The sequence below is a fragment of the Myotis yumanensis genome, unplaced genomic scaffold (assembly GCF_028538775.1).
Source record: "Myotis yumanensis isolate MYYU_CA2020_CCGP unplaced genomic scaffold, mMyoYum1.0.hap1 SCAF_7, whole genome shotgun sequence".
Taxonomy (NCBI): Eukaryota; Metazoa; Chordata; class Mammalia; order Chiroptera; family Vespertilionidae; genus Myotis; species Myotis yumanensis.
In genome coordinates this window covers 69,181,083-69,311,429 of record NW_027223758.1, presented here as the reverse complement: position 1 = coordinate 69,311,429, position 130,347 = coordinate 69,181,083, and the positions used below count along the sequence as shown (strand labels likewise).

Genomic DNA, 130,347 nt, shown 5'->3' with positions numbered 1-130,347 from the left:
CAGCAAACTACTGCCCCTGCGCCAAATCCTGCTGCCTGTTTTACTAAGTGAGGTTTTATTGGAACAAACCACATATTATTCATGTACATGTTTTCTGTGGCTACTTTCCCAGGCAGAGTTGAGTAATGGTGGCTGACTCCTGATCTAGACCAAAACTCCCATGTGCAGCAAGAGACGGCAGCCCTCAGGAGAAGGTGCAAGCCCAACGTTGCTTAATGAGTTGTGACAGCACCAGATTCAACTTTACTAAAACTGGCTGCTCCCATGCTCATTCCCAGAACCTGTTTGCAGACGGACACTCCACCTTCCTAACCCGATCTTAACCCAAGATGAAGCCTACTTCACACACCCTCTGTTGCCATCTACTAAAAACTATAGATTCATTTATGCATTCCGTTCATTCACACACAAATTGTTTAATGAAGTCTTACCACATGCCATGTATTGTGCTAGGCCCCGAGGCTACGATGAAGAAGACAAATGAGTCAGTACCATGTGGTTGTTAAGCACCTAAACTCAAAGAGGGTCAAGGGGTCAAATATATGGAGACTGAAGGAGACTAGACTTTGGGTGGGGAACACACAATGCAATCTACAGATAATGTTTTGCAGAACTGTGCACTTGAAACATATATAATGTTATGAACCAATATCACCCCAATAAATTTACTTTAAAAAAGAAAAGAACCTAAATTCAAAGTCAGAGTGACTTAGGTTGGGAGAACTTCACTGGCACGGAGTCTGGTCCACTCAGTACGGTAGACATTGTTCTTATCCCATTCGGGCACACTGTACCTTAGGCGCTCTCCCTGCACCCCAGTCCTTGGGTCTGGGCCCCTCTTGCTCTGCCCCTTTAAATGCCTAGAACTGCTCCTAGGGTATGTGCGGGCCTCTGTCTATGGAAACAATTTGATTTCAAAATATGTTACAAAAGTTCATGGGCCCATGTGAGCTATAGTGATTTGTCCATGAAGATCTGAAATAATGGTAGAGAAGAGGCGCCAACATATTACATATTGTCCAACCAGAGAGCATGAGAAGACTCTTCTTAGTATCTGGGCAGCATTTCTCCCTTGATGGGTCCAGAAACCAGATCTTCACGTTCGTTAGTGTCAGATGTGACTGGTTTCAGACCCCCCAGCACAAAAGAAAGACGGCATTCCTGTTCTTCCTCAGAGTGCCATGGCTCCATATTGTTTGTATTAATTTTTCGTGTCAACCTGGCTAGGCTCTAGTGCCCTTTGGCCCAACACCTGTCTAGATGTTGCTGTGAAGGTATTCTTTCAATGTGATTAAATTCTTAAATCAGTAGACTTTGAGTCAAGCAGATTACCTTTCATACTGTGAGTGGGCCTCATCTAATCGGTTGAAGCCTGAAGAGCTAAAATCAGAGGTTTCCTGGAGAAGACAAAATCTTCCTTCAGACAGAAACTAGAAACCCTGCCTGAATTTGCAGCCTGCAACACTGCAACTTTAGCTCTTACCTGAATTTCCAGCCTGCACTGTGGATTTTGTACCTGCCAGGCCCCAAGATTGCATGAGCCAATTAGCCAATTCCTTAAAATAAATGCCTATCTATCTATCTATCTATCTATATTGCATATTGATTCTGTTTCCCTGGAGAACCCTGACCAGTACAACCTTTCCTTGGTGGTCCCTAATACCACTTACTTAATGCCAGTTTCATCAATACTCCTGAGGCTGCATTATTCACTATGTCCCCCCTCAATACTGGCTTCCAATGACTGTTTCAACGTTGTTCCTTGTCAGTGACCAGCAATGCAGCTGATGAGAAGCAAGAGGGGCCTGGCAACAGGAGGGCCCTGACCATGGACATGCTGAGTAGTGGGACAGGGCCCAGGGCACCTCGGAGGGTCTGCACTGTCCCTGTGAGCATCGCCAGGCCTGAGGGGAAGCAATGTTAAATGACAAATAAAAAACACCATGACAGATTGCAGAAGAAAGGGAAAAGTGGTGGGGTTTGTTGTTTGGTTGGGTTTAACAACGTTTGTTTTCTGCTTTTGAGCAAAGGACCTCACAGTGTCATTTTGCCCTGGGTCCACAAATTATGTAGCCAGCTCTGGAGGGGCTCAAGGCACAGGGCCCAGGGCAGGAGCCCCGGTTGGCAGATCTAAGGGAGATATGGTTCCGATTTCCCTGTGCTGATAGACGGCACCTTTGCCCTTAGCTAAAATACACGACGTTTCTCAGTCTCAAAAAACAAACAAACAAACATACAAAAAACCCCTTCAGAATCCAAAATTCAGGAGACCAGTTTCTCATGGCTCATTCCTGTATGCATGAGGCAACCACTGCCTTTCTCTTTGCCTCAGTTTCTCCTTCTGTCCCAAGACGATAACTGTAAGAAACAATGTCACCCCAGGAGACTCAGCCCATGTTCTGATGTTTGCAGGTGCCTTTATAACTTAACTTGAAATATTTCCTTGAACAAAACATATGAAATAGTCAACAATGACCTAACAGGAATGGAGATTCAGAAACCAGGAGGCCTGGAGAAGTAGCAGGCAGGGCAGTAAGAGTATCAGGGAAGAATACTGCTGAGTGGGTACAGAAAAAACAGACTGAGAAAGACATAAACAAGAGGAGTCAGGCCATTTCAATCACCTCTGGAGATGCATGGGTGACAGCTGTGGCAGCCAGATCTCCCCACGCCTTAGAGAGAAACAGATGGCCTAACCGCTTCCTTCCTAGCGTTTCCCCAGGGACCCAACAAAGTTTGAATTTTACAAGGCCCGGAGTTGAGTGCTTGAGGGACACAGATGAATCAAACCAAAGTTACCTTTAAAAAATGTGCTCATATGAGGGACAGCTCATCTACTTTTCCATCCCAGGGAGGAGAAAGAGAATCTTTGGACCACAGGACCACACACTATTCATCCATTCATTCAACAAATATATGAATATATGTAAAGCCTACCATGTTCCAGGCACTTTCTAGGCATGGAGAATTCAGAAGTAATCAAGACTTGAAGTCCCTGTCCTCATGAGCCATATATAAAATCAGGACATTATGTTCTCCCAAGAGTGGCCTACATTCCAGTGAGGGAGTTTCCATCCTCTCCAGTGGCGTTGGGAATCAGGTCATGGGGAGGGAATGAGACCCATGCTTCAGCACTGGGGACCTGCTCTGTTTTCTTCCCACCCTCATGGTTCTGTTGGATGGGTGGAAACTCAGTAGGGAAAGAACATTGCACCCACAATCCTTTATACCTAACAAGTGTCAACGCCTTGCATGATTCAGAATGCACCAACAATGTGAATCGTGCTGCTATGAACATCAGCACAAGGATTTGCTTGAATACCTGTTTTCAGTTCTTTGGGGCAGATACCTTGGAGCAGAATTGCTGAGTCACATGGTAATTCTATGTTTAACTTTTCGGGGAAGCACTGGACTGTTTCCACAGTGGTGATCTCTCCACACAATGAAATATTATTGAGCCATAAGAAGGAATGAAGTATTGATGCATGCTAAAAAGTGGATGAACCTTGAAAACATCACGCTAAGTGAAAGAATCCAGGCATGGAAGGTCCTCTACGGTATGAATCCACTTATACAAAACATCCAGAATGGGTCAGAATATGGAGACAAGAGGCAGACTAGTCGCTCCCAGGGCTTCAGGGAAAGGGGAGTGAGGGTGACTCTTAAAAGGTCAAGGTTTCTGTTTGTGGGGATGAAAATGTCTCAAAACTAGATAGAAATGATGGTTACACAGCACTGTGAATGTACTAAATGCTTCTGAACTGTACACTTCAAAGTAAAGTTAAATTTGTTATATGACTCTTACTTTAATTTTTAAATGTTTTTAAATGTCTTCTTGGACATTTTGAAGATGAAACCTGTCTATCTGAGCCTCGCTCTGAGCTCATCTTACGTATATACAGAAAATATTCTTTTCCCAGTTATAACCACTAGGTGTGTGGTTGTTTTGTTTTGTTTTTTCAGGAATACAACTATGACATAAATTCAAGGGCTTTTTTTTAAATCCTCAAGATTAAAGATTTTTTCCCCCATTGATTTCTAGAGAGAATGGAAGGGAGGGAGGAGAGAGAGAAAGAGAGAGAGAGAGAAACATTGACTTGAGAGACACATCCATTGGTTGCCTCCCACACAGGACCCTATGGGCTAGGAATTGAGCCTGCAACCGAAGCAACATGCCCCTTGCCTGGGAATTGAACCCTTGACCTTTCAGTCCATAGGCCAATGCAGGGAAGTTTATTTTTTGTTCAAAATTTTATCAAGAGCTGTTGACTATTTTACAACATGATATTTATAATAGCAACATTTTTCATAATCTGCATTTGCATTTATCACACTTACATGTAATACAAGCTCTTGGCAACTTCATTACATCATTATAGACTTTATCAGTGGGGGCAGAGTGAGGAGAGGAACTTAGGTCAGGACAATCCAGGTCTCTCTGGATCTTACCAGACATCAAGGCAACACAGGATACGGAGTCTTAATTTGAAGTCTTGCATCACAACTCCTTGGGCAAAAGTAGAGATAGAAATGCCAGGCAGAGCCTCCCCCTTCAGGGTGAAAAGGCAGGTGATCTCTTACCCATGGCCCAGGGCACCAAAGGCTGTGGTCCTAAGTGGGTTGCATGAGGTCAGCCTCTTCACAGTGGGAATTCGTGTCTTCCCATACACACCCTGGCAGCACCAAAAGTCATTAGTGCTGGCCTCTTCTCACAGTAGTTTGGGGCTTGGAACATCTGCATACTTCCAGGCCTTAATCACATTAAGAAAGAGCAAGGCCATGGACCAACCCCATCATTATGCTTCGCTCCCACCGTTGGTGCAACAACCTGAGGATTGCCTTCGGATTAAGCAACCCCCAGTTGGCCAATGTTGGACTTTCCCTGCCAGTACAACCTGTAACTTTAGTCAGCCTCTGGTCTATTTGCTTCCAGTCAGTGCCATGAACTTACAACCAAAGCCAAGCATCTTGTTGCATAGATGTTAATTTACTCATTCTGCTCCACATGTGATGTATGCTTTTTACCTGAACACTCACATCGCTCTTCAATTCTGGAAAATCCTCTCCATTAGGTCTGAATATCTCTTCTGACTTTCTTTTCCTCTATCCAGAACTTAAGCTGTGTGTATGTCACACCCTCATCTTTTTCCACATCCATCTCTTCTTGTTTCATATCTACCAATTTTTATTTTATATCCTCCTCTTCTCTTTTTATGAATATTATTCTTTTTATTCTCTCCAGGGGCTTAAAATCCTTATTTCAAAGTTATTTTGGGGATTAGGCATTTGTATTTAGTCTTTCATGAACTCATCACCTAATTGAGCTTTTTGGCTGTTCTTTCAAGAGTTCCTTAATCAAAATGTTCTCCTATGCCCGGAACTCTCTTCCACTCACAATAATACTGTTTTCTCTGTATTGGTTTAAAAGTAAATTAATAGATTATAACAATTTAGCTATTATACCAAGATTCATGGTCACTTCTCGTAAGAACCATCACTCCGCCCCTCATCTCTTTCATACTTTGTGCTTTGCTTTTGTCTGCCCCTTAAGTTTCCTAATAAAAGTTTCTTTGAAAAAGTCCAAATTTGTCCCTGATGAACTGAAGGATGAGTATGAAAGGGGCATACCTGGGATCAGGGACACTTGGGTTCAAGTCCTAGCTTGGAAGCTCTGTGGCCATGGGCAACTGGCCTCTTTGAGATTCACTTTTTCCTTCCATAGGCTGAGGGGTTTAAACAAGACAGCGCAGGTGTGAGGGATAGCATAATCCCTGGCACGCTGTAGGTGTTTTCTAACTGATGGGTTGCTTCTCTCCCTTTCTCACTATCTTGAATCCAAAGAACCAGAAGAATCGATAGCCCTTGGAGAAACTGAGAAGGGCGGTGAACTAGAATAGAAAGATAAAAGGCCCAAAATCAGGGAGAAACGGGAAGCCAGAGAACATAGAGAAAGCTGTAATTCAGAAAGGGAGTCAGGGGGACTGGCTGAAGTTGCAGGCCCTTCCTGCCCTTGGTTTTCCCATCTGGGACCATGCCTGACACATGTTACCAAGTAGAAGAAACTAGCTCCAACCTATGGAGGATAATGGCCTTTTAAATATTCACCTCTCCAGGGAACCAAGAGGGCTGAGGGCTGATCTTCCTTCAAGGACAGCGGTTCTCAACCTGTGGGTCGCCAACCTGTGGGTCACGACCCCTTTGGGGGTCGAACGACCCTTTCACAGGGGTCGCCTAAGACCATCGGAAAACACATATATAATTACATATTGTTTTTGTGATTAATCACTATGCTTTAATTATATTCAATTTGTAACAAAGAAAATACATCCCGCATATCAGATATTTACATTATGATTCATAACAGTAGCAAAATTACAGTTATGAAGTAGTAATGAAAATAATTTTATGGTTGGGGGTCACCACAACATGAGGAACTGTATTAAAGGGTCGCAGCATTAGGAAGGTTGAGAACCACTGTTCTAGGAGATTTTGGCTCAGTGGATAGAACATGGGCCTGAGGACTAAAGGGTCCAGGGATTGATCCCGGTCAAGGGCACATGCCCAAGTTTCGGGCTCGATTCCCAGAGGGGGGCATGCAGGAGGCAGCCAATCAATGATTCTCTCTCGTCATTGATGTTTCTATCTCTCTCTATCTCCCTTCCTTTCTGAAATCAATTTTAAAAAAGAGTCCCCCAAAATGTAAGTGCTCTGTGCCCAGTGTTATCAGCCTTTAGCCCCCAGAAGGCCCAGTGGCTGTGTCTTCTCTCCACCTAAGCTTTCTTGGCACTGTCACTCTCCTCCCCGCCTCCCTTCCCCCTTCTGTTACTTGGGTTCTTTCTGTTCTTAGGTTAATGAACTGATGAGTCCTTTGTAAGGCTGCTATCCTTTGACGTAGGAGGGGTGTAAACAAAGAAGCAGGGGCTAGCTGCCCACGTGTGGGACATTCTTTCCTAACCAAAAGGCAAAAGGGGGTAAGAGGAAAGGGAAATGAGAAATGAGAGGCGGGGCGGGGGGGGGGGGGGCGTCGTTGGGAGATGGGGAAGGAAGTCAGCACCTGTCAACAGGATACACAGCTGGTAAGCAGTGGGGTTGGTCTGCAAATCCAGGAGTGTGTGCTCAATACCTACGGAACAGAAGCAGCCTCCAGCCTGGGGTGGTGGGTCGGCCAGAGTCAGGGAGGGGTCTGAACCGGGAAGAGGGCTTTATGGAGAAGGGCTGGCCTGACTCCTTAGTCCAAGTGCCAGATGCCAAGTGTCTGATTTGGGACTCAACTCCAAGTCAGAGCTTCAAGCGCCATCCAGTGGCTATGGAAGAAATTGCAGGATAAAAGAGCAGATGAGAAAAGAAACCCCAGAGACGACAGTCCTGGCCATCGCCAAAGGAGGGAACTTTGCTCCTGGCCACCCCATCAGTTGGCGTCCTCAATCCAATCAGACCCCCCTAGGCTGCTGCCTGACCCAGGTAGGTTTCTGTCACTGTGTGATCTTGAGCAGGCAACTCTGCCCTCTAGGCCTGGTTCCCCAACTGTAAAATAAAAGTTTGGGGCAGATGAAGTCATAAGTCAGGCGCTGTGTCTTAGCACTTTAGCCCATCTGACCCTGAAGTCCAGGTAAGATCTCAGCCATCAATTATTCCGTCCCCACATACTCCAGTCACTCCTAACCACACACGTTCATGCTTCATTCACCTGTGAAATCCTCCTTGGCTGGAAATCCTACTGAAATTCCAGCCACAGGGTAAGGCTTGACTGGAAGGTCTGCAAAATGGGGGTGATAAAGGCAATAATTCCTACCTCACAAGGTTTTTGTGAGGATAAAATGCCAATACCTGCAAATCACTTAGAATAGTGCCCAAGACTTAACGCGTTAGCTGTCATTATAAGAATAATTAATAGCTACCATTGACTGAGAGGCATTCATTGTGCCAGGCACAATGCCAGATGCCTTAGAATATTTCCTCAGTTCTCACCATCACTCTTGGGGGTAACAATTTCAATTCCCATTGACAGATATGGAAACAAAGAGTAATTTGCGCACAATCACTCCAGGACTGGAAGCATTTTAATCTTTGCATTTTCTTACATGCACTTGGAAAATGGTACTGGTCTGTGCTCTGTACCACAGAGGGCTGGTTTTAGGGTTCTTGTTTTTGTGGTTTGTTTGTTTGTTTGAGGGGCAGAGGCAGAGTGTGGGGCACAGGCTGGGCAGGCAGAGGCCTGCTCTGCGCCAGAGGTCCTAGATGATCCCCTCTTCTTCCTACCTAATGCAGGAGGGAGATGAAATCCAGGCGAAACTCACCTCTCCGCCCCCACCCCGTCCATTTAGGGGCTCAGTTAATGCCTCCTGCTTCCTCGCCAACTCCCCGCCCAGTTCCAGCAGCTTTTCAGTCAGGTTTGGGGGCACCATGAGATAGGTATGGCCAGAGAGCGAAGCGTTTGATCCGCTGCGGAATGGAGGGGGCGCAGACTTGCGCAGACCCCAGGGGTTCCCCTGGAGCCCCCTCCCTTCCCGCAGCCGGCAGAAGGAGCCGTCTGTTCTGGCTGAATAAACAAGGAGGGGGAAGCGGTGCCCAGGCCCCTGCCCCCCAGCCCGACCCCCGCACAATGCGCCTTTCTCGGAGGAGACGCCACTCGGGCGCCGCAGGAGCGCGCTCCGTCTGGCCTCCCCTCCCCCTGGCGGCGGAGCAAGACCCACAAACCGACCCCGAGGAAACCAGATTTTTTTTTTTTTTAAGAAAAAGAAAACAAACAAACAAAAAAAGAAATCCAACAAAGAACTGAGAGCAGAGAAGCAAGCGGCAGAGCGTGCGGATCCAGCACGCGTCCCCGTCCTCCGCAGTCAGGCTTGTGATCCGGGCGAGGCCAGCTCAGCGCTGGGAACCCGCCAGCCCCCGGTCCCCGACAGTCCGAGCCCAAGGGGCTCAGGCTCAGTCCCGCCCTGGCGCCCCGATGGCGCAAGAGGAGGCATTGTCCTTGGGGCTTCACCCCTGCCCGGCCCGGGCCACCGCGGACCTCACATATGGGTGGCCAGCTGATTCTCCAAATCCTCCAGGCGCGCCGTCAGCTGGGCGAGTGAGCGGTTAAGGAAACCGGCGGGGATCGCGGGGGTCCCGTCCCCTTCACTCCAGCCGGCACCCCCAACTCAAAGGATATGGTTCTGAGTGAGACTCTCGAGCGCCCCCAGCGTGCGGCCCTGGAACTCCACGAGGCTTTCGCACTCACAGGGACTCCGAAGCTCTGTCCCGGCGCTGATGCCCTCCTCTGCCAGCCAGGGACAGAGAGTCAGGGGAATGAGAATCTGCAGGACCAGGGGTCCCTGGCCAAGGCCCTGTGCTCTGCCTCCACCCAGCTTGTGGTTGAGTGTATGGGCTTTGGGTTCAAACAGACCTGGGATAAGTCCAGCTACATACTAGTAGCTGTGAGATATTGGAAACCTCACTCAACCTTTCTAAGCCTCAGTTTCCCCATCTGTAAAAAAGCATACGAGAAAATCTATTCATTGGCTGGTACTGAGGATTCTATCATTTGTGTGTGTCTATACACACCTTAGAAGAGTGTTTCTCAAAACTCGATGCTCAGAATCACCCGGAGATCTTGTTAAAATAAAATAGCGGCAAGAGTTCACAGCAGCACTCTCCGAGTGAAACTTTATGCAGCGATGACATGTTCCATATCTGCCCTGTCCTGTGTGATAGCCACAAGCCACGTGTGGCTATTTAACACCTGAAATATGGCTTTGTGTAACTACAGAACTAATTTTTTACTTTAATTGTAATTAATTTAAATTAAGTGGGCACATGTCCCTGGTGGCTACCTTATTGGGACTGCAGATCCAGAGCACTGCCTGACACAGTAAATACCTGACCGTGTATTTCAACTAGACCAGCGGTTCTCCAAGTGTCCCGGGAGAGGAAGCATTAGCATCATCTGGGAAGTTATTAGAAATGCAAATTATCAGGCTCTACCTGGATCAGAAACACTGAAGTTGGCGCCCAGCAATCTGTGTTTTAACTGAACCTCTAGGTGAGTCTGACGCAATAAGTGCCTATAATTAAATTTGGCCCCATTTTTCTTAGCTACATAGAAAATAATGGTGAATTTGACAATGGATGGTACCTTGGATTCACTGACGTTCTGTAAACATGTGGCATTTTTAATGACAGCACAATGCCTGGGCCTCCAATAAAGAATTGCTGTTATGATTTTAAAGGTTACTTCTTAGTCTTGTATGCATCCTTAGCAAACTGCTGTATGTCATCCATTAATGGCATCGGTGACTGTCCCACAAAGACTCCTAACTTTGCAGATGAGGAAATCAAGGCGGGGGGGGGATCTGCCCAAAGTCATACAGCCAATTGGTGAAGGGCCTCAACCCCAGAGCCCAGGTTTCTCTTAGGATTCTAGAGCTGGAGACAACCTTGGGTAGCCAGCACCCTCCCCTGTTACAGAAGGGAAGTTGAGGTATGGGTAGGGATTAAGTGTCTTATCCAATGTTACACTGTGTGGGACATGAGAGCCAGGACAGGAAGGGCCCTGAAGGAGCATCTATCCAGTGCCTCCCCAATGTGGTGGCTAATTATTAGAATTAGCCTGGGGGTGTATGTGTGCATGTGTATATACGTATATGCATATACATACACACATATATGTATGTATCCACCTATATGTATGTATATACAGCTGACCCTTGAACAAAGCAAGGATTAGAAACTCTGACCCACTGCATAGTTGAAAATCTGCAGATCACTTAAAGTCAGCCCTCTGCATATGTGGATTCGTTGACCTATGAACAACATGGATTTGAACTGAGCGAGTCTACTTACAGGCATACATTTTATCCACATATAAGTGGACCCGTGCAGTTCTGTGTGTGTGTGTGTGAGAGAGAGAGAGAGAGAGAGAGAGACTTCCTAGGCCCAGCCTAGCTCTCCTGAACCTCGCTCTGGAGGTAGGGCCTGGAAATCTGAAAGAAGAGTCACATCTTAGGCCTGGGTTAGAGTCTAAAGACTCTATGGTAAAAACTACACCCAAAATCCCCTGTATGGCCTCTAAACTACAGTTCACAAGGTTCAACTGCTCTCTTCTCCTCTTTCACAGCATTTTTTCAGCGGAACACCATGAAGTACGGATTGCATTTATGGGCTACATTGTTCAAACGAAAATACATAGCTTTGTGTACTTGAAACACTCCGTCCTGCCACTTTGCCAAGTCTGTACAATTGAATTCCAAGTTAATGAACTATAGAAACACTGGTTGGCATTCCTCTGAGAAACTTCCCCAATCATTCTGAACACCCACTAGTTTGGGGACAGGTCTAGCCTAGTCTAGTGCTTCTTAAACTTTAACGTACATACAAATGCATTTGGTTCAAGTGCAAAATCTGTTTCATTGGGCCTGGAGAGAGTTGGAAATGCTGCTGTTCTAACAAGCTACCCAGTGAGGGCCCTGCCGCTGGTCTCGGGCCACACTTTGAGTAACAAGGCTCTGTCTGGTGAGGCCCACGCCCTGCCTGTAACTCCAGGAGGGGATGGGGGTGAACAGTAAGGGGAGATATTAGAGATTGGGCAAAGAGAGAAGGGAAGGGGCCCGAGCCAGACGTGCTCACCCGGGCAGATGCTGCCTTTGAGGTTCTCCAGCAGGTGCGTCATGGTGCTGAAGTCGGGGGAGTAGGACACGTGCAGCTCTGCGGGCTCGGAGGCGATCTCGCGCAGCTCCTCCTCCACCGCCTTGCCCACGCCCACGGCGTACATGACGATGCCTACGGAGGGTACAGGGGGCGCCCTGGACCTCAGGAAAGTCACCTCCCCGCGTCCAACCCAACCCCACGCCAGCGCGCCTCGCGCCAAGCCCACCTTCCTCCTTGGCGCGCGCAGCCCACACTGAGATGTCATCCTGGGAGCGGCCATCGGTGAAGACCAGGCCCACGCGAGGTACATTGAGGACGCGGGGCCGCGCGCCCTGCGCCTCGGAGAAGCTGTGTTCCACCATGTGGCGCAGCGCCAGCCCAGTCATGGTACCGCGCTCCATGTACTCCACAGCCAGGACCGCCTGCTTCACCTCGGCCGCGGTGCCATAGCGGCCCAGAGGGAACTCGGTGCGCACTCGGCTGGAGAACTGCACCATCCCCACACGCGTGCCCTCGGGGGACACGTCCAGGAAGTCCACGATCTGGTTCACAAAGCGCTTCACCAGCTCGAAGTTCTGAGGGCGCACGCTCTTGGAGCCATCGACCAGCAGAACCAGATCCACGTGGCCCTCCCGGCACCCTAGGCAGTGAGGAGAAGGTCTTGGATGGAGAGACCAGAATCTTGGCTGGCAGCAGCCATCTACCCAGCTCGTCACTCATTCATTCTATAACAGATACCATGCGTGAAGGCCTTCCTGGGCCAGGCACTGGCATGATGTATTGTTATTATTATTATCAGCATCGTTACAACCTTTGCCATTTATTGAGTGCTGAGCACAACAAACCAGGCAATATGCTAAAAGCATCTTAATAACAATAATAATAATACCCACAACTACAATAGTTAGTTTTAATTTTTTTTTTTACATATATTTTATTGATTTTTTACAGAGAGGAAGGGAGAAAGATAGAGAGTTAGAAACATCGAGGAGAGAGGAACATCGATCAGCTGCCTCCTGCACATCTCCCACTGGGGATATGCCCGCAACCAAGGTACATGCCCTTGACCGGAATCAAACCTGGGACCCTTCAGTCCGCAGGCTGACGCTCTATCCACTGAGCCAAACCGGTTTCGGCTACAATAGTTAGTCTTTATTGATCATCTGCTATGTACCAGACAGAATCCTTAACACTTTACCAGTATTAACAATACGAAATAAAAAGAAAAACATTAGTATTTGACAGCTTACTGTGTGTCAGGCACTGGGCTAGGAGCTTTATATGTTGTTTCTCAATCTTCCCAATAACCTTGGGGATTATCCCCATTTTCTGTAACTCGGGGTTCTGAAGTATAAAGCGTTTTGCTCTGGATTCCATAGCCAGGGTTTGAAACTAGGTCTGTCTGGCCCCCAAACCCAGGCGCGTAAGCACTCTGCAATGTGGACTCCCCTGTTCTGAGCCTGGGACTTTGCTAGTCCTGAAGGTGTTTCAACAATAAATGTAACATAATCCTGATCCATAAGGAAATTAGGACAGAGCAGAGCAGTCAGACGTGCCCTATGTTACAGCAGAGAACCTGAGGGAAGAATAATTCATTCCTGCATGGAGGTGGTGACATTTGACTTGGTCTTCAAAGAAGAGTGGGACTTCTCCAAGGCATGGAGGGACATTCTAGATGGTGAGGGCACGATATGTCCAGGCATGGAAGCTCTTGACACATTTGGGGAAAGACAGGCCAGTCTGGCTAAAGTGTTCAAGTGTGGCAAGAGACAGGCTTATGGGGTTGGCTGAAGCTAGACTGTGATGAGCTAAGGCAGTAGTTTCAAAAATGTGACCACAACCCACAGTAAAAACAACAACAACCGTAATAATACATCATGATGTACTACATATGCCCAATTAAAATTACGTTTCATGAAATATTTATTCTTTCTACATGCTGTAAACTCTATTTTTTCTTTCTTTCTTATTAATACTGGTTGTAACTCCCTAATTTGATTTCATTATCCATGAATGTGGTTGTACCCCCCATTTGAAAAACTCAGAGGTAAGGCATTTGATCTTTATTCTGTAGGCACAGATGGCTTTTGAGCGAGGGAAGTATGTGATCAAATACAGGAGTGGGCAAAAGTAGGTTATAGCTGTTTGTATGGAAAATAATACAATAATCAACAAATAATAACACAAGAATAAATTTGTGTTTCACGTACTCACAACTGTAATCTTACTTTTGCTCACCCATGTATGTATTTTTAAAAAATTAACCTTGCTCAGTGATTGAGGATCGATCTATGAACCAGGAGGTCACCATTCCATTCCTAGTCAGGGCACATGCCTGGGTTGTGGGCTCGATCCCCAGTATGGGGCGTGCAGGAGGCAGCCGATCAATAATTCTCTCTCATCATTGATGTTTCTATCACTCTCTCTAAAATCAATAAGAATATATTGGCAACAGGGTAAAGAATTGAAGAGAAAGAGATAGAGGCAGGGCATGGCACACCCTCCAATGCCATCACCACCATCTACACTCACACATTCACACCACACCCACACCAAAGTCAAGGATGCTCAGAACGTGAGCAGTGGGGCAGGGACAGACAGTGTCCCCTCCCACCCATAACTCACGGTTGCAGCTCTTGCCATCTGCCTGGAGTTGCCGTCCATCAGGGCACAGGCAGCGGTAGGTGAGGCCATCACTCACACACTGGAACTCACATCCATGGTCTATGCCATTGCAAAGGTCCCGAGCTGGAAGGAGAGACAGGTCGGGATAAGTCAGGGTGGACTCCACTAGCTAAGACCCTTTGCCCCTCTGCACAAGGCAGGAGACCCCTCCTCACCATGACAGCTCCTCCCATCAGGTAGCAACTCGTGGCCTTCTCTGCAGCGGCACCTTGGCCCACCAAGGGTGCTCACACACTCATGCTGGCAGCTGTGGTTCCCAAAGCTGCAGTGATCAATGACTGGTGGGAAGGGAAAGGCAGTAAGATATCGCTTCTGATTGGAGCCATTAGAGATCTCGATCCAGGGTGCTAATGTGTGGGGGGTGGTGGTGGTGGGGGGGGGGAATCCCTCAACCCTGCAGCTCCTCTGCTCCTGCTGGGATACAAAGCCCGCTCTGAATCAACAGAAATAGGAACCTGGGGAACTGACACAGTGGTGCTCACAGCCATGAGTTTCTTCAGTGCACAGGTCAATGGCTGAGGAAGAGGGGAAGCTGGCATATACTTTGGGGGCTGCACCTCTCAACCCTGACAGCACAGCTTTTAAAAAATACCCACACCCCAACCAGCTGGCATGGCTCAGTGGCTGAGTGTCACCCTGTGAACCAGGAGGTCGATTCACGGTCAGGGCACATGCCCAGGTTGCAGGCTTGATTTCCAGTGTGGGGTGTGCAGGAGGCAGCTGATCAGTGATTCTCTCTTATCATTGATATTTCTATCTCTCTATCCCTTTCCCTCCTTCTCTGATGCCTGTACTGCAATTCCCAACTATCCTGATTTAATTAACCTGGGGTGGTAACCAGGCATCTGTGATTCCTATATGCACAGGCCTCCCTGCTCTGGGCCAGGTGGCCCTACCAGCTCAAGACCCAGATGCATCCCAGAGTGCGCCTTACTAAGCCAGGATTAAGACCAAGAACCACAGCTGTGGAAGACAGGGCCCTGCCCTGAAGATGCTCACTGACTAATGCAGGAGGACTAGATCCTGCCACTTCACCCGTCTCAGCCTCCATTTCCCCACCTGCAAAATGAGGAAACAATGGAAGAGAGCCATTGCTATTTACAACTTCCTTCTGGGGAAGGTGAGCTATTGCCCTGCTGTGTATCTTGATGGCTTAGATGTGCAAAGATGGCCTGGCGCTGCACTGGGGAATAAGAGCTGGAGAGAGGTGAATTATCCTGCATAAAAAAAAGTGAGAATTTGGGGTTTCTAGAAAAGAGGGGGAAGTGGAGAGAAGAAGAAAAAGAACAAGACAAATGGTGTGAAGAAGAGTGGCTGTGTGGGTTGAGAATGCCAGTAAAAAAATCCCTTGCAGTGGGTGACTGAGGGCTTTCAGGGTCAAGGGTGCTTAGTATTCAATTATTTATAAAATGGATGTTTCAGGGGACATCTGTAATACTTTCAGCAATAAAGATTTTTGAAAAAGGATGTTTCCTTTGGTGTGTGTACCGGTATGTTTGGCTTTACTGAGATGTAATTCACACCTGTGCCCACCCCATCTTTAGTGAAATGGGCATATGCACGCACTTACAAGTACACACACATGTAGTTGTGTGTACAAGTGTGTGAACCAAGGGGGAGGCTGATTTATGCGCATGGAACAAGGACAGCATGTGTGGGGTTGAGAAATTGAGAGAGGAGCCATAAACTGATTGCATTCCGCAGAAGCTCAGAGTGTGAGGGGGCCACAGAATGTAAGCACTTGGGGAATTCCCGGAGATCTGGGGGAGGGATTGGGATGTTCATGGGTCATCACATGGGGTTTCAAACCAGTTTTGTCAAAGTTCTAGAAACAAGAAACCCCCAGCGGACATTATGGGGATCACATGACCTCATTTTCCAGGTTGGGGTGAGGCTGGGAGATAATGTATGCAGTGCTCCAAGCACAATGCCTGATATTAACTTGGCACTCAGCACATGGTATCTGTCATTAAGATGAAAGGAGCGGACACAGATACACATGAAAAAGAAAGTCCCAATTGTACAAGCAAAGGCATTGTGTGTCGTGGCTTTTCAGGAGGCAAAAATAAAGAACCCGGCCTTGAAAGATTTGCAGGTGCAGGGAGGAGCAGGAAGAGAGCCCAGGTGAGCAGCCCAGGTGAGATGCAGAAGCAGGAATGACAGCATGTACATGGCAGGGGAGGTGGTGTATGGAGACCATAAGTGAAGACTCAGACAGTGTCTCAGTTACAGAAACTGTAAAGACGTGCCTGTGAGAAGACACAGACACGTTTAGGAGGTGTATTGGAGCCAGACAGGAGACGGGAGGATGCAGAAAGCACACTTAATTGCGGGGTCACGGTTTCTAGCCGTGGTCACATCAAGGACTTGTGTGGCTCCAGGCATGCCTTCCCTTTCTCAGACCTATAAAGCGAGGGAGCTGGACTTTACTTCCAAAGACCTTTCCAGACGCATTGGGCTGATGCTGGGGCAAAGGGGAGCCTCAGAAGGCTCAGGATGGCAGGGCCGGAATAGTTCTCACCCAAACAGCCCTTGTGATCTGCTGCTAGCTGGTAGCCGGGGTTGCAGGTGCAGTGGAAGGTGCCAGGGGAGCTGACACATTGGTGCTGGCAGCCGTGTCCCCCCTCAGCACACAGGTTCTTTCCTGAGGACACACAAGAGTAGAAGAGCAGGGGACAGATGGGCAGACCCTCTAACAGGAGACAGCTGGGCGGGGTCAAAGGCAGGAACCATGATCAGGTTTGGACTTAGGTGGGATATGATTCACTCGAGAAGGGCCGATCTGAACGGGAAGGAACAGGGCCCTATTCACAGCCCCTGTGAATAGGCTCAGAAGCGGGAGGCGGGCTATATGTGTAATGGGCTGGGGCAAGACTATGCAGGTAGAGGCGGAGAGGCGCTGAATCCAGGTGGGCGGAGTCACCCGAGGTGTGACTCAAACAGCTCTATCAGCTTGGAGGAGGAGCTAAGGTGCGAGTGGGCAGGGCTATGCCCATGTGGGCGAGACATGACTCTTTGAAGTGGGTAGTGGGCTCTCATCTTTGAGGGGCGGCGCTTCCAGTGTTGAGGGGCGGTGTTGGAGTTGGACATGAAGCCTGTGTTAAGCCACAGCTCATCCTACTTGGAGAGTGCGCCAAATGTTGCTCCCGGTGGATGAAGCCTAAGCAAAAGTGGCCAGAGCTGGCCTGTGACACAGCGTGGCTGCGTTAGGCCTTGGGCGCCTCCTCTCTCTGGTGGGCGGGGCCCCGCCTGGTGGGGGGAGGCACTGGGGCAGGAATGGGAATGGAGGCACATTGAGCCTCGCTCCAGCGCTCCCCAACTCACCACACAGCCGGCCCTGGAACTGCAGGCCAAACTCCTGGATAAGGTCGAAGGACTCGACCAGGAAGACGTGCTCGTCCAGAGGGGGCGAGGCCATGGCGCGCAGGGAGCCCACGTCGGCGCGCTGCACCCCCACCGCATAGATCTCGATGCCGCGGGCGCGCGCCTGCGCCGCCACCTCCGCCACCCGATCCTGGGGCCGCCCGTCGGTCACGATCACAGCGACTCGCGGCACGCGCGCCTCCAGCGGGCGGGCGCCTTCGGCCACGCTGAAGGCCACATTCATGGCGTATTGGATGGCCAGCCCCGTCATGGTGCCCTGCGCCAGGGGCACCAAGGCGCGGATGGCGCGCTCCATGTCCTCGCGGTGCGAGAAGGCTCCGAGCCGGAAGACGCTCTGCACTTGACTCGAATACTGGATCACGCCGACGCGCGTGGCGTTGGGCCCCACGTCCAAGCGGCGGAGGAGGCCCACCAGGAACTGCCGCATGGTCTCGAATTCGAAGGGGCGCACGCTGCGCGAGCTGTCAATCACAAACACCAAGTCCAGGGGTCCAGTGCGGCACCTGGGACCTGCGAGGAGACCAGGAAGGACTTTCCTAGGTCAGCGAAGCCTCCTTTCCGAGGAGATCCCCAGGGAAAACCAGGGCGGAATGGCACCCTCCCTGCATAACAGTGCTCACACGGAACTACCCTGGCAACTGCACGGTAGATGCCTTCACTCGCCCAGCATGTGCTGAGGGCCTGGGCTGGGAGATTTCACCGGTCCTCTACCCCACAGCTCTGAGGGCTATTCCGAGGAGGCATTGCCCCTTTGGGAGAGGGAGCGGGAACGTCGCAACTCAAATGCCTGTAGGAGCCAGGTGGGCAACATAAATGAGTGAACCGGTGGGGTGGGATGGCGGGCACCCCGAGAGCCCGTATCCCTCCTAGAGTGGGCAGCTGCAGCCAAAAGTTGCATACAGCCATGCAGATCCGTGTTAGCAGATCCTTGGATTTTTAAAGAAGTCCCAAATATGGATTTTTATGTGAAATCTCTTGATTTTTTTTCCAATTAGCTCTGAAAAATTTAGCACCAAATGGGCATTCTGCATGAGCCCAATCTTGTTATCTCTAAGCCGCATCCTACAGATGAGGAGACTGAGGCCCAGGGTGAATTCGAACCCAGCCTGCTGTGTGTGTGGGCGGGGGGTGGGGGGGGGGGTGGGCACCAAAGTCTGGCTTTCCTCTCCCAGCAGGCCTAGCTGGCTGTGGACAGAAAACCTGCCTGTTCCTCGCCCCTCGCTGTCAGGGCTGGGCCCCTGCTCACCTTCGAACTGGAGCTGGGTTTCCCAGGGCTGGAGAAGGAGCAGCAATATGGGCAGTGGTGAGCAGGGGAGGCCCCTCATGGCACTTGGGGGACAGGAAATGGGGTGTCAGAGCCTGGAGGGGGGGAAAGGAAATGGCAAAACAATAGTATCTGCAGAACCCTCATTCTGGGTGAGGGGCACTTGGAGCCGTAGGAGGATCCTGGGTTTATTTTACTAATCTCTCTACTTTCGTGTATCTTTTCACAATAATTAGTTTTCATTACAGTGAGATTGCTGAATTCCTTGTGCCAGGCACAATGTTAACTGCTTCTCACGCATTGTGGCATGTAGTCCTCTGACAATTCTATGAGACACGCTGTTACTGTTCCCGTTTTACAGACTAGGAAACAGGCTCAACGAATTTGAGCGCCGGAACCCAAAGTCTCACGACAAGAAAGTGGCTGCGCTGGGCGGTAATCCTACACCCAGGGGACTGGTAGCGACTGTTCCACGCCCTCGCTTCCCGGGGAGGAAAACCTCTGCAGAAGGAAGCCATTCCCCCCGCGGGTCCCCTTCCCCTCCCTGTACAGGCGCCTCTGTGTGGCTGTCCTTCGCACACACACACACACACACACACACACACACGCTCACACATACACACACACACGCTCACACACACTCTCACACACACACGCTCACACACACACGCACTCACACACACGCTCACACACGCACACACACACTCAGCCACACACCGCGCCACCGCCGGCCTCGGGGAGGGCCGAGCGCTCGGGTTGAGAGGGTAAGGGGCGGGCACTGCGTGGCCAAAACCCACCGCGCACTTGAATTCCAGGCTTAGTGCCTGACTCCCCTCCAGCTCTCAGGAGAACCGCCAGGGGGCGCCTCCCGGGCCTGGCTCCGTTGGCTCGGTGGCCGTGGGAAGCCCACATCTGCCCCGCAGGTGCCCCTGCCCAGAGCAAACAGCGGGCCGGGAGCCCGGGGCCTTGAGATAAGGCGGGGGTAGGCTATATCCGGCAGGAGGGCTCGGGAGCAGGAGTGCGCAGGGTTCTGAGGGCGGCAGCACGGGGCGCACCCTGAGGGCTGTGAGGGAGCAGAACGCGGCCATGGACCCTGTGGGGGCAGCAGGTGAGCGTTTACCCTCCCGAGGCCCTTCACGAGGCCCCTGGAGCAACACGAGAAAGACTCCCATTGTACAGATGGGGAAATGAGGCCCAAGAAGGCTGCCCACGGAGCTGCAGAGGAACCGGGGACTCCTTGTTCCCCTTCTTCCTTTTGAGTTGCCTGGCAACCTGGTGTCTAGGAGCCACTGGACCTCTTTTCTTTGCATTCACTCCCTCTGCCTTCTACCCACTCCCGCGCCCCGCGCTGAAGCTGAGTTGGCCATTTTTCTATTGCTGTCTCTTGGTAGGGGGGCCAGCCGCCCCTAACCCAACCGCAGCACCGCCCCTTCCCCCAGTCCGTGAATGGGCCTATTCTGAGCAAGGTCGGTGCCGCCGCTCACTGCAGGCGGCCTTCCCGTCCCGGATCCTCTCCGCCTCCGCCTTCAGGCCGGTGGAGGAACAAAAATCCGTCTGGCAGAGTCCGTCACGGAGGGTGACTAAGCCAGATGTGCCAGCTGCTGGAGGTGGGAAAGTGTGGAATGCTTTCTCTAGCTTGGGCCATAGCTGAGGCCAGCATCCCGCCCCCCCCCCCACCCCCCAGAGCAGGGGCGTTTTAAAGGCACAAAGGGCTTTTGCCACCTCCCATCCTTTCCTACTTTCAGAAGCCTCCAGGCCCCCCAATCTTGATTAAGGCTGCCCTTATCCTGCTCTTGGCGTGAGCAAACACCTCACCTGGCATCCTACTGTGGCCCAGGAGCCCTAGAAAATCAAAACAGCGGCTGCCTCCAAGTTCATCACCTTTCCAACCCCCTCCTTCCACAGAGGAAGGAGCTAGGTCCAGAGACAGCAGTGTCTCACCCAAAGCCACACAGCAACGTGGTGACAAGGCTGAGCTGGAAGCCAGAGCTCCTTGGAGGGGTGACTAAACCCTGCGTTAAAATGAACGATTTGGAAATAAATGCCTTTCGGGTGGGGAGAGCGGGCTCCAGGGGGAGGAGAGCGCTGTGAATAATTCCTCAAGAGCTGGCTGAAGGGTGAGCACCTTGAGGAGGTTCCAGGAGGTTCCCGAGGGGAGGAGATTAGGGGAAACGTCCCCTCCCTTTTTGGTGGGCTTGCTGGTGTGGACTCAACTTGGAAAGGACCCCACGGAGGTGGGAAGGGCACCGCGGGTCCAGGGCGGACACAATAGGGGTGCAGCCGCGGCTAAGTGCGGTCGCCTGGTCTGGCTGGTGGCCTGCTCCCCCGCAGAACCCCCAGGCCCTCTGACTCACCTGAACCTGCGAGACAACTCGGAGGCGCGGCCGCAGAGTGGAGCCGACGGGCGGGGCCTCGCGGGCAGCTGGAGCAGGTAGGGCGCGGGCAGCGTGCCCGAGGCGGGGACAGCCAGGCAGCTGCCGCGGGCGCCGGCGGCGGCGCATTTAACCCGGGCGGCGGGTGGGGAGGGGGGGGCGCGGGCTGCGACCCTCCCACTGGCAGGGCGATCCCCTCGCTCCGAGGGCGGGGCGGGGCCTGAGCGGCGCCCCCGGCTCCAGCCACCGAGGGAGCCGCCGTCGCGGCCCGCAGGGCCGGAATTCGGTGCCGCGGGAGGCTGGGCGGCCGCCCCTCTGCAGCCGGAATGCGTTGGAGGCCTCGAGCCACTTCCCCGGGGAGCCCCAAGGGGTGGAGCGGGGCTTGGCCGGGCGGCCATTTGCCTGGTCCGGCTTCCGAGGGCGCGGCCGGCTCTTGCCCTCCGCTGCCCCCTCCAGGAGTGAGGAGAGGCCCTGGACACGGGTCCTGCGAAGAGGGTAAAGGGTTCAGAACAGCCTTGGTTCATGGCTCCGCCCCGCCTCACTGGTCGTCCCTCAAATCTCTGCCACCACGGACTCCTTCGCACGTTCTCTGCAATTGCATAAGTCTTGGGCCCACCCACCCACCCTCACCCACCCTCACCCACCCTCATCCACCTTCACTCACCCTCACCCACCCTCATCCACCTCCACCCAGCTCCACCCACCTTTACCCACCCTCACCTACCCTCACCCACCCTCACCCATCCAACCTCACCCACCCTCACCCACCCTCATCCACCCTCACTTACCCTCACACACCTTCACCCACCCTCATCCACCCTCACCCATTAAAACTCGCAGGCTGAGAAGCCATCAGGCCCTAGGCTCTGCCTGGCCCCCTCCACATGGCAGTGGAGGCCCTGCGATCAAGGAGAGTACAATGAGACAGAAACAGGCCTCTGCTCTGCGGGGGGGAAGGAGGGAGGGTTATTTTGACCAGGGGAAAACGGAAATGCTCTGCTCCCCCAATCCCAGGATACTGGGGACGCGGGTTAGGGCCCTTCAGCCTTTGCAGGTGTCTGCCAGCAGGCAAGAGAGCACTCTGCTCCCTGGGTCCAGCAAAGCCTACCGTCCCCTGGCATCAAGACTTCCCTGGGTGGGTCCCCTCAGGGTGCAGGGAGAGCCAGGCGCCCTCACACAGTCTGCCTCCACCCCAAGGCCAACACAAGTTGGGTCTTTGTGCTGCTGGGCCATCTCCTCAATGCTCCAGGCTACGATGGGCGTGGAGCCAGACCAGCAGAGTGGTGCCTGGGTGGTCCAGGTGGGCTCCCTCAAGCCTCACTGAGAACCCCGCAGCCCAAATATTTGCATGTGTCCACGAGCGGTCACCACTAGAACTTTATTTCATTCAACATACGTGCGCTTCGAACTCCATGCCACCTCACCCTTTGCTGCTCCCTGCTGTGGCCTCCCAGGGCATCCCCAGAGCGCACCACTGTCCTGAGGGAAGGCGTGCGCCGGTGCTTGCAGCTGCAGTGCCAGCAGACGGTGCGGATCCTGCACGCCAAGGTGGCCCAGAAATCATACGGAAATGAGAAGCGGTAGGTGCCTCGTCCGCCCCTCCCAGGTCACTTCGGCATTTGGCCCTGTGCGCGCCTCCTGTTTACCATCTTTTGGAACCTGAGGAGGACTGGGGCCCAGCTATTGGCTGATCATGGGCCTTTTCCTTCAGCCACCAATAGTCCCCACTTTGGTCTTAGCAGAACCTCCCTGGGAATCTACAGTCTCCATTCATTCACTCATTCACCCATTCATTCATACTTTCATTCAACATCTAGTAACTGAGTGCTTGTCATGTGCCAGGCTCTCTGGGCACCGCTGGGCACTGGGCATATAGCTGAAAAAGACAAATACAGTCCCTGCTCTCATGGCATCTTCATTCTAGTGTGGAAGAGACAGACCATAAAGCCCCTGAAATCAATGAACAAGATCCCGACGAAAACTGGGAGGGAAGAGATAGTGCAATGTGATAGAAACAGAAGGGAGGGTACTTTTGCTAGAAAGGTCAAGCTAACGTCTGATCTGAGACTTGAATGTGAAAATGGAGCCAGACAGGAGGGAGTCTGGGGGAATCGTGTTCCAATGAGGAGAAACAGAAAATGCACAAACCCTGAGGCAGTACCAAAATGGCCTGTTTGGGGTACAAAAGAAGTACAGTGGCTGCAGTTTGAGAAGGGGGTGGGGATGTAGGAAATAAGTTGGAGAGGTAAGCAGGGACCAGGTTATATGAGGACTTTGAGTCTAAACCATTGGAGGATTTTAAGAAGATGAGTGACATGGTTGGCTCATGGTTTTACAAATAAAGATGCGGAGGTGCCAAGAAGCCAGTGGGTCCTGGATATGTTTTAAAGGTGGAGTGGAGAAGGCTCGGATGTTCATGGGGTTCGAAGTCTTGGAGGAGCCTGGGGAGGGAGGTGGGAAAGGCAGAGGGGGATTCTTTCAGGTTTCTGCTCCCTTTGAGATGCCTACAAGACAGAACAGTGGAGATGATACACGAGCTCAGCGCTTACATGTCTCCGCAGGTTCTTCTGCCCCCCGCCCTGTGTGTACCTCGCGGGTCCTGGCTGGAGGGTGAAGCCAGTGCCCGGCCAAGGTGAGGACAGACCCCCGGACTGGTCGCCTTCCTGGGTAGGGGACCACGCAGTAGGGATTGGGAGCGGGGCGGTCCGCAGACTCAGTCTCGCCACGCCCTCTGGCGGCGAAAAGTAGGCTTGCCCGGCACCTGAGCTCACCCGGAGTCCTCCCGAGCCCGCCGGCGTCCCTTTCCAGCCCACCCAGCAGGGGAACCGGGGCCCACTGTCTGCGGTTACATGGGACTGGACGGCGCATCTGGCAGCGCCGCCGAGACGCAGAAGTTAAATTTCGAGGAGCAGCCTGACTCCAGGGTGAGTGCATAGGAGGGGGTCCCAGTCCTGCTCCACCCTCGCCTCTTCCTTGGGGAGGAGAGCTCATCTCTTCTGCAGAAGCCACGCGACAGGTAAGGAGGGGCCTGGACACCGAGGGTCTGCAAGGAGGGTGCACCGAGAGCTTGGACTAGGCCGCTTCCGTCACGGCCGATGGGGCGGACGTCAGATAACTGGGGGAGCAAGGTTCACCCCGAGGCGGACAGCTGGGATGAGCCGGCCCCACCCCCTCAACCCCTAGGAATTCAGTTGCGCCAAGACCCTGTACATCTCAGACGCAGACAAGAGGAAGCACTTCCGGCTGGTGCTGCGGCTGGTGCTCCGAGGGGGCCAGGAGCTGGGCACCTTCCACAGCCGCCTCATCAAGGTCATCTCGAAGCCCTCACAGAAGAAGCAGTCGCTGAAAAACACCGACCGTGAGCGGGGCGGGGCTGGATCGTAGACGTGGCCGGGGGGTGCCCTCAAATCTTACTTGGGGGTGGGGGCGGGGGGGGGGGGGAGACCTGGACTGTAGGGGTGGGGTCAGAGTGGAAGAGGCGGGGTCTGAGCCGAGCGGGGCGGGGATCTGGTCTAGCTGAGCCAGTGCAGCTGAGCTCTGGGAATAAGTTAGAGAAGCAAGGGCAGAGAGGAGAGGGGACCAGTTTTGAGTGTGCGAGTTAGGGACGGGGTAGTTGGGGGGCCCTCAAACGGCCAGCAGATACTGAACTAGAGACAGATTAAAAGTGACAATAGCCGAGGCCGGTTTGGCTCAGTGGATGGAGCGTCGGCCTGCGGACTGAGGGGTCCCAGGTTCCATTCCGGTCGGGGGCATGTGCCTGGGTTGCGGGCACACCCCCAGTGGGGGATGTGCGGGAGGCGGCTGATCGGTGTTTCTCTCTCATCGATGTTTCTAGCTCTCTATCTCTCTCCCTTCCTCTCAGTGGGAAGTCAATAAAATATATTTAAGAAAAAAAAAGTGACAATAAAACGACAAAGGAAATTCAGTTAAAAAATATTTACTCAGGGCTTGCTCTGTGCCTGGCTCTGTGCTGGGTGCTGGATCCCTATAAAACAAGGACAAGTGTCTGTCTGGAGGAACACACAGTCTAGCAGGAAGAGGGGCATGCATAGAGGGTCAAAGAGGCAGTTTGAGACAAGTACTGTCCCGGGAGCCAAGTACTGGAGGATTTGAGACTATAAGGGGGGAAAGCCTGGATAACAGTGACACCACTACGCTCGATGGGAGGGGGGAGGGAGGGTTAGCTTTCCTGGAACACATTCCACGCATCAGCCTATTGGATGCTCACTGTGTCCCTGTGAGGTAGGTACTGTCACTGTTCCCATGTTGTGGATGAGGAAAATGAGGTTTGGAACATTCATCCATTCATTTGAGACACATTTGGGCCTATCCTATTCCAGGTGTGTTGCCCATGATTGGCCAGCTAGGAAGTGGTCCAGCCAGGATTTGGACTTGTGTCAATGTGACTCCGGAGCTCAGCTCTTACTCCTACACCACACTCCCTGTCTGTTAAGACCCCTGAAGGAGGTCTCAGATGCAGGCAGTGCTCTGGCTGACCCTTGGTATCAGGAAAGGGCCAGGGAGGAGTAGGTGTTATAGTGTGATGGGTGCAGGGCAGATTCTGGAGCCAGGTGGCCTGGCTTTGCATCCTGGCTCTACCCTTTGCTAGCCCAGTGACCTTCAGCAAGTTGCTCTCCTCAGGAGAGATAATATCATCTACCTCCGAGGGCTGTTGAGAGGTTCAAATGAACTAATACCTATAAAGCATTGAAAACAGTACCTGACCCACAGCAAACTTTAGCTATTATTCAATGATGGGAACTTGGGCTAAGTGTAAACTGGGCACCTATAGTATGCCTCGTGCTGTGAGGGGAGAGAGGGAGACGACCCAAGGCTTTCTCCCCAGGTGGTCAAAATCTAATCAGAAAACAAACTGTGGCTCTTCCTATGTGAGAAGCTGGAAGAGATCAATGTCAAGCCCTGGAAACATTGGACTGCTGTTTCACACCACATGGCCTCTGCTTATGCAGCCCCCCAAGCACTTCTACCTACTTCATGTTCCCCAGCTGAGAGTATACCCTCCTCCAGGAAGCCCTCCTTAACCCTGTCCTTACACACCAGACTGAAATTTTACATTTATGTCCCTGTTTCCCCTCTGAGACCGTGAGCTCCTCCAGAGCAACACTGGGTCTGATTCCCCCGTTGGGGCCCAGCACCCTGCTCAGTGCCTGCCACACTTAGTGGCTACTTGGTAACTGTGTATTGAGCTAAAGGATGCCCAGGCAGCAAAAGGGAGCAGGTACAAGTGCAGAAGCAGGACTAGGGCAGGTACTGGATAAGCAGCTGTGAAATATGAATGCCCACTGTGTCTAGGCTGGTGGGCATATGAGTCAAATGGGCACAGGGGACAGACCAGATGTGTCTGGCATGTCCAAGGGACCCAGCCAGGCCAGGGCACTGATTCCACCTCCCCTCTCAGTGTGCATATCCTCGGGCTCCAAGGTCTCCCTCTTCAACCGCCTGCGCTCCCAGACGGTCTCCACGCGCTACCTCTCCGTGGAGGACGGGGCCTTCGTGGCCAGTGCGCGCCAGTGGGCTGCCTTCACCCTCCACCTGGGTAATTACACCGGAGGGCAGGGGCTGGGCACTTGCAGTCATTCGCTTCTTTGATCTTCACCACAACCCTTCAAGGAAGGTAAACTCCGCCCTTGGAACTGAGACTTTGAAACACAAAAAGACTTGCCAGGGGTCCCAGTGAGGACCCAAGCCCCTGACTCCAGTGTCCAGCCCAGGCCCTCACTCAGCCCATGTCCCAGGGGTCAGACACTGGCGAGGGTGGCCACCAGTGACGCCCCCAGGAGGAGAACCTCCAACCGTACCCACAAAACCCGCCTGCGAATGGGGTGGAGCCAGAGGCGAGAAGGGCAGGGCTTGGAGCAGAAGCTTGGGGCCCTCTGAGATCCTCTTCTTCCTTCCTTTCCCCCCTCTCCTCCCAGCTGATGACCACTCCTCCCAGGGGGACTTCCCACCTCGAGAGGGCTACGTCCGCTATGGCTCCCTGGTGCAGCTGGTCTGCACTGTCACGGGCATCACCCTACCTCCAATGGTAAGGGAAGGGAGGGTCTCCAGACCCACGCAGAGGGTGACCCACGTGGGCAGGGCTGGAGGGTGAGGGCCTGAGGCAGAAAGATACCTATTCAGTTCTTACCCAGATACTCAGGGCTTTGTGGGGCTGGATAGAGGCAAAGGGCTGGCATGGGCGGGGGTGGGGGGGTCCGCCAGTGCCCACATGGCTATTAGAGTAGCAGAAAGCTGGCTTTGGGGGGGGGGGGGGTGGCATCCGGCACTCAGGCACCTGGCTGTCACACTTCCTGTCACCTTTTTGTTGTAGATCATCCGCAAAGTAGCCAAACAGTGCGCACTCCTCGACGTGGACGAGCCCATCTCCCAGCTGCACAAGTGTGCACTCCAGTTTCCTGGGGGCCCTCCTGGAGGCGGCGGCACCTACCTGTGTCTTGCCACAGAGAAGGTGGTGCAGTTCCAGGTGAGGAGTAGAGATTATCAGCACCAAGCATCTTAGAAAGTCAGAACGCAGAGAACCACACACAGCATGTAAGGCCATCATCGTCATAATGAGCTCTACTTCCTCCCAGGGAATGCCAGAACCAGAGACTATGGAGACAGAATCAGAGAATGTGTAAAAAAATAATATTACTGAGCAGTACTCCTTCCCAGAGACTATTAGAGTCATAGAAGGTTGGAATATAAAATTGTAGACTGTAAATAAAAACAACAAATAAGAGTATTGAGTATTATTGAGCAAAGTCCATTCGAATCATAAGTTGTAAGCCATAGAACTGTAGAATGTTAGGGCACAGCATTGCAGCGTTAAACATAGAATTCTAGAATCCTAACAAAATAGGCCTTCAGAAGCCAGTTCACCCAGCGAACTTATTTAACTCTGGGAGAACTGAGGGGCCTTGTCCAAGCTCCAAGGGCATGTAAACCGCAGCGCCTGGGGCTGGAACCCAGAACGCGGAAGCCCAGGCACAGCTAACCAGAGCTCCCGCCCCTCCCCTCGCGTCTCCGCGCAGGCCTCCCCCTGCCCCAAGGAGGCGAACAGGGCGTTGCTCAACGACAGCTCTTGCTGGACCATCATAGGCACCGAGTCGGTGGAATTCTCCTTCAGCACCAGCCTGTTGTGCACCCGGGAGCCGGTCACCCCGGTGCCCCTCATCAGCACCCTCGAGGTGAATGGGGGTGGGGGTGGGGGAGTAGGGGGACTCTGGTGGGCTGCCTGCGCTGGGGATGGGGCGCTGGGAGGCAGGGCAGCAGGCCTGTGGCCACCCCTTCCCCCACACCTCCCGGTCCCCCCCTCTCCCAGCTGAGTGGCGGGGGTGACGTGGCCACACTGGAGCTCCACGGTGAGAACTTCCACGCGGGGCTCAAGGTGTGGTTCGGGGACGTGGAAGCCGAGACCATGTACAGGTATGGGCGGGGGAGCCTCCTTGGGCCCCGGGAAGGGGAGAGGAGGGTGCTTGTCATCAGCCCTCCCGGATGTCACGGCAGCCCTACCCCCCGCGCCCCGCCCCAGGAGCCCGCGGTCCCTGGTGTGCGTGGTGCCGGTGGTGGCCGCCTTCGGCAGCGACTGGCGCTGGCTGCGCACACCCATCACGGTGGCGGTGAGCCTGGTGCGCGCCGACGGCCTCTTCTACCCCAGCGCCTTCTCCTTCACCTACACCCCCGAGTACAGCGCGCGGCCCGTCCCGCCGGGCGCGCCCCCGCCCGCCACCGACGCCGACGCGGACGCGCTGCTGGAGAGCATTCACCGCGAGTTCACGCGCACCAACTTCCACCTCTTCATCCAGACCTAGGCGCCCAGGCTGGCCCCGCCCCGCCCTCGGCCCAATTTGCCGCATGCAAGGGAAGGCCCAGTCCCGGCAGCCGCAGAGGCTCTCGCCATTGACACCGGCCCTGCGGGTCTTCCCCGAGTAGCTGGCTCCTCCTTTGACATCGAGGAAGATGCTCTTTGCGTGCACTCAGAGTGTGGCTCTCCCGCCTTTGTCTCCGTTTCACTCTCTAAATCAAACAATCTGTCTCTCCCTCAGTAACTTTGTAGATGTCTGTCTGTGTGCCCTGTCGCTCCATCTTTGTCTCTCTCTGTCTCTGTGTCTCACATCGTTTCTCACGCACAGGCCTGGCCTACAGACCCGGGAGCACGGGTCCTGATCAGAGTATGAGATCTGTCGGGAGTGTCAAGTGCCACCTGGAGCCTCGGGTCCCACCTGGAGCCTCGGGTCCCACCTGGAGCCCCGGGTCTCACCTGGAGCCCCGGGTTCTACCCTGGAACACAAAGACCTGCCCTTCCTTGTACTCCCTATGGCTGGAGGCAGGCGCAGTGCCCTTGCCTGGGTTTCCTCTTTGGCTCACATCTTTAGTGGTTGGGCAGGTGCCTGGGCATTGGGGAGGTCTTGCCATCTTAACTATCCACCCAGGCACTTCTCTCGTAGGCCCAATAGGATGCGGTCCTGAGGGTCAGGGGTTACTCTGCTATGCTAGCAGCCCCTCCCCACCCATCCAAGTGGGACTCTAATCTGTATGACCCACCTGCGCAAGGAGAGGGGTGCCCAGTGTACTCCCCACCCTCACACACACACAGAGGAGGAAACACGGTGCCGTGAGCAGACAGCCTGTCCTGTGGGCCCTTTCTAGAGAAGAAGCCAGCAGCCCTGACCTTGTGCCTGCCATGGGGGCCACCTGTCCACTCCGGCAATGAGTTACCCCTCCCCCACCCCAAGCAAAGATGCGCCCCAGACACAGAGGGGGACACAGGACACAATAAAACTTTCCCAGGACAACTCCAGACACATCTGAGATCAACTGGGCAGTAACCCAGCTTGCCAGAGAAGCTTCTCTGCATGAGGCCCGGAGACCAAGTCACAGGCCGTCCCTGCGCAGCCTGCCCACCCTCTGCCTGCTCTGTGCTCTCTAGGGAAGCAGAAGAACCAGGCAGGATCTTGACTCTGGCTGCTGGAACCAGGCACACATATCACAGGTGCCAAACGGAGAGAACCAGTCTGAAATGTTGGTTCAGGGTTCAGGGTTCTCACCTCAACGCGCGCCCCTCCCCCCCCCCCCCCCCCCCCCCCCCCGCCCCGCCTGAACTTTCCTTGAACTCTGAGGAGGGGCTCGTTTCCTGCAGAACTCCTCTCCCAGAACATGGAAAGCCCCGTGAGAAAGAAGATGCTGAAACTTCCCAAGAGGTTTGCTCTTTCGACTCCCCAGAGCCTCGATCAGCAGGGTGAACCCCCTGTCACAGGGAAGGAGCAGCTTGTTCAAGGCCCCTCCTGGCCGCCGAGAGCGAATTCTGGCCAAGGAATGCAGGGCACGAGTTGAATGGGAAATGTCCCCGACTTGAGTGCACACCTCAGGAGAGCTTGGGCTCCCTGCCTGCGATGGTGTTGAAGCAGGAAGCCACTCGAAGGAGGCTAAGAGGAGTTTCGCAGCCCACCACACAGGAAGTTGGGGCTCAAGGGCCCATCCAGCCCTGCCCTCAAGGACTTCCTCTGCCACTCCACAGGCAGGCACGGTGGAAGCCAAGAACCTAGGTTGGCCTGAGAGCCCTGGCCCAGCCGTGCAGCTTGCCTCAGGGCACCCTAGAATGCTTGGTCTCACCCGCACACCCCCCTGGAAGTCTATGACCACAAAGCTCCAGCCCGAGCCTGAGTTCCAGCTGCTGGACTGTCCTTGGAGGTCCTCCTAGCCTGAAGCCTGAATCCATGGAACATCAAACTCCCCTCCCTGCCCACCCTCCGCATAGCCCTTCATCTGTTATCTCCTTCCCCCTCATCACCCAGTTTCCAAGGTCTACGGACTGACTTCACCCCTCCTTCCACACTAAAATAGGCTTCCTCCTTTCCTCTCCTGCCACTACCACCCTGTTCTCCAAACCCAACTCAGATGGCACCACCTCCAAGATTTCCCCAAGGCAGGATTGGCTACACAATGTGTAGGGCCCCGTGCAAAAAAATGTATGCCCCTTGTGCCAAAATTATTCAGAATTTCAAGACAGCGACAGCAGAGCCTGAAATCAAGGCAGGGCCCTCCTAAGCACAAGGCCTATTGTGACTGGACACGTCACATGACCATAAAGCAGGCCCTGGTTTCAGGCTTTCCACCTTGTGGAACACCTCACTTGGGACCATGTCCCCCTTGGAATAAAGGGCTTTATGTACATTTCAAGTGTCCCCTATAGACTATGAGCTTCAAGTGGAAAGCTCATCGCTGCATATCCTGGAGGGCGCAGTACAATGCTTGATTATTGAGTTGGGCTCATTAAATACCAAATTGCATTCCATTGCATTGGCAGTTATCTGGCGATTGCAAGTGCAAAGTGAAATCGGCAGGTGGCACTGTTCCCTTCCTGAGAATTGAGTTTTCCTACTGTCAGGGTTCCTCAAGTTAATCTTCACTTTTTCAAGCTCTCAGGATCAGAACCTTCCAGGGTTGAGAAACATTGCCCCCATTCACATTTCCTCCTCATTTTTACAGATGGGGAAACTGAGGCTCTGAGAGAGAAGGCCCATGAAGTTCTCAGAGCAGGTTGAGGACAGAGCCTGATTTGAATCCTATACTACTGATGCTAAGTCTAGTGCTCTGAGGTTCTTTTAATTCTCTACCTAAGAGTATTTAATACTTTTAGTTTTCTGCTAGCTGGGGGGCGGGAGGGGGGGCGGGGGGGGAGCGGGTTACAAGGGGCAGAAAGCAGGCGGCAGGGCACATAGTGAGAATAAGGTTAAAAATTTGTTCCAAAATCTCCCAATTGACCACCTTTCATGCTGCCTGAGGTTCCACCATGAACAAACTAACTTTCTGGCTTAAGCATGGACCTTTGGGTCTCTCGCTCTCACTCTTGTTTAAATTGGGTTTCCTCAAAGAGAACTCATAACCACGGTGTGGGTGAAATTCTCAGGTACCTTCCTCCCTGGGGAGGATGTGGACTGCTCAGGCCATAGACCATGAAGATGGTAAGAGAGAGAGGAAGCGGCTTTAAGGGGAATGAAACCAATAACACAATAATAAGTTTTGCAAGGGTCAACATTGACCATACTCACCAAAAAGGGCCCCACAGTAAGGCTTGGCTCTGTTCCAGGCCCCAATTGACAAAGGCAGGCAGGGCAGCGGTGACACAATAATGCTTTCAGTGGTGAAGTGGCAAACACCTGCTGTAACTGGCTGCTCGCCACCTGGGGCAGGGCTGGGGGATGGGAGGAGCAGGCAAAGTCCTGGGGAAAGGCATGACCTTGGGACCAAGCTCCTTATGGACTCACTTTGGTTATAAAGTGTTGAAGTGGGGACCACTCTACCGAGCTCATCCCCAAACCCCTAGTGATTCAAAACGAGCAGGCAGTTTGGACAACACCAATGGAACAGATGTGAGGGCTTTTCCAAGACTCCAGTTACAAGGAGCAGAGACCCCTCGAGCCTCCTGGGGCTCAGGAAAACCAAGTGTGGCAGGGGTCTCAGAAGAGCTTTGAGACCAGACTCTTTGCTTCAGAGGGGGTTTGTGGGGCCGGAGCAGCCCCAGTGAAGGGACCCTGACACAAACCCTTGGATAGTGTGATTGTGAGCACTCTGGAGCCCACCAGCCAGGGTCTGAATCCATTGGTAGCTGTGTCAATTTGGGCGAGTTATTTAACCTCTTAGCTAGTTTCCTCATCTGTAAAATGGGGACCTTACTGTGCGGAATTGTGACGATTAAGTGAGTTCAGGTGTTAAGCACAGAATGGACTTGCTGGTGGTCTGCTAGGTAAAAAGGATCTTACCCACCTCCCAGCGTTGCTGTGAGGATCAAGGATCAAAAGAATTGTCTAGAGTCCGCCAGTTACAATGCCCGCTGAGGCCAAGCTGACGACGTAAGTGAAGCTGGTGGACAGTCTGTGTCGAGATTGAGAATCCACGTGTAGGTGGGCTCCTGCCTGTCAGCAGCTAATTGTTGCCATGCTGCCTGAGAGTTGTCAAATCTTTTTCCCCAAGAGAAGTGAGGAATCTGGATTTTGATGGGAAGTGGCCTCATTTCTAGTTGGCAACTAATCCAAGGACTTTTGTATGTTTGTTTGTTAAACACGGTACCATCTATGCAACACAGAGGTAGGCGTGCGTGCCCTGCAGGCCACCAGGTGCACGCTCCCACTTCTTCCATCCTCTCCAGGCCTTTTCTGGCTTCCCAGATCTCTGCCTCCCCTGTCTGCCTCCCCAAAGGGCATTTGGGCAGGGCAGTCATCTCAAGCTCCACTGAAGCCAAGGGAAATGGCCCGGAGAGAACTTCTTATGAACTTTAAAACCACAGAGGCAGGCAATCTAGAAAGTATCAGGTTTTATTATCTCTTTATCAAAAAGTCAGTAACAGACAACAGTGTGAAGGGCTACAAGAGGTGCTCATGTCCAACACAGCCAGAGGAAAGGACCTGGGGATGGGTGGGTGGGGGTTGGAGAAGAGGACCCAGCCAGCTGGGAACCCAGGGTTGTGGGGGTTCAGGGTTCAGGAAGTGAGGCTGACTCCCCCCACCCCAGCCAGTGGGGTCAGAAGATGCAGCCTATCCAGGCGAGGCCACCAAGCCCTCCTCTCTGGAAGGGAAGGTCATGGGTAACAGGCTCCGAGCTAGGGCATAATTAGCCCTCCCCAACCCCGTCCTTTGCCCAGGAAGACAAAGGTCACGCCAGCAAAGCTGGGGCTGTGACTGCTAAGCCAGCTTAGCTCTCCAGCAGTGCCGTCCAACAGACAGAAATGGCCTCGACCTGCCTGCTCACTACAGTAGCCACTAGCCACACGTGGCAACTGAGCACTTGAAATGCGGTTAGTGTGACTGAGGAATGGGTTTTTAACTTGATGTAATTCTAATCGACTTAGCCACCTGTGGCTGGTGGTTACTGTATTGGCTAGCACAGCTCTCCAATTTTCTCTTAAATTTGGAGAAATGAGGAACACCAGCTGAGTTCAAAGCAGAAGCTAAAAGGAAGGCAAAACTATCTACCCTCAACTATTCTAACCCCGTGAAAAGGCACCAGGAACGGGGCAAGAGAAACAGGCAAAAACCTCCCTCAACCATATAAAAATTCACTCACTCAACCGCCCAGCCAACTTCAAATGGGAATATCACACTATCTCCTGAAAAAATATATTTATCTATTTTTCTAGAACCAAGAAAGAATAATAATATATTACTAGAAAAGAGACACAAATATCCCACCATCCCTTACATTATATATTTGGGATCTGCTAAAAAACTATGTCTCAGCAAAATCCACTTCTTAGAGGAAGCAGCTTCAGAAAGGGTCAAAGTCATGAGCAGAGGACTGTAAAGTCTGATGAAATGGGGAGGGGACTTGAAGGAAAACAGAAAAGCGAGGCCCTGTCGGAAGCTATAAATAGTAAAAAATAAAAATAAAAAATAAAAATCAGATCTCCGGCTCTTCTCTCATTTTCGAGAAACAGAAACCAAAAAACAAAACCAAACAACCATTAAATACAAACTTAGCAGGTACGGTGGAAATGTGCAAGAGAGCAGAGACGGCCTCGGCACCTGTGCACTCCTGCCCAGGCAGAGACTCTACACAAAGGAATGAACTGTTGAAACAAAAACAAAAACAAAAAAAACCCCACTAAAAATAGATTTACAAAAATTCTACAAACCCATTTCAATATGAACTTTCAGCGCCCCCCCCCCCCCCAAATAAAAAAGATTGATTTCCAAAAGTCACTTAAAGAGCCCAATGGCCCAAGGTATACCACAGAGACTCCTGTAGTGTGGACACAGTGCCCGTCGATGGGCACATCTCAAGGTGCGGATGGTTCTAGTTCCTTCTCCCAGTTCCTGGCAGAGGGGCCGGCTATGAAAGGGCAGGGCAGGGAGGAAGGCGCTGGAGACAGACCTCCAGCAGGACTCATTCGACAGCCTCAGAGGGGCTCTGGATGAGGCGTGGTCAGTACGGGCTCTAAGCAGGGCCTAGATTCTAAACTGGAAGATGCAGAAATAATGCAATCCTACACTTGCCTTTGGAAAGGCCAAGTTGAGCCTCATTTTTTTCTGCTGGGGCCACGGAGACCCAGCAAATCCCGAGGCAGGCAGGAACAGATGATGTGTCTCCCGTCCCTTACAATGGAATCAGAGCTGAAGATGCCGACAGGTCAGTACTAGGTTGTCCTCCCCCTACTCTAAAGTCCACCCTCCAAAGTCCTCCGGCTTCTCGCCCCCCTCAAGTCCAAGCCGGTGTCCATGAGGAAGCTTCAGGCGTAGAACTCGTTGGTGGGGGCTTTTTTGTAGATGGGCTTCTTGCCCAGGTCGTAGCTGCCTTCATCCTTTTTCTTCATGCGGTACATCAGCAGCAGGACCAGGAAAACGGCAAAGAGGATGCCCACAGTGCCGCCCACAATCAGAGCTGGAGGGGAAAGGGACAGCAAGGTGAGAGCGGCTCCTCAGGCCTTCGGGTACCCTCCCACGTCTAGTTGGTTCTCTTACGACGAGACAGCCTCACCATCACACCGCCTGAGCCCTGCATGCTGAGGTCTTATTTGATCCTCACGGCCTCACTTATGAGAAGGAGGTCATGGGGAGTCACTGAAGACCACAGGGCCAGAGTGGCAAAGCCACCATTCCAACCCCCATCTGTCCGAGTCCAAAGCTGGCTCTGTCCAAACACCAGGTCGACTCCCCAGGAGCAGCTTAGCTGTAACTGAGCCAGAAGTAAGAAAAACTGCGGCTGTGGGAATGGTCACAGACATACATTTACCGCGCAGTCCTCTAGCTGTGCCTGTGTGCCCCTGTACGCGTGCCGGCCTCCACTTCTATAGACAGTGTATATGCTACCATGCACAGGTGTAACACACTATCATGTCCACCCTGTGTCCTAGATAATTATAGATAGTGGTCTATGATCAGTGGTTAAGGCCTAGCGTCTCCTCCCATCCCCCTCACTTACAGGTTGTGTGACTTTAAGTTCCTTCATCTCACCCATTGCAAAATCAAAATCCTAAACTGTAAATGTTTGTGGTTTCTATCTGCATCCCTAGCACCCTGAGTCGTGCCTGATGCAACAGTAAATGACACACACAGCTGGGCTCAGAGGAGAGCACAGCCCCGGGCAGCTGGCCAGGGTCAGGCAGATGTGGGCTCCTAACTCCAGGATGTCCTCTGCACTCGGCCAAGAGGCCAGAATGGCTCTTTTCGTTTGTGGAGGGGGCAGGGATGTCTCATGGATTCCTTTCTGTGGCAGATTGAGTCCCCTAATTCGGACTTACTCAGGCTAAGGAGATTAATTTTCTGTCCCTGCACACACTCCAAAGCTATACAGAGAATGGGGCCACGGGAGCCAAGGAAGGTTCTTTCTTGTCTAAAACTCTATGAAAAGCAGCAACAAAGTGCCCCCAGGAGATGCCAGGAAAAGGATTTCGAGTGCCAACCCCATTCTTGTCATCCGCACCTTTCCCTCCGAGGACCCCAGCTCCTCTAATGGTTCTGTGCTGGGACTCCCCACAAGGTCAAAGTTCAATTACAGTCTTAGAAGTGACTGTGGTCCTAGATTCAAATGCCAGGTCTGCCACTTTCTGGTTTTATGACTTTGGACAAGTGATTTGGTTTCTCAGAGACATCGTTTCCTTCTCTGTAACAGAATCGATAACCACACCCATCTGATAGGGTTGTTGTGGGCACTCTAATGAGAGGAGAACACGAATCACATGCACATAGCACGCACTCGATAAACTCCCAGGTGCTGTTTAAAAAGGTGGGATGGGTCCTGGCTGGTTTGGCTCAGAGAATAGAGCGTTGGCCTGCGGACTGAACGGTCCCAGGTTTGATTCCAGTCAAAGGCACATGCCCTGGTTGTGGGCTGGATCCTCAGTAGGGGGCATGCCGGAGGCAGCTGGTCAATGATTCTCTCTCATCATTGATGTTTCTATCTCTCCCTCTCCCTTCCTCTCTGAAATCAATAAAAATATATTTTAAAATAAAGTAAAACAAAAAGGTGGGATGGGAGGGCCCTGCCTTGGCGAGCTCAACAACATCACTTCACATGAAGATCGTGTACTGGTAGCTTTCTCTGCTGCAAGATGTAAGAGAGGACCTAACCATCCTGCCTCTGGCTATGTGACCCAAGGCCAGTGGGTTGCCTTCTCTGGGCATCAGCTTCCCCTGTATAAGAAACAGTTGCTTAGAATAGATCAGTGGTTTTTAAAGCCACTTTTATGGTTTTTTTTTTTAAGCCATTAAGAAAAAAAAGGCATAGAATCCATAGTTGGTAAAAGCAAAACCTTCTGTGAATCCCACACATGCAGCTGAAAATGAAACTCTGTGGTTGAAAAAAGGTGGGGGAGGCTTTAAAACAGTTCAACCAAAGAGCCCTGGAAGAAACTTAAAAGACTAAATGGTCTCTAAGGGCTCCTCTAGTTCTGACAGCACCCCACCCCCACCCCCCGCCGTGCATCACACAGAAAGTAGTGAAGGAAAAATAAAAAGAGCATTGGCTCAGGTACCAGGGGCCCAGGGTCAGGGCTGAGATGGGCCCAAAGTCACCTGGGGTTAGACTTCCAGGAGCCTCATCTGCCAGGTGTAGGCAAGATCCTTTCTTTGGCCTAGCCGGTGTGGCTCAGTGGTTGAGCATCAACCTATGAACCAGGAGGTCACAATTTGATTCTGGGTCAGGGAACATGCCCGGGTTTCAGGCCTGGTCCCCACTAGGAGGCGTGCAGGAGGCAGCCGATGGATGATTCTCTCTCATCATTGATGTTTCTATCTCTCCCTCTCTCTGAAAGCAATAAAAATATATTTTTTTAAAAAATGGAGCTGGAGTTGCCACACTAGAGAAACTGCCTTGCAGGTGTTACTCTTCAAACCTTTGCAATGTTAAAAATGGACAAAATAACCTTTGGAAGGACTGGGCCTAAAGCAGCATTGTATTCCAAGCAACTGTTTGCAAAGATAATAGGAAAGCAGATATCATGACTGAAAATGAAAGGCATTCTTTAGAATTAACATCACTATGCTAGTTTATCTGTTTCCTTAGTGTATATAACACCCATAGGCACTCCTTCCTTCTATTCATGTAATTATTCCCTTTCCCTTTTTCATAAATACCCCTTGCCTTCACCTCCTACTCGGAACATTATTTGAGCCTGAATCGGTGCTTCCCGACTAGCTATTATTTTGGATCTCAAATAAAACCCTTGTTGCCTCTCACCTTGACCTCATATTTTAAGTTACCACATCATACTAACAAATCAGAATAGCCCTTAAGAGTTTGCCTAGTTATTTCAGATTCTATTTTCCATGGAGTCCTTGTACCAACCTAAGGAGGTGTCATTGTCCCCATTTAGAGAGGAGGAAATGGAGGCTCATCTCCACTGAGGTTCAAAAGCTTCTCAGCCAAGGTCAGAAGCCTGTCAGGTGATAGAGTCAGGAGCAGGGGGAGGTGGGGGGCGGGGGGAGCTAGCCTAATCCTAAGGAGTGTCTGGGCTTTCAAGGGAGGTTTTCAAAGAATGTTGACTTTTAATAATTAAATCCCTAAGTACCAAACCCAGGAGGTGAAAATGCTTTGAAAATAAGAGAGGGATTTAAGGCAAGTGAATGACTCAGCTTGTCTATTCTTTAGAAGACTTAGATGTGCAATTATTCTCCCCCTCCACCAGGCTGCACAGTCACAGCCCCCCTGAACCCCACCTTAAAGAGGTGTAGTCCTTTAAGGTGGGACGCCTTGAGTGTGGCTGTAAGGTGCCCGTGCCTGAGGCACTGCCTCCCACTGAGCCCTCCCCGTCCTGTGAGGAGCAGGAACCTTACCCGCCAGGACCTCTTTTCTCTCAAAGATGTTGGTGCTCTGGGCAGTGCTGGACATGGACACCTTGTTGGACACATCCTCGTTCCCTTCAAGTGGTGGTGAGAGCCCCTTCGGGATGACCTCATTCTCCTCCAGTTCCTTGGGTTGGGTGGGGACCCGGCTCCCAGGCCCTGCCCTCTCAGGAATGTGGTTATCTAAGGGCACCTGGATGGGGACAGAAGAGAAAGGCTCAGTACAGTTTGGGGAGAGACCCAGGGCAGGGGACAGGGAAGTTCAGCCAGGTGGGGAATCTGGTTCTGCCTTCTTGCTGACTGAACCATGTGGCCCTGGAGCAAGAGTCAGCCACAACCTCGACGACTTTTCTAGTTAGTCTCTCAAAATGGGAATGAATGTGACCAAGGGTACAAGGAAGCAGGCATCCCCACTCATGGCTGCTCAGTGGGTATTTTAAGAGTAACCACTCTGGAGGGAAGGTTTAGCCAAACTGCAGAAAATGCTTGCCCGCTGAGGCAGCAATTTTGCCTCTGGGACTCTGCCTTAAGATGCTAATCATATAGTTGTATCAGATGTTTGCTGTGGTGTTATAATTTCAGAATATCAAAAAGTTATAAACAACTTTTTCATCAATCAGGGGAGCTGGGTGAACTATAATCATGCAGCCTCTAAAAACAGGAAGAATATTTAATTATGTGGGGAAATACTCATGACCACTTTAAGTAAAAAATGTATGGCACAGAATACCCATAAAAACACAGAAAAGGGGCTGGAAACACATCTAAATGTTGAGTGATTATCCCTGTAGGAAAGATGGCCTACCCATGACCACAGTTGTGCCTGCCCCCAAGGATCCCAGGGTCACAAATAAAAGTCTTCTTGCAGAGTGAGGTCACATCCTCACTTAGTCTGCCCCTCTCAACAGGTGTTACAGAAGAGCAGGGGGAGAAGCAAGGCATGCGGTTACTTACCAAGGGTTGAATTACTTCGGGGAAGACCTTGGGGTCCTCAGAGTCATCTGTAAGTTCAGAAAGACTGTGTGAGTGTGAGGTCAGTTACCCCCAAATGAATGACCCTCTTTCAGCCATGGCTGCTGGGAGACCACACTTAAAAGCAGCTCCCAAATGCTCAATGTCCAGCAAGTGACCCGTTTCCACTCCAACCTCAGTCATCTCATCTGTAAAATGGGGGTCCTGACACCTGCCTCCCCGGCTCTTTCCCGGGATGGTGAGGAAAGGTGAGGAATGGTGAGGAATGGTGAGCTGGTAGCTGGACAGATGCTTTGTCAACTCCAACCCCTTGCTCAGTAAAGGGTGGATCCAGGGACCAACAGCACACCTGAGGGACCGGTGAGAAATACAGAATTTCAGGGCCCACTGAACCAGACTCTACATTTTAACAAGATCCCCAGGGGCCTCATTTGAAAAGGCAAGACTCCAGATGGCAATATTAAACAGTAGAATTGCGATATTAAAACATTTACTTAGCACTCGATATGTGCAGAGCTTCAAGTGAGTACGGTGCCCAAAACACAGATGTAATGTCATTTCTCTTCCCATTTTACAGACTTAAAAACCAAGGTTCAGAGGCCACAGGCTGACAGTCTGAACTCAGGACTATGTGACTCCAAAGCTCAAGCTTTGAATCATTCTGCCACCCTGCACACAGTAGGGATGTTTCCTAGTAGCTGTCTAGTCCAGCATTTAGGGCCAGGAGGTCACCAAGGACCACACAAGACCCTAGCTCCAGGTCCAGCCCCAAGAAGCCAGGGTGCCTTCACCCACTCCCACTCCCTCTGAAGCAAGGGCTTATTCTTGATTTCCCACCCACACCTCTGCCCTGATACACCCCCAGGTCTTTTTCCTTTTCAAAGGAAGGAAAACACTCAGTTCTTCCCACACCACCCGACTCTCACTACGTCCTAGGTCAATGGTTCTCAACCTTCTGGCCCTTTAAATACAGTTCCTCATGTTGTGACCCAACCATAAAATTATTTTCGTTGCTACTTCATAACTGCAATGTTGCTACTGTTATGAATCGTAATGTAAATATCTGATATGCAGGATGATCTTAGGCACCCCCTGTGAAAGGGTCGTTCAACCTCCAAAGGGGTCGCGACCCACAGGTTGAGAACCACTAGGTGGACACTCCAGGCTGCTGCTCAGAAAACCTAGAGCTACAAACAACCAGTCCAGGGAGGGTCTCAGGGGTGGAAATGGCTGATCCAGTTACTTTGCTTCCTCTTATTTGAGGAGGGAGGAGCACTCTAGGAAAATCCCCACAAAAGTCACCCTCCCATGAGGAGAGCAAACATTCCCTCCAGCCCCGTGCCCCCGGCCTGCCCACTGCACCCTCCATACCCAGATCTCCAGAGCCAGACAGCTCAAAGTCATCGAGTTCCTGCCCGGGCTCCCCCGCGTCCTCGTCGTCTGGTAGGGGTCCGGAAAAGTATCGGCCTTGTAGGTCTTGGGGGTCGATGACCTCGGTCTCTCGGATCTAGGGTAAAAAAAGGAGACAGATCAGCCAATAGCCCCCATAGTGGTCTATAACAGCCCCCTGAGCCCTAAAAGGCAGTGAAAAGGGCATTCGAGAAAGTAAACTGAGGTGCTGGAAGGGGACCAGGCCAGGGCCTAGAGTCCTGGGTCCTGGACTCCTCCTGGCCTCCAACTTGCATGGGGCCTTAAGGCAAATCTCTTTCCCATAAATAATAAAGGTGGTAATAATCAGAATGTAAATACAGTACCAGGTACCATTTACTAAGCACTTGCTATGTGTCAGGGCCTGTTCTTTAACTTTAACCCTATTTTACAAGCAAGGAAAGTGGGCATTAAAGACATCAAATCATTTTCTTTCGGTGACAGAAGTGGCTGATGGAGGAGTGAGGATTCCATGTCGGGCCGCCTGACTTCAGAGCCAGTGTTCCCACCCACACAGGCCGGCAGAGGATACCCTATGCCAGAGTTCTGTGATGCCGCTGAGCTGATTCACCCCGGTGGAGAGGGCTGCTGGCTCTGGGACCCCTTTCCCAGCTGAGTCAGACTTGGCTGGGACGGGTAGGGCTGGCTCACCCACACCCTGGGACAGCCTCAGGTCAGGGCGTTGCCCAGACCTAGTGAGTCAGTAGTGCATAAACACACGCTTGTGTTCAGCCTTCCCAAGAGCTCCCACACATCTACTCTGCCACCAACACTGTGAGGGACAGGGGGCGGCACAGTTCCTGCCTCAGGGACCCCCTGCTCCAGCACCCATCAGTGTCGCTTAGCCCCTACCTATGGGGACCCACTGGTCACAGCAGAATCTTAGGTCCACCCCGTCCGAGAAGCTTTTAAAAGGAAAGTAACAAAGGCCTAGCCAGGGAAGTAAAGAACCTTCTCAAGGTCCTATAGGACATCAGCTACTGGGCTCCTGACCTTCCTCTCAGCTCCTGGGCTAAGGTTCTGTCTGCCCACAGAACAGCAGTCCTGAGCCAAGTTCATGATTGCATTAATTAATTCAAATATTAAAGTGTCTACTATTTGCCAGAAGGGTTAGGGTTTGTTTTTTAAAAAAATATATTTTATTGATTTTTTACAGAGAGGAAGGGAGAGGAATAGAGAGTTAGAAACATCGATGGGAGAGAAACATCAATCAGCTGCCTCCTGCACACTCCCTACTGGGGATGTGCCCGAAACCAAGGTACATGCCCTTGACTGGAATCAAACCTGGGACCCTTCAGTCCACAGGCCGTCGCTCTATCCACTGAGCCAAACCGGTTAGGACTAGGGTTAGGGTTTTGATTAAGTATTGGTGGCAGAGTAGATGTGTGGGAGCTCTTGGGAAGGCTGAACACCCCCGCACCTCCCAACAGTGTCTCATCTTCTTCCCAGAACCCCTAACTGCAGGAGGTCAGGGTGCTGCTCAGAACCACAGAATACCAGCTGGAGAGAGGCCAGGGACGTCCTGTCCTCTTATTTCATAGAATTTGAGAGAATACTAGCCCCGGACAGTCAGTGACTGGCCCAAGTTCACACAGTGAGTTAGCTACATAGCTCACAGACCAAAGAGGCCAGTCTCAGTTTCTGATGCCCAGGTTGTCCTTCACCCACCAAGACTGCCAGGGGAGCCCAGGAAGGAATGCTGGTTCCTCAGACAAGGTTACCATTGCAGGAAGGGCCCAGGAGCCTCCTGCACTCCCTCCGCTGGTTTCCGGGGAGAGGCGGGCGGAACCTGTCAGGCCCTCTTCCACTCCCACGAGGGCATAAGCTGGATTCTGGAAAGGGAGCGGGCCAGGCTGGGAGGAAGGCAGTGGGGAGGCACCGCACCTCCCACAGGAGGGGAGAATCTTTGCTGACCGCTTGGCAAACGTGGGGGTGGGGAGCCAGAAGGGGTTAGGGATGACTTCATGACTGGGGAATCAGGAGCTGTTGAGCCGCTGGCATTGGAATTCCAGCCCCCGCGCACAGCCCTGTGCCTGTGGCTTTGGTTTGGCAGCTCAAAAGTAAGGCTTCTCCGCGATTGCACAAGGTGCCGGTCCCTGGGGAGGGGTCCCTGTCCTCTGGGGCCCAGGACCTGAGAACAGGACCTCCGTGGCTTGCCTAGCTAAGCACTTAGCATGAAGTGGTTCTGCAAATAGATGTGTTTTTCACAGAAGTGGAAAGGGGGTGAGGAGGGGCGGGGGGGCTCAGAAAGGTAAACTCACTTGCCCAAGTTCACACAGGCCAATAATGGACACACTGGACCAGAACCCAAGCATGGGTCCCCTGTGCCTTTACCCACATACACATAGAGTCTATGTCATAGACCCACTTGCATAAACACACAACATAGAGTGCCCGGCTACCCAGGGAGCCCTGTTCCGTGGAGGTCAAAGCAGCCGAGGAGGGAAAGATGGTGCTATGGCCCCTTGTTGGCCTGGCCTGAAGCTCGGACTGGCTGTGGGAGCCAGAGCTCCAGTCCTCAAGACAGTGGCCGGGGTCCCGACGGGGACTGTTTCAGGCTGAGATCCTCCCTCCCCCTGCTTGTCCCCAGGAGCCATATAGTGTTGCTTCTGAGCCTGCCTTCCAGTATGTGAGTGTTTCGAAACAGCCAGGGTTAGCACATTGATTGGTTGATAGGAACTACCCCGTCTTATGCTGGTAACATGAAGACTGAGGGGGTGGGCATGGCATTCCTGCAGCCAAATCTGCAAAAATGAGGCTGAACCAGATTTATTCCCAGTTCAGCCCTCTTTGTGATCACCTGGTCATCCATAACCCTTCACATTCATACGAGGTTCCTGGAGAGGAAAAAGGACTTGTCTAAGGTCACACCAGGAGGCAAGTGCATGGTCAGGATTCGACCCCACTAGATACCTGTTCCGGCTCTAAAAGGATGGGGTCCCGAAAGGCTGCATTTGGTGAGCCTGAGTGCACTCCTACAGCAAGTCAGGTGGCTTGGCAGAATTGTGAGGTGTGCTGATCAGAGGAAACAGGAAATTAAGTTCTTCTTCAACTCCAGCTAGGCCAGCAAGACAGGACTGAGTTGCAGGGGCTTGTGGGTAATCATCACTTTGAGTGTAGAGGCGGGGTGCCAATAGCCCACCCTCTCCCCACCCTCTTATCAGCAAGGCCCATTCAGCCTGGAGTATCGTTGGAGAACCAGGCCACCCAGCAGCCAGGCCCAGCCCTGATCAGAGAAGGACCCCGCTCTGCTCCTGGCTAAGGATGTGGTCTGTTCACCTCAGCTCACCCCATCCCTGCCCAGGGAACATGTAGTCACACGTGTGTTCACGCACAGGCATCCTCTCTGGGAACCTCGGGTCTCCCCGTCTTTGTCCCTCTCGCAGACACACAAGAGATATCACCAGGGGAACAAGGCAGGGGCCTGGGTCTCATGGACCTGCCGGCCCTGGGGCTGGTGCCTGGAGGCTCAGAGATGCTGAGTGCTTCCCCACACTATCCGCGGAAAGAAGAGAGGTAGGTGCTGCTTTGTTCTAAAGTGACTAACACCTGCCAACGGAAGGTATCTGAGGCCACCGAGCCCAAGCGACTCGTGTTATAAGCCAGCAGACAGATTAAAGGGCCAGGGGCTTGGCCAAGGTCACCCAAGCAGCTGGCGGCAGGGTTGGACTTGGAACGGAGGTCTCCTGGCGCTTGGGCTGCAGTTGTCCTCCCTCCCTCTTCCAGGGTTTTGGCTGCCCCGAAGGGTCTCAACAGGTCCACCAGCAGTTGCTGTTACTCCAGATATACCCCCTTCCAGTGCTTAGGCTAGAGGCATGAAGCTAGGAAAAGGACCCCAACCCTATCCCAAATGTTACAGCTTTTGTCACCCAGGACAAGCCTGGGGGCTGGGGCGGCTAGCACACGTGCCCTCTGCATGCCGGGCACCAAGCCGGGTTCTTCTCTATACGAGTTCGTTTTGTTGGCACAAACTGGTAGGGTGTTCTACCCATTTTGCAGGTTCGGTTGAGTTATTCATCTAAAGTCACAGAGCTAGAGTGTGACAGAGCTGGGATTCCACCCTAGATCTTTCTCAAGACTACATCTTAGCCACAGCCAAACTTCTCACTGCCACCCACGCTTCACCTTTCCACCCCAATCCCACAGCCCACACTGCCAGGCCAGGCCTCCAGGGCACCCTTTCCCCTGGCCAGCAAGTAAACAGAGTTGAAAGTGATATTGCTTAAACAAAAGAACAGAATGTTGGCTAGGGCACCAGGGAGAAGTTCAGGGTCAGGGCTTGGTTAACTCTGAACTGGTTCGAGGAGGGAGGAGAGCCTTCCCCCACCTGGCTCTTCCCTACGGGAGGTAGGGTCAGGGTCCGGGACACACTTGACCCTTCTTTCAGGAGGTGAGACCAGAAGGGCAATGGGTGTGGGAGGGCAGGTTAGTGAGCACCTGGGCTCCGTGACTACACCCAGCAGAGTGATCTGGCAGGAGATCTCCAGAAGGGGACCACTGACACAGTCACTCTTTCCCCACCTCCCTTCTGAAGGTCAGGCTTCCCCCCCAGAATGAGCAAAACCTGAGGGCCACAATCAGGACTCTCTACACCCCGGCAGAAAGGAAGGCTCCACTAGAGTAGTTACCTGAAAAAGCAGATTCATAAGCAAAACTATAGGAGTCTGGGGGCTTACTTCACATCTTGATTCCTCAGTTTGCTCTTTTGGTAACTAGGGCTCGGAGCGCCTGGCACACAGCAGGTGCTCAATGAATAGCGGCTGTTATTAGTCCCCACCTGTCTTCCTTCCGGATAAGGGGGTTAATGGTCAAAGGGTCAGAGGGAACTGGGAAAAGTTGTTAAAGCAATTCCATTGCTAGAAAGAAGGTGGTTGGAGATACTTTGCAAAGTGAGAAGGGACAAACACTATACTGGGTCAGAGACTTTTCCACAATCAATCACGTCCCCTTCAGACTGTGCAGGGAGAAGGACCCTAAGATGGGCAGAGACCTGCCCAAGGTCACACAACTTGGAGCACCTGTCCTAAGCAGATGACTGAAAATTCGATACCAGAGTATATCCTGACCAGACTTGGGGATGAAAAAAATATACAGCCCTAACCGGTTTGGCTCAGTGGATAGAGCATCGGCCTGCGGACTCAAGGGTCCCAGGTTCGATTCCGGTCAAGGGCATGTACCTTGGTTGCGGGCACATCCCCAGTGGGGAGTGCGCAGGAGGCAGCTGATCGATGTTTCTCTCTCATCGATGTTTCTAACTCTCTATCCCTCTCCCTTCCTCTCTGTAAAAAATCAATAAAATATATTTAAAATATATATATATATACAGAAGGCAAAAACAGCCACACACCAGTACACAACCTGGCCTGTAGTACCTCAAGGGTTAAGCCAGGTCTGGGGGTGGGGTGGGGTGGGGGTTCGAATGTCAGCTCTGCCCACTCTGAGGTCGGGTTACTGGAACACAATCACTCAGGAGAGTAGCCAGGCCTGGCACTGCCAGCAGCCAGCTTTCCACCAAACCCCTGCCCGCCCTCCCCCTCCTCCACCCCAGGGCAGCCCATTCCCACAGCAAGGGCTCCAGGATCCTGAGGTGCCAGCTAGGAATGGGGGCAGGGGAGGGAGCTTCTAGAGCCTCTGGATGTCCCCCTGTCAGGAGCTGACATCACACCCCAACACTAACTCCCTGGGCGATCTTGGAAGATTGCCTCTCTGGGCCTTGGTTTCCCCACCAAAGACAGTTCTCAAAGAGACAAGCCTTCCTCTGTCTTGAGGCCTGGTAACCAAGCTGGGCACTGCTCCGATTACCAGTGGAGATAGCGGGAGGGGCTGGCTCCCGCCGGGCCGTGGAGACAGAGGTGCATTGAAGCTGGGGTTTGTAATCTAGGCAGTGGATCCTGGACCCGAGGTCCCTGCTGGATGGCGGGGAAGACATGAGCAAGCCTCCCTGTTCTCAAGAGCAGAGTCGATAGCCTTGTCTGAGCTGATTGGATCAGCTCTGGGTACTGGCTTTCCGCCCCTTCGAAGCCTCCCCTACCACTTGGGGAAGCCACCGCTGCAGACCAAGTCAGTCTGTCCCAAAGACATCTCAGCCCAGCTTCCCCTACTCCTGGTGACTCGCCCAGCCACTGGTCACCCCTGCCCCCATACCCCCAGGCTGGAGTGGTACAGCCAGTCCCTGCAGGCCTGGCCATGTCCAGCAGGCTCCATCAAGTCACTGTTTCCACACATACCAGCCTCTCCCTGCCTCCCCTTTCCATTACCCCAGGTGTCACCTGACTAGCAGCCGCTTCTGCTGTGCCAGAGAAAACTGGGGCAGCCCTGAAGGACTGGGAAGGGGACGTGCAGAGTGAGGGGGTGGGGCTGAGTTGGAGGGCCTGGAGGGAGGGTGGGAGTGGGGAGTAACAGGGACACAGCGGTGGGTAGGAACTGGGAGGGGTAGGTAGGGGGACTACAGAAGGCCAAAGCCAAAAAGAACTTCAGATCAGAGTGAGCTTTGGGGGACTCCTAGAGCCCTCTGGAAAGAAGAAAGTTTTGAACCCCAAGAACTGTAGCCATCGGTTTACATTTTCAACATGGGTACAGGCCACCTTTCCAAAGCCAGCCTCTGGCCAGGTTAAGAACCCTTGTCTAGCTGGTAATACTAAACTAAACGTAAGCCAGCACTTTACAAGTTTGCCAAACTCCGATTATGACCCTCGAGTGACACAGGTGTTTTATAGAGGACACGGGCTCCCATCGGCAAAGTGACTTATTAACTAACTGTGTGTCGCTGAAGGGTGAGAAGCAGAGCTGGGATGGGACTCGGGCTGTTCTGGCACCCAGCCTCCAGCAGACAGGCCAGAGGCCCCTTGGAGATGTGGGGTGGCACCCAAAGGTCAGCAGTGAGTTAATAACAAACCTGCCCGAGAAGTCGGGTTTGCCATACGCCTTTCTAGGGTTAAATCAGGCCCCAACTGCTGACAAATGCCTCTCTTCCATCCTCTCTAGGCACCAGGCAATGAAAACACAGGAAAACTGGCTTTTCAGAACACGACTCTTTCTGTCCACCATCCCCCCCACCACAGGCACACACACCAAAGCCCAGAGGCCGATCTTCACTCAGCCTCTAACATGGTCCTCTAACTCGGGAGGGGCACCCTGAGTCCTGGGCTGTGTCCCAGTGGTCTAGCCCTTACAACCCCCCTGCCCCCTCTCCTTCCAGGCTGCAAACTGCTCAGCAAGGGGTTCCTGCAGATTGGGCCAGGAGGGTGGTGCTGCCGGGAACTGGTTCTTGATTAAATATAAACCCATCAGATAATTAGCAAACAGCCACTTCTAAGATAAACAAATCAGATTTGGGCTCCATCAGCCCCACCCTGGACTCCTCCCTCACCACTTTGTGGCTCTGGGTTAGAAAGGGAGGAAGGGAAAAAGCTTCCCAGAGACCAAGGGGGTGGGTTCCTCAAAGGTACCAGGTAGCATCCAAGTGGCCTGGACAAAGAGGCACTGCCACTTAGCACACCTCCTCCTACCGGCACGGTACTGGGGCCTTTATTTTTGGTCTTGTCATCTACAAGCCTCACCACAATCCTGATCTTACAGACCAAGAAACTGAGTGGGTGAGGGGCCCACGCTGTCAGGTAGGACTTCACACCTCTGGAGCCCGGTCTGCCTAACTCCAAACCAGTGTTCCAATGCCCTCTAGCCAGTCTCGGGAAGCAAGGAGGGGGGCGTCCAACACACCAAGATTCCTGGGGCCAAATCCAATCTGGACTGGATCAGCTTTGCTCTACAAACTCAGAGCAGTTGCAGCCTTAGTTTTGCAGAAAGAAAAGAAAGAAGAAATAAAGAAAAGAAAAGAAAAGAAAAGAAAAGGAAAGGAAAGGAAAGGAAAGGAAAGGAAAGGAAAGGAAAGGAAAGGAAAAAGGAAAAGGAAAAGGAAAGGAAAGGAAAGAAAAGAAAAGAAAAGAAAAGAAAAGAAAAGAAAAGAAAAGAAAAGAAAAGAAAAGAAAAGAAAAGAAAAGAAAAAGAAAAAGAAAAGACCTGCTCAGCAGAGGCCAAATAACCAATTTTGAGGACTGGTTGAATTCTCTTCTTTCAAAGTCCACACACAGGGCCAGGCACTATGACAGACTTGTGTGTCCCCTCAAGGCCCTGGGCACTGAGATGCTGACTCTTTAACAGGCTCTCAAAGGACAAGGTAAAACTCTGGAGCCCATTGCAACATCCCCACCACAGAGCCATCCTATAGCCGAGAGGTGGAAAGGAATGGGTGACTCAGGCAAGCCAGGCCAGCTACCGCTTTTCTCCAGTGACTCACAGAGCCCCGTCCAGCCCCTTTCCCCAATTTTAAACGTCATTTGGAAATCACACCCAGCAGTCCAGGAGGCCGAGGACAGCTAGGAGTCAATTCCTCCCAGGAGGGAGCTGGGGCGAGTAGCCCAGCCTGGCTCTCCCAGTCCCTCATTCAGGCCGCTCAGCACTCCAAGTCCTTGGAAAAGCCCTCTGTTTCCAGGAGCTGGGGATGGCAGGAGATGAATGTCCCTCCCCACCCCCAACTTCTCTTGTTCAGGCTCTTTACCAGGAAGGCCAAGAGAGCGCTCCTCCCCCTAGCAGTCGGCTCTCAGGACAGGAAGGACCCTGAAGGGTGCTGGTCCAACCTCTTCGTTTTAGAGTTGGGGACCCTGAGATCCAGAGATAGGGCATATTGCTCAAGGTCACCCAGCAATTCAGAAGTAGAACCTAAGGTATCTACCTTAGGTATCTACCAGCCACTTTCCTGATCTGGAATGTTGTCTGAGGTCGATGAAGGCAAACATCTAGCGTTGTCACACAGACCTTGTTCTGACCTTGGCAAACCACTACATTCCTTTGAGCATCAGTTTCTTGTAAAAATGGGGATAATCGTGCCTACCTCACAGTACACCAGGGGGCATTCACATCAGTATTAAATAATCATCCCAGTGCGCCTTTTAGAATGAAGTTACATGCCTGAATATTACTTATTCGTTCATACAAACATTGCCTGAGTACTAACTACAGACAGGTGTTTCACTAAGAAGAAACAGCAGAGTTCCTGCCTCCGTGTGGGTGGAAGTGGTGCGTCCATGTGTGTGGGCAGGGGGATGGAGGGCACATCTCAGAATTTGGTGGAGTAGATCATTCCCTCACCAAGCGTAACTTTCTTTGAGACATCTTAGATGTCTTTATGGCTTCCAAAGCCCTTTCAGAGTGTAGGTACTTAGCCATTAATAAAATACCCGAGCTGGAAAGGGCTCTGGAGGCCATTTGGTTCAAATCCCATTTGACAGATGGGGGATGTCAACCCAGAGAGGGAAAGGGACTCAACCTCATGGAACTCCCCAGCCCCCACACTGTGGCCCAAATAGTCTCCTGGGTGCTTGGTAGCTCTCACTGGTCACTCCCCAACCCCACTTCCTCCCCAACCCCACTTCTACGCAATCAAGGAGAGAATTCTCAAGGAAACCAGAAATATCTCTAAGCTAAAGTTCACTGGTAGGTGGGGGACAATTCCCCAGAACCAATAGGGTCTGGATAGCCCCACCTGGGAGGTGGGGGTGAGACTCCCTAAACAAGGCTGCCTTTAATTGGCCAGGGAGGGAGTGGCAGGAAGGCAGTTCAGGGGAATGCTCCCAGCTGGACAGGAAGAACTGGTTTAGGATGGCAAGCCCCGTCCAAATGGAGAAGAGGCAGGGTGCTCAGCCCGGGTTCAATTCCCAAAGTTGTGGCACCTGGGGGGTGGGGGGAACCACCCGAGGGGAGGGCAGGCCTTTGGCTTACACCTAAAATTTGGGGAGCGGTCCCAAGAGCACTATTGGAGGGGCTACTGGACAGATTCTGATTGTAGATGCTCTCTGCTACCTTGAAGTGGTACCCATTTTACCGCTTTCAGTTCCCTCGCCTGTAGAGTGGGCACAGTGCAACCCCCACAGGCTTTCTTTCTGAGGAGTGCTTTCCACATACCCAACCTGGCGGAGGAAAAGCACCAAGCAAATCATAACTGCTATTAGCAAACCCTCTCCCTGTGCTCCGTTTTCTCCACCTTACAAAGAAGGGCTGGCCGGGTGATCCCTATGGTCTAACGCAGTGGTTGGCAAACTCATTAGTCAACAGAGCCAAATATCAACAGTACTTCTTCAAAACAGACTCGCCCAGGCTGAAAACCGACTTCTGTGCATGGACCATGAAGTTTCAATCTGCACTGTACGTAGGCGCCCGCACGTGGTATTTTGTGGAAGAGCCACATGTGGCTCGCAAGCAGCAGTTGGCCGACCACTGGTCGAACCCACTGTGATGAGGTCTGATTTTTCTGGCCACAACCTTGGGAGGAAAGGGGGTGGTGGGGCCAAAAGGGGAAGCCCTCTGACCCAGTTAGAGGCGGAAGGTCGGTGACATTAGCCAGGAAGCAGAGCACTCCGTGAGGACGAAACAAAAGAACACCTCTCAGGAAGCAGCTGCTCAGGACTGACTTCTCCCCAAACTGATGGGTCACCCCACGCAGAGCTGACAGCCCTCCCCAGACCACATCCTTCGGGGACACAGCTGTCTGCTCCTCACTGAAGGACTTGCAGGCTCAGCAGTCCCTGAGCGGAGACTGGCAGGTGATTGCCCATGCACTGGCCTCACAATCTCCAGGGTCTTTCCTCTCCTATTGCCCAGGCCCATGGGACCCAGCATGGCATTGCTCTGGATGCTTCTCCAACTGCTGGCCTCCAACACATCCGTCAGGGCCTGGTAAGGACCTCTGCACCAGGGAGCAGCAGGCTTGGGATGGAGTCCTGGCTCAGCCACTAACTTTCTGGCAAGGTTGCCCCTAGTTCGGGGGAGTTATCACCTTCCACCTCAGAATTCCTTGAGGCTGGAACAACCCCAGATCTTTAGACACGAAATTAGCCTTGAGTTATCCGCGGATGGGTCACAGCAGCAGCCACTCAGAGTAGCATCAGACTACAAGTTAAGATGAGAGCTGGGAGAATCTGCTCAGCCCCTAATTAGCTGTGTGACCCTGGACAAGTTAGTTCACCTTTCTAGCCTCAGGACCAGTTTAAGAGCAGTAAACAGGGTTGTCAAGAATTAAGGTAGTTGAAGAGCCATTAGAACAGCCATTAGACAGCGATTAGAACACTGCCAGGCACACCAGCAGCACGAAACTGTGCTGGAAGGTTATTGCTCAGGGTCGTATTCATTCCTCACCCGAAGCCTGCCCTGCAGAAACGACTCTCTCCTAAGGAAGCCCAGAGAAATGGGATCCCCATGCAGGAACTGACAACAGGGACTCGGGGTTTAAGGACAGGAAGGGGGCACAAAGCCCGGGCCCTTGGAAGGCAGATTCGTTTGCCCTCAACTTCCCAGAGGTCGCCCCCCTTGTCCCCAACTGGCTGCTGGGATGGAACTTCAGGTGGCCCAGGGCTTTGTAAACTAGGACGGGGACCAGTGGGCAGCGAGAAGGCACGGCTTCTCCGTGCCCACGGAGGGCCCCTCTCCCCAGCCCCCTTCACCTCACTCTCACTCAATGTGGGTGCTTCGATTTCCCGTCTGCATTGAGCAAAAATAAACACTCTTCTTACACAAAGCCCAGGGGAGGCCGGGGAGGTGGGGCCGGGGGGGGGGGGGGGTGCGGCGAAGTGCTGAGCCCCAACCATCCCTGCCGTCCACCCTTGAAAGATCAGAGTCTCAACTGTGTAAAGACGGGCCCTAAAGAAGCACTGTCACCTCCTGCCCCGCTCCCCCAAGCCCTCGGTGCAGATGGGGAAATTGAGACTCAGCAGGGGCAGGGCCTTGCCCCAAGTCACAAGCCAGTGGCAACACTGCGGCCAGAGTGAGGTCAGGGCTCAGTACTCCCCGCGTGTGAAACCGGGCGCCGCGGAACCCTAACTCCTCCCCCTCCCGAGGACTCGCAGCCCCTCATCCTCAGGCATCTCGGGTTCTGGAGCTGCCCGCTCCCGGCGGCGCCGAGAGGGCGAGGAGGAGGGCTCGTGCCTCCGGGCCTGTCCCTGGATCACCAGGGAAGGTGCGGGGTGCGGGAAGGGGTGCGGGGGGGCGGGGGGAGGAAGGTGACACCGGCTTAGTCACGTCCGAGCCTGGAGCCCGCGGCGGGGCGAGGCCTAGGGGAGGCGGGAAGAGCAACAGGGTGGGGGCGCACGGCAAGCGGAGGAGCCCCCCCATTCCCACCGGGGCCTCCCTGGGACCTCGGTCGGAGTCAAGTTTCCAACAAAGTTTCCCCGGACTCGGCATCTCCTCAGGGGTGACGCAGCCCTCCGATCCCGGGCTCCCGGGAACAAAGGAGGTGCTGGTCCGCCCCCTCGGGGATCTCCAAGCACCTACCGACTCCGCGGCGGCGGCGCGGGCACCCACGAGGAGCAGCAGGAGCGCGAGCAGGCGGGCGGGGGCCATGGCGTCGCGGTCTGGAAGGGCGCGCAGGCGAGTGGCCGCCGGCCGCAGCCGGCCCTCCTTATAGGCGGTGGCCGGCCCCGCCCCGCCCCGCCCCCGGGCGCGCACCCCTGCCCTCCTCCCCCAGGAATTCCCCGGGAAAGCTGGGCCTCCGGGGCGCAGCGCTCGCCCGCGGGTATGGAAACCCCGAGGGACCCGCCCTGTGCGCGTCAGCCGGTCCCCACTGACCGAGTCACGGTCCTCCAGGAGCCCCCACCCCCTTATTGACTTGATTCCCTGCTAGACAGGCCCCCAAAGATCATTGCGTCTAAGCTTCTCATTTTACAGCGGGGGAAACTGAGGCCCACGGACAGGAGAGACTTGCCCAGGGGCGGCAATGTAGACCAGCACCCTTCAAACCAGTATGCTCCCCTCGGAGGGGACGGAAGACATCCCAAACGGGGCGCGAACACTACGTATTTTAGTCTTTGCCGGCCATAGGGACTCTTGTCACAATTAGTTAAACTCTAGAGTTGTAGCTCAAAGAGCCAATAAATACTTGAAAGAATGAGTGTGGCTGTGTTCTAATGAAACAGTAGTTATGGACACTGAAATTTGAATTTTATAAAAGTTTTACGTGTCGCTAAATAGCATTCTTCTTTTGATTCTCCCCCCCCCTCCACCCCCCTCCCCCTGAAAATCATTTGAAAATGTAAAAACCATTCTTAGCAGTGAGCTGAACGAAAATAAGCCACGGGCAGACTTCTTGGTCTTAGGGTGGCTGAGCTCTGTTTTAAGGGATTTGTTTTCCCAGATTTTGAACTTCCTAAAAAGTTTGATCTCTCAGAGAACTGGTCTGCAAGTTTATCTCTTCTCAGATCTGTGTTCACCTTTGTAAATAAATAAATAAATAAATAAATAAATAAATAAATCCTGTGCATCCTCCCAACAGTGGGGATGGGGGTGGCAGGAGTAAATCCTCTGGGGCCCTAAGTACAGGTACTGTTGGAATTATTAGGGGGAAGCATCCTATAATAGTCAAAGTACCAACGGTGCCTAGCCTCCTTAGCTCTTCTGTATTTTATATGGTATACAGATATGAAGATATGCTAATAAAAGTATAATATGCTAATTAGACTGGACGTCTTTCTGTCCTTCTGTCCTTCCCATCAAAGCCCAGTCCTGGGTGCCAGCAGCAAGGGTGAAGGAAGGCCTACTCTTACACGAATTTCGTGCATCAGGCCTCTAGTATGATATAAAGATATACATATACCCGCATCGAATCGAGTCACGGCACCAATAAAAGAAAAAAAAAGATATATACCCGCATATATAATGTGTCTTTATGAGAATATGTATGTCTATCTTTCTAAGGCTGAAGCTTGGCTTCAGAGCCAGACTATTTTGGCCTCTGTTGGCATATTATGAATTCACACACTATGTGAAGAGTTGGGAGTGACTTCCCCTCTTCCGTTCCATCCCTTAATGATCAAAGGATTAAAATCTTTTGAGGCAGACAGCCTTGACAATAAAGCAAGCTTCAAATGCTGCTCAGGTTTTTCCCCACAGATATAAAGGTAAGCAATTTTTTTCAGCTTGGATTTGGAAATAAACTGAGAAAATGAATGAATTTTCTATCAGAATAAGAATTCCTTTTGCAAGTCAGATGGGTTTTGCAATCTTTGCTGTCCACAGAATTGAAGGTGGTTTTAATCTAGTTGTCAGTAGATAGATCATTAAAAATAATTTTTGATGATGGATCACTATGTGCTTTTCGTTATCTATCATCACATTGCTATAACAAAACCCCTTTCGTTCCCAACAGCTTCTCTAAGTGAAGAGGGTTTCTCAGTACTTACAGCCAGTGGTACGCTGGTAAATATTTAACAAAAAGTGGTGTATGGGGGAGAGAGGGGACAGTCAGGAAGTGCTAATGTGTACCATTTGCAAATTTCTGGGTGTAATACTCCCACCATGGCTGATTTCAAGTTACCAACTTGTGATGTCACTGAATTTGGAGTTGGTTAAGGATGAGCAGTATTTCTACCACACAAATACAATAGGTGCAAATAATATCAAGAGCATAGGTAACAGTAAAATGTAGACAAATAATTAGGCAGTGATAAGTTTGGGGTACTTATTTTCTTTGTTTTTTATATAGTTTGTTTAATTGTAAGTTTATATAATTCAAATTTTAGTAATGATTATGTTTAACTACCACCCACAAAATTCCCAAAACTTGAACCAGTACAAGCTGGTTTCAGCATACCACTGCTCAACAGCTGTAAAAATTAGGAATGAAAGTATTGCTAAAACGATCTCATTGTAGCACAAACAGTATTCACCCAGAGATATGTGAACTAATTGGGGAGGAAAATCACCCAATTTTACCTTTCGGTTTAATAATTACTTAGCAAACTTTGGGGATTGGTTTCATGAGTATATACATATGTCAAATTGTACACTTTAAATATGTGTAGTTTATTTTATGTCACTTGTATCTCAACAAAGGTGTTAAAACTTTTTTATTTTATTTTTTTTTGTCTAGGTGTTAAAAGTTTTGGTGGGACATTAAAAAACTTGTAATGTATTTCCATTATTCTGATCAATTGCATTCTTTTTTTTAAAAAAATATATTTTATTGACAGGAGACCAAGATGGCGGCGTAGGTAAACACCGGAGACCGCTGCCGCAAACAACCATTTCAAAAATACAACTAAAAGACTGAACGGACATCACCCAGAACCACAGGAAGGCTGGCTGAAGAGAGACTCTACAACTAGAAGGAAAGAGAACAGCAAATCGAGGCTCACAGGCGGCGCAGTGTGGAAAATACAAAGGTACCGAGGTGCGCGTGCAAAGCGGGCTGGTGGCTGAGGGCGCGGTTGTCGTTTTCTGTCGGGAGTGAGTCTCAGACTCTGGGCTCCAGATCCGGGCGAGTCTCTAGGGACCCAGACTCAAACGGGAGAAGCGGGATTATCCGGCATCAGTTGGAACCTGAGGGCAAATTTCTCTCCGAGGTTTGCAGCGGTTGCCGGGGTTCTGAGAAGCAGAGCCTCTGGGAACGGGACTGAGCGTGGCCATAACTGCTCCCTCCGCCCGCCCTGTTGAGCCCGCCCCGCCCAAACCCTGCGCACAGCCATTTGCCGATCGCCTCAGGCAAAGGCTGGATTAGCGCCTCCCCAGAAGGCAGACGTTTTCCATACAGCTGATTCCTATAGCCAGTCGGCCTGGGGGTCAAATCCCTCTAGTGTTAACTACAACAATTAAGGCTTGGCTAGAACAAGACTGCGCACAGAGACCACAAGGGGGTGCACCAAGAAAGCATAAAAGATGCGGAGACAAAGAAACATGACAGAAATGGAGGATATGGAGCTAAGAATCGCAATTTTGAGGGCTTGCCATAAATTTGTGCAGAGCCTCACGAAAACTAATGAGACCCTCGATGCTACGATAAAGAAATTAGAAAGTAAGCATACACGGACTGAAATAAAGAATATTATACCCAATAGCAGACCAGAGGAGTACAATAATCAAACCAAAGATTCGACAAAAAACACCCAATTGGAAAAGCAAAATGAAAAAAGAATCCGAAAGTGTGAAGATAGTGTAAGGAGCCTCTGGGACAGCTTTAAGCGGTCTAATATCAGAGTCATTGGAGTGCCAGAAGATGAGAGACAGCAAGATATTGAAAACCTATTTCAAGAAATAATGGCAGAAAACTTCCCCCACCTGGAGAAAGAAATGGACTTACAGGTCCAAGAAGCGCAGAGAACCCCAAACAAAAGGAATCCAAAGAGGACCACACCAAGACACATCATCATTAAAATGCCAAGAGCAAAAGACAAAGAGAAAATCTTAAAAGCAGCAAGAGAAAGAGGCTCAATTACCTACAAGGGAATACCCATACGACTGTCAGCTGATTTCTCAACAGAAACTTTGCAGGCCAGAAGGGAATGGCAAGAAATATTCAAAGTGCTGAATACCAAGAACCTACAACCAAGATTACTTTATCCAGCAAAGCTATCATTCAGAATTGAAGGTCAGATAAAGAGCTTCACAGATAAGGAAAAGCTAAAGGAGTTCATCACCGCCAAACCAGTATTATATGAAATGCTGAAAGGTATCCTTTAAGAAGAGGAAGAAGAAGAAAAAGGTAAAGATACAAATTATGAACAACAAACATGCATCTATCAACAAATGAATCTAAGAATCAAGTGAATAAATAACCTGATGTACAGAATGAACTGGTGATTATAATAGAATCAGGGACATAGAAAGGGAATAGACTGACTATTCTTGGGGGAAAAAGGGGTGTGGGAGATGCGGGAAGTGACTGGACAAAAATCATGCACCTATGGATGAACACAGTGGGTGGGGAGTGAGGGTGGAGGGTGGGGTGGGAGCTGGAAGGAGGGGAGTTATGGGGGGAAAAAAGAGGAACAAATGTAATAATCTGAACAATAAAGTTTTAATTATATTCAAAATATATATATATATATATATTTTATTGATTTTCTACAGAGAGGAAGGGAGAGAGATAGAGAGTCAGAAACATCGTTGAGAGAGAAACATCGATCAGCTGCCTCCTGCACATCTCCTACTGGGGATGTGCCCACAACCAAGGTACATGCCCTTGACCAGAATCGAACCTGGGACTCTTCAGTCCACAGGCCGACGCTCTATCCACTGAGCCAAACCGGTTTCGGCAACTGCATTCTTATGATAATTATAATGATTGAAAAATTTAATACCTAGTCTTATGGTCATAGAAATTAAAATAATGATCCAATATTCACATATATTTTTAGACAGAGGAATATGACAGAGTTATTAATAAGCTATTCAAGCACAAAAATACATATGGTAAAATTTTGTGGTGGAACATGGAGTGGACATTTGAGTTCGAGTAGAAAAAGGAATGATGTAGAGAAAAGCCTGTTCATGTATTTTTTTTAATAAACAAGCTTTTAATACAGTGAGTAAGTAAAATACTGTACACTGGAAGAGATCTAGAAAACTAAAGCTTCAAGACTTTTTTAAAAAAAAGTCATTATGTTTCATTGAACCACAAAGTCTAGAGTACAAACTACACTGACGGCCAAGGTGAGGCCTTGGCATCTCCATCCCAGCCCTTCATGCAGAGCAGCAGCCTACTCAGCGGATACCACACTGACCTGCTGCGTGAACATAAGCAGTGTGTCCAGCCTAGGGGTGGGCTGGTGAGCTACATCTGTGTTGTCCCTTGGGTATTCTCAAACTGGAACAGGACACATAAGACCAAGAACTGGAAAAAACAAATAAACAAACAAAAACAATACAAAACCAAAAAAAGACCAAGAATCCACTGGCAAGAAGGATTAAGTTGGAACGTCTCCCCCACCCCCCCTACCCCCCTTTCCCCCCCCCCCCCCCGCCCCCGCACCACCACCACCACCACCATTCCATGGAGCCACAGCCTTCAACTTCTGGGTTTTGGTTCTTCATAGGAGCTGTGTTGGGTTCTTGTAAATTTACTGTTAAACACTGTCCCCAGTAGGGCCTTACAGCTTGGTCTAATGGTGGTGACTTCTGTAGCCCCCTCATGTCCTGTGGTCTCTTATTTCACTGTGTGCTGCAAAAGAACCATTTAGCTGATGACCTCTCACCATCCCTGCTGATCTATGACTCCTGGACATCTCACAGGCCAGTCGCTTGAAATATTCTGGAAAACTAGTATATTCATTTCCATAAGGGACAGAGTAAATCCCTCTGTTTCCCATGCCTTCTTGAAGCTTTTTGAACTCATTTCTATCTCCTATCCAAACCAGCATGAAATGTGTTATGTCAGATTTATGCTTGACAGCCTGCGGGAAAAGGGCTTGGAAAGTGGTGTCATTCACAATCTGGCCACACCCCAGGGAAAGAAGTGACTTGTTTTCATGGAGTTTCGGAATCTCTCTCATCACTTCAGTGTTCCTGAGCACATTCTGATGCCCAGCTGGATGAAAGACAGGGCCACTAGGGTTGGTGTAGGCCCCATGGACCTGTAACATGGCTCAGCTTCCGCTTCTGTGGAGCCCACTCTAGGACCTTCTGTTCATCAGTGAGGTCAAGGGATTCACGTTGTTTTCCCTGATCTGCTGTGTACAGTTCCAGGAGATTGTTGAAATGTGAGGTCAATACCAGGGCTCCACTTTCCATTGGGTGAAGTAGCTGTTTTCGAGTCTCTCATCTTTGAGTCCAAGTCATTGCATACTGCATATAAACAGTCCTTGAAACATGTGGATCAGTCATTACTAGCCTGAGGAGAGAGTTCCTGAATAAGTTCACGGGCAACATGAGTAAGACCCTTGTCCTCACAGAGACATTTCTGAAATTTTTGCTCTCCTCATCCTCTAGAAGATCAAAATCAGTGGCAGCATCCAGTTAGGCCTGAATTAACCCCTTCCAGGATTTCAGGGCTGGACCCTATGGTGCAGCCACAGCACTCATCCCTATTCCAATCACCAGCACAAGTTCCCGAGGCTTCTGACTCTTTAAGCTTGGAGACAGTGTCGTGGGCTTTTTGTTGTGTGTGTTTTTTTTTCCTTGGGGGCAGGGGTTGGGGGTATCACTGAAGATTCACAAATGTTATCAGAGGCTTGGCTCCCTATAGATGCCATGGAGTTTTGTATCAGCTCCAAAAGCTGCCACCGCTCTAACTCTGTTCATGTATTTTTTAAATGGATGGTTGTAAGTATCAAATTGCTAGGGTATTAATTAACTGGATAGATTTTAAAGAGTTATGTAATCATTTATTTTTAAGTGTATGACTTTACAATGTGTCAGAAATTACAACCTTTATAACTATGTCAACTTTTGATGAAAAAGGTTAGCTGTCAACTAAAAAGTGTACCAGGAAGTACATCCGTTTTCAATAATCATTTAGAGAGTACACTAGCAAAAAAGATCGAAGACTCCTAGTTACTGGAAGCTCTTCTATAACACTTCTATAAAACCCCCTGAAATTAAAAAAATTAAATTCCCCTTCTCCAAGTTCTGAGAATCTCTCTGAAGGTGTGCAGTATGTTTGAATACAGCTTCCTTGTGGGGTTTTAACCTGTGCTCCTTGGATTGGGGGCAAAGGGAACATGGATGGTCACTACCTTGGAGGGTATGTCTCTATATAAATGTTTCTGGGGCAAGAAACTTCAGATTCTCTCTTTAGATCCACAACAAAGTCATGATCTCCAAAGAGTTAAAAACAATTTGACCAGACCCTGAGGCCCTTTACAAAGTTCTAATGGGTTCTTCTTTGTCTCCCAGAAAACAAAATGCAGTAGTCAAAGTTTTGTAGAACTGAATTGAAGTCCCCAAGTCTCTGTCTGAGACTGAAGTAACAAACAAACAAACAAAAAACACAAGAAAAACAAAAAGCCATCCAGCAAAACAAACAAAACCCACACAGGTTTTAGGATAAGAAGTTCTTGATTAAAATCCTTGTTCCATCACCTACTTAAAGAAGAAGACAGAGATGAAGATGAAGACGAAGAAGAAGAAGAAATAAATAAATAAGTAAATAAATCCTTGACATTTAGAGGGAAGTTTGAGAGTTACTTTGCTCCTCAGCAAAATGGGGTTAAAAGGCTAGTTCTTGGGGGTAATTAGGAGGATGGAATAAAGTGATGGCCAGGTCCATAGTACATGCCCATATTGGTTCCCCAACCTCTTTCTTATTTTCTACCCCTGAGATGGAGTGAGTCTGGGGGATGTTCTTCACCTAGCTTCCTTTCAAGCAAAGAAGTAATTTAAGGAGTCAGCAGGCACCCCCTCATACAGCTCAAAAAAGGAGCTGGAATCCAGCCATCAAGGGTGAAGGTCCCCTCCCCCTTCCCCAGGCCTCTCAGGCAGAGCTAACTGAAACTGGGTGCACAACTGGAGCATCCGGAGACACCAGAGCCAAGCAGCTACAGCTCAAATGCCTCCTCCTCTTGGAAGCCTTCTTAAATCCCTCACTCTGTCTAGCTCTCATCTCTCTTTCCCCTGAGGCCTCTGGTACTCTATCTGTCCCTGTCCTTGAGCAGACATTCCTTTCTCTCTAAGTCACAGAATTTAAGGGCATAGGCTTCAGGGTCAGAGAGACCTGGGCTGTAATCCTGGCTGAGTAACCTGGGGCAGGACACCTGACCTCTCTGTGCCTCTGTTTCCTCATTTGTAACTTGAGTCATTATAGTTACTCTATCATGATTATGGAGAGTATGGTGCCTAGCACAGTACCTAGCACGTAAATGCCGTTTGTTTTTATGATCACAGAGGTCTCCTCTGTGTCTGGAGTTATCCCCCTCCCCAACAACTCCTCACACAAAGCAAATAGCAGTAATCATGTCACTATTTTCAGAACAGCTGAGAGAGTGGGTGTGGGGCTCTCTCCCAGAATGGCAGCAACCCTCCACAGCCTTCCTCAACATGCAAATCCTGCTCAGTTCCACACAATGAGCTTCCAGAGGCCATGGAATGTCCAGCCACTGCCTTGCATAACTACAGACACTGGGAAGGACCCTCCCAGACCTTTCAACCTCACAGATAGGCAAACCGATTGTAAGATAGGCAAACCAAGGCCCACACAATGAGTCAGCATCCGTGTAAGCCATTTCAACGAATTCTAAAAATAACTCTCACCCCCTCCAATCACTCATTCTCCTTGCTTTTTTTTTCTTTTCATTATTTTTTGTTATAACACTTTCTTTACTTGACAGCACGTATTTATTCTTTTACTTATGTATCATCTGTTTCCCCACCAGATGTAGCTCCATGAAAGCAGGGACACCGTCTTGGTCACAGATGTATCCCTGGTGCTTTGCTCAAGTCAGTGTTGGCTGTATAGGTCACTAGATGAATGCCATTTGGATGTTTGTCTTTAGAGGCAAGCATAGAAATGCATTCATTTGGTCATTTATCCAATAAACTTTTGATGAACATCTGTGTAAGAGACCTTTTGAAAAATCCCGGTGAATGAGACATCATCCTTGCTCTTAAGTAGTTTCCTTATGCGTGAACAATAGCCCCCAGTGGGCTGGCAACTTTATGTGTAACTCCTCTGTGTGAAAGCAGCTCTTGCAATTGAAAGGAACTGTATCTCAGAACTCTTTAAGAAAAAAGGGTGTGGGGTTTTTTTGAAGGATATAGGAGGGCTAAAGACTAAAACAGAAAAGACATCAAGAACTAACATGATTCCAGGGGCTGGCTGACTTCTTTCCATCTTTTGAAGCCTGCGTGGTCTTTATTTAAGTGTCCCTTTTTTCCTGGATGTGTGCCTCTGACTCTTTGACTGGCTCTCTCTTCTCATCTAAATTTGGGGGACAGCCAGTCTGATGGTCCTTCATTGTCTCCTAGAGTGAGAGCTTTCAGGTCAGACCAGTTCTTGGATTACTAGTTGGCCTAGAGCAGTGGTTCTCAACCTTCTGGCCCTTTAAATACAGTTCCTCATGTTGTGACCCAACCATAAAATTATTTTCGTTGCTACTTCATAACTGTAATGTTGCTACTGTTATGAATCGTAATGTAAATATCTGATATGCAGGATGGTCTTAGGCGACCCCTGTGAAAAGGTCGTTCGACCTCCAAAGGGGTCTCGACCCACAGGTTGAGAACCGCTGGCCTAGAAGGTGAACATCATCTAGCTTCTAATATACCCTGAGCAGAAGGTACCTTTAGTTAAGTGGGAGTGTTGAACGTCATCTTTCCTCTGAGCCTGTAAAGTGAGTAGTATTTCTAACAGGCTCAGAGAGGAGAAATGACAGCAAACCTTGTAACAAAGCTGACCTGCAAACCCATGATTGAGAAATACATGCTCCTGCTGTTTGCCACTGAGATTTGGGGGGTTATTTGTTATGCAGCAACAGCTAAGATAAGATTCAAATCCAGTTTCTTTGTTCTCCCCATGTCCCACTGAGTTTATGGGTCTGATTCCTGTTCTCCCCACAGAAACATTTTTGAAGTGTCTTATCCTCAAAGGAGAAGAGAGGAAGGTACTGGAAAAGAGGTTGAAAGATTTGTCCCTGAGAACCACCCGCATACTAAGCTCTTGCTTTCCCTGCATCCCACTCTGACAGCTAGAGAAAGGCATAGATAATAATAATTCTAACCATTGACAGAGTTCTACAGAGTTCTCCAAAGAGGTTTCATCTAGCTATGATTGCATTTGCACACCCAGACAGTTCCAGAGGGTAGCCAGGGCGGGTTTTATTACAACCAGTGTATAGTATATTTGAGGAAACTAAAGCTCAGAGGGGTGAAGTGAGTTGTCTGGGTTACAACGCTTCATCTAAACTCAGACCCCTTGGTTTCCAGCCCGAGGCGCTTTCCACAAACTCCCTATTGCCTCTGAGTCTTGCTAGAGACCATCGTTCATCTGAGGACTTTCATGTGGTAGCACAGGGCCACGTGATTCAGGTGCCACAGCGAGTGCAGCTAGAGTGAAGAGCAGGACACTTTGAACCTCAGCTCAGCATCACACTGTAATAATCACTCATTGAGCCTTCCCTTTCCTCCCAACTTTCTTTGCTCTTTTTTAAAAAAATATGTTTTTATTGATTTCAGAGAGGAAGGGAGAGGAAGAGAGATAGAAACATCAATGATGAGAGAGAATCATTGATCCACTGCCTCCTGCATGCCCCACACTAGGGGACGAGCCAGAAACTCAGGAATGTGTCCTGACCGGGAATTGAACCATGACCTCCTGGTTCATAGGTCGACGCTAAACCACTGAGCCACAAGAGCCCGGGCATTTCTTTGTTCTCTTGAGGTCCTTTTCCCCAGCCTCCATCCAACGTCTGGTTAAGGTGGAGAGAGTGTATTTTCCAGATGCCACAGAACTCAGAATGTGCTCTTTGAAGACAGCAAGTGCTGTTGGTGCAACAGAAAGGTAACAGGGTAGGAAGGTAAAGAACCTCGGTTGAAGCCATTTGATTTATGACACATCTCGGCTTTCTATTTTCTCCTCCTATAAATGAGGATTAGCATGTGATGACACAGGACTGTTACAAACGCTCTGTCTCCTTTGCCTGCCACATTCTTTCCCTGGCTAACTTCACTCATCTTTCAAGTTTACCTCCTCACAGAGACCTTTCCCTGAGGTCAAGTTGTGTTCCTGCCCAAATTCCTTTTTTTTTAAAAATCCTCACTTGAGGATATTTTTCCCATTGATTTTTAGAGAGAATGGAAGGGAAGAGGAGGAGGAAGAGGAGGATGGGGAGGAGGAGGAGGAGACACATTGATTGGTTGCCTCCACAAGAACCAGGGATTAAGCCTGCAACCAAGGTACATGCCCTTGATTGGAATCGAACCCAGGACCTTTCAGTCCGCAGGCTGGTGTTCTATCCACTGAACCTGACCAGCTAGGCCAACATTCTTTTATATTACTTCCTGCATAACACTCACTGTCATTTATATTTATACAATTATTTGTTTTCTTGCTTTACTGTGTGTCTCCTCTGCTAGATCAGAAGCTGCCTGAGGGGAGGGGCTGTGTCTGTTTTCTATATTGAGACTAGCCTAGTGCCCACTACCTAGTAAGCACTCAAAAAATATTTGTTGTGCCCTGGCTGGTGTGGTTCAGTTGGTTGAGCATCTTCCTGTGCACTGAGAGGTCACTGGTTCCATTACAGGTTAGGGCACATGCCCAGGTTTCGGGTCCAATCCCCAGTAGGGGTGCATGCTGGAGGCAACCCATCAATGTCTCTCTCTCTCCCTCCCTCTCCCTTCCTCTCTCTTAAAACATATTTTAAAAAATATTTGTTGGATGAGTGAATGAAGCTGTCCCCCTCTTTCTACCCCTCCCACCTACTCCCACCCCCACTCCCCTTTCTCACCTCCCAGGGGGTGTGGTAAGGTGATAATGAACTGTAAGCTGGAAATTCTTGGGCAAGGGTTGGTGGCTGGAACCTCCACTCCTTCCTTTGTTCACTAAATTCATGTGACACTGGCCTCCTTGCTATCTCTCCAATATGCCAATCTCACTCCTGCCTCAGAGGAACTGCATTCCCTCTATCTGGAATGCTCTTCCCAGATAATCAGTTGGCTCCATCCTTCACTTCAATCAGATCTCTACTTAAAATGGGAAGTCTTTCCTGATTGCCATTTCTAAACTAATTCCTTATCATTTTTGTTCTCTATTCCTTCCCCATTTTCTGTCATAGCACTACTTGATGTTGAATATTATCATTTGGTTGACTTGTTTATTGTCCGTCTCCTCCATGATAACATAAACTCTATGAAGTCAGAGTTTTTATCTTTCTTCACTTTATTTATGTATATCTGTATCACCCAGACCAGTTCCTGGTAAATGCCAATGAATATCAAGTGAATGATTGAATGAACGAATGATAATGAAAAGAAGGTGAAGAACACAGCTTTTCTTCTTAAAATGCCCTGAATCCTTCAAGGTCAGAGGAAGGAATAATTTCTAGTTAGGGTCAAGACCAACTACACCCAGCTGTCAACTAAGTGAGCCTCAGTTTCCTCATCTATTAAGTGGGAATATTGTATCCACAACTCACAGGCTTGTTTTAGAAATTATATAAAGATCAAATGAGCAAATATAAATGTCTGGCACACAGTAGGTGCTCAGCAAATACTCCTTCTCAAACATGGAGCCACACACAGCCCTTAAAAAAAGTCTAGGTAACAAAGGATTCTCAATCTGGGGGAGAAAATAGGCAGCTGATGAAGTCTCTCTCTCCAATTTCACTTCTAAGAGAGGAACTCGCTGGCCAGAGCCCAGGATGGTCACTGATGCAGAGGACAAGGAGCCAAACGCTGGCCTCCCACATAGGTTCCAAAAAGTGTGAGCGTGGGGTTATATAACCTGTCCCTGAGGCACCCATCTCCACTGACGTGTTTTCACCAAACATTCTTTGAAAGGGATCATGTGAGCTGGGCTGTAAGGTTGCCTAGTGAAGGGAAAAGGAAGAAAGGTAGGGAGCTGGAGACCCTTGGGGGTCGGGTGGGATTAACGGGAGGGTACCACATTTACTGAGCTTCTGCTACGTGCCAGGATCTGGGCTCATTCTGATAGCTACCTAGATCCTTGCCATAAATCTGAGAGATCAGGTACTGCCACTCCCACATTCCAAGAGAAGAAAAATAACAATAATTAATATCGCTAACACTTACATAATGTTGACTGTGCATCAGGTAGTGAGATAAGCACACATTTGACCCTCTAGGCAGCCCATGACATGGGTACTATTCTGATCCTCATTTTATAGAGGAGGAAACTGAGACTCAGAGAGATGAAGTAACTACCCCAAGGTCACCCAGCAAGACTGTAGTAGAGCCAGGATTCAAATACAAGCAGGGTTCCAAAGTCCTTAGACCTGTATGAGGACACTTCCCAGGGGGCTTGTGGGGGTGGATCTGGAATGTGACCCCAGCAGCAGTTGTCCTCACTTGCCCATAGCAGAGCCCAGTGTGGGAGTGACATAATGGCGTCACCAAGTGATCAGAGGCTCTCCCCGGGGACAGTTTGTCCCAGCTTGTGGCTGTTTGTCATTCTGCCTCTGACCTCAAGTTTAAAATTTCATTCATAAGTTTGGAATCGCAAACTTGGCTGCAAGAGAAGGGCCCTTGGAGATCAGCTATTCCAGTCCAACCCCCTCATATTACAGATGGAAAAAAACCCTGAGGTCCAAAGAGAGGCACACATAGCAAGGTCACAGAGAAATTTTCTGCTAGGAGGAGGAGTTGGTTTGAAGTCAATTACAGATAATCTTGTTGTGTAATTACCAAATATAGCTGTACCTCTGAATCACTGGGGGAGCTCTTTAGATTTACAGATTTCTGCACTCTGCTTCTGAAGCTTCAGACTTCGGCTTGCAACAGGGCCTGGGAATCTGCTATATGATAAGTTCCTGAGGTGATTCAGATGGAACAGGGCCATGGACTGCCTTTGCAAGTTGAGTCCAATCCCCTCTTTCGTTTTACAGTTTGGTGTTCTAAGAACCAGCACAGCACTTGCCTAAGGTCACATGACAAGTCAGTGTAGTCCTACCTCAGGCTTTGTGGTCTGAACCCAAAGCTGATTCTTCTTCTCCAGCTGCCTGTGGTCAAATCCTTAAAATGGACCAAGGAGGCTGGCCAAGGGAGTGACTGCGGTTTCCCCAGCGCTTGGTTTCCTTGTTGCACCTTAATAAAAACACAGTAGGGTGCCCATTTCTAGGGCTAGGAATGGTGAGAATTCAAGAGCTGGCACCCTTCACGGAAAAGGAAACTGCAGTGGGCTGTCCTGCTGGCCCTTGGGGGTTTCCCAGAAACAAAATTCCAGGCTCTAAGGATACCAGCACCAGCTATCCAGCCTGCCTCAACTTCGGGCATTTTCCATTTCGGAGAATGGGCAGGGAGAGCCTTCCCTCTGTGAGAGGAGAGGCGGTGGACAGGGTCCAGCTGTGACGTCAGGCGACACACCTCAGGAAGAGCCACACGTTCCAGCACCTGGCAGGAAGACGAAGCTGCTTTCAGGAACTAAGTTAAACCTCTCAAGCTCTTTTCCTGAGCCTCTCCTCCCACCACCCTTCCTCCCTTACCCTGAGCTACCTGAGCTGAGGGCTTCACTGTTCCTTTTCCACTTCCCACTACTTCACCACTCCTGTCAGCATGTCAGTTAGCTTTCTTTTTTTTTCTTTCTTTTTCTCCCTCTCTCTCCCTCTCTCTCTCTCTCTCTCTCTCCCTCTCTCTCTCTCTCTCTCTCTCTCTCTCTCTCTCTCTCTCTCTCTCCCTTCCTTCCTTCCTTCCTTCCTTCCTTCCTTCCTTCCTCCCTCCCTCCCTCCCTCCCTCCCTCTTCTTCTGGAAACGTATCTTGGTGTTTGGAGTCAGATGTCATGGGTTTGAATCCTAACTTGGCTTCCTATGTGCTTCTGACCTAGGTAGAGTCACCCCCTTCTCTGAGCCTCAGTTTTTACTTTTATAAAAAAGGATAATATCTATCTTTTTGGATTGTGAGGCTGAAACAAGATCATGTAGGTATTTAAAAATATGTTTTTTCAGAAACACTAGATCCTGTAATTAGGGACCAGGATTTGAATATATACAGGATGTGCAAAAGTGGGTTTACAGTTGTGAGTACACTAAACACAGTTTATTCTTTATTATTATTTATTGTTTTATTTATTACTTATAAACCTACTTTTGCCCCACCCCTGAATCTCCCCCCGCCACCAGTGAAACAGTTTTACTTGAGGCATAAAAGCACATGTGTTTCTATCACATAGGAGGGGGTGGCATTAGAATCCTGGTTTCTAAGATAAGATTCTGTCTATCTTAGACGCAACTTCTATCACAGCTTCTTGGGAAATGAATTAGAAAAGGAGCAAGACATAGCCTGGAAAGCAGACCATTACTGTTGCTAGGAAGCCATAAAGGATGCCGCCACTTATTCAAATTAGTGTACACTTAATAGAGCCCAAGGATGAAGAGCATGGTGTAGGCAGTGATGCTGGCATCTCTTTCCACAGCGAAGACTCACCCCTAAATGGAGGCAGCCGGACGGACTTGGCAATTTTGACTGTAGAAAATATTGGGGCTCCTCTGTTCTCTCTGGATTTCCAGTTCAGTCACCCCTTTCCCTGAAGAGGAAAGGCAGGGTCTAGGTCATTTGTTTAATGAAGCTGGCCAGGTTTATGTCCCGTTCTGACAAGCTTGCACACCCATGGGTGCTCAGGGTGCTGTGGACCTTGTTGTACACATTAAACCATTCAGGATGGTGGTCCAGTTTCTCAGCCTGCAGGGCCACTCTTGTTATGAAGCCAAAGCCCTGTTGAAGGTTTTGAAGTGGAACTGCTTGAAGATAACATCTCGGCTTTCTGCCCTCAGGTTTGGCAGCAGCCGGTCCCTCTCCTCAGCACTAGGCCTGTGTGCTTTGCCAGCCCACGGGGTGAGCAGCAGGTGGCGATAGCGAGGGCGAGCGCAGCGCCCGGTGCACCTACCCCTGTATTTTCATTGAACCGAGCTGAGGCACCTAAGAAGCTGGTTGAGCTGGAAAGTCCCTCAGAAATCGTTGGGCCTTCAAAACTTCCAAACTGGAGGCTAAGTGAACTGTTTACAGTCTTTCCAAATGATAAGGGAAATCACATACTTTCTCTTGATAAAGTCTCAAGTTTCTTTATTTTTGTCTGGAACTGTATCACCCAAGGTGATAATATGGTTATCACATGCTGTTCAGAAGTTCTGATTGGTAGTTACATGGGTCTTTGGTACTTTGCTTAAATGGGAAAATAATTAGCAGAGGGTAGATTAAATGCTGGAAAACATTAATGTCTAACCCCCATTTCATAAACAGGGAAGCGCAGGTTAAAGAAGGAAGTGGCCTGCTAGTCATGCAGCTCCTACCGCTGGTTGGGAAACCCACGGTGCCTTCCTGGAACCAGTTACTTCCCTTCATTTCATGGGGAGGGCGGCGGGGGCGGGGGGGGCTATTATCAATGAAGTAGGGGGGGGGGGGCGTTCTGCCGGTGCAGGAATAAAGTGACTCATCAGTTTGCTGTTGCCCTTTCTCTGTTCTTGACTCATTCAGCAAATATTTATTGACTGTCCACACTATTTGGGCTCAGAAGAGAAGCCTGAGAGGAAACAGTCATGGCGGCAAGCAGTCAGGATCTGCTCCCAGGACCTTCAGGACTTCTGAACCTGTTGTTTTTTTGTATTTCTCTAAATATAAATATAAATAATATAAATATAAATTATATATATATATATATATAAAACACCCACTACTCTGTCTGAGGGCAGGGACTCTCTGTAGTATGAGTCCAAACCTTACCGGCACCAAGTAGGTATAAAATCCATGCTGTGGTGTTGCCAACACCTGAATTCGTATCCCGAGTTGCCACCAACTCATGTCTTGGACGCAGACAGCATGTTGCTTTCCTTCACTGACCCTCAGGTCAATCACCTGTGGAACGCGAACCATGGCAAAATCGTCGGTGGAAGAGCTCGTAGATTCATTACAAATATCCCAGACTTTAAGGGAAAGAAAATCCTGGAAATCTTGGCTAAAGAGAGTCAACATTTCCTCACCCTGGACTACCCCGCTTCCTTCTCCCCTAGCTGCTCTTTTTTTCTTCAAAATTCCCCTCTAGAGGGCACGCGAGCTCTACGATCCTCCAGCCTCGCTTCCGACCGCCGTCGCGCCTCACTTGACGCACGCGCACACCCTCGCCGCGCCGCGCCGCCGGGGCCGGCACCCATCGCGCCTGCGCAGCCGCGGTCCCGCCCCTCTGCCGCTGTCCCCGGAAATGCTTCCTTCCTACGCAGCCTCCGCAGCCGCTCGGGTCGCAGGAGCTTTGCCTCTCTAGGCTGGTAGGGCCTCCCCTCCATGGTCCGGTCTGTCAGGACTGTTCCGGGGGTCGGCCGGTGAGGCAGGCTGGGCCGCGCTCGGACCTTTGGATCCTCGAGTCGGTCACCGGTGAGTGAACCCCGGGGGAGCCGGAGTCCGGGCGGGGCCCGGGCAGCCGGACGGGCAGGGTTTCCCCTCACTCTGGGAATGGGTCTGTCCGTCCCTCCCCCCCTCCACTCCCGAAATGGGCTCGCCTCCTCCGTCCAGGCCCCTCCTCCCGGGCTGGGTGGTGTTGCCATGGTGACGGCCGGCTGGCTGAGGCTCGGCATGTGTCCTGGCAGGTGCCAGGGCGCCCTGGAGCCCATGGCGAGGCCGCTCTGACTCAGGCCCCCGGCGGAGGCCGACCCCTGCGGGCAGGCATGGCGGGCCAGTTCCGCAGCTACGTGTGGGACCCGGTGCTGATCGTGTCGCAGATCGTCCTCATGCAGAACGTCTACTACGGCTCCCTGGGCCTGTGGCTGGCGCTGGTGGACTGGCTGTTGCGCGGCAGCCCCTCGCTGGACCAGATGTTCAACGCAGAGGTAGGGTCCTCAGGCGAGCGCGGCGGGTGCCTCGGCTTCACGCAGTGAGCTTTGCGGTCCGACACTACCGGGCTGTCGACCTGGCTGGGCCACCTTCCCGCTTTGAGGCCCTGGGCAAGGCCTCCCCTTACTGAGCCTGTGCTGCCCCGTCTGTAAAATGGAATGGCGAGTGGCTGATAACAGAGAGGCTGATTCAGTACAAAGGAAAGGGGCCGGGTGTTAGAACACACAGGCCAGCGTCCTGGGCAACCTGACACACCTCCTTGCTGACACTCTGGACTTCACTTCTCTGAGCCCCAACACTCTCAGATGCCAAATTGGGGAGGGGGGACGGGTAAAAGCATGCAAGGAGAGGTCATGGAAACTGCCCGGACTTGGGCGTCGGGCCTCCGTTTAAGGTCCACTTACTAACTGTGTGACCTGGGGCAAGTATCCTCATATTTCTGAACCTCAATTTTTCTGTTCACAACGTGATGAGACCAGTAGCAGCGAGGCTGTGGACTGCAGTGCAAAGAGCCTGTATTTTTTTATTCAAAAAAGCTAGGTCTTCAATCTCGGCCCAAACATACTAGCTCTGGGACTTTGGGCCAGTTGTTCCACCTTTCTGAGCCTGTTTCCTCTTCTGGAAACCAGACAGAATAACCCTCAGCAGAATATTACGAGGCCCAAAGTGTAATGGGCCTGAAAGGTGTTTGCATCTGAGAGGCAGCTGTGGTGTATCGTAATGAGCCCTGAGATCTGGGACGGATTCCCTACTCCTTTTGCTTATTCTCTGTGTAGGCCTTGAGTAAGTTTTATTCAAAGAGAGGTAAGAATAACAACAACAAAAACAATAGCTTTGTGAGGTTGTTTCGTGGATAATATGAGATTACGGATTTCAAAGGCCTTTGTAGGCCGAAAGGGTTGTGCAGGGTTTGGTCGTCAGTTCGTATTTCATCAAGAGGGGTGGGTGGAGGTTACACCCCACAGGTCCCTAGCAGTCCCCTCTGAGGAGCCTCTGTCCCCCTGAGAAGGGCCTGTGGGAATCCGGGGCTTTGTTGAAGAGCCAGCTCATGCACACACAACCTGAATTCTAGACCAGGGGTGGGCAAACCTTTTTTTAAAGGATGAGCTAGTAAAGATTTTAAGTCACAACTACCCAACCCTGCCATTGTAGCTCAAAAGCAGCCTTAGACAATACTAAGTTAATAAGTGTGGCTGTGTTTCAATAAAACTATTTACCAAAAGAGGTGCCTGGCCCTGAGGCCATAGTTTGCTGAACCCTGTTCTAGACCTCGCTCTTGCTGTTTACTGACTATAGCACTTTAGGCAAGTTACTTAACTTCTCTGAGCTTTTATTCCTCCTTGGTAAGATGAGAGTTAATAACACCTTCCTGGCTGCTGTGAGGGTTCAAACGAGATGCCATGATGGATGTTTGTGAAAGCACCTTGTGGAATAGGCTGCCATACAGATTAAGGGGCATATTGTCTTCTGTGCTCTGGGAAGAGTTCCTTAGGGTGAGGTACTGGAATCTGGAGCTCTTACCAAGTCACTTCTCTAGCATGTTTCCATTTGTGATTCCCCCTCAGATCCTGGGCTTTTCCACCCCTTCAGGCCGGCTCTCCATGATGTCCTTCATCCTCAACGCCCTCACCTGGTGAGTATCACCAGTTTTGCTGTCCAGCTTTTGGGGTCTTAGCACTGGACCTAACTTCCTACATTTGGACATGAGACAGGTTGGCATTCGTTCCTGGGGAGTGGACTAACATGGGTGGCAGAGGCCAATTCTGGGACTGGCTCCATCACAGGGCTCCTTTCATTGCTGTTTGGACTTAGCTTGAAAGTTCTCTGTCACTCTGTGCATGCTGCCTGTGGGACACCTTCTGTCTCAGATCACTTCCTTGATGTGGAATGAGGTGAGGAAAGGAGTAGATTGGGAGTCAGGAGAACTGGGTTCTATTCTTGGTCCCTGTGACACTGGCCACGTTACTTCCCTCCTCTCTGGGCCTTGGGCTCCGCATCTGTACACTGAGGGGTGTCACTGGGTCAGGTCTAATGTCACTCATGACCACTGCCTTTCTCTTGAGAGGCAGGTTAGATAGTGATTAAGATCTCAGGTTCTGGAGGCAGTCTCACTTGGCATTGAACCTCAGCTTTCCCACTAGTCTAGTGACTATAGACAAGTTAATCTGTCTAAGCCTCAGTTTTGTCATTAGTAAAATTAGGCTAATAATGTTACCCATTTCATAGTTATAAGGATTAAATGAGCTAATTCTTGGAAGTACTCAGAACAGTACCTTGCACATTACTACTCTTGATCTTACACTGGAGGTTGGAAACTGGTGGGTTGACTCCAATTTGGCTTCCAGATATGTTGTTTGGCTTACACAGTTGTCAGTACATGCATGGCATTTAAAACATTTTCCCACTTAGTTAAAAGGATATGCTAAAAAATCCAGATTTCTGGCTTCTCTTGAAAAATGAGAGGATTGATTCTGAGCCACACTTCTAGCACGATGATTTACCCAGCTGTACGTAGCGCTTGTTCCCACTTTAGATGGAACGTTTATGCTTCAGGGTACCACAGTCCTCACCAATTCCTGGGATTCCCCTGAGTGACAGTTGCCATTTATCATCAACCTGGTCTTTTTGCTTTTCTTCTACCCAGCCTGACTCACTCTCAGCATTACCTGCCAGGTTCCTCTAGGCATTAATAATGTAACCCTTGCTTCACACTTAGCTCGCTTGCTTCTGATCTCTGTGCTGTCATCCTAATTGTCCCCACTCCCCAAATAACCTAACTAAGGCCAGGACAACCCAGTGACAACTCACTGCTGTCCTCTCCCCACAGTGCCCTGGGCTTGCTGTACTTCATCCGGCGAGGGAAGCAGTGTCTGGATTTCACTGTCACTGTCCATTTCTTTCACCTCCTGGGCTGCTGGTTCTACAGCTCCCGTTTCCCCTCGGCGCTGACCTGGTGGCTGGTCCAAGCCGTGTGCATTGCGCTCATGGCTGTCATCGGGGAGTACCTGTGCATGCGGACGGAGCTCAAGGAGATCCCCCTCAACTCAGCCCCTAAATCCAATGTCTAGAAATGGGTCCTTTGGACACCCTGCTGGGCAGTTGGCCCCCCAACACATTGGGCTGCTCAGACCCTCCAGATGAGGTCCAGCCCAGATCTGAGAGGAACCCTGGAAATGTGAAGTCTGTTGGTGTGGGAGAGATAGTGAGGCCCTGTCAAGAAGGCAGGTAGCAGCCAGGATCACAGCTGCAAGATTGGCCTCCCATCTGCTAAAGCCTTGGTATCTGGGAGGTCAGCAAAGGGATCTGAACTTGGTATCTGGGAGGTCAGCAAGGGGACCTCTTTCAGGGAAATAACAGAATTGGAACCATGTCACTCTTGAGCCATCATACCTGTCACCAGCCTGTTATTTAAAAAAAAAAAAAAAAATCAAGGATATCTGATTGGAGCATACCACTCTTCTAGTCATCTGTCTTTTCTCCTTGGGACAGTGTTATCTTTGTCATGTTGTTGCAGCAATTCTGTTTGGAGAAACGCTTGATGTCTGGATTCATAACCCCAGAAAACGATGTAGGCTCAAAGTATTAGGCTGCTGTCAGGGAGAGGACAGCAGATGGAGGCAATCAAGCACAAGGAAAATGCACAACCTGTGTTGTGCTGTGCATGTGTGTGTGCACCCATGAACCCATGACTAACTTGCAGTTTTCTCTACTGGGTAGTCCGCCCCCCCCTCCCAGCTTTCAACATAGCAGGCCTTAGGACCCAGAGAAGAGTCCCAGCATCGCTCTCAACCTAACCCTCGTAATAGAATCTCTGGGAATGATCAGGCACAACAGCTCCCACTGAATGTCAGTTCTGGCAATAGGTCCGTTTTCCTGACTTATTTGGAACTCTTCAGTGACAGGGGTATGATGGGTGCCCAGAGATAGGAAGCCCAACCTTCCAGCTCAACCGGTACTTACAGGGCTGAAGGAGATAGGAATTTGCTGTTAAGATTTTTCTTGGGAGTGGAGTGTCCTCTGTGAGGGGCTGCAGCTGTCCTTCCTATGTACATAATACAGTTTTTTCCACGGTTCTGCCTGTACTTACTTGGTAATGCCATGGTCGGGACTGTGAGAGATCAGCATAGCCAGGCAAGGGAGCTGTATGGAAAGAATTATTAGGTAACCTTCGCCTTTGCTGGACCCAGATTGTTCCTCCATTTGGTTAAAATACTAAGTGCAGGGAATTCCTATGTCCCGCCCCCTCCACCTGCAGGCTCCTCTGCTACACCTTGGGGGAACTGCCATGACTCTCAGGACTCCTTTCTCGTTTGCTGGTGATTTCTGAACATGTCCAGGGAAACACACTGGTCTAGACCCACTTCTGCATTGAGACCATTGGTGTTCCTCTTTGGATCCTTTGAAGTCTGCCCAAGAGAGCTGTCAGTTTTCAGATTTTAGTGTTAGGGCTACACAGGTGCGTTTTGCATCCCCCGGGAAGCCTTTCTAGCTTCCTGGCCCCAGCCCTCCAGAAGAGGGCATTGAGGCAGACAAGATGAAGGTTTACGAGTAAATGTGCCTGGGCAGAGGCTGGGAAAGTGCAAGGGTGAGCACCTCCCTAATTCAGGGTACTCTAGTTAAGCTGGAAGGAAGCAACCTGGTAAGAATATTCTAATGCTGGCTGGTATTCTAAGTCCAGGAGGCAAGGCCAGCTGAGATGACTTCCCTAGGTTGGTGGGTTTCCTTCCAGACACCACAAACTCTAAAGGCAAGTGACTAACTTTATTTTAAGGAAGGCATCAGCACATTCATGTGGTTGCCATCTCCTTTGGTCACCTGTGGTGGTCACTTCATCTGTGATGGCACACTTCTGGGGGGTTTCCTTTGAGAGCTTGTGCCGTTCTGCATATTTCCTGTGATGAGAAATCTCTGCCCCTTGAGTGTTAATTTGATTTTTGGATAAGATATGTGACCTCAATGAGATTTATTTTTTATTTGTAAAGTAACAAGAAAAGCAGTATCTAGATGCAAGTTCCAGAGAGAATTGGGCAATGGCAGTGATGTCATTTTAGTAATAAAAAACGTCTATTGAGTGCTTAATAGATGTGCAACAGTGGGCTAAGTGTTTACATCTTTTTGCTCATTTAGTCTTCACAAGAACTTCCTGAAATAGAAAATATCTTCTGTATTTTACAGATAAGGAAACTATAAGGAATTTGCCAAAGGTTACAGGTTAGGAGCTGGCAGAGCCAGGATTTGGGCTCCAGTAGTGACATTAATAAACTCATTCTGAAGACTAATAGTTAAAGGTTGTATAAATTCTTATTGGTTAAATAATCTATCACCTTATAATCATACCTCCACACTCTACTCTCCTGTTTTCTGTTTTGTTTTAAAATATATTTTTATTGATTTCAGAGAGGAAGGGAGAAGGAGAGAGAGAGATATTGATAGGCTGTCTCCTGCACGCCCCACACTGGGGATCGAGCCTGAAACCCAGGCATGTGTCCTGACTCTGAATCAAACCATGACCTCCTGGTTCACAGGTCGACACTCAACCACTGAGCTACACCAGCCAGGCCCTATTGTACTGTTTTAAATACTAAGAGTGTATAGTGCTTTGTAAACATTACTAGCTTTCTAAGAAAAACTGATATACATTTTTTAAAAAAAGAAAGAAAAACTTATATACTTTAAATACGGTCATAGATTTCCAAGTAAACAGAGGAATGTAGGAAATGTTTTTCTTTCCAAGGATAAAGGAAAGTTGTATCCACCCCACCAGTGAGTTGGTGTATCTCTTGACTTTCTAAGGGTCTGAAGTCTGGAGCTCCTTTTATCCTACCCACTACCTGAACTTGGGCTATTTGGAGAGAAGTGGAGACTAGTGCATAGCAGGTGCTCAGAATAGTTTATAACCCACGAGAAGGATGGGAAAGGAGAGAGATGGTGCCTCCGAGGGTGCCTCTAACTTCTAGTCTGGCCAGCCCTGTCCAGATCAGAGCCAAATGGGGCCAGATGGCAGTCAGTAGGCAGCAGGGGTGGGTGGGAAGCTCCAGGTCCCATGAGCCCTCTGGAGTGCACAGCTCCAATAGGCGCCCCTGGAAGCAGTTTCTTAGACTTTGGACTGTCCTTCAGTGACTCCCAGATCAGGCAGCTTCCTTCTGGCAGTCACAGAAGGCAGTCAGTGTGCAGCAAGGAACTCCTGCCCAAGGACCACAGAGCCTCAGGAGCTGGGGGGAGGGGCAGATTCAAGGCACAGGAGCGGCTCTCTGCAGAGGGTCTTAAAAGCCACTGTGGTGCTTGAGGTTTTCTGTAGGAAATTAGTGAAGGGTGGTGCAAACAGCATTGAGATGAGGGGGTAGACGGAGAGGAGAGTTTCTGTCCCTGCCCTGCCCCTACCTGGGCAAGTCAAAATTCTAGGTGTCTAGTATGGAAGGCTTTAGAGAGCCGTAATGGAGTGCAGAGTTAAGTCCTGGAGCCCCATTACTAGCTGTGAGACCGTGGCTAAGCTACTTAACCTTTCCCTACCTTGGTTTCTTCATTTGTCAGCCGAGGATGATAATAGTACTTCCCTGGGTGGTTGTGAGGATTCACTGAGTCTCATGTGTAAAACACTCAGCCCTGGGCCTGGCACTTACAGGAAGTGGTCCACAAGTCTGTTACAGTTTTGCCCTTCTCTGCCCCCAATTGTACAGAGAACACACCTTTCTTCTGAGCCAGCAAGTATTGAGCTCCTCTGTGCCATGCACTGCAAAGTGACACATGTATTCTCACTTAATGAAAGAGATAGGCACCATTATTTTCCTCATTTTGCAGACAAATTGAAGATAAGGAGTACATGGAGAGTAAAAGCTAGGCCTGTCTGCTTCCACTGCTTCATATTTTCATGTTCCAGTTATGTTTGAGTGGTACATGACTCAGCTAGGGAGAGGGAAGTGTCAGGAATCCAGGTGCCACCTTAGCAAAAGGTTGTGAATGTGAATGTAGGATTGGCTTTTTAACAAGCCGCTTGTTTCCATAGTGGGCAATGAGGCAGCTGCTCATTAAATGAGAAACAGGGCCAGTACTGGCCTTGGGGCTTTATTATGGTGCAAGGCCAGGGAGAAGGCATGGAAAAAAGGCCAAACATTTGTGCAGTACCCCACAAGCTGGCCTTGCCTACATCAAGCCTGATTTGCTCAAAACCCTCTGGAATGGATATTAGTATTCCTATTTAATAGACAGATGAAATAGCCTCAGAGAGGTCATGTGACTTGTTAAGTCACCTAAACACTTTAATCCCCCTTCTTGTCTATTAACTGTTAGGAAGCCATTTCTGGAGTGGCTTCTGATCCCAAATCAGGATCTGAGCCCCGAAGAGAAGCCTCAGATTGAAGTGGTTAAACAAAGGGATGGTGTAGTGGGGAGACCCCCAATTGTGGGATTGTGGCAGGCAGGTTGCCTGAGGACCAAGTGCCAGTGCAGGTGGGGATAAGGCTGGAAGAGGCACCTGCTAGGAGTCACCCTGGAGGCCTGCATCCTTGCTCCCCCAGGTGCCCTGGGCACATTAGAGCCCAGCCTGGGCACACAGGCTCCTGTCTACTTCATAGCATTCCCTGTGGGGAGCTCTGGCTCCAATGGGGCAAAGCCAAAGCTGCCAATCTTAGGGCCCCCATTTGGGGTTCCCTGGTTAGGCTCCCACAAAGAATAGTGCAGGTCCTGTCCTTGCCCTCCCCCTGTTTTTGGTTGGGAGCACACTGTCCTGACCAATGGCCTGCTGAGAACGCAAGACAGAAGTTCACAGAAGGTGGCATGAAGAATGGAAAGTGTTTGGGAGGAAAGATGGAGTAGAAGTTATTTTCGAAGATTGATGATGTCCAGCAAGGGAACCAAAATGGAGACTCAGGAATTAGGCTGGATTGCAAGCTGAGTGGGAAGACAGCTCCAATTGAGGTTACTGGGGCGTGCTTGCACAGAAGTTGTGGGGGCTAGGCAGGGAGTTGGGGAGTGGGGGATGCATGGTAGATAGGGGAGCGCTGTGGCAGGAAGACAGCCTGCTGCCTTACCCAGGCAGAGCCCTGCAGAGCAGAGCAGCCAGTGCAGGGTGCCCAGGCTGTCCCACTGCCCCCAGGGAAATGCGTTCCATTTCCCTCTGGTTCTCAGTTGTGCTGAACACCAGTGGGGTGAAGGATTACGAGTGGGAAGGTTCAAGGATAGCCCCTCATCCTTTTCCCTCTCTCCCAATCTGGGGAGCCCTCTCCATAACTGTCCTGGCTCCTGAGGGTGGGGTAGGGAGGGGAGTGGGGTCAGGGATGGCTCTGCTGCTTTCCTTGAGGCATCTGTTCAGCGCATCCTGCCTCTAGGGCAGTGGTTCTCAACCTTCTGGCCCTTTAAATACAGTTCCTCATGTTGTGACCCAACCTTAAAATTATTTTCGTTGCTACTTCATAACTGTAATGTTGCTACTGTTATGAATCGTAATGTAAATATCTGATATGCAGGACGGTCTTAGACGACCCCTGTGAAAGGGTCATTCCACCGCCAAAGGGGTCGTGACCCACAGGTTGAGAACTGCTGTTCTAGGGGAAGGAATAGGGAGGATTGTAGTCTTAGAGAAAGCTTGGGCTTTCCTCTTCCCAACTGCATGGTGAGGGCCCTATAGCTTCTACTGACAGAGGGTGACTCCCACTGGATGGATGGACCAGGGCTTGGGGTTGGATGATGTATATGCCAGGTCATATGGGAGCAGTAGGGACACAGTGCCAGGTTCCCGCCTGACTCAGTGCTTTCCATAATCTGTGACTCAGGTGGGGCCCAGCAACGCCCATTTATTGACACCAGCTCTGTGATAATCAGGGCGCAAGCATGTGCGTGATGGCTGTTTCCTTTCTTCTGAAAAGGGAATGGGGAGCAGCTGGGAGACTGAGATCAGAATTCTTGCTCCACCTCTCCTAGCGGTGTGAGCCTGGGCAAGTACTTGCCTTCTCAGCACCGTGGTTTCCTTCTCTCCTGGGCTTGCAGGGCCATTGTGAGGCATCTGGCACCCAGGGAACACCCGAAAGCACCCAGGAAATTTTCTCTTTCTGTGACTTCATAGAGTACTGTCACACGGTTCGGTGAGGTGGGGAGGGGTGCAGCTCTCTGGCTTCTTTGTTCCAGTCTAGACTCTAGACTGACCTTAGGGGCCTGGGAAGGGGCTGGAAGAAGCCTGAGAGTGATACACACCCTTCCTTCCCCCACCTCTGCGGAGGGCCTCTTTCCTCCAGCCTTTCCAGCCCCAGGCAAATAGGCAGAGCCAGCGAAGTATTCTTCAGTGCCATATGGGAAATTTTATTTGTATACTCTCAAATTTTCCCGTCCAACCCTCCCATTCAGATGATTGTACGATTTCCATCCTCTGCTCACAATCTGGCTCCCATCCGAGGTCTACACTACCTGTGAGCGAGATGTCGGTGTTAGGAGCTAAGAAGGCCTCTAGGAGGCGCTGCTGTCCAAGGAGAGGGCTTAGGTGCAGTGGTTCTCAACCTTCCTAATGCCGCGACCCTTTAATACAGTTCCTCATGTTGTGGTGACCCCCAATTTCAATGTTACAAATTGAACATAATTAAAGCATAGTGATTAATCACAAAAACAATATGTAATTATATATGTGTTTTCCGATGGTCTTAGGCGACCCCTGTGAAAGGGTCGTTCGACCCCCAAAGGGGTCGCGACCCACAGGTTGAGAACCGCTGACTTAGGGACTGGACACTGAAATGTCTGGCAGGTTGGAGATGTGGGTTTTGTGAAGGGGAAGCTTCCCTTTCCACTGGACTCGCAAGCCCATACCCCCTTCCTTTCTTGGGACCTGATTCTCTCTTGGAGGGGCTGGAGTAATCTTTTTCGTGCTAAGGAACTTTTTCAGAGTACATCTTTTTTGAAACATGAATAAATAAAACAAATGGAGAGTTCATTTGGTCTGAGTGTGGCAGAGCCCTACTTGACCACATCACCTTCCCCCACATTTAGGAATTCCTAAACTGCTTACTCAGACTTCTGTGAGATTCCGAGTCATAGCAGTTTGGCCCCTCCTGAGGCCTCTCCTTCCCTAGAGCCCTAGTTGGATCCTGAGAGGCTCCAGCCTAGCCACTAGGCTGGTGTATGGTCTTGGTCAATGGTTTGCCCCTCTCTGAGCTTCCCTTTCTAGTCATAAAGGTGGGGCCTCCCAGCACTTCCAGCAACAGCCCCCAAGACTATATTCAGGGGCCCAGCTCTGGGCCTGGCTTGAGGCCTACATCTCACCCTGGCCTGGCAGTGACATCATCACACCCTGTATGGACGGCATTTCGGCAGCTCAAGTGATGCAGAGCAGAAGCGGGTGCAGCAGCGCTTGACCAAGCGCATGGTGGATGGCCTGCACATCACCCGGGGTCCTGGGAGGTGGATTCGCCTGGGCAACCCCTCAAACCAGTTCCACTGGTCAGCTGCTTTCAGCTGCTCCTTGTCCCCTCGGTGGGGCTTCAGGAAGATGACTCCAGGGTCTCCAGTGGGTAGTTGCCTCCCCCAGGCTCCAGGGCAAGTGATCGATGTCTTTGGGACCTCAGGCTCCACTTGTTGTTCTCCCTCTGGCACTGCTGCATGTGACTGCTGGACCTTTTTCTTCTCTGGCACCCTCACTTTGGACTTCAACTTCTTAGGCTTCCCTAAGTTCTTGGACTCCAGTTTCTTCTTGGAGCACTTAGCTTCCTGGAGTCCATTATTCTGGCCCATTTTAGTGCAGACAGTGTTGTTCCTGGCAAGGAGAGGAACAGCAGTCAGTAGAGCAGGACTAAGGCCTGGTTCTCTTGCCTGCCCACAAGGCAGCTGCTGTGCAGCCAGCTCAGGGGAGCCTGTGAAGAAAGCTGGGGAAGGCCTGAAAAGGAACTTCTCTACCACCCTCGGGGCAGGGGATGTGGTACCTATCAGCAGCAGGGATGTGAGAGGTTGGGAAGGCAAAAGACAATGACTAATAGGTTGGACACCTGGGAATATTGATAGTCTGCATCGGCCACTAGGTTAGGGTTCTGCCTGTCTGGATTTCACTTGGGGTGAACTAGTCCAATGTTTTGTTTTGTTTTTCAGATTGTGTTCCAAGAAACCCGAGGGTTCTGAGGAATTCCCCCTGTATCCCCTAATGGCCGGGTAAAGGCAGGAGACCTTCCCTCACAACAACACAATTGGGACTTGGGGACAGATTTTGAAGAGAGGTTCTGCTGCTTTAAAAGGGTTGGAAAACAATGGGACTAGATGACCCTGACTCTCCGGCTCAGTGTTTCCTGATTACCTGCATCTAGGAAGCCAACTTAGAGAGAGGAGCCCAGAGAGGTGGAGTTATCCAGAGGTATTAAATGCTGGCAGGGATGTGTCTGTCATAGATTGGGTCCCCTGCAAAGCGGCAGCACCGCCCTGAGTGTGTGAAGAGGGGCGAGGCCTTGGGCTCAACGTAATGACAATACTGATGATGATAATGGCCATTGTTGGTTGGGTGCCCATGTGTGAGGCCTGCACAGTGGGAGGCAGTGAAGCAGCAGAGTGGCTTGGAGAGCACAGGCTTTTGGAACACAAGCTGGGATCAAATTCGCTTCTGCCTCTTACCATCTATGTGATGAGGCAAGAAATGTAACCTCTCAGAACCTTAATTTCCTCATCTGTAACAATGGGATAACTGTCTACCCATAGAATTGTTGTGAAGAATAAACTAAATGGGAAAATGCTTGTAAAGTACTTAGCATAGTACCTGGAACTTACCAGGTGACTAAAAAATGGAAGATTTCTTAATATTCTGATGCAACTGATGAGGAAACAGCCCCAGCAGGATGTCTAGTCTACAGGTGAATGTCGGGGCTGTGCTGACCTGAGAGGGGGAGCAGGAGAGGTGCCCATCGTGCTCAGTACCCCAGGTGGTAGTTAGTCCCATAATTGCATGATTATGACCATGGTTATGATCCCAGCTCTGATGATAGACAAGAATGGCTTCAAATTCTAGCTCTGCCACTAGGTCGGATAACTGGGACAAGTTTCTTCATCTCCTGAGCCTCAGCTTTTTATTAGTAAAATAGAGGTCATAAATACCTTTCTCCCAGAGCCTTTGTGAAAATTGGGTTTTCTAAATTCCTTAGCACAGTGTCTGTTCCTAGCAAAGATAGCTGTTGGGTCCATGTGGGGCCGTGGGTGGACTGAGCTCACCTGGAGGAGATCGGGAGGACCTTCCGAACGTTGAGCAGTGAATTCCAACACCTTCTGGCCAGGCTATATAGTTCTTGGATCCGAGGGTTTGAATTCTTGAGTAGCCTCAAGAGTGACAAGTTTTTTAACACCTGCCAGAGTTGAGAAACCAGAAAAACAGATGTTTCACTCCCCATCCAGACTTTGGCTCAACTCAGCCTGGAGACCCTGGAGAAGCAGTACTGCATGGGTGCCCAGGCTCTCCTCTGCTGGGACCAAAATGGGCCTCTTACCATCCTAAGTCGGTTCCGCTCAGTTAATTTGCTGATAGGCTGCTGTATCTTGTCCTGTGGTTCCTCATCTTGCATCTGAGAGAGAGAGAGGGAACGCTAACACGGAAAAATCCCCACCCCTAAATGCCTCCATTATACCTCTCCATTTGGTTCAGCATGATTTGGCTAACCCCAGACTGAAAGTGTCACCTCTTTGGGGGCAGAACAAGGGAGACCATTCTAACTCCTGACCTCCCTTCACCCCTCAGCGCTCCCTTTCCCTCCACCTGCCCTGGTATGGTTGGACTCTTTGTAAGGCCCCTTCTAGATCCAGTCCCTAGTCCAACCTTGAAAACCACACTATTCTGGGGCCTCTTCTTTGTTGATGGACTCATACTGGGGCTATGATGCCTCAAAGACGACAGATGGAGCAAGACTGGTACCAGGTACTGCCTGAGCCCTGCCCCTCTCAGTTCAGCCAGTACCCAGGCTGGGCATTAGGATGGTCGTGCTGTATCTCCCAGGGAGGGGAGCTGTGACATCACTGAAATGTGTGACAACAGGGCTGGGTCTCCAAGGAGTGTGTGTGGCAGGGCTGAGGGTGAGGAAGAAACGCTCACCTGCACAGAAACCTGGTAGGTGACAGGCAGAGGCGTATATTGTTACCACCTTCCTGTGAGGTAAGAGAATTATCCCCTCTTTTTAAATAAAAAAGCCAAGGTTCAAAGAGGCTAAATAATTTACTCAAGGTCATACAGTTGGATAAAGGTGGAGCTGGAAACCTAAGGTCTGACATGAAATCAGGGGTTCCCAACTATGCTCCTCTATTCATTCATGTCACATGTGTTAACTGTACCCTGGCTGCATGTCAGGTGTTCTAAGTACTGGAATAAAAGAAAATTCCTACCCTTAAGGAACTGACATTTCAGTAGAGGGCAAACAAAACAGTGTGTGTATCTGTAAGTGTCCAATCATTGGCTCTCTAAAACAAAGTGAGTGTGTGTTGGTGTGTGTTACAAATTTTACTGATAGACATCTACAATAATGAAATTTGACAATACTTTTTATTGTAAATTCCATATAGCCAGTTGATTCTTACAGTACACTTTTCTTGACTTATGCTTAACTCTTGTATCCATAACCAACCTATGGTTATAGTGGATGAACAATTGTAGTTCCAGCACGAATGTTGGTATTTTCATTTACATTAGGAGTATGAAAAGTGAAAAAATGAAAGAACAACGATGTTGGAATTCTACCCAATCATCAATGACATGATCAACTAATTTGCTGTATTGAATTATAGTTTTCATATACTGGAGGTATATTTTCTCATTTTGGGGTGTGTGCATGTGTCTATTTCCATGTAACAGCTATAGACAGGACATGTTTATATTGAATCTGCATTATCAACATCTGCATTACTTTCTTAAGGCTAGACCAGGGGTCGGGAAATTTCTTCTGTAAAGGCCATATAGTTGCAACTGCTCAGCTCTGCTATTGTAATGTGAAAGCAGCCATAGATAATATGTAAATGAGTGGGCATAGCTGTGTTGCAATAAAACTTTACTTACAAAAGTAGTTGATGAGTTGGATTTGGCCCATGCAAACTTCTGGTCTAGACATCAACAAAACAATCAAACCTGATTTATCATGTTACCTATGTCTGTGGTGTAAATACGCCTTCCACCACTGATTTTAAGCTACCAATGTGATGTCACTGAAAGCAGAGTTGAACAGAAGTGAAGAATACCATACCATTATATGTTACATATTTCTACAGATGTAAAGACTCTCAAGAACATAGATAATAGTAAAAGGCAGTAAAAAACTAGAAAGTGATGAGTTTAAGCATTTTCATCTTTGCTTTTAATATAATTAATTAAGCCTGTATAATTTAATTTTTAATAATGGCTATGTTTAACAACCAGCCAGCAGAGTTCCTGAAAATGTAATAGGCTTTTGTGAACCCTAATGAGTCAGTTCCAGCACACCACTATTCTGTCAGATGGAAATAAGTGTGTGGAGAAAATTAAATAGGGCAGAGGGGATAGGAGAGCAAAGGTAGGAGGTTTGCTTTATTAAAAGGGTAGAATGGGAAAGATTCACCAACAAGATGAGATTTGTGAAGAGACCTGAGGGAGGTAAGGGAAGCAGAAAGTGGCAGTGGCAGGAGATGAGGGCAGAGGGAGAGCTGTGGTGAAGGGTTGGGACAGATCATAGGAGACTTTAATTTAAACTCTGGCTGCTTTGAATAATCTGCCTGGCTGGCTGCATCAGAATAGTCAGCTTCTCAGGTACCACCCATAGCGTTGGCCAATCTGATACCCATCCAAGTATGGGAATCACTTCACAGCTTCTAGGGCAGAGAGGTGTGCACGCATAGGGAGTGCTTAGCCCCACCTTTTAGTAACAATGAACCAAGACTAGATTGCAGACAGCTTCTTACTGAGGCAAGGTGGTTGGATTCAGCACTGGGAGCCTGGTCCAGATTCCTCTGCCATTATGTTCTAGTCCATACTTTTTACCCCTCACATGCTTCTCTCTCTGCAGCTGTGCCTACTTAGGGAGTTCATCTCCATGGGGTCAGGGAGTTCTCTACCACCAGACTTTGTACCCCAGAAATGGCTCCCAAAGCCATTTTCCATATTCCATCGTTTATTCCTTCCATTGACATGGGAAAAACCATTTGTGCAGAGAGAGACGTATCCAGTGACACACAGCTGGCAAGCCTGTAGACCAGGGGTGGGCAAACTTTTTGACTCGAGGGCCACAATGGGTTCTTAAACTGGACCGGAGGGCCGGAACAAAAGCATGGATGGAGTGTTTGTGTGAACTAATATAAATTCAAAGTAAACATCATTACATAAAAGGGTACGGTCTTTTTGTTTTTTTTAGTTTTATTCAAACAGGCCGGATCCGGCCCGAGGGCCGTAGTTTGCCCACAGCTGCTGTAGACTAACTCCAAGGCTCTTGAGTGGAAAAGCACCACTGTTTTTCCCCTCTTCGTTGTGGTTAAGTAGTGTTAAGGACATTCACATTGTTGTGCAACCATCACCACAATCCATCTCCAGAACTCTCTTCATCTTCAAAACTGACAATACCTAGTAAACAACTGTCCATTTTTTCCCTTCCCCAGCCACTGCAAACACCCTTCTAATTTCTATCTCTATGAATTTGACTTTTAGGTACCTATGTAAGTGGAATTATACAATATTTGTCCTTTTGTGACTGGCTTGTTTCACTTAGCATAATGTCTTCAAGGTTCATCTATGTTATAGCATAGGCTAGAATTCCCTTACTTTTGTAAAAACCGATTTGAGAGAGAGAGAAATATCAATCGGTTGCCTTCTGTTTTTGTGGATATGGGGAGAGAGAGAGAGAGAGAGAGAGAGAGAGAGAGAGAGAGGAAAATAAAAAAGAAAAGAAAAGAAACATGGATGTGAGAGAAACATCAATTGGTTGCTTTCGGTACCTGTCCTGACTGGGATCAAACCCACAACCCATGCATGTGCCCTGACCTGGAGTCATACCTGCAACCTCTTGGTGCACGGGATGAAGCTGCAACCAACTGAGCCACTGCAGCCAGGCACACCTATAATTTCCTTAGAGGTCTTTTACCTGACTGAATAGTACCCTGAAGCATTGCCTTAAGTCTTTCTGCAATGTAAACAAAAGGTTTTATAGTCACATTCTCAGTTTCATTTTGGACCATGTTTTCTTGTTTATTTGTTTTTTGCATTGTCCTGGATTTGAGCTTTGGAAAAAAACCATTTCTTAATTTTACCATCATATCATAATTTTGCCATTTGGAGAGCTTGAGAATTTTCTGCCATGAAGTCCTGGCTCTTTTATACGTAACAGTCCTTTCTTTTATTTAGTTCAGGGTTTCCCAACCTCAGCACTGTTGAAATTTGGGGCCGGACAATTCTTAGATGTGGGAAGAGGGTTTGTCTTGTGCATTGCAGAATATTTAAGTATCCCTGGCCTCAACTAAATAGAAGCCAGTAGCAACCTCCAGTTTTGACAAGCAAAAATGTCTTCAGACATCGCCCAATGTCCCCCAGGAGGCAACATTGCTCTCATTTGAGAACTGCTTTCATTTCTCTGTCTCCAGTTGCATTTGCCGCGACCCTTTAATACAGTTCCTCATGTTGTGGTGACCCCCAATTTCATTGTGACAAATTGAACATAATTAAAGCACAGTGATTAATCACAAAAACAGTATGTAATTATATATGTGTTTTCCGATGGTCTTAGGCAACCCCTGTGAAAGGAGAACCGCTGCTCTAGCTGAATGCTAAACCTGTTTCTCAAGAGGTTGTAGTCAAGCTGCTGGCCAGGGCTGCATCATCTCAGGCTCTATGAGGCCGATGAACCTGTTCCCATGTTCACTCATGTGGTTGCTGGCAGGCCTCTGTTCTCCTCTGGCTGTCGGCTGGAATCTTCAGTTCCTTGCCAGGTTGGCCTCTTTGTGGGGCTGTTGACAACATAGTAGCTTGTTTCCCTGAGAGTGAGTGATCCAAGCATAGACCCAAGATGGAAGCAGTGTTCTTTTTTTTAAATTTTTAATCTTAAATTTGGAAGAGGTATAGACCATCATTTCTGCCGTGTCTTATTGGTCACATAGAGTAACCTTGATACAGTATAGGAGAGAACTGTACAAAGGTCTGAATGAATAGAAGGCAAGGAACATTGGGAGCTCTTTAGGTGGCTGGCTGCTGCATTTCACTTTTATTCAAGATATTATTCTAATTTCCTTTTAACTTCATCTTTGACTCAGGGAATATTTTGAAGTGTTATGTTTCATTCCTAAGTGTTGTGCTGTTTTCCAGATATCTTTGTTATTATTTACACTTTAATTTTGTATAGTCATAAAACATGTTTTGTATGATTTAAATTCTTTTAAATTTATTAAACTTTGTTGTTGTTGTTTTGGCCCAGAATATGATGTATCTTGAATGTTTTGTGTGCAGTTGAAAAGAATGTTTATTTTGCTGTTGTTGGGTAAAGTGTTATAAAATGTCAATCAGAACAAGTTAGTTGATAGTGTTCAGATTTTCTATAGCATTCATTTTTTAACTGTATTATAGATTTTTTAATTTTATATCTATAGATTTTTAATAATGTATTTTTGAAGCTCTGTTTTTAGATGTATACACATTATGACTGTCAAGTCTTCTTAGTGAATTGAATCTTTTATCATTATGTAATGTCCCTCTTCATCCCTGGTAATTGTCCTTCTTTTGAAGTACTTTTTATGACACTCTAATTTGCTTTGATTAGTGTTTGTATGGTATATCTTATTTCATCTGTTTACTTTTAACTTATATATTTCTTTATAGTTAAATTGGGTTTCTTGTAAACAGTATAGTATTGCCTCTTGCTTTTATTCCCCCAATCTAGTAATCAGTCTTTTAATTGGTTGTCGCTACATTTGGATTAAAATCTTCCATCTTACTATTTGTTTTATATTTTTTCATCTGTGCTTTCCTTTTGCTTTTTCCTATTTTTCTTCCTTACTTTGGATTGATTATGCTTTGTCATGGAAAAAACCTTAACCTCATCGGTACCAAAAGCAGACAATGAGACTTACTGTATGCAGGCAAGACACTTTATTACTCATCGCACATCAAACAACATGAACATTAGCATCGTTTTGTGTTGGTTCCCTCAACCCTAAGTCCAACAATGACACAGTGGTCCTAGATGCACAGTTCACATACAGTGTGACTGAGAAACCCAGATCCAGCACTTTTATAGCAAACAGTAAACAAGCTTGCCTTTGTTTTAGAAAGACTGATCTCACCTCTCAAAATTGCCACCTGTATTAACAATCCTGAGCAAGGGTCCAGGTGAAAGAGGAGTCTTGACATATTCAACCAGTCATATTGAACACAGAGAGGCCCAGGTAGGATGCATTCCAATATTTTTATGATTCCATTTTATCTCTACTATTGGCTTGTTGATTATACCCCTTAAAAGTTTTTTTTTAAGTGGTTGCCCTTGCATTTACACCATATATCTTTAATTAATGAAGTCAATCTTCAAATAATATTATACCACTTCTTATATATGGTAGCATAAGGACTCTTTAACAGTATATTTCTAATTCCTCATCCCATCATTTTTTACTATTGTTATTGTCATACATTTTCCTTTTATATATCTCTGAACCCACAGTGAATTGATATTCTTTTGCTTTACACAGTCTATTACGTTTAAGGTGATTAAAAACAGAAAAATGTTTTATATTTACTGTTATTCCATCCATTTCCAGGAATCTTTATTTCAATATGTAGATCCAGGTTTCTCTTTGGTATCATACTCTTTCTGCCTCCGGAACTTCCTTTACTGTTTCTTATAGTGCTGACCTGCTGGTAGTGAATTTTATTTTTGTTCATCTGAAAAAAGTGTTTGTGTACCCAAGTTTGAAACATATTTTTGCTGGATATAGAATGCTGGGTTGACAGTTTTTTCTTTCAGCATTTTAAATATATCATTCTGTTGTCTTATGGTCCTATAACTTCTAATCATATAACTTCTCTGATGAGAAGTCTGCTTTAATTCTTACCTTTGGTCCTCTGTAGGTAGTGTGTCTTTTTCCTCTAGATGCCTTCATGATTTTATCTTTGGTTTTCAACAGTTGGAATATGTAGATAGGTCATAGTGTGTGTGTGTGTGTGTGTGTGTGTGTGTGTGTGTGTGTTTTATCTGTATTATCTGTATCTCTTCTGGGATTGAAGTTACATATTTATTAGCTCTTGGATGGTCTGTTCTGGTTTTCTGTTTTGTTTTGCTTTACTCTTTTTTCTCTTTCTATTTCAGTTGGGTGGTCTCTGTTGACCTATCTTCCAGTTCACTGATTCTTTATCAGGTGTGTTAAGTTTACTGATGCCCTTTCCAAAGGCATTCTTCATCTTTGTTACATGTTTTTAACTTTTCTAGAATTTTCCATATGACTTTTTTTATAGTCTCCATTTCTCTGCTAAAATTCCCCTTCTGTTTATGCATGTTGTCCACATTTTCCAACAGACTCTTTCACATATTGTTATAATTGTTTTAAATTCTCTGTCAGATAACTCCAGAGAGTTATCTGGGTCTTCAGTTTGGTTCTGTTGATTATTTTGTCTCTTGATAATAGGTATTTTTGTTATTTGTTTGTTTTGAAAAGTTGCATTTTGTATATGTGTTGTAATTTTTATTGATTTCTGGACATAATATATAGAACAGTAGAGACTGAAGACAAATTGTTTATACCTATAAATTATCATCTCTCTTTAAGCCATTACTGTTGAGGACTGAGTCAATTTTGTCAAGAGTTGAACTATGTTTGGGTTTTATTGTTTCCATGATTACATTCTCCCTCTCAGCCTAGCCACACTGGGCCTTTAGTAATTCAATAAAAACTGTAACTGCACTCTCCTTACCTGCTTGTGTGGAGACCTTGTCTTCCTCCTGCTTCATAAGTGTGCCAGTGCCTGCATCCCATTTCTTCTTGGAGGCTCCTGTCCTTCTTTGGAATTCAGGTTAATTGGCTGCTCTGCAACCTCAGCTCTCTGATGGATTCAACAAAAGTTATAATTTTATAGATTACCTAACAATTTAAAAAAACTATTAGTGTGGTAATGATTTTCTTCCCAGCTTTCTGCATCCTAAACGGAAGCCAGGAATCTAAGCCATCTACTTTTTCACTGCTCCTTTCAACTTCCTTTGCCATCCACTCCTAGGTCCACTGCCTGGGTCTGTCTCTTGGCTGACACTTTTCCAGCATAGCCCCCTGAATTATTTCTAGCTTAGATGCTATCTTCCCCCTCAACCCTTTCATCTGGCAAATATCTGGCCAAAAGAAGGGACAGAAGTTCCTGATCTGTCACTGTCTTGGGGACAGCTCAAAATAATCCATGGAGTCCTGTTCCTAGGGATGAGCCTGAAAAGGGGGGGAGATGACTTTATGAGCTGAGTTTTCATCCACCATACTCCTAACTTGGCCTTATTCCTCTGTGCTTGGAAATAGGACCAAGCATCTACTCCATCCATTAATGAGGAGTAAGAATCAACTGACCAAAACATTCCCTGGAAGCTGAAAACTGCCACAGGGTTAAAGAGGAACAGACGGGAGTAGTGCTTATAAGCACACACTCTGGAGGCAGCCTACCTGGGTTCAAATTCCAGCTCCATCACTTACTAGCTGTATGGCCTTGGACAAGTCCCTTCACTTCTTTGCATCCTAATTTCTGTATCTGTAAAATGGAAATAATAATAATACTTACCTCACAAGACTGTTAAGAGGATTAAAAGAGTTAATATATACAAAGTACTTATAATAGTGACAGGTGCATAACAAGCTCTGTAGAAGTAACTATTAAAGCATACTTCTCTAATTTCAGAAATTCATGGAAGAAAGCAGTTTCTTCCCTCTCTTAGAACCCATTGCAATCAAAACAGCTAATGTTTACTGAGTACCTCCAAAGTACCCAATTCCTGTACTAAGTATTTTATATGAATTATCTCATAAAGTAGAGATTAATTATTCTTATCTAACAGGCATGGAAATGCAGGATCAGAGAAGTTAACTGTTTCACAGCTGGCTTGACAGAGCTAGGTTTACAATCCAAGAGGGTCTGACTACCATGCCTGTGCTCTTAACCACTGCACTTGTTTCTTTCCACAGACTAGTGTCCTTGCTTGCAAAATAGTGGGAAAGCTGCTTGCTGTGTTTATCTCACAGACTTCTCTTGAGATTCTAATAACAATAGAAGAAGCAGTGCTTTAAGTATTTGTACAGAGTGCTGGTCCCCTGGCATGGAAACCTGAATGTCTCATGAATTCTCACTTCCATTCTTTTCCCCCTCATCTCAGCTTGTTGAACTAATTTATTCAAAACTCAGCTCGGATATCAGGCCTAGATACTATCCTGACAACAGAGGGACTTAAGCAGAGGGTAGCATGTCAGACTTGCCTGTTGAAATGATGATTGACTGCTATGTGGGGAATGGAGTGGAGCCAAGGGAGAGATGGTGGTGGAAACTGAGAGGAATGGTGGATGGGAAAGATATTTAGGAAAGAGAATCGACAGGAAATTAGCATGTATTTTAATGAGGGCAGCGAAGGACAGAGAGGCGACAAGGACGAGTCCTAGTTCTTGGCTTGCTCAAGGATGTTTGTTGAATGATCAAGTGACCCCGCTGCAGAAGCTTCTCCAACAGACACCTGCCCGCCCCGCTCCCCCGGGGAGGACGGGGCTTCTGGAGCTAGGAGCACCACAGGATGGGTGGAAGGGAGGAGGAAGAGAATGGGCACAGTCTCTCGGTCTGGGAACTGCAAGGACACTGGCACTGGTCTGGAACAGAAGGCGCTGCGAGGGAGCAAGCTTTTCCCCTCTCGGCCCGCAAGGTGCACCTCTCCCCTCCACCCCCGCAGCCCGGGCGTGCAGCGCCCCTCTTAGCACCCTGCAAGCGTTGGCTCACCGCCGGCGTCTGGGGGTGCGGCGCGGAGGCCCACCCCTCTAGCCCTGACCCGCCCCGTCCGGGCGCCCACCCCGCCCAGTGCGCTGGAAGGTTGGGCGTTGGTTCTGCCCAGTCCCGGACCCTGGAACCGGGCTGCCTGGTGAGTCCTAGGGTCAGGGGGTCCTCCGCCCCAATGCACCTGCCAGACGGCCGCACTGGGTCGATGCCCTTCCCCTCCGACCCGTCCTCAGCCTCCCTTTCCCCGCTTGCGCCCTCTTGAGATGTGCGCGCATCAACGTGCGAGTTTGGCCGAGGGTGCCGGGGTGCGGGTTCGTGCTGGTTGCTTCGGGGCTTCGGGAGTCCGAAAGCAGCAAGTGTGCGTGAGCCGGGAGTCCCGCCCGGAGTGGAGTCCGCGCGTGCTCCCGCGCGTGTTCCCGCGGCGGGTCTGCGCTGGCAGCGGGGCGCGGCTAGTGGAGCGGAGCGTGCGGAGCCCAGCGCGCGGGCGGCGGCAGACGGACGCGGAGGAGGCAGGCTGGGCGCGTGGAGGAAGGATGCGGGTCGGGAACTTTTCGCCCGACCTGGAAGTACGAGCTTTCGCGCCCGAAGGGGCTCCCCGCGACTGCCGGGCGAGAGGCGAGAGCGTGTGCCCGCCGCCCCTCCCCCACTTCCGCCTCCCGCCTCTTCCTCGTTCCCGGCTCCCAGGGCCCGTGCGTCCCGGGGGAGACCGGCGGCGCAGCCCCACCCCGGCCGGCGCGGCTCGCTCCCACGCCCCCGCTGCCGTCTCGCCGGAGCGGACAGACTGAGTCAGCCGGGGCGCTGGCGCGGCAGGTAGGGGCTGCGGGCGCAGGTGCTGCGGGAGGGCCGGTGTGTGTGGTGGGAGGACGCGAGCCCGGGCGGCCCGGCCCGGGGAGGGGGGCCTCTGTCACCTCCCCTCCCTTCCCCGGCGGACAGGCACGTCCCTTTTTAGGGAATTCTTTTGCTCTCTCTGACTACAGTGCGGGTGGGGCCAGGAGGGCGCTCTCCTTTTCGCTGGTCCCCAGCCGGGCCCCTGGCAGCCTCCTGGCCCCAAATCTCTTCACCCCTCTCCCAGCACCTTTAGTGGGGTAAACAACTCCCTTCTTCTCTCCAGCACTCGGCTCTGCGGGGGCCCCGGCCGGGCAGCTCCTTCAGTCTTGTGAGATTGATGGGGTTGCGGGAGGGGGGGAGAGGGGGCGCCCGGAGCCCCTGGTCCCTGTCACTTCCTACCCTCTGACTTGCCCTCCCCCAACCGCTGCTAAAGCAGTCAGCCTCAGGGGCCCGGGTATTTTTAGCGTTGTGACCTGGGCCGCAGATCTAAGCCTTTCCCAGGAATCAGCGTCAGCGCCTTCCTCCTCCACGGCCAGCCCAGCCCGCGGCCACAAGGTCTCCCCACACTTCCTTGGCCCTGCCTGGTCCACTGGGTTTGGGTCTCTCTCGGCCATCCCAGCGCTTGTTGAGCTGACCAGGGTCTTGAATATGCTTGAATACAAACGAGGCTGGGGGAGATTGTCTGCGGAGGGGGATGATCTGGTCCTCAGGTTAGATACTACTCCCTTGCCTCTGGCGATGGGCTCTGAGCCGAATGCCTGGAAGGAGATAGAGCGAATGCACAGGGCCTGGGCTGGCCCAGAGCTCTGGTGTTCCGGAAAGCTCTCAGCACTGGGGGCTTGGTCTGAATTGGACCCAGGACCTGCCCTTCCAATTGCTACTCACTGACTAGTGGGAAGATAACAGTGAGATGTGTCAGTGGAGACATCAGTGCAAATGAGAGCTGTGGGAGTGCAGAGACAGCTTTACATTTTACAGAGCACCCTCGCAAGCAGTGCCTCGTGTTTGAGGCAGGTAGGATGATTTTGCCATTTTCAGTGGGGGGACTGAAGCTAGAAAGATGATGTCCTTAGGCAAAGAGCCAAGTCTGGAAGTCAGGTCTTTGACTTCAGAGCAGGGTAGGGAGGGAATGGAAGTGGAGGTGATGGGGTATGTGAGTGTAGAGCGAGGGAGAGGAGGGGAGGGGGCATTTAACTTTTGTCTGGGATTTGAAGAATGGGCAGGAACCACACCACTAGAGGAAGAGGACCTTCCATCCTGAGATCTGTCATATCCTCCTCCCTGGCCTCGGCGGACAGGCAGGTGGAGGCATGAGTGGATAAAATGCCTCCCCTATTTGGGGATGGCATGATTCTGAGACTTGGCCATTGGCCCTGTCCATCTCCTGAACACAGAGGAGCCTCTCTGGCCGTGCCTGGAACTGGCATCCCCTTTGTGGAGCTAGGTCAGCCCCGCCTTTGTATGAGGCTTGAAGTTTGTGGTAATGGACTTTGCTTTAGGGAAAGGGAAGGAGGAAGCCACATCCAGAGGTGTCCGGGCTGGATGCTGGCTGCAGTGGGACTCCCCAAACTCAAGACCCCACTGCATTGTCTCTCAATTCCATAGCTTCGTCTTCTACCTCCAGGAGCTGACATGGACCCAAATCCTCGGGCGTCCCTGGAGCGCCAGCAGCTCCGCTTGCGGGAGCGGCAGAAATTCTTTGAGGACATTTTACAGCCAGAGACAGAGTTTGTCTTCCCCCTGTCCCACTTCCATCTCAAGGCACAGAGACGTAAGTCCTGGGGAGAAGGGCTGGAATAGGGAGCAAGTCTTATAGATCCAGAATCCTGGGGGCCCCTCCCCTCTTATTTTCATGGCCCTCTGAACTTCTGTCTCTGGACCTGACAGATATCTCTGACCATCCTCTTGGCTCCAGCCTGGGTCCTCCTGACTTGTCCCCTTCTTGATCTGCAGCCCCCATAGGTAGTATCTCATCCATGGAAGTGAATGTGGACACACTGGAGCAAGTGGAACTTATTGACCTTGGGGACCAGGACGGAGCAGACGTGTTCTTGCCTTGTGAAGATCCTCCATCAACCCCCCAGACATCTGGTATGCTACTGTGCTGAGACTTGGGCACCAGTTAGCCAGAACCGGATGTTGGGGCTCTGAAGTGTAGGGACAAGACTGGGGAAGTATACCCGTAGGGGCTGGAAGGGGCGTTTCCACCAATGAAACAGCTGTCTGTTCTGATTTTAGGGAAGTTGACCAGAAGGGCAACTGTGTTACAGATCCCCAATCCAGAATTCTAGGAATGCCCAACCCCCACTTAGCCTTGTTGATTTTACATTTGTAAAATTAATATAATTAAAATTATGTAAAAATAGAATTTTTACATTAGAGAACTTAAGCAGTTTTAGGTCATCCTAATAATATAGTATTTATTGAGCACTTTATTAAGTTTCTAATACTGTGTTAAAATGCTCTACATATATTATCTCAGTCCTCACAAATGTCCTATTAGGTAGGTAGTATTATCTCCATTTTATAAAGAAGGATATTAGACTCAGAGAAGTTGTCACATAGTCAGAAAGTAGAAAAGCTGCGTCCAGACCATGGCTTTCTGACTCCAATGGCTTTCTGAGCCCATATACTTAACTTATTAATTGCTGCTATTAATTGCTAGCCTATTACTTTTTATAAGCATTATTATATTTCATCCTCAAAACTCTTCTGGAATGGAGGAATCCCTTTTTGTACAGAGAAGCAGAGTCCTTGAGAGGAAAGGTGACTTTCCCAAAGACACTAAGTAAATAAGTGACATAGATAGAACTTGAAATCTTGAATTGATTGACTTGACTCTAGAGCCCAGATGTGATCCCAGAAGTAGAAGGAGGTGGGAGTCAGGAGACCTGGCTCTTCACTGGACTGGCTAAGTGACTTTGGACAAGTCCCTGTCCCAGCTTCAGTCTCTCCTGAGCAGATCATCCCTGAGAGTCCTCGAAGCCCTGTTTGTGGCCCTGACCAGCTCTTGTCTCTGGACAGGGGTGGACGACCATCCAGAGGAGCTGCGCCTGCCGATGCACACGCCAGACAGGACCACATCCCGCACTTCCTCCTCGTCTTCTGACTCCTCCACCAACCTGCACAGCCCAAATCCCAGTGTCGGCGGAGCAGACACACCCTTGGCACAGTCTGACGAGGAGGATGGGGATGAGGGAGGGGCAGAGCCTGGAGCCTCCAGCTAGCAGTGGGCCCCGACCTATGGACTGACTGAGCTGGCTATTCTCCACCTGAGACCCTAGGCCCAGCCAGAGCTCTTCCGGGAAAACCAGACTCTACTTGTAGTAGACACCAGAGGGAGGAAAGGAAGGTGGGATGGTGTCTCTCCTTGGGCGTTTGTTTTACTGCTAACCTTTTTGCTGCAACGTTCCCACTAGTGCTTGGCTTACTCCTAAGGTAGAGCTTGCAAGCAACGAGATGGAAATGAGGTGGGACAAGATGCCACTGCTTTTCTTAGCACTCCTCCCCCAAACTACCCTGGCAGTCTTCTAACAGAGTCTTCTACACCACTGTCTCTAAATGGACATGAACTCTTTAGCACTCAAGTGAGGTGGTACTCCAGCCATCCTGCTTCCTTATGTCCTTTTTTTGGAATAGGGCATGGTATAAATAATAAACAAATGATAACACACCAACCATTCCACTTCATTTTTCACATTACAATGGTGGCAAATCCAGTGTATTTGTTTAGCTCTGTAACCAACACCATATCCCCCTCACTCATTTGTTTCATTTATTCTAGAAATATTTATCACACACCTGTGCTGGGCATTTGGAATACAGTGTTGAATAAGACAGGCTGTATCCCTGCCTCTATGGGGTTTGCTGTTTCTAGAGGAGGAGATAAAGTAAATACCAGAGTTCACAGTGCAATAAGTAGCATGACAAGGAAGTACTCTGGTATCAGAAAACGGGCATCTTACCTGGCTTGTATGGTTGTTGAAGAGCTGATTTGGAAGCCGAAATCCAAAGGGTGAGTAGGAGTTAGCTAGTTGGGGGCTGTATTCCAGGGAGAAAGAGCAGCTTGGGAAGAAATGGAGGGAAATAGCTGTGAGGAACTGAAAAACATTCAGCTTGGCTGAACTGTTGAACTTGAGGAGGAGGTGAAGGGAGAGGTAAGATTGACAATGATCAAGTCATAAAATGCTCAGAAGCCTGTATCCAGTTTCAGTTTGACTGCTAGGAAAATATCTGTAGCTTAAGATACAGATTTATGTCCTCATCTTAAGTCCAAAGTACAGGGCTATCTGACTGTTCCTTAGTGGGCACCAGGGATCTGTTTAGCTCTTTTGCTCAGCCATCCCAGGCATGTAGCTCGAATTCTCATTGATACTTCATGTCTAGGATGACTGTTGAAGCCCTACCATTATATCCTTGAAACTGGCAGAAAGCAAGAGAAGAAATTGGAGAGGGGCAAAGCGCACCCAGCAGTCCAGTCCCACATCAAGAAGCATTTTTGGAAGTTCTATTCACTTTCATCTCATTGGCCAGCACTTGCTAACATGAGAAATGCTTTATGTATGGACATTTTATAGGCATAGGGACATGGCACTGTCTAGAAGAAAGGAAATTCTGACCATTGGAAGGACAATTACCCTTTCAAGTCACTAAATTACCAATGCATCTGATTGCTTTTCTACCTCTCAAACCTCTCAGAAGCTTGCTGGCTACTGGGAAGGCTGGGATAGTTCTTTAGTAGGGCACACTGGTATCTTGATAAAATCAGGGTTATATTACTAAGGAACAAGAGGACAGCAGTCTTTGGATAGGTAGCTAGCAGTTTACATGTTAGAGGCCACGTTAATGAATTTGAACTCTATTGGGAGTAATGAAATGATACAAGTGGTAAAATTTGCTTGTTAAAAGGATAATTCTGGTTGCAGTATAGAAAATATATTGGAGGAGAACAGGGTCAAGAGAGACATATAACACCACAATAATCCATGCATGACATAACTGTGGCCCAGACGATTGTGGTGATAATAAGCTTAACTGGGTATAAACAAATGACACTCGTTCAGTAAATATTAGATGTCAGTGTGGAACATGTGCAAGACATTGAGCATGGGCCTTAGGAATGTAGTGGCAAAAAGACACAGTCCTGTGTAACCGGTTTGGCTCAGTGGATAGAGCATCGGCCTGTGGACTGAAGGGTCCCAGGTTCGATTCTGGTCGAGGGCATGTACCTTGGTTGCGAGCACATCCCCAGTAGCGGGTGTGCAAGAGGCAGCTGATAGATGTTTCTAACTCTCTATCCCTCTCCCTTCCTCTCTGTAAAAAAAATCAATAAAATATATTTAAAAAAAAAAAAAAGCCAAAACCGGTTTGGCTCAGTGGATAGAGCGTCAGCCTGCGGACTGCAGGGTCCCAGGTTTGATTCCAGTCAAGGGCATGTACCTTGGTTGCGGGCACATACCCAGTAGGGGGTGTGCAGAAGGCAGCTGATCGATGCTTCTCTCTCATCGATGTTTCTAACTCTCTATCCCTCTTCCTTCCTCTCTGTAAAAAATCAATAAAATATATTTAAAAAAAAAAAGAGAGAATGAAGCCCAACCTAAAAAAAAAAAAAAAAGGATACAGTCCTGCTGTTACAGAGTTTAGAGTTTTGAGGAGTCCAAGTGTAAAATTGCAACTTGGGTTCTAGACAGGAGTTAATAGCCTATTCAGAGAGGCCACTAGGTGTTTCCCTTGAGGAAGTGGCATTTGAGCTGAGATCTGAAAGACGAGTAGGAGTAAACTAGGGGAAGAATGGCTAGAAGGGCTCCTTATGGAGTACTGATGGGAGAGGTCCAAAGTGGATGTCTGGAAACCAGAAGATGGTTGCAACCAATGAGATAAGAGGTAATGGACTAGGGTGAGGGTGGTGGGAGGTAGAAAAGCGGAAGGAATGAAGAGATATTTAGGAGGCAAATTCCAAAAGATTTAATAGGTGGGTGTGAGAGCGGAAGGGGCCCAGGGTGCCACCATTGTTTCTGTCTTGTACAACAGGGTGCTTCACCCAGATGGCGAGTTTAGGAAAGAACCAGGTGTGGGAAGAAGGTCATAAATTTGGTTTTGGACATGATGAGTTTGAGGTGTTTTTGAGACATCAAAGGGGTCATGTTAAGTAGAGAGTTGGACCCATGAGTGTAGGATTTGGATGAGAGCATTCGGCTGGAAAGATAAATACAGGAGTTATCAATGCATAGGTGGTAAGTGAAGCCACGGATGCCCATGAGCTTGCCCAGAGAGAGTGTGGGAATGAAAGAAGGGGTTATAGGATCCAGCCTTAAGGAACATGAAGTCTTTTCTCACATTAGAAAAAGCAAATCATTCCACCCTTTATTCATACATCAAACACTAACCATGGATCGGTGACCTTTAGCCTAAATCCCAAAGCTCTTTGTGTCACCTAGGCTGAGTGACAGGGCTGCAGTCTTCCCATAGTTCCATCCTGCTCTCACCCCTGCAGGAGACCATTGTAAGTGACAGCTCTTATGTGCTTTTCCTAGTTCTAGGGAGAAACTTGTGGGAGTTTTGTATTTCTTTTGTCCAAAAGCCTCTGTGTCCAAGTTGAGATCATCCACTAAGTTGGGTTAGGGCCCAGTATGTTAAATTGTGTAGTTCTTTTTGGTTGCTTATGACTATGCTGTACACATGGTCTCTGTCCTCTTGTGCCTTCTCCCTTCCTTTGGAGCAGCAAAGCTCAACCTCCTGTCTGACCGTGGCTATGCATTCTCCTGAGCTGCAGCCCATAAGCTCTGCAGCTTTGCTATGCAGGGGTTCTCAGCTCCTGGGATCACCCCACTTCCCTCCAAGGTGAGTGATGAGAAGCGAGACTAGCTTGGTTGCTGTCAGTATATTAACAAACCTCTTAGTACCCCAGGCATGTGATGCCAGGATCTGTGGGGCGTGAACAGGAGTTTGCCTGGGGAGAGGGGTCTATATACAGCCCTCTGGAGAGGTAGAATTGTTTGTGAACCAATGGGGAGCCTCCATTCAACTGTTATGAATCTCAGCCCTGGCTGGAAAAGTCTAGGGTCAGCTGAGACCCCAGGACCACTTCCTGGTTGGACAATGACCTCTTCTTCTGCCAAACCACAGGGGCTTGGCTGGCCTTCCGAGCCAGCATCTCCAGCTGGCTTCAGGCCACACAGTGCCCTTGGAGATGGGAGGATGATTTGGAGCCAATTCCGAAGCAAACAGCCCAGCCACAGTGTGGCTTCTGTATAAACTAATCATAGCTTGGAAAGGAGGAAAGAAGACAAACTCATTCTATAGAGTCCTGTGTGTGGAGCAAATAGGAGAGACCACAATGCAGGGGAAGATTCCCTAGAAGGCTCACTGTAGCAGTCCCCAGGAGTGCACGGAACTTGATACTATGAACAGCATGGCAGTGTGAGGCAACATGGAACTGTGCTATGATGTTGTCTTGTGTGTTCATTCAACATTACCAAGCACCTACTATATATTAGCCTCCTTGCTTAGGCAACAGAAATACCAAGGCAACCAAGAGTTCTTCCAGGAGCAGACATGGCCAAGGATAAAGGGAATGTAATGTGGGCTATAGCAGAAGTGCACAGAGGACTGTAGCACACTAGAGAGGGTGAAGGCAAGTCTTCTCTGGGGATAGCTGGGTCTTGAATGATGGGGACAGGCAATTTCAAAAGGAAAGAAAGCATAGAAAAACAAAATCCTAATCATAGTGATGGCAGCCACTTTTTTAAAAAATTTAATTTTGAGATTGATAGTGTAGCCTCTAGTCCTGGCTCCATCCCTCTCTGTGACCTTAAAACAATTTTCTCAGTTTTCTCACCTCTGAACTGGATATACTAGTAATAGCACCTACCTCAAAGAGTGTTTGATTAAACATTATTAAGCAATTACTACATTCCAGATCCTCCATGTACATACTTTTAATCCTTACAACAACCCTGAAAGTAGATTTATCCATTTTATAGAGGAGGAAAAGAGACACTCAGGTTGCTCATGCTCATATGGATTAAAGGCTGGTGGGAGATTTGAACCCATATTTGTCTGACATCTAAACTCATGGCCTTCTAGTCCATGTCTAGGACAGTAATACTGGATGGAAGTAGAGTGACATCATAATGAGATAATGACACCTTTTTGACATGTCCTCTCTGGTTGGTTGGGGTATATCTTGGCAGACCTGCCCGACACCAAATTTGGCTCTTCACTGAAGTAATGGTTGTGAATTTTACTAAGAGACCATATTCAAAATTCTTCGTGAATGTGTTCCCCATAGGGCAGCTGGAAAACCTAAAGCAGGAATTAACACTGGAACCCCTACAAGTCAACAATAAAAAGGCAAACCAGCCAGTAAACAAGAGGGGAGGGTGCAAAAACATTTTAATAGACCTATCATTAAAGAAAATACATGAATGGTCAATAAACACATGAGAAGATGCTCAACATCATTAGGTACCAGGGAAATGCAAATTAAAACCATAATGAAATACCACTACATACATTCCCACATGGCTAAAATGGAAAGAAAAAAAATTAAGAACAAATGTTGACCAGAAACTCATACATTGTTGGTACAAGTATAAAATGATATGTTTTGGAGGAAGGTCTGGCAGTTCCTTATAAAATTAAAAAGACTTGGGATGATGAACACACAATGCAGTGTACAGATGATTTGTGGAATTGTGCACCTGAAACCTGTACAATTTTGTTAACCAGCATCACCCTAATAAATTGAATAAAAAAGAAAAAAATAAACTGTGAAATTAAAAAAAAAAGAAAATACTAGTTGCTATATTTGAAGTTCCAACAAGAGCAAAGATATTTTTCCTACAATTTTCTAGTACAAATTGCCATATTTTCAATAAACACTGTATAATATTTGCGATTTAGAATCAGATTCAAAACCTTATCTTTTGATGCAACAAGCAGTCGAGCTTTTTCTGGTTCTCAGGACAAGCAAAGGAAGTTGGTACCGAGCTTCCTGGGCCAGAGAATGTCCGCCCAACATGCTCCCCCTGGAAACATCTTGAAAACAAAATGATTCCCAGATCCTCCCATTTCCCTTGGTTATGGCAGTCAGAGCCTGTTGGCTTAACTCCTGTGTGCTATTGGAGATACACCCCAAACAGAAGAAAATAAACCCCAAGATCCTGATTTATTTGAATTTTAATAAAAAGGTTGCAAAGGATTCTGAAATTTTTGCTACAAGATTCATTTCAGCTGAATGCACATTAGTCTTTCACTTGGGAGAGATTCTCTGTAAAGAGGCAGGGACAGCAAGAGAGAGGAGTTGGGGACCTGACTTTACTCTGCCAGGACCCACAGCCAGCTGTATGTTGACTGTGGTCATGCCATTTCACTACCCTCTCTTTAATTTTTATTTGATTGACTGATTTTAGTAGAGGAAGGGAGGGAGGGAAGCATGGGAGAGAGAGAAACAGAAGGGGGTTTGGGAGGGAGAGAGAAACATCAATTTGTTGGTCCACTTATTTATGCATTCATTGGTTGCTTCTTGTATGTGACTGGACAGGGGATTAAACCCCCAAACTTGCATATTGAGTCAACACTCTAATCACCTGAGCTACTCAGCCAGGGCTCACTTACTCACTCTTAACTTAATTTCCTTGGCTGGATAATCCGAGTATTCATCATCTTTACTGTCTTTTCTAGTTCTAAAATAATATGACTTGGTGTTTATAACTGTGTGATTTGGCAGAAAGTTTGAATAGATCTGTTGCTCAAGAACAAACTGGCAAGAAAAAATAAATTAAACATACACCTAACCTACACTTTACTACTAAAAATTTACCCAAGGTAAATGATAAACGTGTCTACAAAGTAAATTGCACAGTGGTCTAGTTCACAATAACTACAAACTTGAAAGAGCTCAGGTGTCCATCAACAGGAGAATGGATAAACTATGGTATCCTATATAATAAAAGCCTAATATGCTAAGGGTCTGGTCGTCTGTTCAACCAAAGTGTAATATGCTAATGATATGCTAAGGCCCTCAACCACTCGCTATGATGTGCACTGACCACCAGGGGGCAGACACCCCAACCGGTAAGTTAGCTTGCTGCTGGGGTCCAGCTGATCAGGACTGAGTGAGATGGGCCAGACATGCCCTGGAGCCCTCCTGTGGTCCCTCCCCAGCTGGCCAACCTCCCGTGTCCCTCTCCGGCCCTGATTGTGCACTGGTGGGGTCCCTCTGCCTGGCCTGCACCCTCTCACAATCCGGGACCCCTCAGGGGATGTCTGAGAACTGGTTTCAGCCCGATCCTACAGGCCAGGCCAAGGGACCCCACTGGTACATGAATTCGTGCACTGGGTATTCATATAATGCAATACTATACAGCAATAAAAAGAAACTGCTGATATAAAAACATGATTTCAAGGACACTACATATTATTTATTTATTTATTTCAGAGAGGAAAGGAGAGGAGAGAGAGAGAAACATCAATGATGAGAGAGAATCATTGATTGACTGCCTCCTGCACACCCTCTACTGGGGATGGAGCCCGAAACCCAAGCATGTGCCCTTGACCTGAATAGAACTGGGGACCCTTCAGTCCACAAGCCAATGCTCTATCTACTGAGCCAAACCAGCTAGGCCTCAAAAATATTCTTGCCCTGAAAGAAGCCTTACACAACAAATATACATACTAATTATTTCATTTATATGAAGCTCTGCAACAGATTAACTTATTCTATGAAGAAAAGTCAGAACAGAGGTTGTCTCGAGATGGGGAGGGGGAGGAATGATTGGCAAGGGGCGTTGGCCGGCTTTCTCAGGCTTTAGGAATGTTCTGTATCTTAGAGTTTGGGTACACAGGTGAATGTATTTGTTGGACTCAGTGACTTTTCCCTTCATAGTTGTGCATTTCATTGTATGTAACTTTTACACTAAAAGAAAAATGTAAACAAATATTGAACTCTAGTTAATGATAAGCATGCTGAAATATTTACTTACGTCTGCAATTTATGCATTAAAACATACTTTGAGCTGAGGGATTTATAGACCGATATGTGATGAACCAAGAATAGTAAAATGTTAATGGTGGAATCTAGAACAGATGTTCATTCTTTCAATTTTGCCGTATGTTTGAAATTTTTCATAAGAAAAGGGCCAGTTATTTGGGGGTTTGCAGGAAAGCTCTGCCACCGGAGGAGCTGGCTAGTTCTAGGACAGAGCAAATGGAGACACTAGGGAAGCAGGAGCAAAGGCCTGTTACCTCGCGAAAGTAATTCATCTTTTTCAGTCAGTTTTCTCAACTACCACCGAGGCATTCGGTATTATTATGCACTTTCTCGTGGGTGGGGCGACGTCAAAGTAGGGGGATCCTCAATCCAGCGTCCAGCCACGCCACAGACCCACCACCCTCCTGACCCTCCCAGCGACCAGCCCACTTAAACGCGCCAGCCCTCAAGGGCCTAGCCTGCCCGTTGCTCTGGTAACCGCACTCCCGTTTCCGGGATGGTGCCGGAAGTCACTTCTCATACGCTCTTCCGATTGGAGACTGGTCTTTCGTGGGGGCGGGCGCTGTTGGGGGCGGAAGCAGCCGCAGGCATGGCGGCGGCAGTGCGGCTCCCGGTGCTGGTGCTGCTGCTCCTGGGGCGGGGCGGCTGGGGCCATTCAGAGCCCCCACGCGACAGCCTGCGGGAGGAGCTCGTCATCACCCCGCTGCCTTCTGGAGACGTAGCCGCCACATTCCAGTTCCGCACGCGCTGGGATTCGGAGCTGCAGCGCGAAGAAGGTGAGAGGACGACACTGGACAAAGAAGATAGCTGTGACACCTGCTGGGAGTGGGTGGGGGCAAGCCTTGTGGGAGGGGCCTAGTCCTGGTGGGGTTCTGGCCCGTGGGCGAGGAGCCGGACACAGTGGGTCCGTGGGGGGGAGGATGGGATAGTTATTGAAGAACCGCTGATGAAGCCAGGTCCGGAGCGGGGCAGCGACTCCCAGCCCAGTGCTCGCTCCGCGGCTCCAGGCTGCCACTCTGAACTTCAGTTTGAGCCCTCTGTCCACAACACGGATGATGATGTTGCTGGTTGCCATTTACACCGGGTGCTACGTTCTGGGAAAGATAACTAGGAAGAAATTAGAGGTGTAGAGCGGTAAAGGCACTTGCTTAAAATCGCATCGCTGGTAACAGTCTGGTCTGGAATTCAGATCTCTCTGATCCCAGAGCCTGGGGTCTACTGCTTCTTTGGGGTGGCCGGGAACCCTCCCACCAGGATCATCTCTCACCTGCTTCCCCCTTCTCTAGTTTCTCATTATAGGCTCTTCCCCAAAGCCCTGGGGCAGTTGATCGCCAAGTATTCTCTCCGGGAGCTGCACCTGTCACTCACTCAAGGCTTTTGGAGGACTCGGTACTGGGGGCCACCCTTCCTTCAGGCCCCATCAGGTGCCGAGCTCTGGGTCTGGTTCCAAGACACCGTCACTGAGTGAGTGCGCACCTTGAGGCCTGTTGCAGGCCATGGCGGGGCTGTGGCAGGGGAAAGTGTTATCTTGCCTCTGCCATTGGGGACAGCAGTTCCAGCAGGCAGTAATTCCATGGGGATAAAGCTGCCTTGGAAGTAAGAAATAATGTTACCACTGAGTGGCATGCTTTACTTTGCTGAATGTACTTCTTTCCCCTACCTACTTCCAGACCGGAGGTAACACAACATATAAGTACCTCTGCAGAGGCAGATAACAAATAATTGAAGCTTACTTGGATGTAAGGCCAAACAAAACACTGTTGGGCTAGAATGGGCTTATAAGATGCCAGATCTCCATATTAGAGGAATTGCTTTTGTTCGGGAGGGGTTGGGGTTGGGTATTGCTATTGTACCACAATTTCCTCTTAATTCCATAGGAGAAATCAATAGCACAAGTATGATAAGATAAATTTTAGGGCGATAATAGGGAGTGGTGGGGACTGTGGCAGGCTACAGAGCTTGAGAGGATGGCTGACACTCGTCCCCTCTGGATTGTTGGTATGGGAATAGAGGCCCACTGTTGTAAGTTACTCTCATGTTGTTGTTTTTTTAAGAGATACATGAAATCTAGATTTTATTGTGAAAATTGGCAAATTTAAATATCAGTAAGAAATTAAAAATGTAAGACATGCTATGTGGGTCAGTGTCGTGCACACCAAATGAAACACGATTCTGGTTTGGGTAGAGCTTTCAGGCTTCAAGTGTGCAATCTTTATATGAGGCTCAAAGCTTGGAGCGATTGAAAAGCCCTGAACAGAGGATTATTGAAAAAACCCAGGACAGCACTAAGGTGATATCAAATGAGGAGCAAGCAGTGCCCCCCACAAACTTGCCAAGGCTTCTACCTGAACACTATTCCCTACCTTTCCCCTACCTGCTCTGCCACCACTGTCTTCCCTCAGCCCCTAACTGCCTGTAATATGGAGCTGATGTTTAGATTTCTAGTTTTGTGCTTTCTATGATTAATATAGAGAGCAAATCTGGTTTGGTATTTCTCTATGAAGAAAATACCTAATTTGATAATGCTGTGTTTTTTGTGTGTTTTATTTTTTTAAATCCCAGAATATTTGTTTCCCCTTGTTCTGTGAGTCTTTATAGATGTAAGACCTCCCACCCTGAAGGTAGAACCCAGACTTACTTACCTTCCTGCCCAGGGTCCAGAGAAGTATGGATCAACGAGTGTTGTCAGCCTGTGAGGCGTGGGCACTTCACATGGTGTTGTGAAACCCATAGGCGACTCAGACTTGCTCCGTGTCCTCATTGCTTACAGCCTCCTGGTTGAGGAGAAACGATGCTTAGGACAAGATGCTGCCGCCACTTAGCCATTTCCCAGGAGAGTCTAGGGAGAGGCTCAGATGGTCAGAACCCCAGCAGCACAGTTGGAGGCTGTGGTTGAGGAGGGAGCCTCCTTGAAAGTGGGCAGAGAGGAGTAAGGGGGGGTTCCCAGGCAGGAAGAGGAATCACCTGAGCAAAGAGCTGAGTGGCTCAGGGAGCGAGGATGAAGGGGCTGGGCAGGGGCAGTGATGCCGTTCCATCTCCATCAACTAGCCGGTCTAATGGTGTAGCAGCCAGCGCAGGCTTTGGGACAGGAGCCAAGGCTGCTCTGGGACAGTGGGGGGTTTGTGTCTCCATCCAGTGTAGATACATCTTGGAAGGAGCTCAGTAACGTCCTCTCAGGGATCTTCTGCGCCTCTCTCAACTTCATCGACTCCACCAACACGGTCACCCCCACTGCCTCCTTCAAACCCCTGGGGCTGGCCAATGGTGAGAAGCCCTGTGGCCCTTTCCTTCTCCTTGTTACCTCTTGCCCAAACCTTTGCTTCCTTTCCCTCAGCTTCCTCTTTCCTCCGTGGGGCCAGATCATACATCTCCTGGGTGTGCAGGCCCCAGAAGAAGGCTTCCCAAGACTGTGCTGTCTGGGCATTGCCTTCTCCTGAGGGAGGAGGGTCCCACTCCCAGCTGGGCTGTGAGGGTGGTGGCGCCAGAGGTGTATGGGGAGCAGGAGAGTGGGTCTGGAGGAGTGGGGCCCCAGACAGGCCTCTGTCTTCCTCAGACACTGATCACTATTTCCTACGCTATGCCGTGCTGCCGCGGGAGGTTGTCTGCACCGAGAACCTCACCCCCTGGAAGAAGCTCTTGCCCTGTAGTTCCAAGGTGAGGCCAGAGTGGTCTGAACATGGGTGGGAGCCAGAGAGTGGCTGGAGTTAGCAAATGCCCTTTCACTGCCAGTCAGCCGGGTGTGTTTACAGGTAACCTCTGCCTCATGCCCAGGTGCCCAGGGCACTGACCTTTCATCTCTTCCCGCCTCCTCCAGGCAGGCCTCTCTATGCTGCTGAAGGCTGATCGCTTGTTCCACTCGAGCTACCACTCCCAGGCAGTGCACATCCGCCCTATTTGCAGAGTAAGTCATGGGGACTGGGGGTGGGTGCCATCCAGAGGCTCTGAGAGAAAGTGCAGGCAAAGTGCGTAGCCCAGGCTGAGCCAGTAGTAAATGGTAGATACTGTGATGACTTCTTGGGACATTGGCCGCGCACCAAGGAAACCAAGTGGTTGCCTGGCAAGCATTCAATAAATCTTTGTCATGGAGCTTAGTGGTTCAGAATAGCTACGCAGTGTACCTGCTAGCTCAGCCACTCGCCGGCTGGCATGACCTTGAGTGAATCATTTTGTTTTTCTGAGCCTGGTTTCCCCATCTGTCAAGTGAGAGTAATGGTAGTAGTTCTTCCCACGGTTGTTGGCAATGGTTCCAACTGATGCATAAAGCTGCTGGCACAGGGTATGGCACAAGGTCAAGTGCTCAGTAGTGAGTGGTAGCAAATCAGTGGGTAGGAAGATACATTGTAGACAAGGGACCAAGTCCGGGTAGGAGCCCCAGAGGCCCTGGGGTTGGAGTGATATGTCCTCATTGCTGCTGTCTGGCCCTTGGATAGAATGCTCGGTGTACCAGCATCTCCTGGGAGCTGAGGCAGACTCTTTCCGTTGTATTTGATGCCTTCGTCACGGGGCAGGGGAAGAAAGGTAAGCTACCATGGCAACCTATCTCTGCTCACGCATTGCCAGCCCCACCCTATCTGTGCACGTCAGTCCTAGTCCCAGCCCCTGCTCAGCCCTGCTCTCTTCTCCCCAGACTGGTCCCTCTTCCGGATGTTCTCCCGAACCCTCACAGAGCCCTGCCCCCTGGCCTCAGAGAGCCGAGTCTATGTGGACATCACCAGCTACAGCCAGGTACCAAGGTCTCCAGCCATAGCCGTTTCCCATCCCCAAGGCCAGTCTGCCCCTCTGCTCACTTCTCAGCCCTGCCCTGTGTCCCCAGGACAATGAGACATTGGAGGTGACCCCGCCTCCCCTCACCACGTACCAGGATGTCATCCTGGGCACCCGGAAGACCTACGCTGTCTACGACTTGCTGGACACGGCCGTGATCAACAGCTCCCGCAACCTCAACCTCCAGCTCAAGTGGAGGAGACCCCCGGAGAATGGTGGGTGCGGGCGGGCCACCACACACCGAGATGTCAGCTCATCATCATGCGATAACAGGCTAGTGTTTAGACTCAGATCTCTAGAGTCAGCATCTGGTTCTACATCCATTTCTTCAAAGCTCTCTGACCGTGGCAGGTTCCTAACCTTACTGCCTCCTCTGGAAAATGAGGACAGAAACACCTCGCAGAGGGGATGAGATACCTAATGTCCTAGTAAAATAGGGAGTTTGTCCATGCGTTCATTTCATCAACAAACATTTTTTGAAGACAGAAGATAGCATCTGCATTTGAGAAACAATGTCTGCTAGTTGAGGCAGACACCAAACAATTAATTGATTGCGATTGAGTTCAGTGTTACCCAGGAAAAGTGCAGAATACCGTGAGAGCACCTGGTATGGTTGGCAGGGGCACAGAGCTCAGCACATAGGACTGTTTAGGAAATAACAGTAGTTCTGTGTCGCTGTGGGCTGGGGGAGATGGGGATGATTCCAGATCGCAGGTTTCCCAGTTCTGATGGCAAAGTTCTTCACCATGTCCTCCTGGCTTTGAGACTCTGAATGTGACCTGGGGAGTGGCAGTGGGGAGTGACCCTGTCCTCGAGGAGCTATTAACTGCTGACTTTGGTCTACGCAGAGGCCCCGCCAGTGCCCTTCCTGCACGCCCAGCGGTACGTGAGTGGCTATGGGCTGCAGAGCGGGGAGCTGAGCACGCTGCTGTACAACACCCACCCGTACCGGGCCTTCCCCGTGCTGCTCCTGGACATCGTGCCCTGGTACCTGCGGCTGTATGTGCACACCCTTACCATCACCTCCAAGGGCAAGGAGAACAAGCCAAGTGAGAGCTAGTCTCCCCGCCCCCACCCACCCCGCTCTCCTCCAGGTCTCCCACACCCTCGTTTCTCAGGGTAATTCCTGAAGTCCGTACCCCAGAAAAACTACACAGGCAGAAAACGTTAGGGATAGTTTGACAAATGGAAAGGGTAGCCTCACTAATGCCAGGTCTGGAGTAATTTGTAAAGCAAAAATGATCCACACATAGACTGGTGATTCTTAGTGAGGCCTGAGGAGGGCAGTAGTTTCCTGTCTTTTTCACTTTCTCCTTCCTGGGGCTCCAGGCACCATCTTTTGTGTTGGTTCACAGGCTCTGCTAGTGGAAGGGCTAGCAAGAACAGCAGAGTATTGGGAATAAAGAGGATTACAGGCCTGGAGATGATGGTTTTTGCTTCCTTGGGAGGGAAGAAGTGTCGTTTTTAAACTTTATTTTTATTTTCTATTATTTTTCTGAAGGGGAGTCAATATTTCCTGATTGCTTTTGTTAGGTGCCAGGATGGCACTAAATAAAGCACTTGTTATTCTCTGGAGTGGGGAGAGACTGAGGCTCAGAAAGGGCTTCTCAGGGAAAGTCATCGCACACCCCGGCTGGCCAGGCCTCATGTCTTCTTGAAACCCCTGTCGTTTCCCATGTTTTCAAGCCTGTGGTTAATAGTTTTACTCACTGTCAGCACCACTACTTGTACCACCTTCAAAATACCTGCTTTGAACATCCTATATGTGTATTTTGTAGGGTTATTTTTACCTTTTGCTCTGGAAAACTTCAAACACAGCTGGAGTAGTGCAATCAGCTCCCCTGCACCCGCCAGCAGCTTCAGCAGTCTCCGGCTTCCTTTCATTTTTTATCATCCCCCCCAACGCCCCCCCCACACACACACTTTTTTTTAGTGTGGCTGTTTTTCTGCTGAGTATCTTAAACAAGTCCTAGACATCATGTCACTTCGCCTTTAAGTATTTTAGTATGTCTCAACAGATAAAGGACTTAAAAAAATATATATATGGCCTATCATCATTATTCCTGTTTCCCCCAATATCTTTAAAAAAATCTCTCTTTTTTTAAAAAAATCTATTGATTTGAGAAAGAGAGAGGAAGTGGGGAGAAAGAGAGAAATACCAGTTTGTTGTTTCACTTATTTATGCATTCATTGGTTGATTCTTGTATGTGCTGTGACCGGGGATCAAACCTGCAATCTTGGCATATCGGGACAAGGCTCTGACCAACCGAGCTACCCGCCAGGGCCTAAGTCTCTTTTAATCTCTAACAGTTTCCTTTTTTTGTTTTGTTTTGTTGGGCAAGCTGGGTCATTTGTTGTACGGAATGTGCTACATTCTGGATTTGTTCTGTGTCAGTGTTTACATGTTCCTCCATCCCCTGTCTTTCTTGGGTATTGACGGTTAGTGTTAGAGACTTCATTAGATTCAGGTTCCCTGTTTTTGGCGGGAAAACGCCCAGGTGGTTCTGTGAACTTCTTGTTGCATCACTTCTGGCACTTGATGTCTGCTGCCCAGGTTTCGTGATGTGGAGATTGATCCGTTGCTTGCCTGGATGGCTGCCCTGGAAACACCTTTTTCCTTTTTTGAGACCCTGCTCCCTTCCCTGAGCCTGCCCGGCTTCTCTGATCCAGAGCCCACCTCTGTGTGCCCAGATCCGGGCCTCAAGGCCTCGATAGGTGGGGCAGGAGGTGCAGGTAGTCTGACCCCAGGGAGGAGGTGTGGGGGATGCTTGAGCCGTGCCTGTCTCCAGGTTACATCCACTACCAGCCCGCCCAGGACCGGCTGCAGCCCCACCTCCTGGAGATGCTCATTCAGCTGCCGGCCAGCTCGGTCACCAAGGTCTCCATCCAGTTTGAGCGGGCGCTGCTCAAGTGGACGGAATATACCCCGGACCCCAACCACGGCTTCTACGTCAGGTGGGCTACGACCCCACGTGCTGCCCCCGCCCTCCTGACCCACCTTACCTGCCACCACCCCTGCCTCACGGAATACCCGCCTGCTTCTCTGCAGCCCGTCTGTCCTCAGTGCCCTCGTGCCCAGTGTGGAGGCAGCCAAACCCGTGGACTGGGAAGAGAGTCCCCTCTTCAGCAGCCTGTAAGTGTGACCTCAGGGGGCATCGGCTCAGATGGTCCGGTTCCTGCAGGGTGGGCTGGGCTCAGTGTTGCCTCTCCCCCAGCCTTGTGGAGATTTCACTCAGTCCTAATAAGGGTCCCAGTGGTCTGTCATGTTAACACGGACTTTATAAAATGATTCTAAAGTTTCCAGAAGAATAGATAGGCGAGAAGAGCAGTATCTAAAGCCTATATTTACTCATGGATGCTCTTAGCAAGGATTTGGTTGAGCACTTATGGAATGCCAGGAACTCCAGAGAGTGCCTGCTGCCCAACAGCAAACAGAAGGCTTGCCCCTGTCTGGCTGCTGCTAAGCACATCCATGACTATGAAAATGAACCATCCTCCGCCTTCTCTAGGGACCCTGAGAGCCGCCAGAGGGGAGGTTCTGCTCTAGAGAGCAGTGGGGGCCCAGGTGGTGCTGGGAGTGACCTGGTAGGTGTCCAGGAAGGCTTCTCCGAGGAGGCGGCCTTTAGCTGAGAAGGACGGCTGTGGAAGAGGCAGCCAAGTGAGGGCAGGGCCCTTTCCCCGCAGCACAGGCAGCTCTCCGTCAGCTTTATGTATGGACCTTCATCTCAGATGTCTTCTGTTGGAAAGGCGGGGAGGCTAAGAGAACTTTGGAAATCCCAACCGCCGAGCATTGGCCCAGTGCAGCCCGAGGGGAATGGGGTACGATAGGGAGGAGCAGGGGTCCTGCCTCACCACTCCTCCCTGACCCCCAGGTTCCCAGTCTCCGACAGTTCTAGCTACTTCATGCGGCTCTACACGGAGCCGCTGCTGGTGAGCCTGCCAACGCCGGACTTCAGCATGCCCTACAACGTCATCTGCCTCACGTGCACGGTGGTGGCCGTGTGCTACGGCTCCTTCTACAACCTCCTCACCCGGACCTTCCACATCGAGGAGCCCAGAACGGGCGGCCTGGCCAAGAGGCTGGCTAACCTTATCCGGCGTGCCCGCGGCGTGCCCCCGCTCTGAGACCCTGAGCCCTGACCCTTCACGGCCCAGCTGCTCTTTCTCTCTGGGGAGGGGTGCTGTGACCCCAAGGACTGTTTCTGGTACTTGCTCTCCCCAAAGTGCCCCTGGGCTAGGCCAGAGCTTAGAGCTGCACTGTGTAGTACAGTAGCAACGAGCCAATGTGGCATTTGAATTTAAGTTGATTTAAATTAAAATTTCACTCCCCCCACTGTGCTAGCCACATTTCAGGTGCTCAGTAACCAGAATTGGTTAAGTGGCTACTGTACTGGGCAAACATTTCCGTCAGCGCAGAAAGTTCTCTCGGGCAGCACTGGCCTCGATCCCGGCTGTGCTACCACGGTGGTGTGGTAGATGGGATGTACTGATTGTGAAATAAAAAATGACTGTTTCCTTGGTTCTTTGCCTCCTGTCTCTTTAAGGCTGGGAAGAACTGGGGACTAGGGATTGTTTGCTAAACTCCCCTATCTCCTCCCACCGCAGCCAGTCTGCTTACTCCTCCCTTACTGGCCTCCTCTGACAGTCGTTCCCAGAACTCCCTGGGTTTGGCTGGGAGCGTTTATGTAAGTACATCCATGACCATGAAAAGGAATCATCCTCCGCCTTTCCTAGGGGCCCTGAGAACCGGTCCCCTATCAGCAAGGGCAGAGCTGCAGAGGCGGGAGCTGTGTGTGGCAGTTTTCTGATGATTGTTCACCACAACTGTTTGTTTCCCACAAGTAAGAGTGAAAATGATGCCGTTTCCTGGGGTCCAGACCCTATGGATTCAGTTGAGCTGAGTGTAGCCCGGCCTTCAAATTTTTACCAGGCTCCTCATGAGCTTGTGTTGCAGGTGGTCCTGAGAGCACCCACGGGCTTTGAAGCCAAGCCCATTGGGTTGAAGCCTGCCCTTGCCCACCTCCCCTTCTGGTTATATAATTCTGGATTCCTGTAAAACAGGTCCTTAGGTGGATGCCCATCCCTGCCCTATCTTCCGTCTCTTCCTCTGGCACAATTGGCATCAACTGTATGAGTGACATGCAGTCTGTCCCTCCCTCCCATCATAGTGGCTTGGCTTAGAATGCCCTGTTCCACCAACCACACACCCCATTCAACTGCCTGAGCCACTCTTACAAAACCAGATAAGTTGTTGCTTCCTCTAGGAAGTCTTCCCTGAAACACTGGGCTGCTGTAGGTGCCCCTTCCTTCTGCTCCCACAGCTCCCTGACGTACCTTGACATATTCTTTATCACCCTGGGTGTTACTTTCCTTTAATTCCCATTAGACTCTGGGCTTCCTAGAGGCTCAGGGGCTGACTTCCAATCTGAACCTGATATAGGTCAGGACATGTAAGTGCTCAGTTAGCAAATGATAAATGTATGAAAGGGTATAGGCTATTCTGGCTTGGGATTTGGAGTCCAGGGGTAGGGATGGATAGGGCGAGGGGCACCTGTGAACCCCACAAGTAAGAGTGCAACTGCCTTTAACACAATGGTGGTAGTGATGTTCGTGGAGCCAACACAGATGGGACTGTTTAGGTTGCCTCTGAGGGTTCCCAAGAGCCCTCAGGACACATAAGTGATGTGTTCATCTATGTGTGAGTACGAAGGGAGCAACTTAATCAAGATGCTTTGACTTGAGTTTATTCCCAAAGCAGTAAATAAGCAGGTGTAAATGCGATGGGCCAGGTGTGTGGATGTCTGAAGCTAAGTGGTCTTGGCAGTCTGCATGGAGCATGCAGTTGTGGCCTGGCTGCCTTTTATACCCCCCGCCAAGGCAGTACCTGGAAATGACATCCACTACCGTGTCATATGTAATCTGTGCGGTGACAACACCCCATATCTCTAGCCTAGACCTCCCTGAATCCAGGTTGCCACCTGCACGGGGCTGTCTAAAGGCATCTCAGATATAATATCTCCAAAACTGAGCTTATAATACCCTCTACCCTCACCCCAAACATGCTCACCTGTAGTCGGCTCATCTCTGTTAATGGCACCTCTCCTCTTTCACTTGCCCCAGCCAAAAACCTTGGAGTCATCCTTGATTCTTCTCTCTCACACCCCTATGGACCCCATCAGCAAATCTGCTTTACCTTCAGAATCCAACTCCTTGTTACGACATCTCTACTATCAAGTTATCAGTGAGATAGACAAACGCAAACCAAAAACACATTGGAATCAGTGCTGTGATTCAGTGAACCAGGGAAGGGTTGATGCATTTTTTTGGGAGAGAAGAAAAGGATGGTTAGTTCTGACTTGGCACATAGCAGGTGCTCAGTTCTTTCTCTCTCTCTCTCTCTCTCTCTCTCTCTCTCTCTCTCCCTCCCTCTCTCTCCTCCCTCTCCCTTTGATGCTCAATGTCATTATTTATTAGTGAAATCCCACTGAATTGCTACTTTAGAATAGTTAATAGTTAATTACATATTTTATCAATTTTATCTGGATTTTGTCTTAATTAAAACGGGAAGAACAATGTGTGGATTTATACACTAGAAGTTCCATCTCTTGAATTGATGTGACCTACTAACTAAACACTATTGTATATGTTGTTTTTATTTTAAAATACTTTAAAAATGTATTTTTTTATTGATTTCAGAGAGTAAGGGAGAGGGAGAGAGAGAGAGATAGAAGCATCAAAGATGAGAGAGAACCATTTGATTGGCTGCCTCCTGCACACCCCACACTGGGGATCGAGCCTGCAACCTGGGCATGTGTCCTGACCAGGAATTAAACCATGACCTCATGGTTCATAGGTCGATGCTCAACCACTCTGCCACTCTATCTGGGCTAAAATAAATATTTTAATGTTCATATTTTAAAAACTATATAAGCACCCGGAAATATAAACTACTTTAAATATCAGTCAAAAGCTATTCTCAATCTTCAGAGTTCAAATCTCTGAGTAAGAGTTAAGAACATGAAAGGGAGTAGGGAAATAAAGGGGAAAACTTCACCTTTCCATCTTTTTCTATATTCATTCCGTCCTTGAGCTCAGGGCAAGTTAGGCTTCTCAGTTTCTAAGAATTAAGAATTCTAATTAATATGGGAGGAGAATGCCGAAACCGGTTTGGCTCGGTAGATAGAGCGTCGGCCTGCGGACTGAAAGGTCCCGGGTTCGATTCCGGTCAAAGGGCATGTACCTTGGTTGCGGGCATATCCCCAGTGGGAGATGCGCAGGAGGCAGCTGGTCGATGTTTCTCTCTCATCGATGTTTCTAACTCTCTATCTCTCTCCCTTCCTCTCTGTAAAAAAATCAATAAAATATATTTTTAAAAAAATATGGGAGGAGAATATGTTTTTAGTAGAACATGACCTAAGGCATGGAGATACATTTTGTACAAGTGCCTGACAGAGTAACCCCTCAATGAATGGCAGCTCTGATAACAGTAATAATAATACTATTAACAAGTAATAATAAGTTATTTAATTATTATTGATCATTATTCATTAATAACTGCAATAGTAATGGTATGAATTAAAAGAGTTTGGCTTCAGTAACTCTTGATGTTGCTATGTGATCTTGGGCAAGTTGCTTCATCTCTCTGATCCAGTTTCCTTCTTTGTAAAATATGGTGATGGTTTCTGCCTTAAGAAATTCACGGGTTTGGGTATTTTTGAGGACTATGTTGATTATGGTGCTGAAGTGTTTTTAACACTATAGAACAAAGCAACTTATTGAAAGTACATAGGTTTTTAATTTCATTGACTCCTGACTGCTTTTTAAATGTGCTGGCTGCTGCTTTTAAGGAAGGAACAAATAACATTTTCTTGTGTAGTGTCACCTCCTGGAAGTCATCTATGGGAAGTCCCTCCAGTGCCCAAGGAGTGCCACAATTTCTCTTCCAAATGGGTCACAGTCTTCCTCTGGGGTAGCCTAAAGCCCACTGGCATCAGTGATAGGCCTCACCCTGGTCCACTACTGTACCCATTCCACCTTGTTCTTTATTTGACTCTCTAGTCTCTCAAAAGTGTGCACAGGAGGAAGATATTGCTGGTTTTCTTTGGAATTAAAGTCACCCCTTCTTCAGCCACTAGGAACCACTCTTTATGGAAGCCCTGCCTGCCCCCTGGTGGCAGTAGAAAGAAATGCTACCTCCACCTGAGCCCACATCCCCTTCTCTTATGACCAGGATGATACATACTAATTTTATTTACTTACTTACTTACTTATTTATTTTTATTTAAAATTTTTAAATTTTAATAAATACTCTTTTTTATTCATCATTGGCAGCAAACTATGCACATTTTACTGAAGCAATATTTAATGGACACTTTCTTATTTTGTGCATCACAACTATAAAAATGTCTTGAACAGTTCCATTTAATGGTTTATAATATGCAACTGCATAATATTCTGCAGTTTATCTGGAATGTGATGGATGTATCCTAGCTGCCACTTTCTACCACCTCTGAAAAGATCTAGATGTGTGAAAAAAGACTGTTCCCCATACAAGAGTGACTATGTCAAGAGTTTTAGCCTTTTTTTCAACACTCAGTCCCTAGATGATTGTATGGATAGGTCTTACTCATCGTTTGGATCTCAGCACAAATGTCAATTCTTTAGAGAGCACTTTTCTGCCCCACCCCCACCCCTAACTTACAATGACATAATTTTTTACAGCATTTATTGATAGTTTCTATTTAGTAATTTATTTGCTTATTTTCTTTACTAGAGAATATACTCCAAGGTCAGATACCTTGTTCATCTGGTTTACCACTGTTATGGTGATCTATTGTGCACAATGAACCATCCCCAAACTGGTGGCTTAGAACACTTTGTTATTGTCTTTTGTGGTCTTGTGGGCTGACTTGGATCAGCTGGGATCTGGATGAGGTTGGGTCAGATGGTGGCTGAGGCGACAGTCATCAGAAGGCTTGATTGAGCTAGACGTCCATGCTCTGTCACAAGACTAGCATTTGGTGCTGGCTGTTGGCTGGGAGCTTAGTTGGGTTGTCCACTGGAGCACTCACAAGTGACTACATGTGGAAAATGGATGGAATAGATGGAAGAGGGGCCAACATAATACTTAGATGAGGCAAGAATGATGAAAATGATGAGAAGTAGATTCTGGAAGTAATTATATATTTAAAGCCAGAGTCAATAGGTTTAGCTGATAGATTTCTATGGGTTATGACAGAAAGGGAGGAGTTGTGGATGACTATATGGCTTTTGGCCTGGGCACCTGGGAAAATCAAGTTGCCATTTATGAGATGGAAGAAGCCTGGTAAGGAGTAATCAAGAATTTGATTCTGAGATGTTATGTTTGGGATGCAGGTTAGACAGCCAAGTGAGGATATACAATAGAATGGAGTTAGGAAGGATATAGGGGGTGCATGTGATCATTCAGCCTTGAGGTAACGAAAGCCTGTGCTGCAGAGAAGCCAACAGATGGGTGTGAGAATGTTCAGAAGGAAGATTGGATGTGGTGACGTTGGACAGGGAAGAAGAGGAAGTGTCAACAGTGATGCTGCGGTTATGAACCTCTTGCCCTAAATAATGAAGCAGGAGCTTTAGCTGGTCTTACCGATAAAGGTGTTGAGTTTAAGAAGATGGGACACCCAGGTGAAAATGCTCTACCCCAGGCAATGTGCAAAGCCAACAACCCAGGGTGAAAAACAAACAAACAAACAAAAGAATGGAAAAAGATTGAGTATTGTAGACTCAGAGGAGTGGTTATGGAGTGGAAAGTGACAGGTACTGAGCACCTACTGTGTGCCAGGCACATTGCTAGCACCTTACACTCATAATTGCAGATGGGCTTTCAAAGGTGCCCACTGGGATGGCATCATCATCCTATTTTACGTGCCGGAAACTGAGGCTCAGACAAGGTATGGGGGTCCCCAATTGCTGGGTACCTCAGAGGGCAATTGTGGTAGAAAGTGTCTTGATGTGGTGGTAAAAGTCTGTGAGTAACTCTGAGAGAGGTAATCTCTGAGAGTGGTGTAATATAACAGAACGATATCCAGCACCACTTATTTAGCACATATTGTGTGACAAGTGCACATGGATGTTCATCTTGAAACCTCACAACAACCTTGGGAGGTTTTTTCCCCCATTTTAAAGACAAAAAGTTCAAGCTCAGAGCCTTAATCTGTTCTCCGAGGTCACATAACCAATAATGACAGGAGTTAGGAATCAAATTCAAGACCCTTTGATGCCAAAAACTGTCCTCTGAAAGAGGTTTGAAAGCTGTGCTCTCAAAACCCTAGGGATAACAAAGGGGACTCAGGTCCTTCAAATAGGGAAGCTCTGCTTTTCATGTTTTGTGGGGTTTTTTTGTTTGTTGTTTTTGTTGTTGTTGTTTTGCACTGAAACTATGTGGGAAAATAATTTTTGTATAAAGAATTTGGTTTGTGTCATGAAGGCCTTAACTGTGAGTTGGAGTGTGGGGTGAGGCCTGAGAAAAGGCCATTGGATTTGGAAATGAGAAACTTGGTGGTGACCTGGGTATAGGCAGTTAGATCTCATTGACTGCTAGCAAAAGAAACTAATTATGGCTACTATAAGCAGAAAAGGAATTTGTGAGAATGGTGTGGGAATCTATTCTCCCTTCCTTAAGTTAGCCTCTATTGGATTCTTCATCTTGCAACTAGCAGAATTGGAGGGAAGGCTAAACGAGCCTGTCTTGGAAAAAATGGTAAACAGGGCAAAACGGAGTCTTCCCGGGCACCTCTGAATGAGGGAAGTACATTTTCAGGTCTTTAGTCATTCATTGCTCCAGGTTAAAAATCCAGGGAGAGCATCTGTTTGGCCAGTCTTTGTCTGGTGCCAGGGCAAGCACTTTGATCACCAAGTCCCGCAGCCTCACCTGTCCTGGGTAGAGGAAGAGTACTGTTATCAGAAAAAGGACAAACGGATGCTAAGAAACAAAACAACAAAATAGCCAATATACTCAGAGAGAGAGTTTTCCGTGGAGTGAAGGAAGTTCGTGTAGATCCAATGGTCCAAGAGGATGAGGCCCCATTGTACAGTTAAAGACACTCTGGTCCTGGGAATTTTTGAAATCTTCAAGGTTAACTTGTGTATAGTCATCTTAGAGTGGGTGTGCCTATGTCTGACTAATATCACCTCCCGTTGTAAACCTTTCTTGCTTTATTTCCTTTCTTCCTTTTCTTCCCTGGTAAATATTATTTTATGCTCATGTCCAAAATCTTTGATGCATCATCTGTGCTAACCTCAGATGTGTGTGTATAACATTGAAATCACTGTGACCATATGACTACAAGCATTTGGCAAGTGTCTTCCTTCTGGTTTACTGGCTATGTTTCCTCCAGTAAGTCACTTTCATAACTGAATTTCAGTTTCTTCACTTGCAATCTATAATAATAAAAGTGTAATATGCTAATTAGACCAGAGGACCTTCCGGATGAAGCCAGGGCTGCAAGAGCTGAGCCCCTTGCATGAATTTCGTGCATCAGGCCTCTAGTACAGTAATAACAATACTTAATTCATAATACTGTTAAGTAAATAATAGCTACCTTTAACTGAGTACTTACTATGCAACTACCCCAGAGGTCACAATTTAAACATCCTCCAGACCAGGCAAGTAATGTGAATGGAAGTAGCTAGAGTGAGGATGAGGGTATGTGAGACAATAAGGAATAGTGGAGAGTACAGGAAAGCGGAAAGAAGTCTCCCTCATAAAGTGAACCAGCTGGAATGCAAGTTCTCAGATTCCACCTGTCAACGTAAAAAAGAGTCTGAAGGCTTTGCTAGAAATAAATGATAAAGATTTTTTTCAAGAGTCTTGGGGTTTGCAAACTGGAAACATAACTAGGAAAAGACCCAGAAGTGTTGCGAAGAAAAAAGAAAAGTTAAGAGTTCTTATAGTAAAAAGTACATTCTTGGGAATAATCAGTCCTCCAGTCCTACACTGGTTCACGATAGTTATCAGTTAGATGCCAGGCGGTGTCTGGTCACGCCCAGTGATCTGGACAATGGATGTCAGGTGGTCTGCATACATGAGTCCATCAGAGGGTAATCAGAGGGCTATCTGGAGATTTGATATATAACCAGGCATTGATGCAGGACTGGAAAGTTCAAAAGTTTAAGTTCCCAGGCTCGTTAAAGCAAGAATGGAATGGTTTTCTCATATCTCAACCTACTTGATTTTGGTAACATAGCAGTTGACTATAGTGACTCCATTTTATTTCTTTCCCCTATTCCTCACATCCCAGACCTACCGAATCAAAACTCTAGGGGTGGACGTCTCCAAATCTGTATTTTAACAAGCTCTCCAAGTGATTCTGATATTTGCTCAAATTTGAGACCCACTTGCTGCTACATAGGACTGTAAGACTATGTCGCCAGATCTTTTACTTTTTCCAAGAGAAGCTAGAAATGTATTTTTATGTGAAATCCCCTGCTTTCAAATGTTGGCTATGAATTCAAATTTAAAAAATATACTGTGTGGGATAACAAAGATATGTTTTAGCCAGAGTTGCAACCTCTGGTTTATGCTTTCCCCCTTTAATCCTTAAAATAAGATGTAGGAAGAAGATGTAGATCCAAAAAGCGAAGTGTCCCTCTAAGTCAATAGCCAGGAAGTGACCAGCCTCTGATTTGGCCTGAGATGTATTTGGTTCTAAAGCCTCTGTCCTTTTTACTTTTTATGTAGAAGAGAAAATGTAGAAAATATATGAATGTCTCCAGCACAGAGCCTAGCATCACAAAAGTGAAACATCTTTTGCATGCCACTGGCCATTGACTAAAATTTCTTCTCCATCCTCTGCCCCACCCTATCCCTTCCGCCTCAGGCTAATCCTCATTCCCATAAAAGAGAGTCAATCATGGGGAGGTGTGGGGAGCCCATGAGGGCAGGGGAGTGGTGAGCCTGGGCAGTTTCCTGGCTCGAGGAGCTGGGTAGGTGCTTGAAAAAAGCTGTGGGCAGCAGTGCCTAAGGCTGAAATGCCCAGTAGCCAGCTGGGTCCACAGGCTGAAACCGGCTGCTCACCAGAGTTCTCTGTGTTCCTTAGACTGAGTTTCAGGAGCTCACCCAGCAGGTGCCCCCACCTGGCTCCTGCTTCATTGCTGTTGACTTCTCTGAACTCAGAGTAAACAGTCCTTGCCCCTCCCAATGAAGGCATGTTTCTAGTCCCAAGGCTGGCATGGGCAGTTGGGGGAGGCATTCTCAGCCTTATCCATCTGTGGGGACAATGGCTGGAAGTGAGCCCTACAGGATGACTGTGTTCACCTGTCATCCCAGTGAACACAGCCCCAGACCCCCTATAGCCTTCAGCAGCAAAGCCTCCTGGGACTTAGAGAATCTCAGATGATTGGAGTAGGAGTATTGGAAGGCACTTCTTGTCGAACTCCCAGGGTAACTCTGTCTTGGCATTTGCTTGGCATATACTAACGCTTGGTATATACTTACCAGTGTGCTTAGTAACAGTAGACACCATTTATCCGTTGTGTATCAGGGCTGGTATCTATGCCCATCAAGTGGACCTAGCCCTTAATGAGTACACAGCGGTCTCATATCAGGAATATTACATTCATGTTCTCACTGCAGTCTGATATTACTGTCTTCTTTGTAGATGACAAAATGGCAGCTCAGAACAGGGGAGTGATTCATTCAAGGTCCCTCAGCTGGAAACTGGGGAAGGTTGTCAAACCTAGACCCTCTCACCTCAAGGCCAATGCAGGAAGTTTCCTTTGATTCCTTTCTCTAAAACAAGGGCTTTGCCCCATATGTGTCGTATAGTGGGCGCCTGGAGAGTATTTATGACGGAATGGGAAAAAGAAGGGCTCGGACAGAAGACCTGGATTCAAACCTTGTTAGCATTACATAGGAGCTTTCGGGGAGGGGTCTAAGCCACCCAACACCCAGTTCCTCTGTCATATAGGGCTGATGGCAACAATAGCTCGGTAGTCATAGGTTTGCTGCGACTCCATGAAACAATGAGCACACAGCCTGGCTTACAGTCTGCGGCTACATGGCTGGTGTGGGAAAGAGAGGAAGAAACACAGCCCAAGCTGCTGGAGACTGAACAGGCAGTTCACCTTTGTGGGCCTCAGTTTCTTGCCAAATGGGTTCCTGTATTCATAACAATTGCTTTTTTTCCTAGCCTTTACTCTGTGCTCTTTATCACTACACTAGCTCATCACTAATCCCTGACCCCAAATCTAACCCCTTAATCCCCAGGCTCCACAGGGTCTTTGTGGGTCCTGCCCCCTCCCCCTCCTCTGACCCTGAGCTTTATGGGGAGACCCAGGGTCTTGGAATAGGAACCCAAGAGCCTTGGGCCAGGCCCTTCCCTCCCGCAGCCCAGCCCTCGGCCCCGGGAGGGAGGAGGGGAAGGGGAAGTGGACAAGGGTCCGGCTGCAACTGGTCAGCGGCGCCTGCCTGGAAGCTGATTAGGTTCCTGGTTCCCACCGGGGCCAAGAGTGACACCTGATCCCAGGGGATTGTGAAACGGCAGGCGGTGGCCGCCCGCTTGCGGTACGGAGCGTCTCCCCCGGCCGGCTCGGCCCCGCCCCTGCCCCCCGCCCCCCGCGCGCGCCATTAAATCCCCCCAACCCGGCGACAGCGGCTCTCACCTGCACCCCGCTGGGCGCAGCACCATGACTACCTGCCGCTACGGTCTGCTCGCCGCCCTCTTCCTGGGCCTGCTGCTCAGCTTTGCCGCGGCCACAGGTGAGAGGGCAGGGAGAGGCCGGCGCCCGGAGGCCGGGCCAGGAAGGCCAGGGAGCCGCGGAGGCGTAGCCTCTCTGCGGGCTGGAGAAGTGGGGGTTCCTGGGGCGGAAGTGGGGAGACCCATGAAGACGAAAAATTGGGGATCCCTGGTGCTTATGGTGGTGACCCTTGTAGTTGAGGCTGTGGGGCCCGTTACGGCGGGCGGGGAGAGGCTTTGTGCCGCAGGCGAGACTGTGTCCGGAGGGGCACCCTCTGCCGGGACCGATGGCTCCTAGACGGTCAGCCGTGCGGGGTGCGGGGCGGGGCGGGGTGGTCCCCTGAGGATAGAGGGCTCTGGGGCCAAGGCTTAGGAACTCCTGCGCGCTCCGGGGTTGGGGACCCCTGGCCTGGAAGCGGGGTCTGCTGAAGGCTGTCAGGGGAGTGCCTAGGGCTAGAGGCTGAGAGTTCCTTGAAACTTGAGATTTGGGGTCCCCGGCGCAGGAGGTGGGCGTCCTCTGGGCCCGGCTCCGGCCTCCCGCTGACCGTCCTCACGTCCCCTCCCAGGCACAGGAGCAGGGAAGGCGGGCGTGTGCCCCGAGCTGAAGGAGGAGCTGAACTGCACGCAGGAGTGCGGCTCGGATGGAGAGTGCGCCGACAACCTCAAGTGCTGCCGGGCGGGCTGCGCCGCGGTCTGCCTGCTGCCCAACGGTAACGCCGGGTGCCCGGGGGCGGGACGCGGGAGGCGGCGGGAGGCGGCGGGAGGCGGCGGGTTCCGGGAAGGGGGCCGCCCCGGGACCCGGAGACCCCTGGCCAAGCCGAGGCGGATGGAACCAGATCGGCTGGTGCTCGCCCCTCTTGACCCCGGGGGAACAAAGGCGGCGTCGCTGAGGCGCGACGAGAGATGGGGTGCCCCCCTCCTGCCTGTATTCCAGTCTCTGGTGCGTGACGGGCTTCCGGGCGCGCACAGCGGGGACGTTGTTCAGAGCTGGCGAGCGAGCCGGTCCCAAGGCCTGGGGCGCTCATCCATCCGGGGTGATTCTCCGGGCCGGAGGCGACCTTGCAGATCCAGGAGAGAAAGTTCTGGCCCAGCTCGCATGCCAGCTCTCGCCTCAGCAGGAGGCATAGCCAGCGGGTTCACCTTTTGCTCCGCTGGTTTGAAGAAAGTTGGGACTCTTCCCTGAGCACGCCTCCCCCGCTTCTCCTCTGTAAAACGGCCTCCTCCGCTGCAGGGATGGAGGGAGAGAATGCGGGAACGCCGGGTGCTCCATGGAAAGTACCTGCAGGAGCGCAGTCTCTCCCGTCGGAGCCGGGAGTGGCATTAGGCTGCATGGAATCCTAGCTTCTGGGTGTCCACCGGGAGAACTGAGGACTAGACGCAGGGCTCTGACCTGGGCTACCCACTGTTGAGATGACTAGTCCTTACCCAGAATACTTCATTACTTCTCCAAGGTGCCAGCAGGGGCTGGGAAGGTTTGTAATGAGAGACCCCCGACACTTGTGATCAGGGAGGGGCGAGGTAGAGAAAGGACTGGCCCCTGGGGCAGCTTCTGGGTCTGGAGGCCTTTAATCTGGGCCAGAGGGAGGAGGGGCAGAGAACCGGAGACCAGGAGAGGAAGCTAGAGGCAGATGATAGGTGAGAGAGGTGGATGCCCCCCGCCCCCCAAAACAAGGAGTCTGCTGTTAGGTGGAGTCTGAGATGGACAGACTGAGGCAGGCAGAGGGCCCGGGCCAGGTGGCCTCCTGAACTAGAATCCTGGTTCTGCCACCTGCTAGTTGTGTGATCCCCAGCGAGTCACTTCCTCTCCGAGCCTCTGCTCTCTCATCTCTCGCTCAAATGTTATAGGAGTGACATGAAGCCTAAGTTAAGTAATACGTGTAGAATGTCTTGTTAGAGAGTAGATACTCTATACCCAGTGCCTTGTTTTGTCAGGAAACTGCTGGGCAGCTGGGTATCCAGAGGCCCAGCCTTTTTCAAAGGGATGGATTTCTCTGTGCTAGGAAGTCACCGCTCCTGTCCTCTGCACCCAGTCCTGTGCCTGTGGGCGACGTTTGGCTGGGCTTGCTCCTGGGGCTTCTGGGAAGTGAGCCAAGTTCCCTTCTCCTTGACCCAGGAAACGGAGCGTAGGGTGTGCGTGTGTGTGTGTGTGTGTGTGTGTGTGTGAGAGAGAGAGAGAGAGAGAGAGAGAGAGAACACGGATGTTGGAAGGCTGGGCTCAGGCCTTGGTTTTACTTGTGACCAGCGGTGTGGTGTTGGGTGGTGCCTTCACATCCCTGTGCCTCATTTTCTTCATCTGTGATAGGAACGTGGTTAGAAATATCCCCTACAGAGGAGATATTTGACATGAGGCTGAAAGGAGATAATGCATTTACACAAAGAGCAGTGTAAGTGGCATATCTCTGCAGCCTTAGCTGTGTGTGTGTGTGTGTGTGTGTGTGTATGTGTGTGTTATGGAGAATGCTTGGCTGTGTGTGGATGAGGAGTGTGCTTGGGGGAGTCATGGAGTGTGTACCAGGTATATGGGAGTAAAGAGATTGTGCACCGCACTTTACAGTTTACAAAGCAGCACAGTGCAGGGCACACAGACTCTGAAGCCAGATTCCTGGCTTTCAAATCCTGCTCCTACTCTTAAGCAAATTACTTAACCTCTTGGTGCCTCGGTTTCCTCATCTGTGCCGTGAGGGAGTAGTAACAACACCTCTCCTCTTCTTTTGGGACTATTGTGAGGATTAGCTGAGTCACTACACGAGTTAGTGCACAGAAGTGCTTAGAATGACACCTGACACACAGAAGGAGCTCAGAAAATGGGAACTGTTCTAGTCACTCATTACAATTATTGTTGTTGCAAAGGAGTTTGCGTTTTCAGAGAGAATTGATACAGATCTACGTGGCCCCATTTGCTTCCACAACCCTGTGATGTGGGCAGCACTGTTCTCCTGTGGCACCTGAAGTACTGGGCCTCTGGGGAATTTCTGGAGCTGGGGTCCTTCGATTCTGAAACCAATGGCGGAGGGAGCCCGAGGGGGAGGGGTTTGCGGGTGGTCTTCCAGGGTGTGGGGCGGTGGGAGGTCAGGCTGTGGGTAGGTGTTTATCTCCTGGCACATCCTCTGCCCACTTCCCCTGACTCCTTTTTCTATGAAGAAAAGCCTGGCTCCTGCCCCAAGGTGGACTTACCCTTGACCCCGCTTGGCCTCTGCCGGGACCAGTGCCAGGTGGATAGCGAGTGTCCTGACCAGATGAAATGCTGCCTCAATGGCTGCGGGAAGGTGTCCTGCGTCACACCCGTCTTCTGAGGTATGTGGATGGGAGGAAGGAAGTGCCCTTATGTGAAGACACCTGCAGGAGGTGGAGAAGGAGGACGCAGGGGAACCAGCTTTCATCCACTCAACAGATGCTTCTTGAGCATCTATTCTGTGCTTTATTCTGCTGTTGGTGCTGGGGATGCTTCATGAATGACCAAACCAGACATAAATTCCTCTCTGCTGGGTTTATAAGTTAGCAGACAATAATCAAAATAAGCAAACACATTCTGTAGAATGTTAGAGAGAGATGAATGCCATGGAGGAAAAGAAAACCGAAGAGGGCTAAGGAGCACTGGGGTGGGAGTGGGGTGGGCAGGGAGCAGGGTTACCATTTTCTCACACGAGACAGTCAGGGGATGGGAGAGCCATGAGGACATCTGGGAGAGGTGCAAAAGCAGGAGCTGTGCTGGCTATCAGTGTAGGGAGGAGAGGGTCAGAGAGGGAATGGGTAAGCGAGCAGCTTGTTAGGGGCCTGACAAGCCATTGTAAGGACTTCGGTCTTGACCCAGATATGTTGCACCATTGGAAATGGACATGCTCTGACTTAGATTTGAAAAGGCTTGCTCTGGCTGCAGTGTGGAGAACAGACTGTAGGGGCAGCAGCAGAAGCAAGGGGGGGTGGGGACGGTGGGGGGAGAGGGAAGCAGCTAGGAGGCTCCTGCAAGATGCCAGGTGGGAGATGACAGACCAGGAGAGATCAATGCCTGGGTTTGGGACATCCGTGAAGGTAGATGGGACAGTATTTGCTGATGAATTGGGCTGTGAGGGAAAGAGATTTACTCCTTCATTTCCTTAACACAGCACTTAAATAAGTCAACAGCTGGAGGAGCAGCTGGATCTTGGGAGCCCCTGGGGAGGTAGGAAGCTCTTGGCATGACCAGTGGGAAGCAGGAGAGTTGATACTTTTGCCAAGAAGCTTGGCTTTTTAGGACGGACATGGTAGAGGTCAGTGTACTTCCTCAAATGTGTGTCTGTGAGTGCTGGGCCCTTCTGCAGCAGGCGGGGCTGTATTCGGCCACCTCTAAAAGGGAAGGGTTGCGGAGCCTCTCTGTCCCCATCTATAACTAAAAATAAAACATTAAGTCCTAAAGTAAACGTGAGGAAGTAGAGCCCGGAGACATGCTCAGCCAGCTGATTGGGTGAGTCAGCCCCGTGCCACCAGCTCTGTGCCAGGTGCTGGGGCACAAGGTGACTGCTGCCCTTCCTCACAGAGCTTGCAGCCGCTTGGCTGAGGTGGACAGACGGACAGACACTCCCAGTGCTGCCGTGGAGGGAAGGGTGGGGTGCTGTGGGAACAGAGGAGGAAAACCGCACCGGGTAGGATTGGGAAGAGGATGGAGCAGACTTCCCCGAGGGGTGGCCCTGAGCCAGTCCTAAAGGAAGAGTGAAAGGTGGCCAGCCTGGTGAAGTGCAGGCAGAGGTGGCCAGCCTGGTGAAGTGCAGGGAGGAGGAGGCCAGCCTGGTGAAGTGCAAGCAGAGGTGGCCAGCCTGGTGAAGTGCAGGCAGAGGTGGCCAGCCTGGTGAAGTGCAGGGAGGAGGTGGCCAGCCTGGTGAAGTGCAGGCAGAGGTGGCCAGCCTGGTGAAGTGCGGGCAGAGGTGGCCAGCCTGGTGAAGTGCAGGGAGGAGGTGGCCAGCCTGGTGAAGTGCAGGGAGGAGGTGGCCAGCCTGGTGAAGTGCAGGCAGAGGTGGCCAGCCTGGTGAAGTGCAGGGAGGAGGTGGCCAGCCTGGTGAAGTGCAGGGAGGAGGTGGCCAGCCTGGTGAAGTGCGGGCAGAGGTGGCCAGCCTGGTGAAGTGCAGGGAGGAGGTGGCCAGCCTGGTGAAGTGCAGGGAGGAGGTGGCCAGCCTGGTGAAGTGCGGGCAGAGGTGGCCAGCCTGGTGAAGTGCGGGCAGAGGTGGCCAGCCTGGTGAAGTGCGGGCAGAGGTGGCCAGCCTGGTGAAGTGCAGGGAGGAGGTGGCCAGCCTGGTGAAGTGCAGGCAGAGGTGGCCAGCCTGGTGAAGTGCAGGGAGGAGGTGGCCAGCCTGGTGAAGTGCAGGCAGAGGTGGCCAGCCTGGTGAAGTGCAGGGAGGAGGTGGCCAGCCTGGTGAAGTGCAGGGAGGAGGTGGCCAGCCTGG

The 130,347-nt window shown here is 49.7% G+C and overlaps 8 protein-coding genes and 2 pseudogenes across 12 annotated transcripts in view; 5 read left to right on the top strand and 5 right to left on the bottom strand.

The window, feature by feature from the left end:
* Positions 1-8,701: 8,701 nt before the first annotated feature.
* Positions 8,702-21,413, bottom strand: MATN4 (matrilin 4). Of its 2 annotated transcripts, XM_070420866.1 has the most exons (10): positions 21,313-21,413; positions 18,941-19,053; positions 17,635-18,204; positions 16,832-16,954; positions 14,466-14,588; positions 14,251-14,373; positions 11,852-12,265; positions 11,605-11,757; positions 9,152-9,259; positions 8,702-9,070 (listed from the first exon to the last, which is right to left on the bottom strand). In XM_070420866.1, exons 2-10 carry the CDS (start codon positions 19,017-19,019, stop codon positions 9,012-9,014), a joined length of 1,752 nt encoding a protein of 583 aa, XP_070276967.1. In that variant the 5' UTR covers positions 19,020-19,053; positions 21,313-21,413; the 3' UTR covers positions 8,702-9,011. The 2 variants fall into 2 exon arrangements, with proteins under 2 accessions (XP_070276967.1, XP_070276966.1); XM_070420865.1 differs by lacking the exon at positions 8,702-9,070 and having other exon boundaries at positions 9,105-9,259.
* Positions 21,414-21,656: 243 nt separating this feature from the next.
* On the top strand, positions 21,657-29,238 carry RBPJL (recombination signal binding protein for immunoglobulin kappa J region like). Its single transcript, XM_070420867.1, is given in 12 exon segments — positions 21,657-21,753; positions 21,756-21,825; positions 22,785-22,910; positions 23,892-23,962; positions 24,139-24,254; positions 24,514-24,688; positions 26,750-26,887; positions 27,267-27,376; positions 27,662-27,814; positions 28,365-28,520; positions 28,655-28,758; positions 28,865-29,238. Coding segments are annotated over 12 exon segments (1,596 nt in total). The 3' UTR covers positions 29,145-29,238.
* A 4,393-nt stretch (positions 29,239-33,631) lies between these two features.
* On the bottom strand, positions 33,632-53,919 carry SDC4 (syndecan 4). Its single transcript, XM_070420864.1, has 5 exons — positions 53,832-53,919; positions 41,454-41,589; positions 40,065-40,111; positions 39,102-39,303; positions 33,632-35,709 (listed from the first exon to the last, which is right to left on the bottom strand). Exons 1-5 carry the CDS (start codon positions 53,898-53,900, stop codon positions 35,558-35,560), a joined length of 606 nt encoding a protein of 201 aa, XP_070276965.1. The 5' UTR covers positions 53,901-53,919; the 3' UTR covers positions 33,632-35,557.
* A 5,539-nt stretch (positions 53,920-59,458) lies between these two features.
* Positions 59,459-60,520, bottom strand: LOC139014653 (protein FAM118B-like; annotated as a pseudogene).
* An 8,595-nt stretch (positions 60,521-69,115) lies between these two features.
* LOC139013508 (pterin-4-alpha-carbinolamine dehydratase pseudogene) lies at positions 69,116-70,209 on the bottom strand (annotated as a pseudogene).
* A 915-nt stretch (positions 70,210-71,124) lies between these two features.
* On the top strand, positions 71,125-96,174 carry SYS1 (SYS1 golgi trafficking protein). 3 transcript variants are annotated; one of them, XM_070420862.1, is made up of 4 exons: positions 71,125-71,295; positions 71,508-71,747; positions 73,317-73,384; positions 96,087-96,174. In XM_070420862.1, exons 2-4 carry the CDS (start codon positions 71,586-71,588, stop codon positions 96,091-96,093), a joined length of 237 nt encoding a protein of 78 aa, XP_070276963.1. In that variant the 5' UTR covers positions 71,125-71,295; positions 71,508-71,585; the 3' UTR covers positions 96,094-96,174. The 3 variants fall into 3 exon arrangements, with proteins under 3 accessions (XP_070276963.1, XP_070276964.1, XP_070276962.1); XM_070420863.1 differs by lacking the exon at positions 96,087-96,174 and adding an exon at positions 82,813-87,568; XM_070420861.1 differs by lacking the exon at positions 96,087-96,174 and adding an exon at positions 74,579-77,030 and having other exon boundaries at positions 71,131-71,295.
* Positions 81,034-93,908, bottom strand: TP53TG5 (TP53 target 5). Its single transcript, XM_070420858.1, has 6 exons — positions 93,816-93,908; positions 92,326-92,410; positions 91,598-91,726; positions 84,189-84,263; positions 83,917-84,047; positions 81,034-82,483 (listed from the first exon to the last, which is right to left on the bottom strand). Exons 4-6 carry the CDS (start codon positions 84,261-84,263, stop codon positions 82,015-82,017), a joined length of 675 nt encoding a protein of 224 aa, XP_070276959.1. The 5' UTR covers positions 91,598-91,726; positions 92,326-92,410; positions 93,816-93,908; the 3' UTR covers positions 81,034-82,014.
* On the top strand, positions 96,095-98,139 carry DBNDD2 (dysbindin domain containing 2). Its single transcript, XM_070420859.1, has 3 exons — positions 96,095-96,233; positions 96,416-96,553; positions 97,487-98,139. The coding sequence occupies exons 1-3, from the start codon at positions 96,095-96,097 to the stop codon at positions 97,687-97,689; spliced, it is 480 nt and encodes a 159-aa protein (XP_070276960.1). The 3' UTR covers positions 97,690-98,139.
* Positions 98,140-106,044: 7,905 nt separating this feature from the next.
* Positions 106,045-114,740, top strand: PIGT (phosphatidylinositol glycan anchor biosynthesis class T). 2 transcript variants are annotated; one of them, XM_070420857.1, is made up of 12 exons: positions 106,045-106,231; positions 106,742-106,919; positions 108,592-108,719; positions 109,009-109,109; positions 109,270-109,356; positions 109,886-109,973; positions 110,083-110,180; positions 110,269-110,434; positions 111,068-111,268; positions 113,009-113,174; positions 113,269-113,352; positions 114,092-114,740. In XM_070420857.1, the coding sequence occupies exons 1-12, from the start codon at positions 106,045-106,047 to the stop codon at positions 114,342-114,344; spliced, it is 1,737 nt and encodes a 578-aa protein (XP_070276958.1). In that variant the 3' UTR covers positions 114,345-114,740. The 2 variants fall into 2 exon arrangements, 1 of the variants encoding a protein (XP_070276958.1); XR_011472191.1 differs by lacking the exon at positions 114,092-114,740 and having other exon boundaries at positions 110,269-110,492.
* A 10,040-nt stretch (positions 114,741-124,780) lies between these two features.
* Positions 124,781-130,347, top strand: part of WFDC2 (WAP four-disulfide core domain 2) — a 7,859-nt gene continuing 2,292 nt past the window's right edge. The window contains exons 1-3 of the mRNA XM_070420856.1: positions 124,781-124,956; positions 125,500-125,643; positions 128,075-128,227. Of these exons, the coding sequence (XP_070276957.1) occupies positions 124,884-124,956; positions 125,500-125,643; positions 128,075-128,226 (369 nt within the window). The 5' untranslated portion in view covers positions 124,781-124,883 and the 3' untranslated portion in view covers position 128,227. The remainder of the gene's footprint in view (positions 124,957-125,499; positions 125,644-128,074; positions 128,228-130,347) is intronic.

Excerpts from the sequence above, each read along its gene's own strand:
- SDC4 (XM_070420864.1), bottom strand. The coding sequence starts at position 53,900 with ATGGCCCCCGCCCGCCTGCTCGCGCTCCTGCTGCTCCTCGTGGGTGCC. Across the intron at positions 40,112-41,453 it reads GTCTGGCTCTGGAGATCTGG|ATGACTCTGAGGACCCCAAG; the intron begins GTATGGAGGGTG and ends CTGAACTTACAG. Across the intron at positions 35,710-39,101 it reads GAGAAAAGAGGTCCTGGCGG|CTCTGATTGTGGGCGGCACT; the intron begins GTAAGGTTCCTG and ends TTTCCCCTCCAG.
- MATN4 (XM_070420866.1), bottom strand. The coding sequence starts at position 19,019 with ATGAGGGGCCTCCCCTGCTCACCACTGCCCATATTGCTGCTCCTTCTC. Across the intron at positions 12,266-14,250 it reads AGATGGCAAGAGCTGCAACC|GGTGCCGGGAGGGCCACGTG; the intron begins GTGAGTTATGGG and ends CTCACTGCCTAG. Across the intron at positions 9,071-9,151 it reads CGAGAGTCTCACTCAGAACC|TCGCCCAGCTGACGGCGCGC; the intron begins ATATCCTTTGAG and ends TTAACCGCTCAC.
- PIGT (XM_070420857.1), top strand. The coding sequence starts at position 106,045 with ATGGCGGCGGCAGTGCGGCTCCCGGTGCTGGTGCTGCTGCTCCTGGGG. Across the intron at positions 106,232-106,741 it reads GGAGCTGCAGCGCGAAGAAG|TTTCTCATTATAGGCTCTTC; the intron begins GTGAGAGGACGA and ends CCCCTTCTCTAG. Across the intron at positions 110,435-111,067 it reads GAGGAGACCCCCGGAGAATG|AGGCCCCGCCAGTGCCCTTC; the intron begins GTGGGTGCGGGC and ends TGGTCTACGCAG.
- SYS1 (XM_070420861.1), top strand. The coding sequence starts at position 71,586 with ATGGCGGGCCAGTTCCGCAGCTACGTGTGGGACCCGGTGCTGATCGTG. Across the intron at positions 71,748-73,316 it reads ACCAGATGTTCAACGCAGAG|ATCCTGGGCTTTTCCACCCC; the intron begins GTAGGGTCCTCA and ends ATTCCCCCTCAG. Across the intron at positions 73,385-74,578 it reads ATCCTCAACGCCCTCACCTG|TGCCCTGGGCTTGCTGTACT; the intron begins GTGAGTATCACC and ends CTCTCCCCACAG.
- DBNDD2 (XM_070420859.1), top strand. The coding sequence starts at position 96,095 with ATGGACCCAAATCCTCGGGCGTCCCTGGAGCGCCAGCAGCTCCGCTTG. Across the intron at positions 96,234-96,415 it reads CCATCTCAAGGCACAGAGAC|CCCCCATAGGTAGTATCTCA; the intron begins GTAAGTCCTGGG and ends CTTGATCTGCAG. Across the intron at positions 96,554-97,486 it reads ATCAACCCCCCAGACATCTG|GGGTGGACGACCATCCAGAG; the intron begins GTATGCTACTGT and ends GTCTCTGGACAG.
- TP53TG5 (XM_070420858.1), bottom strand. The coding sequence starts at position 84,263 with ATGCAAGATGAGGAACCACAGGACAAGATACAGCAGCCTATCAGCAAA. Across the intron at positions 84,048-84,188 it reads AGCGGAACCGACTTAGGATG|GTGTTAAAAAACTTGTCACT; the intron begins GTAAGAGGCCCA and ends CAACTCTGGCAG. Across the intron at positions 82,484-83,916 it reads GTCCTCCCGATCTCCTCCAG|GAACAACACTGTCTGCACTA; the intron begins GTGAGCTCAGTC and ends TCTCCTTGCCAG.